General features: G+C 35.4%; 2 protein-coding genes across 3 annotated transcripts in view; one reads left to right on the top strand and one right to left on the bottom strand.

The window, feature by feature from the left end:
* LOC110459340 (probable transporter MCH1) overlaps nt 1-745 on the top strand; it is a 3,776-nt gene extending 3,031 nt beyond the window's left edge. The window contains exon 3 of the mRNA XM_021511550.1: nt 1-745. This exon is cut by the window's left edge and continues 764 nt beyond it. Coding sequence (XP_021367225.1) covers nt 1-252 — 252 coding nt within the window. The 3' untranslated portion in view covers nt 253-745.
* A 41,831-nt stretch (nt 746-42,576) lies between these two features.
* Nucleotides 42,577-124,849, bottom strand: LOC110459370 (sonic hedgehog protein A-like). Of its 2 annotated transcripts, none has more exons than XM_021511591.1 (5): nt 124,802-124,849; nt 89,098-89,369; nt 75,608-76,622; nt 51,053-51,314; nt 42,577-45,550 (listed from the first exon to the last, which is right to left on the bottom strand). In XM_021511591.1, the coding sequence occupies exons 3-5, from the start codon at nt 75,905-75,907 to the stop codon at nt 44,877-44,879; spliced, it is 1,236 nt and encodes a 411-aa protein (XP_021367266.1). In that variant the 5' UTR covers nt 75,908-76,622; nt 89,098-89,369; nt 124,802-124,849; the 3' UTR covers nt 42,577-44,876. The 2 variants fall into 2 exon arrangements, with proteins under 2 accessions (XP_021367266.1, XP_021367265.1); XM_021511590.1 differs by lacking the exon at nt 124,802-124,849 and adding an exon at nt 95,033-95,113.
* Between the last annotated feature and the right edge of the window lie 19,330 nt (nt 124,850-144,179).

The following is a 144,179-nucleotide window of genomic DNA, read 5'->3' as shown; positions in this document are numbered from 1 at the left end:
GAAAACCTTGGACGGAACTGGGGTTTAGCTATGTTCTTTGGGTCTTTGGTGGGCTTGGGAGCGCAGGAAAGTTTTGGTGCTTTTTACGATGCTGCTAAGAAAGACCCTGGTGACTTAAACTGTTACGGGATCGAGTGCATTCGCAGAGGACATGCAGTAGTGCTTGCGTCTGGCATTGCATCCATTATTCTTGGCGTAATACTCTTAATCAAACGGCGGAATTTTAGGCCAAATGGATTCGAGAGGTTTTGATACACTTCGGCATGAATCCTGAGATTTCGAACCCTAAATTCGAAGTTGGGTCGTATTAATTGATCTCATTGTGACATGCTAATCTAAATGCCTCATTATTACACCGTGTCGGGTATTAAAAATAGGGAGTTCAGAAATGTGCTTTAATTTATGGTGTGATCTTTGCATCATCTTTTTAGTCATCCTAGATTGTTTTACTCGATTATTTTGAAGTTTCCAAGTTTGCATTGATAATTTGCTCGCTGTAATAAGCATGGGGAAATGAATAGGCTACGCATGACAAAACGACTGAGAAAACTAATTTTAAATACATTATTTCATGATACCACAAATTTGCCAATGAACGCATTATCAACATGTCTTTATAGGGAAATTATTGCTTATTATAAAGACAGGTTCCCCCTTTTACCATTACGTTAAACATTAAGTACACGTATAGTTATAAACACACTCCTTATATGAGACGATTTTCTATGTCTAGTAGATTACCGTCTGCCCCCCCCCCCTTTTTTTTTACGAAACCCCCATTTTAGTTCCAAATTATTCATCGTTTGTCTAATGAACATCTGTCGTTAATTGACGGAAAGTGCCCTGCTCTGGTTGTAAAAATATTCAGATTGTATATACTCCTGAGTAAGCCGTTTGAGATCCGATAACGTTTCCCATCAGTTTAAAAGTAGTTCGCTGCGAAGGAGTTAAAGTTTCATTTTTTTACAAGAGGAACAATGTGGTGGTGTATTTTACAGTTTCCCTTCACACTTACCAACAAAACCATTTGACATTACTTGGAGGGATACATGCAAATATTAAAAAAAAACTTTATGTCAAAACTTCTTGAAAATTGGTAAGGGCAATAAACGAGGGTATGGCTAATGAAACTAACAGAAACGTTTAAACTAATCAGAGCATGGTAACGTTTCCTCAGTAAATGACAATTGTTCTTAAATCAATTTCCAAGTTTTCTTTCTTCTGTTTTTGTGTTTGTTCAACTGTTATCATAATATATAAAAGAACTTCAACAAAACGTTATTTTATTTGTATACCTTATCACTTAATAAATAATTTTACCAACATAGACGTTTTCGGAGAATAGAATCGGTTTTGTCTGATCAGCCCAAATAAATTTATCATTATCATTACAATCCACTATATCGTAAGATCGACTTTAAGTACAAGCTCCGTACTGTTCAATAACAGATGGTGTTACAAATTATTATTTAAATGGTTGCAATGACGTAATTGTAAAAATGAACGGTGATCATATCTATTTTGAATATACGATAAAAACGGCAGAAACACCTACAGTGTTGTACAATTACAAGTATTCGTCTCTACTTATACGTTGAGGAACGAGGCACAAAGAACGAACAAGGACATGATCTAAGGATTGAAAAAAACCTACTATTGCGTATATAAATACTAGGCGCCCAATAAAACAAACCTTACAGATCTACATATAAAAATGTCTTTTCTGTTGATGATTATATTTGTTATTATATTTATAACATTTGTTTTCAATTAAATTTGAATCGGATAAAAAGCGTTGATAATTATAATGCAACAAATCACCACTTTTTGTATTTTGTCGTCATCCTTTCTGCTTATCTTAGTTCATTATCAATATCAGAATTCAGAATATGTGCACAGACCTGTTGTAATTGTGGGTGTCTCTGATCCCACACACTCCAGCAGTAATTTAGACGGAATACATAGTTATGACACACGTCATATATACTTGCAATTACATATCGAACATCAAGCGTAGAGGGACTAGGACTTTCCAGTCTATTTAAAAAGTGAGATAAATGAGAGTTTTGCCATGTATGTAAGTATTTCGAGCTACCTATTGTTGTCTGTTTTGACCACTGGCCATCCGTATTGATAACATCATCAGAATATATACAATAGCGTCAACACAAAAGGATGAAATCCTAACCCAAAGGCAAATTAAACATCTGTTGTGTAAAAATAATAGGCAAAATAATAACTTCTGAACGGAACTACTTTCACAGTGGATTAAATCTATTGCGTCCATTATTCCAAAAAGTATCAGCAGCTTGAAAACCAAAGATATTATTTCATGACCTAGATGTTCAATACAAGTATATATGTGGGTGTGAAGTTTGATTTTTTATTTCATTCTATTACAAAAGTTCAAAACCAATGGTGTAAGTGACATATCACTTCACACATTTTACTGGATACATTCCATCCTAGATCAATTTTGTTGTCACAATTAGTTACATGGTTGAAAGTTTTTTGTGTTATGTTCAAATAATTCCTATTCTAATTGTCCCATTGAATTGAGTTGTGAAAAATATACAGTCTGTATGTTCCATAAAATGTTTGAGAAAAAGGACTGGAAGGACATTTTTCCTTCAACCTTTATATTATTATTAGTAACTAATTTTTCACAATTCACTTCGATTAGTCAGAATGACCATACGTTTTAATTTTCCCTTTAGAGCTGACACAGGTACTAAATATAATTTGCCGCTAATATGAAAAAATACGAGGATAATAAAATATTATCCAGAACACATTTAAATGTGATAAGATAAAGGTGTACCAAAGAAGTGCCTTTAGTTACGCTGTCTATGGAAACCAAAAACAAAAACCTGATTCGAACGCAAAATCGATTAAACTAAGGCAAAATAAAAACAAAGGAAAGATTAACATAGAGACCCTTGAAAAAGTACACGATGAATAAAACCAGGTGTTCCGGAAGGGGAAGCGTCTTCTGCTTCGTCAAAGACCCCCGCCATGTAGATCTAGGTCCAATCCAAGTAGTGTCACGTCCTCTCTTCGAGAACTTGGAAAGTGACAACAAAAGCACAAGGCACACTAATGAGCACAGTCAAAAACATCAGCCTTCATATCACAAAAACATCAGCCTTCATATCACAAAAACATCAGCCTTCATATCACACAAAGAAATAGAGTATTTCCCAATGTAACATGATGGCGTCCATAGTCTTATTATAACCTGAAGGACGTTTACTGGAGTTGTCTCTCTTTAACTATCTTTCAGCAATATTCACCAGTGTTATCATAAGATGGGCAACACGAAACTTTATACTACCAGGTTCTGAATGCTTTTTATTGGTAACTACTATGCTCATTGAAATTGTTCCTGTGAACGCATTCTTAAAAACTAATACTATTTATCTTACTTTCGTTACTGTTACCAATACAATTAGTTCGTTTTAGTGTTTTTGTCAAACTGTAGGAATCGTGTAACTGCGCCGTGACAATAGTCATGGATGGCGGCTCACTAATAAAACCTTAACCTTTAAGACAACAGTTATGAAATATACGGATCAATGATTTCTGGGATTCAGACATTTACAAAAAGATGTTCAGGTCTAGCCTTTAAAAACGCCGACAAGAATTACTGATGGATTCCTCGAATTATTAGGGTTTATTACCGAATTAACATCATTATGTTGTCACTTAAATTTAGAAAGTTACAATAGTTTTGAACACTGAATAAAGTAACACTGATACGAAAAACGTGTTGTTTCAAAATTCATGTAATGAATCTGCATCATTTGCTTGTTGTACGACAGGTAAGATTCACGGCTACCTCTACCTTCCACAATAAACCGAGCAGGAGTTTACCTGGAGTGGTCGAAACCTACGGCATAGTTGTATCAATTGCATGTAAGAAACGAGGGTTATGCATGTGGGTATGGGGATGTGCCAATTCTACCGGTACTAATCATGGTTTCAAAACCATCATAATCTAGATTATGATGGACTCGTTTTCTTCTATCCCTTACCCATTTTTGTTGTAAAATTGAACACTGACGTTGACACTTATAAAACAGATTTTCTAATAACGTACAAATCACCCGTGGACATATTTTTAGGAAATTCTATGGTTTATCTGTCATCCCCCATTCTGTTGTACACCTATTTATAGTTCCCTCATTTGAACTACATGACTACTGCACTTTAATAGTGGACAGACAAATATAGGTCCTTGATAAGTCGACTATAAATGCAATATCATTCTTTGATACTCGTCACGAAATTAATTCGTTTGAATAAAAAAATAAAAAATAAAACACCGCAGTGTCACCTAAAACCGTAATTATAACTCGAAATAGACAAAACTAAGGTAAGTTATGAAGACTCAGAAGGAAACCCTAGAAAAATACAAGACAAATAATACCAGTTCTTCTGGAAGGGTAAGCGTCTTCTGTTCCATCGACGACACGTGCCAAGTGAATCTAGGTCCAATCCAAGCAATGTCACGTGCTCATAGCGGAAGCTGGGGTAGTATAAACTAAACAATAGGGCACGCTAATAAGCATAATCAAAATACGACCTTCATATCAGAAAAAAACATATGTCTTGTCCCCAATAAGATCATGATGGAGACCACAGTCATCATCAAGTTAGACGGTGAGTTAGTAAGTACTCAACACTGGAGTTGTTTCCCTTTAATAGTACGAGTAGCGGACAGTGCTATCTCACATAGCCAAAGCTTATCTTACATGACCAGCTATCCTGCATTGAGAGTTCCATATTGAATATGTTTGTCGTACGTATGTAAAGATTGGAGAAACCACAATCACACAAACTCGAAGTCATGGTTGGATTTACAAATGCAAGTAACATTGGTTTGCTTTCATCTATAGGACTGTGATACCATTTGGAGAAGAAAAATATATTTATAAACGTAACATTAAAGAATCCTGGACCATTAATGATCTTCCACTACAAATATCTAACATTATGTTCAGACATGTTAGCGAGACAATAATCAAAAAGCTTTCAGATAAATATAAGTTCAATGTTTTTAAATATATATTATCAAGAATGTATGCGGATATTACAGAAACACATGTGTTCACTGACTATTGTGAAGACTACAACTTAATCATCTTCACTTCATATTGTCTTAATTGCGATGTAACAATGTTACGGCATTGTCTTGACCGCTGTGTTGACCCCTCTCGACGGTTCCTTATCATAATGTCACTACAATGCTGTCCACAACTTCAAGACCGACATTAGGAAGATCGAAACGATGAGAAGTGAAAAACATCTATGCGACAGAACTAACGTATCAAAATACTTTTACAAACAGGCGAGCAATGGAGTTGACAGACATGTGCTGGTATTACAGTGTATCTGTATACTGTCCCTAGTCCATGGTAGTACTCTAGAGTTTACTGGTGGAGAAAACATTACTGACGCACTCAAAGCTCTTCAGTCGTACGTGAGCGACCTACGTGATAAACAGGAACTACTTATAGCTGAGATGAATTCTGTCAAGATCGAGCTTCAATACCAGAAGTTGTTAGCAAGGCAATGTTTGCAGCACCAAGCAGCGTCGAATAACCTTGCCACAAAGCAAAGCATCGGGATCTTTTTGACAGCTGGCAGCACACATGTTCCATATAGGTATACACAAATAAGATCGTTCTACTTACCAGAAAATAAAACTATCAAAAGGAAGATCGACAATGCTGTATCAAGCACATTTGACGGTAGCAACACTAACAACATCAGAAAATTAGCCATGAATCATACCGCTACAAAGACTCGACACCAGAAGTGGATTGGCCGAAACACCAGAGTATCAGGTAGGTCCACGTCAACCTTTTGTCTGATGCGAGCCACTGTAAACTGTTTTCATTTAAGGATTGAATCTTGCGTTGGTCGATTTCATGGGGTGATGAATTGAGTTGGTCTTTAAACAAATTTAATGAAGCAGCTCATGTTGAATTTGTTTCAAGACCAACTCAATTCATCACCCCATGAAATCGACCAACGCAAGATTCAATCCTTATATTTCAATGAACGCGTTCTTTTCAATAATTGGAATTTGTGAAGTCCATCCTGATCGTTTGTCCCAGGTTCTGGAGCTTGTGCAAGTCTACGTATTGACGTAATGTAAATAAATATAGTCCGTCATTGAAAGACCACCATACAACATGATGGTGTACGTTGATATGCCAAATTATGTAGAAACAAAACACAAAACCATATTTTAAATGTCATATTTAATATTTGTTGATAAATAATCAAATTTTCTGATGCGTCATCGCAGAAGAACAATGTCTAGACGCGGTGCACAGGCTCAGCTGCGAGTCTACGGCAGCCATCTTTTTACTAGCTCGAAGTGGAGAGCCGCTAAATTTCGAGGTTCTTCATCTTCTGGAATGTGAAGCTGCATTAATTGAATGTCGAATTACACAGGAAACCAGACGTAGCATTGAAAGGACGAAACATTTTATATGACATTTGGCTGTTCGACTGTACTTTCATATAAGACGGGACCACATGGATCCACCACAGGTGTTCGTTACAAATGTCTGAAATGCCTACTGGTCACAACACCCATAAACATACATTTATACACATATGCTGTACTGATATGGGTCACAGCACACATAAACATACATTTATACACATATGCTATACTGATATGGGTCACAGCACACATAAACATACATTTATATGTATGTTAATGTGTGCTGTGACCCATATCAGTATAGCATGCTATGTGTATTTCAGACATTTGTGAGGATCCCCTGTGGATCTACGTGGTTTTCGATGTGTACCGGGGGGTTGACCAAGGCAGACTGGGTAGTTGGAGGGAGGGTTTCTAGGGCAGTACATGACTGGAGCTGATCATATTTTGCTGTTGGATCGTTTTTGGTTGTTTGAACAATTTCTTGTGTTGCGTCAATAAAATATGTAAACTCTCATCAGGTGGTATCTTTGTTTTAACATGTCAATCGATATCTCCATCCGTACATACATACGCACAGCCAATGTTAATCTGGGCAAATTCTTCGGCAAATGAAACGGGTTACATTTGGTAGTTGCATTGAGTTCAACTTGAGTAGGAATTGAAATATAATACAATTCTTCACTTTGAGCTATTTTAAAATTAAATTACTTTTTCCTAAAAATAAAGATACTTGTTCTTCTCTGAATTAAACATTTGATAAGTAAGTGATTTATCTGCTCTGAACCAGAAAATCAACACAAACTACGTGTAGTTAACTTTATCATTTGAAGGCAGCGCGGCAGGTAGAGTTGGTTCACCGCTTTGGATGAAAATTTGTACAACCTCGGGGCGAATCAAGTGATCCACTTTCCCAACATCGTCACTAATGAAGGCAACTTCTATAACCAACATACCGGCGTGTCTACCTGTGGATTGGCGGGGACCTATGTGTTCTACGTGTCCATCGTGTCTACCTGTGGATTGGCGGGGACCTACGTGTCCATAGAAGATACCCACGAGAGTAATGTCCGGATGGCTCTTGTCAAGGACGATGTCCCGATCATCTACATACACAATCAAAAAAATACTAGCGAGTATTCAAATTCAAGCAACATGGCCTTACTTCATCTACAGACTGGCGATTTCATTTGGGTGAAGACCATAGACACCCGAACGAGTTAGAGTGTGAGCGGATGGTCGACGTTTAGTGGCTTTCTGCTATATCCGGATTTACAACGTGTTTAGCTGTCAACAAAATATTCACCAGCAAATATTAAATATAGTTAAATAAATAAACGACGTTTTTTTTCAAATCCAGATGGGAAGTTGTTTTAACCACCATTTGCACCATCACATAATCAAAATAACCAGTAAATGTTATGCAACAATTCTCTCCATGATTTGAAGATAACATTGGTCATTACCACGTTTGGTAGCTTCCACCATTAACATCTGGGAAGGGGGATTCGATTGCCTGTATATTTGAACGTCTACATATTCTTCCAATTTGTGTCGAGATATTGAATTATGATTGGCTAAAAACTGATGTTCTATGTATCACCAATAGACCCCAGCCAACATTTGTTTTGTTTTCCCATTCGTGTTTGGCCTATAATTTCGGAATGATTAGATATATGTAAATTAACCTTGTACATACTAATAAACATTTCGAGTCACGTATCACTCTCATGTCTTTAAACTAAAAAGTCTAGCTCCTATCTCGGTTCTAAAGGTCAAGTAATTATAATGATTGTATGGACCATAACTAGATGCAAATCTTGATCAAACTTACACGAATATCAAATGACTAGCTTGTTGCATATCAATGTCAGCTGGAATGGTTCGAAGTATACGGTTTACGATTGATGACTAAACGGTATATTGCTTACCATTTCATTTACGTCACAGGACGTAGGCAGGGATCATGTAAATAAAAGAGCGAATACCGTGGTGTCATCATAGCGATAACTCGGAGAGTGACATCAAAACAATAGTGTATACTTGTGAGCATAACCAATAACATGATCTCCACATAAAAAAAGACATCTCAGAGGAGTTGTAGCACCCCCTATCGTAAGATATTTAAAAAGGTCTATGTAAAGGACTTGGGGTGTTATGGGTAAATTTTGGCCCCATGAAAGGTAAAACTCAATTTGAATGTATTTACCAATTTCTGCTATAAACATCATATTGGTTTATTGGGGCTATCTTTCTCGGTGCAGATTCTTTTCAATGCGCATGTGTAGATGCCCTACCGAAGGAACAAAATTGCGTTGCTATGCAGAGAATAGCAATAATGTGGTGTTTTTGGACAGTTAGCATGAAGAAACTAAAGCCATGTGACAAAAAACACCTTTCTGCGATTGAACATTGGTATGACAATGCTTAAGCGTTTCATATATTTACTTGTTTGTTGCATGCGGAGGCTTTCAAAAAATGAAGAGTGTTTAGTTAATTTCCTTTAAAATGGCCAACAGACAATATTCACGCATTTTGTTATGGAAATGCGGGTTTATGTCTCTTTTTCTCATGATATATATCCTTAACTAGTTGTCGAATGATTTTGACACTTCATATTTGCGTACTTTATTTATTCCATATTACAAATATAACAACTAATTCTAAATCCCCGATGAGGTCGAAAATAACCCTTAACGCCCGTAGTCCTTTGGTATTTATGTCTCTTCTTTTCTCTAATCTACTGGATTGATAGTCTCGTAAACAGAAAATACATCGTGCGGTAACGTTTGATTACAATTGCCTCACCCCTGGGTCTGAGCATATTCTTTTAACGTGAGGGAATTGTTTACTTCCTCTGGAAGAGTGATTAAAAACTTGAACTCTAACATAGATGCCTGGGGACCATTTTGTGTTTTCTATCAGTTCCAAAATGAAACATGCGCAACTACGGACCAAGGGGAATCTGGATATGAAATGTGAGAAAGATCTGTACTTCTTGAGAAATAGCGATAACAAACATTAACTCGCAAAATAGAAGATAGCTGCCTAGCGGCAATCTTGCTCATGCACAGCTACAGATTGAGGGGAACATACATATGAAAATTGAGAAGATTTGTCACCAAGTCCCTTTTGAGAAATAGCTATAACAAACTTGAACTCTCAAAATTTTAGTGAGTTGCCTGGCGATCATATTGTTATTTACTGATAAGCCCCTAAATAGAACATGCATAGATATTGACAAGGGGGAGTCCTTTTTATGAAATTTGTGAAATATCCATTCATTAATGTTTGAGAAATAGAGATAACAAATATTGTTTTAGGACGGACGGACTATGAAGGAAGGGTGATTTGATCAGCCAACCATCAGATAATAGTGGTCTAAATATAGCTATATCATGATAGCTACTATATGTATAGACCCTGTCCGTAGTCTTTATCGACCTGCATCTTTGGAAACTTTGTCCGTCAGCAGTTGACATATATCATGACAGAAGTCACGACTTTAAAATCGAAATCATCCTACTAATTGTACAGCGTTGTAATACTATGACAGAGGAAAACGACTGACGTAGATACACAAGTATATAGTGTCCTCAATTTCAAATTCAGGAGGGTATACACGATCGTATAACTGCAAAACATTTCTTGTCGTTGAAAGAAACCATATCGTCGTTAGAAATGAATGTAGAAATTATGGATAAGGCCTTTGTTATCAACAGTAATTTCAGCATGGTGTGAAAACAATAACTAGTCGGGATACATTATTTTCCCACAGGAAAGATATTTTTAATGACTGTTACGAGACACATGTTGATACTTTATTATGGTTTGTATTAATGCTATTCTACAACTAACTACTGAGTCAATAATACTGCTGACACATCACTATTTCCCATTTGACACACCTCTCTGAGTTGATACGGTAATGTATTATAGAATTGTATTGTATCGATATCGTACACAGGTAAGTTAAACACGTTTGAGAAATTAATTATTACGTTTAATCAAAGGCACTTGTGCTTAGCAAAAAAATAAAATGAAATGAAAATAAAATACACTTGTACATCAACAAATTGTAAAGAGGCCGATCAGGTTCCGGATCTGTTCCTTTTTTTAATTATACTTATAGACACATATTTATTATCAGTAGTCGCGAGTATTCATAAAATACAATCATAGAAGATATAAGCATTCCGAAAAAAATACATTCTGAAGGGAAGAAATGGTCATTCTGAATAGTAATGAATTCAAGTATAACTCGGGCTTTTCATGTAGGTTTATTTAATTCAATTAACTCAATCAACATTGCTCATATGCTATCTTAAATGACGTAAAATGACGAATACAGTCGCTCATCCTAAACAAGGATCTAACCAGGTCAAATCAGGCTGCATTACCTGTCCTTTAAAGGAACTCCACACGTCTATTGGAGTTATCGCGCTTTACTTGTTAAACATTCCGTCATCTTGAAAAAGAAATCTGTACCGTATTTCTCGTGACACGAGGCAAATCTCTTTGCCCTATTGAGCAACACGTTGATACTGACGTCAACAAGACCGACAAAGATCCTAATATTCATACAAGATTGACATTTCTTACTATTCATCATCGTGTAGTATTGTAAAGAAAAAAAGTTAAAAAGATCGCAGAGAACTTATCATCAACTAAATGTGTATATTTCTACTGAACATCTAGTTTCAGAATCGGCTTTGAGCATACTTATTCCTTCTCTTGTACGAGTTTCTTTTAATCATGTGCCCTATCCAGATAACATGCTAGCGGTCCTCAGCATGACCTTTTCACATCTAGGAAAGATATTTTTCTAGCTATGTTAAAATTACATAGGAGCCCGATCGTATATCTATTATATTGATCCAACAGAAATATAAATTCATCATCCCATGGACTTTTTTTCTCTGCCTTCCGTCTTTTCGCTTTTTTCAAATGTATGTTTGTATTTATTAGTATGCATAATTGTATGTATAACAGTATCAGACATATGTCTTTTGTCTCTCAAAATGCTTTTTCAATGTTTTCTTTTTGTGTGTGTAAAGTTGTGGGTATGAGCGTGCAAGTTGAATGTAACAGATGTTGCAAACGAATTGGACACAAGTTTTGCCAACTTATTAAAGTCCTCTTCGACAAAAATTAACTGATTACAATACAAATCACGCAATGTTAGAGCTACTTAAATATACATATGACAAGAAAGAATTGTAGGTAAGAGAGGGGACAAAGAAGAGATCGAGATATCTTTCGAAAAAAATATTTGGACGCAGCTAATTTAAGTTTTCTTGCATAGTATAATTAGTTTTTATCTGGATTGTGAGCCACGTGAGTTTAATTTCCACGTAGACGGAGCTTGTGATAATCACGTTTCACACACCTTCAGCTGGTCTACTGTCCATTACATCCCGACACCTTCAGCTGGTCTACTGTCCATTACATCCCGTACCTTGGTTAACTTTCTCCTTGACATTCCTTCCTCGCTGTTAAAATCCGTTTCCACTTGTCCGTCTTCGTGGAAAATGCCAACACAAATAGCATAATCAGTATGGATAAATATATTGTTTTATATAGATTGTGAATGTTAGCTGTATACGTTATTCGGATAACAGTTGTTTATGGGTAGGAGAAATTAATACATGTGTATAATGAAAAGTGCATGTTTTGTAGTGAACACAACCAAATCATAAAAGTAATAGGCAGTAAATAAATAATATCAAATTATACACAAAATACACATTCATTATCAATTTACATATCATGATATATATCTCGTAAGACAAAGAGGGCAGAAGAAAGAGTGAGAAAAAGTGAAAGTGTAGGGGACGCAACTATTCAAACCTGCGAGTTCTGTCTATCTAGAGTTGAACTATTCTTGCAATATTTGAGTTATTATTATTTCTTAGATTAATATCTCCGTTCAGTATAAGATAAGTATTTACTTGACCAGGGTACCATGACATTGACCTAAAAAGTGAAAGTCGGGATAGATAATATTTAGGACAGGTAAAAAATAAATGGTTCGAGTCCTCACAGGGATGCCCACAACTTCATGCAGGAGTATTACTTAAATTTGCTCCAAATAAATCATAGGTTAGAGAACTCGCACGATTTCTTAAGCGACAATGTAATATGTTAGATTTACGTGCTCCAAAAGTTAGGAAATGTTGTTTAAGTTTATTTTCGTCCTTATTGATACTTTTGTTTATTCTCGATTTTAAAATGTTTAAGGTTTCAGATGATTTGATTCGTTCATCAAGATCATTCCATGCTTTAATAGTTGATGGAAAAAAAGGGTTTCGCATAATTTGCAATCGATAGTTAGGCATTCTTATTTGATGTGCATTCCTTAAATTATATCTAGACATGTTTCCAATTATTGGTGGCAGAAATTCGCATAAATGTTCGGGAGCAATATCGTTTTTTTATTGTATAAAACATTCACAATTTACGGATCTTTTTTCTAATGCATAACGGTGTCCAGCCAGTTTCGGTGTATAATAACTCCAGTTTAGTATATATGGACAACCCTATGACAATCCGAGCAGTTTCTTTTTTTTCCTTCGATATTTAATGAATAAGCTTCCCCACAATTATCCCATACCTCACATGCATGTTCAAGAAGTGGTCGGATATATGTCAGATACATTTTGTCAAGAATATTTCTGCTTAATATAAGTTTAAGTTTTCTTAACGTTGCAATATATTTGGAAGCTTTGCGAATAATATCATCTATATGTTCTGTGCATTTCCCATCACTTCTTAATATAACGCCAAGGTGTTTATGATTTTCAGTTATTTGAATATCAGTATTATTAAAGAAGAATCCTGGTTGAAAAGGTAAATTTGAAAGTGTCACTATCATGCTTTCTGTTTTTGTTGGATTAAATGTCATAAGCCAGTCTTTCGACCATTTTTCTAATTTATTCAGGTCAGAGTTGAGTTCAGTTTCTATATTAGAAATATTAGATGATGAATATGACAGTGCAGTGTCATCCGCATCCGATTTATTTCGTTATATAGTTTAGCATTTTATGACTTATTCCATCAGGTCCTGTTGTTTTGTTAATATCTAATGTTTGTATAATATCTTCTACTTCTGATGGTGAGATATGTATGTCGGAAAGTAGTGAATTAGTTTGTTTATCAAATGAAGGTAACGGTTTGTGTCTGTCAATGTCGTTAAGGGTAGATATGGAAGTAAAGTAAGTATTGAGTAGTTCACATTTTTGTTCGTCATCAATAACGTAACACTAGAAGATTCATCATACAGTGGAGATATATCAGTATTAGAAGTACCTTTTATGATAAGCTTGATAAGCTTCCAATATGTTCTGGGCTCAGATTTATTTTTATTTATTAAAGAATCTATATTCTCAAAAAATATCTCTTTGGCTCGTTTTATCATATTATTTGCTTTATTTCTGGCACGTTTATATTTCCACGGTTTATCATGTTTACGAATTTGAATATACTTGGAGGGATGCACTCATCTACTGCATGTAAAATATTGGTTGTGAAAAAATCGCACATGCTATTTAAATCTACAAGGGCTCTCAATTGATCTTCCCATAATATATTATTAATAAGTGTTCTTAACTTGACAATATCGGTTTCACTGTAGATTATTACCTTTCTTTTGAACGTTTTTGCTATTTGTTTTGGTACATCTATAATTGCAAACACAGCATCATGATCACTTATAATTTCATCAACTACTATAACTTCAGATAGAAAAACCTTTATGTTGTCGCTAACTATAATTGGATCAAGTAAAGTTAAGGATGAATGAGTGGTTCTAGTTGGCTCAGTAATAATATGCGTCATGTTTAATGTAGAAAGCGTTTTTAGAGGTTCCCCCCTGACAAGTTTCAAAAATTTTACATTTAAATCACCCAATAGTATTACATTGTTAGTAATGTCGAATGCCAAATCAATGGAGTGCTTCAGGCGCTGCCACAAACCGTCCGTGTTAACGTATTTAGGTGATCTATAGATTTCCGATCAAATATGTCGTATTTTGGGAAACTAACTTGGGCCTATATTATTTCATCATATAAAAATTCAAGGTCTGTTCGTCGTTTAACAGCAAGTGATGGTGAATAATATATGGCTACTTCCCACCGAACATGTTGTTTCTATCTTTTCTGAAGGGATTGTCACAAAAAACGTCTATCTTGATATCTATAGACGGTATACTAGGGTCTAAATGAGTTTCAGTTAAGCAAAGGATATTAATGTCATCCGTTAATGATTCTAAGTAAAAGAAATATTTCTTAAACTTCTGATACTTAAGTGCATTAAATAAAGAGAATCAACACAAGTAGTGTTCATTGATGATTTAGGACCTGGGTTAGGATGCACATCGCCTGATAAAGACAGCAATATAAGAATTGTGGTGAATAAGCTAGCGTCAATGACGTTCTGAAGAAGGAATAAGTATAATGTAAATATAAAACCTTTCATTGCATGTTAGGTCACAAAAAGTTCCAAATTCAGATTTGCTTCATCACTTGGCGTGATTGATAAACTATTTAACAATTAATTTTGAGATTAAATGTAACATTATTGTCACATTTTAGAATTTGTTCTTATACTTATTGATTCTGTCCAGAGAACGAAATGACGGACCCACTTCCGTTCGGGGTGCGTGCATATAATTCAGTCTTGCATGCTTCCGCTATATATTTTCGTTATCGTAAATAGAAAGTAGAATCTCTGACACTCACCTGTGGGTTACATTAAGTCTTTTGATACTCTTCTCCAAGCAAAATGTTTATCTCCGGTGCATTCTACGAGTGTTGTAGTGGTGAAATTTGTGCACTGGGTTTGAGCGTTTTAGCAACTCGGATTGAGGTCTTAGGAGTGTTTGTTTTCGTGACTCTGATTCGAGAAAGCACATGTGAAGACTGTCTGTACGGTCTAAATTTTTATGTTATATATACTTATAAACCGTATGAGTGATGAAGTATAACCTCCATTTTGATGTTTCAAACGGGAACGTAATATGACATATCGTGATTAGGTTGATAACGGTAATAAACCATCGTTGCTACCACGGACGTGGCTCTGAGACGAGACGATATGTAAACTGTGTATGCTTATCAAACATTTCTGTAACACAGCATGCTATTTCTGGTGTATTTATTTATGAAAATGTAACAATTTAGGAAAATGACACAACTGCCGCTGCCGTTTGACAAGAATTCGCTCTGTGTCAATATAGTATCCAATCCGGTGTAAGGGAAATAACTCTTACGTTGGTAAAGTCGCATTGAGAAATATAATTCAAATATATTTGAAGAACATTTGTGAGATTTTGTGATAAATTGTATATTCAATGACAGTAAATAAAGTCACTACATATATTAATAATTATTATTAATATGAATAAAAAATAAAAAACTGTTAATTATCCTTCATTTCACAAGCACAAAATGCACCTTTTCTTTATTACCCATTCACCGATTGCCATTCTGCACGTAAATGGTCATGTCACATCATTGGAGGATGCTAATTAATGAAAATTACAACAATGCGTCACAAAAGATGGTGATTGATTTTGGAAATTCCAAAGACAACATCATCATACAATTTATATTTAAAATTCTCGCCTTATCGACAGTCCACACAAATTCGTTCAATAGTTGGAACAGCGTGTTGTCGTGTGCTGATTGGCAAACAAAGTAGTACTTTCAAATTTTAACAAACACTTAAATTTTATTCCACAATTCAGTATCAATACAACTGCGTATGATATGTCTATAGGGTGATTTAAATTTNAGCTTTGTCATTCAAATAGATCATAAAAAAACATACAAAAACAGTTCAATACTTATAATTACGTTTTCTCTGCCTCTCATGTTTTTTTTAACTTACAATTTATATTTAAAATTCTCGCCTTATCGACAGTCCACACAAATTCGTTCAATAGTTGGAACAGCGTGTTGTCGTGTGCTGATTGGCAAACAAAGTAGTACTTTCAAATTTTAACAAACACTTAAATTTTATTCCACAATTCAGTATCAATACAACTGCGTATGATATGTCTATAGGGTGATTTAAATTTATCAATAGAAATCTGAGCTGAAAGTTAGATTTGAAATTGTTTCGATTTTTTCCCGGAACAAATTTCGCGCATGGATAAATACAGTGAACACCGTGAATCCGACCTTGCCCTCCACGAGGGAGTTATTTTTGGAAGTTTAATGAGCAGAGAGAAAAGTTCGAATTTGTGAAGAATCTATGCGTGAATTTATTTGTTGCTTGTATGGGAATCTGACTACAGTCGGTAGATTCTACAACAGCCTCGTTATTTGACATCAGAAACTGAGGAAACCGTAGCTGCGAGACGCGTGAAACTGATAGCGTTTAAAGTGAGTGATTTTGCGACGGAGTGCAAGGGTTCGTTACAAATTTCTGAAATACACGTTGTCACATATGCCTTGTGTATATTTATGTGTGCTGTGACTCATATCAGTAGGTATGTAGCATATGTGTCAGTTGGTCTATAGCATATGTGCATTTCAGACATTTGTAACGAACCCCAGTTGATCAGTGCAGTGTAACAGACGATATTTCTGATAAATTGCACGAGTATTTAAATTGTTTCCATTGCCGGCATTGGTTATTTCAACCGATGTGCATTTTGTACGATATTGCAGACCTTGGTCTTGTTTTTGTTGTAATAAAAGTTTTTTTTTCTTTTTTCTTTTGCACATTTACAATAACATTGTCAAGTCTCACAATGCCCAGCAATATTTCAGCAGCCGTCATGTTTATTTACATTGGATATTGTAGTTCCGGTCAATGTGTATTAATACGTTAAGAATTATGTCTCGTGGTGCATGCTATTTAAAGTCCCATCAACGACACAGCTTTCAAATAACCTATATAGTGACAATGCCATGCAAATGTAAATATATTGCTTTTAGGGGATATTTCATACTCATTTACAAATATTCATCTCATAATGAAGAGTAAATGGATAGATGAAGGTTGTAAACTCTCGTAAATGTAAAGGTACAAGAAATGTAAAAAAAAAACCACAATATAAATGTCTTTTGGATATACTGACTAAAAGTGGCATGGATTGCTCACATGAAGATGTTAGTATTTGTCCGAAGTGCTACATAAGGTATCTGCGCAAAAGAGAAGGTTTAAAGAAAACGTTTGGAAGATGAAACTACTAGTAGTTTTCCTCTCTTAAAAATCAAGGACCTGTTTTACGGGTCCTGTTCGCATAAAAAATGTTGTTGTTGTTTTAACAATTTTAATTCGAAGGGAAGCAAACCCACACTTCTGCAAAAATGTGTCAGACATCAGTTAATATTCATCTTATTGGCAATGACCTCAATCCATGTACACAAGTTATCCTACAAGGAAGAGAGCCTTTGGATTCTCAATTATTAAGTAGGTCGTCTGAAATAACTTTTGATGACTTTTTAAAAGTGTCGTACATCTTATCAAAGAATCAACCAGCCTTCATTCTCAATTGTTCTCTCTTGGATGACCCTGGCTGCAAAGCTTGGATAGGTTGGTCCAAAGAACAGTTTCTCAAAATCCATTCGTGCTAGGTTATTACATACCAAACCTACACAAAATGTTCTTTTACTGTTTTGGGTTAAGATGAAAACTGATATCTCTTGGAATCAGTGTTCCGCTCGTTTTGGCGTTTCCCTGTCTAGTATTAAAAAAATCCCTTTCATTCTGTAGTAAAAGCATTGAAAAAAATTATAGTTCCAGTGTTTCTTTGTTCTGAACATTTGAGTAGGGAACAGATACTTTCACACTATACTGTATTCTCTGAAATATTCTTTGGAGACAGAGTGACTGCTATACTGTAGATGGTACATATATTTATATTTAAAAAGAAGCTGACCATAAGCTTCAGAGGACGTCCTACTGTGGCCAAGATAAGCGTAATTATCTTTAATTCTTGAGCATAGCTCTACCTGATGGGTACATTTTTGACACAGTAGGACCATTCCCAGCCAAAATGATGCAAGCATTACAAACAACATCATAGACAAGCTCACATGGTTGGAGAAAGACGACACTATAGTCGGTAATCGTGGTTTTAGAGATATCCTGTCAAACTCAGACGCATCTGGTATTAATACCAGTATGCCCTCATATCTTCAGCTTGGTCAATGTCAGCACTCTGGTCTACAGGCTAACATTGATAGGACAGTTACTAAGTCTCGATGGATTGTAGAGTCTTATCATGGCCGTCTTAAGGATTGGACATCTTTTAGAACTCAATATATATCAAATTGCTTCATTGATATAATTGATGAAGTGCTAACGATTGTGACTGCATGTCTCAATGGGATAAGGAGATCAATTTATCAAAGAATACTAGAAAACTGGCAGAAAAGACAGAGAACTCGCACAACAAATGAAATTTCGACTTACAGAAAAAACCTGTTTGGCTAAGAGGGTGAAAACGGAACCAGCTCTCTCCAAGAGTCAGAATTCGTATAAATGGATGCATCTCCCCTCACTTTTCCAGAACTCGATTTGGTATATATGCAGACTATAACGTGTGGCACTTACCAGTTATCATTAGCTCCAGACTATTTCAATGAACATCTTATTGATGATGAAGATTATGAAATATGGGTGTATCAGCTCTCTCAAAACCTCATCCATTGTTAGATTCGTGCTTGACACAAGAGCCAGACTAATGTTTGGATTCAGTACAGCACGACACCAAATGATAATAATTCATAAAGGATCACTATTGCTAATGCCCAGTTGGTTAAAAGAACTATGGGAATGTGAATACAAAGAACTATGGGAATGTGAATACAAAGAACTATGGGAATGTGAATACATCAAGTATACTTCAATACCTTGGCTATCTTAGAAATCTTCAAAACCCAGAACAGTTGCACCCAAGGGCTAAATAGAAATGACAAAGATTGAAAAAAGTACTTTTCTAGTGAATATAAAATTACCAGTTTGAAAACAAACTCAAAGCCTTGCATCATGTTTCTTTTTTTTTTCCAAGTCTGACATTCGAACACTTTCATACTCTTGCATCTTACAAAACATTATCTGTAAATGTCATCAGTTGTTAATAGGGCGTCTGATTTTTAAATATATATAAAAACAAAGAAACAAACAAACACTCAATCTCTGAATTCCATTGAGATTGCCAAAAAAGTTGTCTTGGAATCTGACAACTGAATTAATGATCCTTCAAAAGCATTGATATCTTGACAACATTTGTCTTTTTGGAAAAAGAGTTAGGTCTATCCTTGAAATCAAAGGAGGGGCCATTTCGGAAAACCCCTCTTTTATTGTCTAACCTAATACAGACTGGTTATTAAGATTAAAATCGCTTCCGACCCATCGAATTTTACCGAATTGACTGGAAACATCAAGATGAATGCCCTATATTCTACATAACGTGTTCGTTGTGTAAAACATTAGTGGTTGTCGTGGTTGGTATTGAACCACGAAAATAAATACAAACTAATTTGGTTTATTAAGTATTTTACTCAATAATCAGACAAGCTACTTGTGTATATGTTATTTCAGAGAGATTGGGAAATAAGCTTAGAGCTTATACAGTTTCTCTTCCATATTTAAATGATTTTCTGTTTTTTTATTCTTTTTTTTTTTGTATGGGACGCCCATGAAAACTATCTAAATGGCTCGAAACCACGAAAACATACAGCAGTGCACAATATGAAGACTTGAAGTTGCCTCCATGGTTTTGCTGGCTTTTATGTTCATGTTGCCTTTCCTTTATTTTTGTATGTTCTCAGTTCCTGTTGTTTTTGTATCGGATTTGTGGTTGCATTTTGGCCTTTTGTAATGACAGCGTGGAACCTGTTTTCCCTTCTTCACTTTTACAATCCCACATTATGGCAAATACATCAGACATAATGCCAAACTTCCTGCCTACTCATATTGCATTCTTTATTCTCTCTGTGATAATAATGTAAATGCACTTACTACTTTTTGAATTTCAAATTGATTTGTGTAAACGAATATGACGTATTGGTTTATACTTTTCTCCGTATCTGTTTTGTTCTGTAAGTAAGCCTCATAAAGCCTTCATAAAGTGATGTATATGTTATGTAGGCTGAAACAATATTCAAAGTGTACAACGATCCCAGGCAGTATCCTCGGAAATGTATTAAAAACTCATAGCTACACGTCATAACCGATAATTGGTAACCCGTGTATATCTTCTGCATTTAATTGATATCTCAAGTTTATCATTTTTCTGCCTCAGTTTGATTCCATGTGACCATATATATTGAATTGAAGGATAAAACGGAATAAAAACAAATCGATGATCATAGAAATTAATGTGTGATACGAAATTCATGTGTAGACGTTAGATAGAAAATAATCGTTAGCATGGAAAATGTTCGGTATTTTAGGAATAAACGAAAGTAAAATTAATGACAAAACTTTAAATGATGGTAAGAGTATCGTCTAGTTAGGATTTTCTGACGCGAGAAAGATAAATTTTAGATTACCGACAAATAACTTTTCAAGAAAAAATATGTTGAAAACTGAATATTTGTACCGAAATCCTCCTACATGATTGTTGGCATAAACACCGACTACCCACGTGGCGTAAATCCACCACGTGGGTGGTTTAACACGAAAGCAATTCTAGACACAATCAAACGCCATGTTGAAGTATAATGTGCTTTCTACGATTATCAAAGCAACAAATAAAAGATTTTCAATTTAGAAATAATTTCGTATTTACGAGATGTACATATTCGATATGATATAGCTGTCAGTAGAAGTGTTACGTATTAAACCTGATGTGGCTGTCTGTTTCCGGAACTTGCCTATCAATCAGACTACTGCCTTGTTTTTTTTGTATCTCTCTAATCTTCCGGCAATCCACAGAAAATAATATACTAGCAAAAATTGAACAATTTATTTATCTGATGGTGATTTAAGCAGACATCGAACAATTATATTTCATAGGAATGTAATGACAAACAGCATTTAGTGCACGGGCTCTGTATACCGTCTACAGACAAAGTGCAGCGCACGCCATGTCCGGCTCTGTATCGTGGCAACGACAGACAGACAAGCAAGGTTACTGAAGATGAAAATGGGAGGCTGACAGACTAATAAGAAATATGGGATAAGTATATCGGCAGCATCTCAAAACTCCACTATTATAATAGGAATGCTCTTATTTTGAATGAAGTTGTTGACGCTGTGTTGAGGTTATGGTGAGATAGTAGATCTTAAACGAAGGTCGACGTAACCTAGCTATCGAAATGTCAGTGAAATCAGACATGTATAGAAATTTACAATTAAGTGATAGAAATTCAAGGATACTCCGTCGTGATTAGGAGACACTCGAAATTTAATTTATGCCTATTAATCATTAACAAAAACATTTTTGATTTTATATGCGTATGTTGCCAATGTGTAAGTCTCCAAGAACGCAATACATACCACCCTAGCTGTTATACGAAATGCGATGTACAAAGAGAAGCTCTCGAAATAGATAATGCAACATACACGACAATATGCACGAAACGAACACATACACACAGGAACATCGACAAAACAGTCAATGCTATACACACGAGAAGGGGTATTTAATGTAAAGGTAACGGATGAATCACTTCAGTGATAATCATGAGGACGGGCTAATTGAATGGTGTTAATTACAATGTACCTGTAAATATAAGGTTTTACAGTGATTCATTACAATTAAAGTTGATATTGTCCACTGTTTTTGATTACCATTTTTTAAAATTTTCAAACTAAACTGTTTAGTGTAAAAATAATAATTAGTTTTGTCACATGTGACGTCACTGCCAGCCTGATGTTTTTTATTATGACGTCTCAATATCTTTGGCGGAAGATGGATTATCTATTCACGGAAGTCTATCACTTTAAAGAAAAAAAGGCAACATTTAGATATTTTACAGTTATATTTCAATCATGGGTTGGATAATTTACAGGTACGCACAAGTTGAATATAATTGATATTCACCTCCAATGCTATCCTCTAAAAATCTACTATATATAAAACAAACGTAAAAGGGACATTTCCTGACAAAAGAAAGATCATATGTGCTGTTAATATGAATTATGATAACATTATCAACTGTAAATAAAAAATGTTTAACGGGTTATGATTCATAGTAATTTTGAAACATTTAAGTATGCTAATTCTTAAGTATGATATGTCATTCAAGCGAGAATGTTTCACATAATTCCATAACGAAAATAAACATAACATCATGCAGTGCATAATTTTCTTCTCTCATTGTACGAAAACATATAAAAACGATGTGACGTAAGTAGGGGAAAATGCAACGCACCGAGAAATCCTAACTTAGTGTCAATGTAGAGCAACGAGAAGTCCTAACTTAGTGTCAATGTAGAGCAACGAGAAGAGACGGGACACGACATAGAAAGTTAGACGTCAATAACCACAGGAAAAATCGGAGGCGAAACCACGTGTTCCACAACAACAAGCGTTACACGTCATCTCCCGCCAACTCCGGAAAACCACGTGTTCCACAACACCAAGCGTTACACGTCATCTCCCGCCAACTCCGGAAAACCACGTGTTCCACAACACCAAGCGTTACACGTCATCTCCCGCCAACTCCGGAAAACCACGTGTTCCACAACACCAAGCGTTACACGTCATCTCCCGCCAACTCCGGAAAACCACGTGTTCCACAAAACCAAGCGTTCATTGATATGTCGCATGGAAGATCTGACAACATCAACGTGACATAGCAATAGCCGGAAGCGAGGCATTTAATTATGTTGTTTTCGGGTACGGTTTACATGAAATAATAGTTTGAAAACATTTTTTCTGTTGAAGCTGAAAGTTGTAAAGGGTTTGTAACGTCATGCAGGGTTTTATATACACGTTTAACTCAATGTACTCTATATATGTTTCGGAACAATTTAGATATGGTTGTTCATTATTTTTTTACCTTTAGGGTAATTAAAGAGTGATCGTTTCTCCTTTCCCTGTTGTTCATTATATCAGATTCGATGTGCACTTCTGAAACCGTGAGACGTGTTTGTGTTCCCTATGATAAGGGGTTTGGTAGTTTGGGTAGTTTAAGATTGTTTTCTTATTAGAATAATCTTATATGATTCAATAACTTTTGAATATGTTTCAAATTTTCTCGTTGATGGTTTAATGTATCAGTCAATAAATAGCATGTCATTGAGCAGCACTTACCTGATATAATCAGCTTAATTGAATAATGTACGGAGTCTAAATCAACGTCACATGTTTTACCTATCATTATCAAAGACTGTCAGGTAAAAACCTTCCCTCCTATATTTTTAACTTCAAAACTGTTTGCTCCTATGGAGTAATGTGTGATTCCAAATGTAAAACTGACAGATAGTTAAATATTAGATGACGCTAGGTTACAGCTCAGAGAGTCGACGATTTGTTTTCTATTTCCAACTCAAGCAGAGCCAAAGTAATCGACCGAAACAAATATCAATATATACTCTTTAAGCAAAAGCTTTATCCATAGGCACTCGTATTATATTTCTGAAGCGTATATAATCAGTGATTGTATAAGAATGAACGATCACATGAAAACGGAATCCGGAGAATTTCTGCAAGTTCATCGAGACTATGTTCTGATGAGGGCCACGCACCACATACCACTCCGATTGCGAGGCTGTTTTCTCTCGGCTATTATTGGAGTAAGTTCAGCTACGTATATCTTCGGGTCATTGAAAATGACAATAATTGGTTATGACATTTAATCCCGATTTGATGTTCTAATTAAAATAATCACAATTCTACATCGAACATTTTCCCGCTGACCACTTAAAGACCATGCCTTACGGTAGCAATTTGGCGCCACCTATCGACGATGTCTGGTACCACCCAACCTCTTACCTGGCGGGACAAGTAAAACTTACCTGTCCCGTAACGGTGTTATAATAATAATAAAACATCTTTTATATATATTACGGGCAAAAGTTTTAGATCGGCGCCTTATGAATTAACGGGATGTATCAAAAAGGTTTTATCGGGTCTCATCAACTCCGTCGGAGAGTGATAAGGGGCTGTTATCGGCCTTGTGACTCCAGGTCACTGGCCCGCTGTGCGAACTAGGGGCCTAAACAATATTAAACTTAACCGTATCACTTAAAACAATTTCGTGTGTTGTATTGATAAAATCGTACCTGTATGTTTAATTTTGTTGATACACCTACGCAAACAAGCCACATGAATTAACATTGCCTGTTTCCTGCAGGGCAAAGTATGCGAATCTCCCGAAACTTACACTGACAAGGTCCAATGATATGATAACTCGCTATCTACACCGCTCCTTGTTATTGATCAAGCCTATCTGTATACACCTTATCATACATTTAATTTCTATACATTTAATGGAATGGTTTATCGCGGTTCTATCAAACACCTGGTCGTCCACGCTGAGGATAAGACGTGGGACAAAAATCGGTGTTACTAGTTCTGTGTCGTAGACTATTAAGTAGGTAAACTGTAAATAACAGTTCAGGCATGATGTTGCAAAAACGAAAATCTGATATACATAATCAGAAATTCCGAACTACTGTCGCTAATGAAAACAAATCGTATTTGTTTTACAGTAACCAAAAATGTGTACTGGAAAAATAAACTTGATTGACAACCCTGAACGTTTGTAGACTGGTTTCCCTGAGTACCATTTCTCATCGCTATACTGGGCTTTACATGGATGCGGCAATCCGTTTGTTGTCACTACCTTCACACCTTATTAGGACATGTATATTTGTTCTTGTTATGATATCTCAATATAATATCAGAAGATCAGTAAAACTTCGATATAATGCCCTCATTCGATTTGCCACTTTGCTTGTCGAATTTCTTCGTGTAATTCCCTTCACTGAACCCCAAACCGCATTAAAGCGCCAAAATTGGCTCTAGACAAATTGTGTCAGTAAAACGAGTGCTTACTGTTCAATAAATGAACGTTGCACAATATCCCTTTTCTTCTTCTTCTTAAAAATATATAAGGATATTTTAAAGATAAAATACTTGATCTAGACGTGTAACTAATGTTATAAATTATACCATGTATATATAGACCCTAAAATTTATATTTGTATTTGAGTAATATTAATTAGTTTAGTAATTATATTAAATGAACAGCCATATGCTCTCAAAAACAAGGCATTTAACGTTTCACTGCGTTTCTTGTGTTAAACCATTGACCGAACGAGCTTACAATTCTGTGAATGACAACGTGTCACCAAATCTGTCGAGTTGTCAGTTTATTTACCAAAATCTATACGATTCATACACAAATGGAGTTACGGTGCAAGACACATGCTAGGACATAAAGTTTTCTGCTGGAATGTTGGTATTAGGCTCCAAAGTTTGTTTAAAAACAGGTTTAAGATAGGTCAGTCATTTGTATTACCCTCTGTATTCGGACGAACTGTCCTCTATCCGAGTGGTACATACTTTTTCGCTCATTGGTTCAAAGCTTGACAACGGAATCATTCGGCATCAAAAAGTACAATATCAACACGTTATATAAAATGGTAGCGTAGATATAGCTTTTCTTCATTTTATGCCATAATTCTTCCATAAAGACACGACGCGTTGCTGATAAAAATCAATGTCCGCGTTGTATTTTTATGCTCTGATTGCTAGGATAAATCGAATGTTTACAGTTGATTGTCTAATAACCAGAAATCAAATAATGTAATATTATTGAATTATTGAATGCACACCAAGGCACAGAAAGGTGTACACCTTTGTGTGCATACGCTTCATTGGTCATTTGTCTGATGAAGGTGACAGTGTACATATCGTACTAGTAATCGAAACGTCACATAGAAAATGTTATTGGTTGTGTAAAAAGAACTTCTCATAATCCATACTTACCAACCTGAAGAAAATGTTAAGAAAGTTATTTTATTGTAGCATGAACAAACGATAGAAAATGTTATTTTTTTATATTATTATGTTGATATAGCATAGTAAATCGGGCACGTGTTGTTGCGTTATAAATGAACAAATCTTAATTGTTCCCGTGTAAAGCTAAAACTACATAGACATTACAAGTCGCCATCACCATGTGACTTCAGCTCTCCCTAACGTCTGGTACAACTACCGTAATAAACCGTCACAAGAGAAATTTAGGGTGTTTTTACTGTTTCAACTTTTAAAGCGCCACTTTTTAATGTCAATTTTGAACGGCATTAAGCAAAACGTCTGTGCAGCTTATATCAATGTTCGTATGTCCTGTGATATCAGTCTAGCAGATAAACTCGATTTCTGCGTTCCTGCTGTGATGTCATGTCCGATACAGTAGAGATGCAGAAAGAGATACTCGGGCATTAAATTGACCATGACGTGATGAGTCCGGAAATGAGCTCACGTGAAACACCTTCGGTAACATCACTGTCTCCCAACCGCGGAAAGCAATCAATAGTACACCCAGATAGGAACGCTTTAAACACTCTGCTGCAGTCAATGGCATTGTGTATACAGCAGTAAAAATATGCTGACTTGTCAGAAAGCGGTGCTGTTAATTACGTGTGTGTGATGAACAATAAATCATTAAGACCGTCCCGAAATAGTGTGTGTTGACACGTACATGGACGATGAAATGTCAGATAGCACAGGCTCCTCGTCAGATCCTCCAGTTAGTATCACATCAGGTAATTACTGAGTTACCACATTGACTGAGCACTTTATAGGAATTGTTGTAAAATATATATTTCTCATATTGTTTAAATTGTACTAAAGATGTTATTAATGATAATTAAAGTTTATTATACTTTATCAATGTGTTTTCATCCTTTCCTATTTCAATCAAATAATCTCCGCAAAAATAGGCCTTTTTGTACCTAAATTGAGTGTAAAATGAACTCAATGAGTATGTTGGTTTGAAATGAATTAATCGAGTACACACATAATTTTGTCAGGGAGAAGTATTTAGTTTTTATCAAAGATCTATTATATGAACAATAAGAGCAGCAGTTTAAGCGGTTCTGTGACGGGAACAACTGTAAATTATCTAACTCTGACAATATTACATTGATTGCACATATACGATCCGTTCTGAAAATATGTCAGTATTATGTGTCCTTTGATTACATATTCCGTCCATACACGTCCAATCTAAGAGAGAAATAGTCGTCTTTGATTACATATTCCGTCCATACACGTCCAATCTAAGAGAGAAATAGTCGTTTTTTGAGCCTGATTTCGCCCCCTGTTTATAATTCCATCTCTAACCTTTCCTGGCGTAGACGTTATTCCGAGTCTAAAGACTATTGCTAGTGTCCCTGACATATACTGGATTCGTTATCTTGTAGATTTCTGTTATATCTCCTCTTACGTGGTTACATGCTAGTGTTGGAAGTTTGAGCTTCCCTACACTTCCACCAAAGGCCAAATATTGTATTCCTCGGAGTTGTTTGGTCGCCCTTCACTGGACTCCCTCTGCCTTTTTAGGTCCTTCATTTTAAATGGCGATCGGACAGAGCTAACAAAGTCTAAACGAGAAAAAATGGCCACCGGACAGACCTAGCAATGTCTGTGTGAGGAAAACATGGAGACCGGACAAGGCTAACGATGTATATGCGAGAAAAAATGGCACCCGCACAGAGCTAGAAATGTCTATGAAAGAGAGTACTTAGGAACTCAATGAGTATGTTGGTTTGAAATGAATTTTCAACAGTGGGAGGGATTTTTTCCTCATAAAGACAATTAAATAATTGAATGTCCTTCATAGCTTCGCAATTCTTTTACTTGACCATTTCCAATGGTTTCATAAATGTTTACAATTTTTTTGTGTCTGGTACGTTGGCAGGTTTTGAACCAATTTATGTCATTTTAAGGTTTCAAACGCATTTGAATGATCAGTATATATATGACACGAAACTTATGTTTTTCCAATTCCTTTGACGCGTGGTTATTGAGAGTTTTGACTTAAAAGCATGCTGTTCGTCATAGATTACTGGATTCATCAAACACGATAAATGCCTGATCGACTAGCTTTTCAGATATTTGAAACAATATGGACAATAAGGAGACAGCACGATACTTTTATACATATTTTTACAGCCAGGTTTAAAAATTGGAATTACTTTTGCTATGATCAATTTTTAGGAAATCTGCCACATTTGAGAAAGTTACTTAAAAGATTCAAAAACATTTCAAAAATATAGCGCGATATGTTTTCATAAACACGAGCAAATTTGGTGTATAAAGATGAAAGTGCTTTATCGACATCGGTACATATGATAGTAAAGTCACACATTAGGTTTTTAAAACTAATGTTAGTTCGGACATATGACTGTTCGTTACAATAATCTCTGTTAAAAACAGTTTGGAAGAAAAAGCTAAGAGTGTGGTCAATTCCCGAAGATTTGGACGAGGACGTAATAGTCAGATTTGGTCAGGGCTATTTTCATTCTATCTCTTTTACCTTTAAATACAAAACCCCAAACGCTTTTTTGGATTATCCTTGGCAGATTTCAACATTGAACAAATATGTATTGTTCTTATACGTCTGAAGTATATGTACTACAAAATCTTTACCATTACTCACAGATCCTGCCACGACCGCTCTTTGTTTCGCGCTACTAAAAACAAATCATTGTTAAATCAAACTGGAAATGTTTTAATCTTAATATCTTGTTTTTTTTCCGAACTCATTTTTTTTTTATATTGAGCACCCTGCATTAAGTTTGTATCTAAGTTGAGATGTTCCATACCCGTAGTAACAGTCGATACATTTTATACGCCAAAATGTTCAAGAACAGATCAATGTTTGACTAATTTAGTGTGATAAACGGTGTTTCACAAATTGAGTGTGTTCTGATATTTAATGTGTTTACAAATTGAGTGTGTTCTGATTTTTAATGTTTTCACAAATTGAGTGTGTTCTGATATTTAATGTGTTCACAAATTGAGTGTGTTCTGATACTTGATGTGTTCACAAATTGAGTGTGTTCTGATATTTAATGTTTTCACAAATTGAGTGTGTTCTGATTTTTGATGTGTTCACAAATTGAGTGTGTTCTGATTTTTAATGTTTTCATAAATTGAGTGTGTTCTGATATTTGATGTGTTCACAAATTGAGCGTGTTCTGATATTTAATGTGTTCACAAATTGAGTGTGTTCTGATACTTGATGTGTTCACAAATTGAATTTGGTCTGATATTTAATATGTTCACAAATTGAGGGGGTTCTGATTTTTAATGTTTTCATAAATTAAGTGTGTTCTGATATTTAATGTATTCACAAATTGAGTGTGGTCTGATATTTAATGTTTTCACAAATTGAGTGTGGTCTGTTATTTAATATATTCACAAATTGAGTGTGATCTGATATTTATTGTATTCACAAATTGAGTGTGGTCTGATATTTAATGTATTCACAAATTGAGTTTGGTCTGATATTTAATATGTTCACAAATTGAGTGGGTTCTGATATTTAATGTTTTCACAAATTGAGTGGGTTCTGATATTTAATGTTTTCACAAATTGAGTGTGGTCTTATATTTAATGTGTTCACAAATTGAGTGTGGTCTGATATTTAATGTATTAAGCATGCATCCATGATTAGCCAAATATTGTTGTCTTTTTATGGTGGTATATGTTTGCTCATGCTTGAAATATCTAATGGATTTTTATCTTTTATTCCAATACATATTTAATTGCCAATCCTGTTTTGTAACTAAGTAATGAACACTTGGCCAAAACTGGACATTTTTATGTACATTTTGTATATAAAATAGGTCACCTGAACTAAAATTAAAGGAATGGTAGATTGTGTTGGATATGTATACAAAGTCACACTGGGAAGTTCTATGATAGACTAATATGTACATAAGTAGCTATTTTTCGCTTTTGACCCATGGTAGGTGCACCAATTAAATCTTTATCAACGTCGATTTTAGAAAAATCTGACCTGTTTAAAGTATCTCCGACATACTATTATGTTAGTTCCTACCTAGACAGTTTAAGCTCCTTTTAGTTCCTACATAGACAGTTTTAGTTCCTTTTTGTTCCTACCTAGACAGTTAAGTTCCTTTTAGTTCCTACCTAGACATGTTTAGATCCTTTTAGTTTCTACCTAGACAGTTTTAGTGTCTTTTAGTTCCTGCCTAGATAGTTTTAGTTCTTTTTTGTTCCTACCTAGACAGTTTTAGTTCCTTTTTGTTCCTTCCTAGACAATTTTAGTTCCTTTTAGTTCTTAGCTAGACAGTTTTAGCTCCTTTTTGTTCCTACCTAGACAGTTAAGTTCCTTTTAGTTCCTACCTACATAGTTTTAGTTCCTTTTAGTTATGAGCTAGACAGTTTTAGTTCCTTTTAGTTCCTACCTCGATAGTTTTAGTTCCTTTTTGTTTCTACCTACCAAGACAGTTTTAGTTGCTTATAGTTCCTACCTAGACAGTTTAGTTCCTTTTAATTCCTATCTAGACAGTTTTAGTTCCTTTTTGTTCCTACCTAGACAGTTTTATTTCTTTTTAGTTCCTACCTAGACAGTTTTAGTTCCTTTTAATTCCTATCTAGACAGTTTTAGTTCATTTTAGTTCCTACCTCGATAGTTTTAGTTCCTTTTTGTTCCTACCTAGACAGTTTTAGTTCCTTTTTGTTCCTACTTAACAAGACAGTTTTAGTTCCTTTAAGTTCCTATCTAGACAGTTTTAGTTCCCTTTTGTTCCTACCCAGACAGTTTTAGTTCCTTTTAGTTCCTACCTAGACAGTTTTAGTTCCTTTTAATTCCTATCTAGACAGTTTTAGTTCCTTTTAGTTCCTACCTCGACAGTTTTAGTTCCTTTTTGTTTCTACCTAGACAGTTTTAGTTCCCTTTAATTCCTATCTAGACAGTTTTAGTGTCTTTTAGTTCCTACCTAGACGGTTTTAGTTCCTTTTTGTTTCTTCCTAGACGATTTTAGTTCCTTTTAGTTCTTTATAAGACAATTTTAGTTCCTTTTCGTTCCTACCTAGACAGGTTAAGATCCTTTTCGTTCCTACCTAGACAGTTTTAGTGTCTTTTAGTTCCTGTCTAGATAGTTTAAGTTCCTTTTAGTTCCTATCTAGACAGTTTCAGTTCCTTTTAGTTCCTAACTAGATAGTTTTAGTTCCTTTTAGTTCTTAGCTAGACAGTTTTAGTTCCTTTTAGTTCCTACCTAAGCAGTTTTAGTTCCTTTTTGTTCCTACATAGATAGTTTTAGTTTCTTTTAGTTCCTATCAATGCAGTTTTAGTTTCTTTTTGTTCCTACCTATGCAGTTTTAGTTCCTTTTAGTTCCTACCTCGATAGTTTTAGTTCATTTTTGTTCCTACCTAGACAGTTTAAGTTCCTTTTAGTTCCTACCTAGACAGGTTTAGATCCTTTTAGTTCCTACCTAGACAGTTTTAGTGTCTTTTAGTTCCTGCCTAGATAGTTTTAGTTCCTTTTTGTTCCTACCTAGACAGTTTTAGTTCCTTATAGTTCCTACCTAGACAGTTTTAGTTCCTTTTAGTTCCTACCTAGGCAGTTTTAGTTCCTTTTAGTTCCTACCTAGGCAGTTTTAGTTCCTTTTAGTTCCTACCTAGACAGTTTTAGTTGATTTATTTTGATTAAAACATTTTTTATTTGTCATTCAACAAAAAGGATTAGGCACAAGTTATCTCAACTTAGAAACGCCCTCTCCAATACATTTCATTATATTGATTACATGACAACAACAACAAATATATTTATAATATATATGAACAAAGAAGAAAGGAAGGGAAAAGGGAAGAAAAGAAATTTAGAAGAATAAGAAAGAGAGATGATAGGATAATACTACTGACCTTAAAATCTGTTACTATTTTTAATGTAGGTTTGGACTATATGGAAGATATTTTCATTGTCTTCATCTGACAAATTTGGAGAACCGTACATAATAACATTTAGAGAAATATTACAATAACGTGAGATATCATCAATCAAAATTTGTCTTTGTCTGATATACAGCATACAATCAAAAAAGTAATGGACTGCATTTTCACACTCATTTCCACATGCACACATTGGATCACCTACAATATTAACTCTATACAAATCATAATTTAAACTACTACATGAATGACGCAATCGTGTATGTAAAATATTTAGTTTTCGATTTCCTACATGAAAAAAAATAGGCAACAAGTAACCTTGGTTACGCTTAATCGATGATTTAAAAATGTTAACGGATGGCTGCTCTCTGACAGTATTTGGTAAATCGTTCCATAGTCTTATAGAAGAAGGAATAAAGGATTGGAATGAACTAGACAGACGGAAATTGGGAACAGTGTAGTTTTCAGTATTTCTCAAGTTGTAGCTATTGCGTTCGCATACTTTAGGAGGAAGAATGTTAGTTAAATAAGAAGGTGTTTGTTTATTATGGAGTTTGTACATTAGGGAAAGTTTCTTAAGTTTTCTTCTTTCAGATAGAGGTTCAAGTTGGGATTCTTGATAAAGTGATTGTTTACTAGAAAAAGAGGGTAGGCCAGTAATAATTCTTGCTGCTTCAAGCTGAACTTGTTCAAGTTTAGTTAGATCTGCCAGAGAACAACCGTCCCAAACTTCACAGGCATATTCCAACACAGGCAACACAAATACTTTATATATTCTTAACAAAGTTTTCCTACTCAACAGTAATTTAAACTTTCGTAGTACTGATACCTTTTTCATGCATGTTTTTTGAATTTCGGAAATATGTAAAGACCATTTTGCATCTGCACTAAATATTACGCCTAAATGTTTATGACTTTCAACACAATTCAGAGTCTCAGTACCAAAACAAATCTGTAAAGGAAGTATATTTCGCGAATTAGATATAAATAACACATCAGTTTTCTGTTGATTAAATTTAGTAAGCCAGTCCCGTGACCATTTGTCAAGTTTTTCCAAATCTCTGTTTACACACATTTCAATATCAGCATGAGAAGACGAAGAATACATCAAAGAGGTATCATCAGCAAATAAGCGTGAAATACAATTTAAATTATCAACAATATCATTAATATAAACCAAAAATAACAGAGGACCTAACACACTTCCTTGTGGTACACCAGCATTTGTGTAACCTATATTAGAATACACACCTTTAACAAGAACCTGTTGTTGTCTGTTTGAAATGTAATTTTTAAACCAATGTAGTAAACCATCTCTAATACCATAAGCATGTAATTTATGTAAAAGACCCCTATGCCAAACTCGGTCAAAAGCCTTCGATATATCACAAAAAATTAGACAAGTATGTTTTTTTTCTTCTAATGAACAGCATATATTATGGTAAATTTCTATTAGCTGATGGACAGTGGAATGATTAATCATAAAACCAGATTGTTTTTCGTAAAATAAAGAATGATCGAGGAAAAAATTATAGATGTGTTTAAATACAACTCTTTCAAAAACCTTACCTATACAAGACAACAAAGTAATTGGTCGGTAATTTGACACCAAGTGTCTATCACCCTTTTTGAACAGAGGTATAATAATACCATGTTTCAATATTTCCGGGAATATTTTAGAATTTAGTGACATATTAAAAACAGTTTTAGTTCCTTTTTGTTCCTACCTACCAAGACAGTTTTAGTTCCTTATAGTTCCTACCTAGGCAGATTTAGTTCCTTTTAGTTCCTACCTAGACAATTTTAGTTACTTTTTCTTCCCACCTAGATAGTTTAAGTTTCTTTTAGTTCCTACCTAGACAATTTTAGTTCCTTTTAGTTCTTAGCTAGACAGTTTTAGTTCCTTTTTGTTCCTACCTACACCGTTAAGTTCCTTTTAGTTCCTTCCAAACAATTTTAGTTCCTTTTAGTTACTATCTAGACAGTTTCAGTTCCTTTTAGTTCCTACCTAGATAGTTTTAGTTCCTTTTAGTTCTTAGCTAGACAGTTTTAGTTCCTTTTAGTTCCTACCTCGACAATTTTAGTTCCTTTTAGTTCCTACCTAGACACCTAGACAATTTTTAGTTCCTTTTAGTTCTTAGCTAGACAGTTTTAGTTCCTTTTTGTTCTTACCTAGACAGTTAAGTTCCTTTTAGTTCCTTCCAAACAGTTTTAGTTCCTTTTAGTTCCTATCTAGACAGTTTTAGTTCCTACCTAGATAGTTTAAGTTCCTTTTTGTTCTTAGCTAGACAGTTTTAGTTTCTTTTAGTTCTTATCAATGCAGTTTTCGTTCCTTTTAGTTCCTACCTAGACTGTTTCAGTTCCTTTTTGTTCCTACCTCGATAGTTTTAATTCCTTTTTGTTCCTACCTAGACAGTTTTAGTTCCTTTTAGTTCCTACTTCGACAGGTTTAGATCCTTTTAGTTCCTACCTAGACAGTTTTAGTGTCTTTTAGTTCCTACCTAGACAGTTTTTAGTGTCTTTAAGTTCCTGCCTAGATAGTTTAAGTTCCTTTTAGTTCCTACCTAGACATTTTTAGTTCCTTTAAGTTCCTAACTAGACAATTTTAGTCTCTTTTAGTTCCTACCTAGATAGGTTTAGATCCTTTTAGTTCCTACCTAGACAGTTTTAGTGTCTTTTAGTCCCTGCCTAGATAGTTTAAGTTCCTTTTAGTTCATACCTAGACAATTTTAGTTCCTTTTAGCTCTTAGCTAGACAGTTTTAGTTCCTTTTTGTTCCTACCTAGACAATTAAGTTCCTTTTAGTTCCTTCCAAACAGTTTTAGTTCCTTTAAGTTCCTACCTAGACAGTTTAAGTGTCTTTTAGTCCCTACCTAGATAGTTTTAGTTCCTTTTTGTTCCTACATAGATAGTTTTAGTTTCTTTTAGTTCTTATCAATGCAGTTTTCGTTCCTTTTAGTTCCTACCTAGACTGTTTCAGTTCCTTTTTGTTCCTATCTCTATAGTTTTAGTTCCTTTTTGTTCCTAACTAGACAGTTTTAGTTCCTTTTAGTTCCTACCTAGACAGGTTTAGATCGTTTTAGTTCCTACCTAGACAGTTTTAGTTCCTTTTAGTTCTTATCAATGCAGTTTTAGTTCCTTTTTGTTCCTAACTAGGCAGTTTTGGTTCCTTTTAGTTCCTACCTAGACAGTTTTAGTTCATTTTTGTTCCTACCTAGACAGTTTTAGTGTCTTTTAGTCCCTGCCTAGATAGTTTAAGTTTCCTTTAGTTCCTACCTAGATAGTTTTAGTTCCTTTTTGTTCCCACCTAGACAGTTAACCTTTTAGTTCCTACCTTTTAGTTCCTTTTTGTTCGTTCCTTTTAGTTCTTAGCTAGACAGTTTTAGTTCCGTTTTGTTCCTACTTAGACAATTAAGTTCCTTTCAGTTCCTACCTAGACAATTAAGTTCCTTTTAGTTCATACCTAGACAATTTTAGTTTCTTTTAGTTCTTATCAATGCAGTTTTCGTTCCTTTTAGTTCCTATCAATGCAGTTTTAGTTCCTTTTTATTCCTACCTAGACAGTGACGATTTTAGTTCCTTTTAGCTCTTAGCTAGACAGTTTTAGTGCCTGTTTGTTCCTACTTAGACAATTAATTTCCTTTTAGTTCCTTCCTAGGCAGTTTTAGTTCATTTTAGTTCATACCTAGACAATTTTAGTTTCTTTTAGTTCCTAGTTAGACAGTTTGAGTTCCTTTTAGTTCCTATCAATGCAGTTTTAGTTCCTTTTTATTCCTACCTAGACAGTGACGATTTTAGTTCCTTTTAGTTTTTATCAATGCAGTTTTAGTTCCTTTTTATTCCTACCGAGACAGTAAAGTTCCTTTTAGAGTTTTAGTGTCTTTTAGTTCCTGCCTAGATAGGTTTAGTTCCTTTTTGTTCCCACCTAGACAGTTAAGTTCCTTTTAGTTCCGTCCAAACAGGGTTAGTTCCTACCTAGACCGTGTTAGTGTCTTTTAGTCCCTACCTAGATAGTTTCAGTTCCTTTTTGTTCCTTCATAGATAGTTTTAGTTTCTTTTAGTTCCTACTTAGGCAGTTTAAGTTCCTTTCAGTTCCTACCTAGACAATTTTAGTTCCTTTTAGTTCCTGCCTAGATAGGTTTAGTTCCTTTTTGTTCCCACCTAGACAGTTAACCTTTTAGTTCCTACCTCGACAATTTTAGTTCCTTTTAGTTTTTATCAATGCAGTTTTAGTTCCTTTTTGTTCCTAATTAGGCAGTTTTGGTTCCTTTTAGTTCCTATCAATGCAGTTTTAGTTCCTTTTGTTCCTATCTAGACAGTTTTAGTTCATTTTTATTCCTACCTAGACAGTAAAGTTCCTTTTAGTTCCGTCCAAACAGTTTTAGTTCGTTTTAGTTCCTTTTTGTTCCTTCATAGATAGTTTTAGTTTCTTTTAGTTCTTATCAATGCAGTTTTAGTTCCTTTTATTTTCTACCTAGACCGTTTTAGTTCCTTTTAGTTTTTATCAATGCAGTTTTAGTTCCTTTTGTTCCTTTCAGTTCCTTTTTGTTACTACCTCGATAGTTTTAATTCCTTTATGTTCCTACCTAGACAGTGACGATTTTAGTTCCTTTTAGCTCTTAGCTAGACAGTTTTAGTGCCTGTTTGTTCCTACTTAGACAAATAAGGTCCTTTTAAGTCCTTCCAAACAGTTTTAGTTCGTTTTAGTTCCTTTTTGTTCGTTCCTTTTAGTTCTTAGCTAGACAGTTTTAGTTCCGTTTTGTTCCTACTTAGACAATTAATTTCCTTTTAGTTCCTTCCTAGACAGGTTTAGATCCTTTTAGTTCCTACCGGGGCAGTTTTAGTTCCTTTTGTTCCTTTCAGTTCCTTTTTGTTCCTACTTAGACAAATAAGGTCCTTTTAAGTCCTTCCAAACAGTTTTAGTTCCTACCTAGACAGTTAAGTTCCTTTTAGTTCCTTCCAAACAGTTTAAGTTCCTTTTAGTTCCTACCTAGACAGTGTTAGTGTCTTTTAGTCCCTACCTAGATAGTTTTAGTTCCTTTTTGTTCCTACATAGATAGTTTTAGTTTCTTTTAGTTCCTACTTAGGCAGTTTAAGTTCCTTTTAGTTCCTACCTAGACAATTTTAGTTCCTTTTAGTTCCTATCAATGCAGTTTTAGTTCCTTTTATTTTCTACCTAGACCGTTTTAGTTCCTTTTAGTTCCTACCTAGATAGTTTTAGTTCCTTCTTGTTCCTACATAGACAGTTTTAGTTCCTTTTAGTTCCTTCCAAACAGTTTTAATTCCTTTAAGTTCCTATCTAGACAGTTTTAGTTCCTACCTAGATAGTTTTAGTTCCTTTTAGTTCCTGCCTGGATAGTTTTAGTTCCTTTTAGTTCCTGCCTGGATAGTTTTAGTTCCTTTTAGTTCCTAACTAGGCAGTTTAAGTTCCTTTTAGTTCCTTCCTAGACAGTTTTAGTTCCTTTTTATTCCTATCAATGCAGTTTTAGTTCGTTTTATTTTCTACCTAGACCGTTTTAGTTCCTTTTAGTTCCTTCCAAACAGTTTTAATTCCTTTAAGTTCCTATCTAGACAGTTTTAGTTCCTTTTGTTCCTATCTAGACAGTTTTAGTTCCTTTTGTTCCTATCTAGACAGTTTTAGTTCCTACCTAGATAGTTTTAGTTCTTTTTAGTTCCTACCTAGACAGTTTTAGTCCCTTTTAGTTCTTATCTATGCAGTTTTAGTTCCTTTTAGTTCCTATCTAGACAGTTTTAGTTCCTTTTTGTTCCTACCTAGACAGTTAAGTTCCTTTTAGTTCCTTCCAAAAATGATATTTTGACAGACAACATATACACAGAATGTATCTGAGGTTTTCCTGTTGATAATGGCGACATTTCACAAGTATTGCTGAATGCTTCAATATCTTCACGAAAGCGCTAGCCCGAGAAAAAATACAGAAGGAATATATTCAAAAGGAGACCCTTAAATAGCCAGTTTAATAAATTTCTAGAACTATATGAAAAGGTAAGGTCTTCTACATCGTTTCATGTAAGTCTATGTCCTAATAATGTCAGCGAGAACCGGGGTTGTCACCACGATACAACACGGGGCACTAATGAGAATACACAAAAACCGACCTTAATATAACACAAGGAAATAAAGGAGATCATGACGCGACCATAAAACGTAGCTCGTATTCTTCATCGCCCTGAATCTCTATACCTTTTGATTTAATTGTTTTAATTGTATGTCTATGTACTGTAAAGCGCTTTAGAATGGGCTATTCTAGCAAGATAGGGCACTATATCAAATGTTGTATATTATGGTCGCTTTCTTCGATCTTCACCTACTACTTGACCAGCAGAGACTGATTCCTACTAAACTTTACGATAAGCGTGTCAATTTCGATTTTCGGATTGTAAACTTACACTTTCTTGAAAGTAACAACCTGAATCAGCAACCAATGTTGTTACTTCGTCGCATATTTTAAGAAGTGACAGAGTATTATGGTATCTCGTATTATTTCCGGTACAATAAACAATAAGTGATAATTGTTGTGCATGAAATCATCACCCTTCCTGTACACCTGGTTTAACCTTTGGTTGTATGCGGTTCAGCTGGTTTAACTTTTGGTTATGTCCAGTACACGTGGTTTAACCTAAGGTTTGTGCGGTGCACCTGTTTAACATATGGTTTGACCGGTACACATGGTTAAACCTTTGGTTTTGTGCAGTACACCTGGTTTAACCTTTGGTTTAGTGTGGTACACCTGGTTTAACCTTTAGTTTTGTTCGGTACACCTGGTGTAACTTTAGTTTTGTCCGATACACCTGGTTTGACCTTTGGTTTTGTCCAGTACACCTGATTATACCTTTGGTTTTATGCGGTACAACTTTTGGTTATATCCGGTACACCTGGTTAAACCTTTGGTTTTGTCCGGTACACCTGGTTTAACATTTGGTTTCGTCGGGTACACCTGATTAAACGTTGGTTTTACGCGGTACACCTGGTTTAACATTTCGTTTTGTCCGGTACAACTGATTAAACCTTTGGTTTTGTCCGGTACACCTGATAAAACCTTTGGTTTTATGCGGTACACCTGGTTTAACTTTTGGTTAGTTCCGGTACACCTGGTTAAACCTTTGGTTATGACTGTAACATCTGGTTTTACCTTTGGTTTGTCTGGTACACCTAGTTTGACTTTTGTTTTTTTCCGGTTCACCTAGTTTAACCTTTGGTTTGGTCCGGTACACCTGGTTTAAGATTTGGTTTGGTCCGGTACACCTGGATTAACCTTTGGTTTGATACAGTACACCTTGTCAAACCTTTGATTATGTCTGGTACACCTAGTTTGACCTTTTGTTTTGTCCGGTACATATAGTTTGACATTTGGTTTGGCCGGTACACCTGGTTTAACATTTGGTTTGGTCCGTTACACCAGGCTTAACCTTTGGTTTTGTCTGGTTCACCGAGTTTGACCTTTGATTTTTTTCGGTACACCCGGTGTAACTTTAGTTTTGTCCGATACACTTGGTTTGACCTTTGGTTTTGTCCAGTTCACCTGGTTAAACCTTTGGTTTTATGCGGTACACCTGGTTTAACATTTGCTTAGTTCCGGTACACCTGGTTAAACCTTTGGTTATGTCTGTAACATCTGGTTTTACCTTTGGTTTTGTCTGGTTCACCTGATTAAACCGTTGGTTTTACGCGGTACCCCTGGTTTAACATTTCGTTTTGTCCGGTACAACTGATTAAACCTTTGGGGTTGTCCGGTACACCTGATAAAACCTTTGGTTTTATGCGGTACACCTGGTTTAACTTTTGGTTAGTTCTGGTACACCTGGTTAAACCTTTAGTTATGTCTGGTACATATAGTTTGACATTTGGTTTGGTCCGTTACACCAGGCTTAACCTTTGGTTTTGTCTGGTTCATCGAGTTTGACCTTTGGTTTGGCCGGTACACCTGGGTAAACCTTTGGTTTTGTCCGCTATACATGGTTTAGCCTTTGATTTTGTTCGGTACACCCGGTGTAACTTTAGTTTTGTCCGATACACTTGGTTTGACCTTTGGTTTTGCCCAGTTCACCTGATTAAACCTTTGGTTTTATGCCATACACCTGGTTTAAGATTTGGTTAGTTCCGGTACACCTGGTTAAACCTTTAGTTATGTCTGTAACATCTGGTTTTACCTTTGGTTTGGTCCGGTACACCTGGTTTAAGATTTAGTTTGGTCCGGTACACCTGGTTGAAGTTTTGGTTAGTTCCGGTACACCTGGTTAAACCTTTAGTTATGTCTGGTACATATAGTTTGACATTTGGTTTGGCCGGTACACCTGGTTTAACATTTGATTTTGTTCGGTACACCCGGTGCAACTTTAGTTTTGTCCGATACACTTGGTTTGACCTTTGGTTTTGTCCAGTTCCCCTGATTAAACCTTTGGTTTTATGCGGTACACCTGGTTTAACTTTTGGTTAGTTCCGGTACATCGGGTTAAACCTTTAGTTATGTCTGGTACATCTGGTTTTACCTTTGGTTTTGTCTGATACACCTGATAAAACCTTTGGTTTTATGCCATACACCTGGTTTAACATTTGGTTAGTTCCGGTACACCTGGTTAAACCTTTAGTTATGTCTGTAACATCTGGTTTTACCTTTGGTTTTGTCTGGTACACCTAGTTTGACTTTTGGTTTTTTCCGGTTCACCTAGTTTAACCTTTGGTTTGGTCCAGTTCTCCTGATTAAACCTTTGGTTTTATGCGGTACACCTGGTTTAACTTTTGGTTGTGTTCGGTACACATGGTTTAACCTATGGTTTTATGCGGTACAGCTGGTTTAACATTTGGTTTGGTTCAGTACACCAGTTTAACCTATGGTTTGTCCGGTAAACCTGGTTTAACCTTTGGTTTGTCCGGTACACCTGGTTTAACACTTGGTTTGGTCCGGTACACCTGATTAAACCTTTGGGTATATCTGGTACACCTAGTTTAACCTTTGGTTAAGTCTGGTATACCTGGTTTTTCCTTTGGTTTTGTCCGGTACACCTGATTTAACCTTTGGTTTTGTCTGGTACACACGGTTTTACCTTTGGTTTTGTCCGGTACACCTGGTTTAACCTTTGGTTTTGTCTGGTACACCTGGTTTTACCTTGGTTTTGTCCGGTACACCTGATTTAACCTTTGTTTTTGTCTGGTACACACGGTTTTACCTTTGGTTTTGTCCGGTACACCTGATTTAACCTTTGGTTTTGTCTGGTACACCTGGTTTTACCTTTGGTTTTGTCCGGTTCACCTGATTTAACCTTTGATTTTGTCCGGTACACCTGGTTTTACCTTTGGTTATGTCTGGTACACACGGTTTAACCTTTGGTTTTGTCCATTACACCTGGTGTGACCTTTGGTTGGGCTTTGTGCGGTGGTAGGATCTGGGGCGTGCTGTTTGTTGTTTTGTTCTGGTATCTCCTCGTTTACTGCTGTTTTATAGGGTTTAACGTCCTATTATAAACTTGATCAGTTCAGATTTTCTGGCCAAACTATGATGACGCTGAAGAGCCCGATTATTTCACATTCAGATGATGGTGATATTATTTTTCCTGAAAGAACATCCCATTTTTTCTCAAAGACTTGATGCTCCAACTAATTCATATTCTGTTGGTGTTTTAGTTTGATATATTTTCTTTCTCTCCATTTTGTGTTTTTAATTTTTGAGACGTGATGGCCTTACCCTTTTTCATTGTCTTGACAAGAATTGTATCACATTCCACTGTGTGATGTGCGCATGTATAGTCTCACTATTGTACCTATTGTTACAATCTGCTATTCACGTTCATCAAAATACCATCATATACATTGCAATTAATATAATCAGTTAGTTACAATAATAGGGCGACCTTTGCTTATTTTAATAATAAGATAACATTCGTGATGGAATGGTTGAGGCTGCAACGAGTACCTAGTCAATAAGGAGTTAAAAGGTCGGATACACATTTGTCCTCAGCGTTATATAGAAATTGACGCCAATTATTGTTAGCATACGTATACGTATATACTCAAAATTAAATTAACTGACATTTCAGGCTCTGGTAATCCCTATAGGTGACCGACTTCATGTATGTATACATACCAGCCGGGCACTGTCGATCTCTTATTGTCTGTATAAATATCAAATTATCAACAACTCTATCATGGACTGTATATACAGGAATTTCTAGTCACGTTTATTGGACCTTTGGTAATGTTACATTCCTTCTTTCAAAATAAATGATGATAAATCAACAAAACGCATATATTACGTAAAACATTATTTATTTAACATCATGTTCTGTTTCGAAAACATTTTAAAGCTAAATAACAAATATTAAGCAATACTTACAATATCCGTGAAGCTAATACGCGTATCTGTCACATAAAATGATGTGATATGTGACTTACATTTGTATGAGGGGCGCTACAATCACTCTGACGTCAAATGAATCGGTGATAATGCGCACGTGCTCAGCTTAACGAAACACACTTTATCTGCAGTAAAGTTACACCAAATCAGACATCACGAAAAAGAACATATTGCGAGCGACGTAATAATACGTGCTAAGGTTAATATTCAAGTTTTATACGAAAGTGAAATGAATTTTGACAGGGGAAACATGCGTTGAACATGTAAAGTAAACAGGACGAACAGATAAATGGACAGACTGACATTTGTTTTTATCGAATGTAGTGCAGCAGTTTTAGAAAAATGTAGAATGTAAGTTTAAAAGAATTACATAGTTAGTAAATTGTCCTATACAGAATTTTTGAAGAGCTCAATGTCTGTGTCTATAGAATATAGTAGTATGTATAAAATGCACCTCAGCCTGTCGTAAGATTGTTTGCGTTATCCTTATATAGGTAACTAAGGCATAGGAATTGAAATAGTATATTGGCGTTACACAAAATTAGCAAAAATGAAAACAAAATCTGATAGAGAAACTGCTAGCCTTGGAATAACATGGAATGCATTTGAATACACGTCTCATGACTACATAGACCAGCGAGGCTCATGACGATGAAATGTTCAAAGGTGACCAGACCTTACTAGTGTGGGTTACTTAAGTACAGGCGCGTTCAATATTCTGTTTCTCAATCCTACACGTGGACCGACAGGATAACTGTGGCTTGACAATATCTACCACCTTCTCACTAGTCAGATAATAACATGGTTATGACAAGAGAATGGTAGGGCTGGCAGAGATATGACGCACAGGGAGGGTGTTCAACAAAGGAGCATGATGAAAGCCAAGGGAAATCACGTGACTGAGCAAGAACAGTACACAAAATGAGGACTCAAAAAGCTTCATCAAATAAGTGAATTTAGTAGGCATTTATGTGTGATTTCTTTGAGTTAAAAAGAACAAAATTTCACGAAATTTAAATGATAAATTCAGCATGACATATACAGGAAGTGTTTTCAGAATAATCGCCATCAATGTTTCCTTTATAATTACAATGTTAATGTAAAAACAGTGCGGACAAATACGACACGAATGAGTGGACAGCTATCTCCATATGAATACAAGTGTTTCATAATTACAAAATGCGAGTAGACACATCTAAGATCACAATAATTTTATATACAAACATCCAGCAAAGTCTTAAAGCCTTGTTCTGATAAAAGATCATAGTATGCTAGAAAAATAATTTAAGTCACATACATCGTATGTAGTTCATGGATGACAAACACATATTAAATAAACAATGTATCTACTGGCAATGAAATAAATTAAAGGACAATTATATTGACAACGATATTTGACGAAGTAAAAAAGAAATAATAGCGAGTGTTCGTATAACGTGAACAGCCTCGGTTTTACGTAGCATCCATTCATTCAGGTTTCGGCCTTTTCTAATAAGTCACAGTGTATGAAAGCTCCCGATTACAAATCATAATAAACATTATACCACAGGAACCGGATCCGTAAACTATCAAAGGGGAGTAATTCTACCATTCCAAGTCGTCAGGAAAGATATTTTGCACCTTATCTTCTTAGTCCATTTTCGTGACCGTAAGAACACATGATTACATATACATTATTACAGTACGTATATTTATATACACAGTCACCTTCTCACCTAGTCTGTGTGAGAGGAGAAATCAATTCCACGAAAGTGAAATAATAAACGATGTCTTGTGTCTCTAGCCAAACTATGTGTTACTGTGTTTTTTTCAGAAGACAAACATTCCTCGAAAAACATGCACCAAGCCCCCATGACAAACGTTGGGATAGTCATCATAGTATGTTTGAAATGGTTTAAATACTTGATGCCAGTTCTGTCACTAGATGGTGCGAGGGAAGTGCCAATTAGTTATGTCACTAGATGGTGCGAGGGAAGTACCAATTAGTTTTGTCACTAGATGGTGTGAGGGAAGTACCACTTGGGTAAGTTCACTGACTACTCAGGTGAAAGACCAAGCACTCACGGTAATGGTGAAGTTGCAGACACAAAGTTGTAGGTCATGCGCACGAGACACTTCCTGCTTGTAGCGTATATGTGACGCTGTCAACTGCTATGTACAATTTTTTTCCGGGTAGTTAGTGTTGCTCTGACAGTTCCCCAAACTATACAAGGTACAGTGTGTCTTTGTCTAAAAGGTATTTTCCAATTGTGTACAAGAAATCTGCATACCAATTCACACCTTCCTGTTGGCGATGCGTTCCGTTAGAATGCGTTTGAGTCCACGGTAATGATATGTGCTGTGAAATCGTATGTAACAATCGCGTTGGCGCAAACACCACATGCGCAATTAGTTCACTATTGATCACACCGTAGCACGAGGCCACAACGTCATCCACGACGATGCTGCCCTCTGCAGTCAAGGGCGCGTACACACCGTCTTGTAAACCTATTTTTATGTCAATAATTTTTGATGGTTTTATAACTTCTGTATTTTCGGCAATTAAAACATAATGCCCTATTTTAACAGTGTCAGCGTATCGTGCCTGGAAAGAATGTAAGGTTGTTTGGTTTGACGGCGAAGTGTAAATGAGATGTTTATCAGTGAGAGTTATCGTTCTTTCGTCGCTTGTTAACAATGTGAAGAATAAACCGTTTCTCTTTTCGTCCCTGTCCAGGAATGTGATGACGTCACTGAATTGAAGAGTTCCATCTTTCGTCATGGCCAAAACTTGGTCTCCAACCTTGATGTCGGAAACGAAAACTCGCCCTCTGTCGGGCGTTTGTACAGTTCCTTTCCCCGTAAAACAGCCTCCAATCTTGATTGCAGCGGACGATTCTGTAAAAGTAAAGATATTTGATTAATAAATGAACTTTTCTGAGATGATGATAGTAAATGAACATTTCTGAGATGATAATAGTAAATTAACCTTTATGAGTTGATGTCTATGATGATGAGGATGATGGTGATGAAAGTATTTCTGAAGAGGCTATAGAGTAAATATTACATTTTCTGAGAACAGCTGAACAAAATGTTTGATTAAGTAAGCAAACGAGTACATTGCCTATTGACTTACAGTCCATTATAGGAGTAAGATTGTAATGTATATTTAGCATCGCATTATAAACAGTTGAGAGAGTTTGGAGGGGATACCTGTTCAGTCTGTCACTCGGTTTGTTTAATGAGACTCTGTATTGCTCGGTATTATGTGATAATTCAGATCATGTTGTCAAATTAATTGATGGAAGTCGTATTCATCCAAGGAGCTGGCTGTCAGATATGGCTTCTTATCAAGTACATGTTCAACACGGCATGCTCAGTCGACGGTGGTGATTACATATGTAAGGGTCTCCTACACACAGCCGACACGTCTGCCAGTGTCCCCGACCCACCCGAGTGTTTGTCCAACACTTTTCACTGCCCATACTGGTCTATAGGGGTGTATGGCCCTTTTACAAACATTCAATCAACAAGAATCATTCTTGGCCCAGTTTGAATAAGTCAAAGCAAAGTTGTGATAGCGACACATGAAGGGTATCTTCACCGCAATGTTTATGTGTTGATTGCCTAGCAGACTTTGACTTAGTTTTCTGTCTGGTCGAGGGGTATCGCTATAACAAATTCTTCATGGGTCAAGCTCTGCTAGTCCCCACCCACTGTCGTAACTTATACACACGTAATATGAATATCATCGTAATGTTATACTTAATTATATCTATATCAGAAATTTAGTTATATGCGCATGAGATATGGGTAAGGGATTAAACTTGCTTGAGTAAACTCGATGCTTTTGTATTACATTACTCAGGTGTTAAAACGTGCACTTGCTATTGCTTTGGGTTTTCAGTTTGTTGATTTAATAAGACATATAAAAGACTTATGGTGATGATGTATACATCGAAGAAGAAACAACGATTTGGGTTATACACAGGTAGACTTTGACCCTGACACAAAGTCACTCATAATCACTCTGAATCTCTGTGAAAATATGCCAACATTCCTCATTGTGTTCTTTTAACTTTTAAAACTATTTCGTTCATCCCGTGTTTCCTTCAGACAGAAGGATTCAGAACGCTTTGTGGAATGTTAATTTGCGTGTAAAAGTATGGCGAAATGTACCATTAAAACGCGTCCCTATTTCCCTGTCGGTGCACACTGGTAAGGTCGTGGTATCGGGATGATCATTGGCCAACATCCAGGCCGTGCCCTATGTAGTCAGGTTTGTCAGGTCAATCTGGTACCGAGAGGCTTATGTTTGAAACCTTACAGTATACAAATACCGATAGAATATACCTGTATCCCAATGTATATCGATGCAAAATCCTGTAGATACCTCGAAGAAAATGTGATAAAGATATAGAAAAGCGTATTTCATAAAACGTCTTCTGACATGATTAGCAAACCCTTTATATAACTACCGGAAAAAACACGGTCGTCTGATATCACGAAATGAACCACTATCCCTAGTTATCGATATTTACACTGTCGTCTGATATTACGAAATGAACCACCATCCCGACTTATCGATATCTACACTGTCATCTGATATCACGAAATGAACAACAATCCCCAGTTATCGATATCTACACTGTCGTCTAATAAACCACTATCCCCAGTTATCGATATCTACAATGTCGTCTAATAAACCACTATCCCGAGTTATGGAAATCTACACTGTCGTCTGATATCACGGAATAAACCACTATCCCCAGTTATCGATATCTACAATGTCGTCTGATCTACACTGTCGTCTAATAAACCACTATCCCGAGTTATCGATATCTACACTGTCGTCTGATATCACGGAATGAACCACTATCCCCAGTTATCGATAAGTAAAATCCTGTCAGATATCAATACGATGAATCTCTGTATCCGACAGAAATAAATAACATTTTCCTGATATCGATACGATAAACCGCGGTCTCCTGATGTCGATACAATACACAGAGGTTTCCAGATATCGATTTAATACTTATTCTCATATTAATACAACAAACCAGACGTCACGCCGTGGCGCATCAAAAATAGACCACGCTTCCTAGGTATGGTCGGGTATAACAGGTGCACGGGTGTGTCCTGAGATTGACGGGGAGAAATTTCACATCTCCATGTTTATGTATATCAGGTGTTTTTCTCCGGTGTCTGTAATCATATATATATGTACTGAGTGACAATCTAAACGACCAGGGTCAAGGACAGTCGACAAGCAACCGTTCTAGTCTAGATTATAACAACTTTCATTTTTGGAAAAAGACGAAAAATAAAGATGGTAATGTGTTTTCCTTGTTTTCAAATTTACGAGAACAAAGAAAGTAACAGTTTACTCTTACGGTAATATTGTCCTTTACATAGTTACTGCAGGAATACATTGACATTCTTAAGAACACAGCGGCCACATCCTCAAATATTGGCCTCTATGGATAATGTTAGAAATTTCAGGTGTTCACGTATTATGCGTTCCGGAATTCTCGTGTTCAGAAACATTTAGATAAAATGTCGTCATAAGAATCCGATTGACCTTTGCATTGAACTTAACGCGTAAAACGTGAAGCATTTGAAGTCAGTCTAATCCTCGGTACACATGGGAGTTGTAATCCGGCACTCCATAGGTGTTTTTACAAGTACGGGGCACCCGAACGACCGTCACCAGTCAGGAACTGTTGGACGAGTACACCCAACAATGTGTGGAAACATTGCACAAGCAAATTAATATACGATACTAAACACATCGTGAAATTATAATAAGTATCAGTAGAATTCCCTTTAATTTTTTTTAGAGTGTTATCCAATCCACGACATCTAAATTCTACATTTTCTGTAAAGATTTTTTCCTTCCCCCTTACCTCACTATAAAGTACGTATTATTTTCTGGGATGACTGTTTTTATATTGTGTATGATTATGGTTTTATTTTATGACGAGGCTGACGCTGTTCTAAGGAATGCGTTGGGAGCCTCACTGATCATGTGTCCCCATATCTGGGCTACACACCTGGCCGAGATATAGCTGTCTCTAACGTTTGAAGATGAGTAAAAACGAGGAGCATCTCTTAAACTTCAAGGGGATACAAATACGTGCTTTACAAGAGCTATGATAATGACGATAGCGTTTTAATAGAGGCGAGTATAAAAGCATACGTTAGCCGCACAGACTATGACAGGGGTCACCATTGTATTACGTGTAAAGCGGACGGTAGTGCTAACAGGTAGTGGCCAAGGGATGCCTTTCAAAAACAGGCCAGTAAAATATCGATAACATCTGTTATGTAACTGAAAGTCACGAGTGAATTCGTCAGTAGGATTGGACGTTACATTAACTTCAAGTTTACATGTCCGTGTGTTCCATATACCTGTCTGTAAGATTCTCACACCTTCCCAAGTCTGATGTACAAGTTTACATGTCTGTGTGTTCCATATACCTGTCTGTAAGATTCTTACCCCTTCCTAAGTCTGATGTACAAGTTTACATTTCCGTGTGTTCCATATACCTGTCTGTAAGATTCTCACACCTTCCTTAGTCTGATGTACAAGTTTACATGTCGGTGTGTTCCATATACATGTCTGTAAGATTCTCACACCTTCCCAAGTCTGATGTACAAGTTTACATGTCTGTGTGTTCCATATACCTGTCTGTAAGATTCTCACACCTTCCCAAGTCTGATGTACAAGTTTACATGTCCGTGTGTTCCATATATCTGTCTGTAAGATTCTCACACCTTACTAAGTCTGATGTACAAGTTTACATGTCCGTGTGTTCCATATATCTGTCTGTAAGATTCTCCCACCTTACTAAGTCTGATGTACAAGTTTAGATGTCTGTGTGTTCCATATAACTGTCTGTAAGATAGGACGTTAAACAAAATCAAACAAACAAACAAACTGTAAGATTCTCACACCGTACTAAGTCTGATGTACAAGTTTACATGTCTGTGTGTTCCATATAACTGTCTGTAAGATAGGACGTTAAACAAAATCAAACAAACAAACAAACTGTAAGATTCTTACGCCTTCCCAAGTCTGATGTACAAGTTTACATGTCCGTGTATTCCATATACCTGTCTGTAAGATTCTCACACCTTACTAAGTCTGATGTACAAGTTTACATGTCCGTGTATTCCATATACCTGTCTGTAAGATTCTCACACCTTACTAAGTCTGATGTACAAGTTTACATGTCTGTGTGTTCCATATACCTGTCTATAAGATTCTCACAACTTACTAAGTCTGATGTACAAGTTTACATGTCCGTGTGTTCCATATACCTGTCTGTAAGATTCTTACACCCTACTAAGTCTGATGTACCTTTACCGGTTTTTTTGTCAGTATGCAGGAAGCTTTTCTTTCTTTCAAATGATGATATATAATTTGGTTTATTTTCTACCTTATTGCAGCCGGGTATACGAAAAGTCATGTGATTTGTTAATATATATATGCTTAAAAGACAACCCTGGGGTTAAGTTTGTTTATTGGCGGACCATATGCAGAGCATTGGGCTTTATGTAAAGAATCTTATACATGTCGGACTGATTCCATGTCTATGTAACTATGTAACCCCAAATGAGGCCAAAATCTGATTCCCTTTATAGACATTCTTGTCATCGTGACATCGTAAGGCAGATACATTATAGATGAGAACTTAAGATAGACAGCATCCTTGTTGCCAAATAATCACAATGGACGCGTTGTGTAAGAATATGCTATACAATGTATACCCTGTTATATCAGGGTGTACGGGTCTGTGTTCACAAAACTATTCTCATGCTCAAACTCAATGTGTGTGCTCAAACGAACTCTCTTGTAAGCTGTTGATTCTAACAACGGGATCAAAGTGAGTAAGAAATTGCACCTATAGGTATTAAATAACATGACAAGTTAAAAGGCACTTTCTCACTTGAATTAACAGTTGAGGTTGAGCCTACAATTTGAGTTTAAACATCAGCTCGGTTTTATGAATTTGGACATAAACCTTGAGAAACGTCGGTGACGTCACGTCAACAATGTATGCTAGGTCATTACGTAATACATGTAATAATTCTTTATTTTGTGCAAGAATTCAATGAGATTCAAAAGTTAATCTCATCTAATCGATTTCTGTTGTTGATATTGCTACAAATCTGTGTACATTACAGGAGAAAATAGGAGTTCATCATAGTTGTTATATCCATGCGCAATACGAATTGTTCATATATCGGTTATGAACATAACATTTTATGCAAATAACGTTCCAATATTACTGCGTAGAAATTATTCCTTTAATCAATTATGCAGTAATATATATTTTCAAGGGGTTTCCTTTCAAATTAATAATAAAAAAACAACATGAAAGACTCCTTATTTACCTGATTTTACAGAGCAATGGATGTGGCCACGTGATTCATAATACACCCAATCAAATCCAGCCTCAACCGCCAGCCGGGCCAGCAGTCCATATTTGGTGCGATCTCTGTCGCTGGTGGTGATGTCTACAGCCCGACCCTCGTAGTGGAGAGAGTTCTTGGCATGGTGGTCATCTTCGTCCCAAGCTTCTGTCACGCGCAGCTTCACGTTCGGCCACGTGTTCATCACGGACACTGCCAGCGTGTTCAGTTTATCCTTACATCTCTGAAAAAATAGTGCAGTAAAATGTCAGACTCGTATCAATGCGACGTTATATTAATGAACATTACCACGGCACAATCTGTTCTGTAGATGTATTAGTCAGTTAACAAATGGTCGAAATATAGTAAAACTGCCTGACAAGTCAGTTCCTTAGAGGAGATCTATATTTATATACCAGAACTGCCTGTAAGTTTTTGCATAATAAAATGGTTATACATGTATATACTTGTACGTAAACATGCACTAGAACTTTCTCGTAAATCGGTACTTTGTACGTTACTGATACGTTATGGCCTTAAATACTTTTACTGGAACTTTCTGGTTAATCAGTGCATTATATAATGGTCTGTATAATTCAAACTTTCTGTTAAGACAGTGTATTAGACAAAAGTATTTGACAGCTATTTGTTGTCCCTATATGCATGTTAACATATTTTCTAATCAAAACAAGAGCAAAATACAATTAATTTTCTTATTTTCTTTATTAAGTTCTCTGACGTAAATTGGTATGGATTAAACACAGCTTGAACAGACTAAGAGACAGTGGCTAAATTGAATATGTTGGATTTAGTGGTTCCACTACTGCTTTGTTTTGTTGGCCGTTATTTAACAAGTGAAAACGACGTTGGAAGCATATTGAAATGTCGACACTATAAATGAAGCGAATACAAAACACTCACCATAGAACCATGATATTATTTACTAGGAAACAATGAAACTTAATATAGCTGTTCCCAAAATCAACCTGGAATACACCGACTGTCATCTAGGCATCACACAACACCCTTGTTGTTTTGATAAACTATATGTTCGATACTTTGCGACAATAGCATTTATTGTAACGTCCGTTTTAGATATCATGATGTATCTATAGATATACTTGCGGTCTACATCCTTCCTCTTGTATATATGTTACCCTAGTTGGAGTATTTCTATCTCAATAATGTAAAACGCGGATATGATATTTTTTTCTTGTTGAGTAAACCATTCGACAGAACATTCGTGGATCATAAGTTCTGATAACGTTTTAGATAACTCCCATATACACTGTATTATAAATCCAAAGTACAGGGCGTTTAGATCTCCATAATTTACGATTTTTCCTTTATATGTGAAAAAGTCACATGCGCACTAAGCTGTAGTGAGGTGTCTGGAGAGAGTTGACTTTTATACGTCTGCTAGTCTACTAGTGTCGCCCTAAAAAGCGACATTCATTAGACGATATTTGACAGATCCGTTACCTAAAACAAATCGGCGGTGATCCCACACAAAGTCTAAACAAACAGAAAACATTGTAATTGTTGCCCGGCCTCCTACCGCGATGTAGGTAGTTGTGTCCAGTTGACGTTTACGATGACGAGATCGGCGATGATCGGTTTATGGTTGACTGATACTATGGTCCCTAATCAGGCCGTGGACAACGGCGACATTAATGAATTACTGATGGATGGCCGTGCGGTACAATATTAATTGTACTGTGCTACATCGGTCCTAATTACCTCTCGCCGAGTGGCGGAACATCTCGTCCAGACCCATCACCCCGTAAATATTGTTTATTTCCTCCTCTCGTCTTAACATAAACAAATCCTTTACACACAATTTATGTAAACAGACGAAGTGTTAATGCGTATATCAAATAATACTTTCTTTTTAAAATTCAGTCTCCAGTTGAAATTTGTCAATTTTTTTTTATGAAATCCTCCGTTTGCCTGAAAATGCCTCAATTACTCTTTACATTCGCACAGCTGTTGTAAATATGATTGTTTCACGAGTTTGTCATCATAAACCGCAGTTCCTCAACTCCTCATATATTTCATTTCCTGTTAGGCTCGATAAACCGAGAACTTCCTAATTAACGTTGTACAGAGGCGTGATATCAACAGAATATATCGGAATTATAGTAAGATGACTTTAAACTCACTTCTGACACTATTTACGGCCACTGATACCATGCTTTAGGCAAATTTTAATAAAACTTTCTTTATTAGATATGAAAATATAAATACTTTGAACAATATAAACCAGGGATGTATGTCCTGGAGCTGTTTAGCCCTAACTCTTCCAATATTGTTGGTGTAAAAACTGAATTATTAACGAGAGAGCTTACGTGTGATAAATGCTGCCAACATCAAAGCTGTATGTGCCGATTCCCCTGACTTTTGGACTATGTCAGTGATAAATGTTGGTACGACGGGCTTATTGGGATAAACAGAAGTCGCTAGATAAAACAGTGAGTATCCCGGCTCTGACCTACCCAGCTCGATCACGCATCAGACTGAGCAGAAACATTTCTCAAATGTCTTTCACTATTTGTCTGTGAAAAGTTGCCGTAAACACGATCAAAAACGCTTTAACAAAATTGCTTGTTGTAAAAGTGACATTCCCCACACCGGAATGTCTGTGACCCTCACAAGAGATAATGGCGTAACGTAGCCACTTGAGAAAGCTCAGTCCAAAGTGTTCGTTCCCGAATCACCAGGTAACACAAGTGTTTAAAAAAACTTTATAACCCCTATTTACCACGGCTAATGTTGTACGCCGCATGTTTGTGTGGAGGTTCAGTGAGAAGTCGGTATCACAATAAAACAATCACACACTGCACCTACATGTGTCACTGCAATACCATAACCCTAAATCAGGCTGGAACTATGTGTCACTGCAATACCCTAACCCTAAAACAGACCGGAACTGTGTGTCACTGCAATACCCTAACCCTAAAACAGACCGGAACTGTGTGTCACTGCAATACCTTAACCCTGAAACAGACTGGAACTGTGTGTCACTGCAAACACTAACCCTAAATCAGGCCAGAACTGTGTGTCACTGCAATACCATAACCCTAAATCAGGCCGGAACTGTGTGTCACTGCAATACCCTAACCCTAAATCAGGCCGGAACTGTGTGTCACTGCAATACCCTAACCCTAAATCAGACCGGAACTGTGTCACTGCACACCCTAACCCTAAAACAGACCGGAACCATGTGTCACTGCAAACCCTAACCCTAAATCGGAAGTGTGTCGATGCAATACCTCTATCCTAAAATAGGTTGAGACTATATATGTTTCACTCCAGAACCATCTGTCGGACTATACCCTATAGGTTAATGGACTCTGTGGGACTATACCCTATAGGTAAATGGACTCTGTGGGATAATACTCTATAAGTAAACGACGCTGTGGGACTATACCCTATAGGTAACCGGACTATGTGGGATTATATCCGATAGGTAACCGGACTCTGTGGGACTATACCCTATAGGTAACCGGACTATGTGGGACTATGTCCGATAGGTAACCGGACTCTGTGGGACTATACTCTATAGGTAACCGGACTATGTGGGACTATGTCCGATAGGTAACCGGACTCTGTGGGATAATACTCTATAAGTAACCGGTCCCTATGGGACTATACCCTATAGGTAACCGGACTCTGTGGGACTATACCCTGAGGTAAATGGACTCTGTGGGACTATACCCTGAGGTAAATTGACTCTGTGGGACTATACCCGATAGGTAACCGGACTCTGTGGGACTATACCCTATAGGTAAATGGACTCTGTGGGACTATACGCTATAGGAAACCGGATTCTGTGGGACTATACCCTATAGGTAAATGGACTCTGTGGGACTATACCCTATAGGTAAATGGACCCTGTGGGACTATACCCTATAGGTAACCGGACTCTATGGGACTATATCCGATAGGTAACCGGACTCTGTGGGACTATATCCGATAGGTAACCGGACTCTGTGGGTCTATACCCTATAGGTAACCGGACTATGTGGGACTATACCCGATAGGTAACCGGACTATGTGGGACTATACCCTATAGGTGACCGGACTCTGTGGGACTATATCCTATAGGTAACCGGACTATGTTGGACTATACCCTATAGGTAAATGGACCCTGTAGGACTATACCCTATAGGTAACCGGACTCTATGGGACTATATCCGATAGGTAACCGTACTCTGTGGGACTATATCCGATAGGTAACCGGACTCTGTGGGTCTATATCCGATAGGTAACCGGACTCTGTGGGACTATATCCGATAGGTAACCTGACTCTGTGGGACTATACCCTGAGGTAAATGGACTCTGTGGGACTATACCCTGAGGTAAATTGACTCTGTGGGACTATACCCGATAGGTAACCGGACTCTGTGGGACTATACTCTATATGTAACCGGATTATGTGGGACTATGTCCGATAGGTAACCGGACTCTGTGGGATAATACTCTATAAGTAACCGATCCCTATGGGACTATACCCTATAGGTAACCGGACTCTGTGGGACTATACCCGATAGGTAACCGGACTCTGTGGGACTATATCCGATAGGTAACCTGACTCTGTGGGACTATACCCTGAGGTAAATGGACTCTGTGGGACTATACCCGATGGGTAACCGGACTCTGTGGGACTATACCCTATAGGTAACCGGACTATGTGGGACTATACCCTATAGGTAACCGGACTCTATGGGACTATATCCGATAGGTAACCGGACTCTGTGGGACTATATCCGATAGGTAACCGGACTCTGTGGGACTATACCCTGAGGTAAATGGACTCTGTGAGACAATACCCTATAAGTAAACGACTCTGTGGGACTATACCCAATATGTAACCGGGCTCTGTAGGACTATCCCCTATAGGTAACCGGACTCTGTGGGACTATTCCCTATAGGTAACCGGACTATGTGGGACTATACCCTATAGGTAACCGGACTCCGTGGGACTATACCCTATAGGTAACCGGACTCTGTGGGACTATACTCTATAGGTAACCGGACCCTGTGGGACTTTACCCTATAGGTAAATGGACCCTGTGGGACTATACCCTATAGGTAAATGGACTCTGTGGGACTATACCCTATATGTAACCGGGCTCTGTAGGACTATACCCTATAGGTAACCGGACCCTGTAGGACTATACCCTATAGGTAACCGGACTCTGTGGGCCTATACCCTATAGGTAAATGGACCCTGTAGGACTATACCCTATAGGTAACCGGACCCTGTAGGACTATACCCTAGGACTCTGTGGGACTATACCCTATATGTAACCGGGCTCTGTAGGACTATACCCTATAGGTAAACGGACTCTATGGGACTATACTCTATAGGTAACCGGACTATGTGGGACTATACCCTATAGGTAACCGGACTCTGTAGGACTATACCCTATAGGTAACCGGACTATGTGGGACTATACTCTATAGGTAAATGGACCCTGTAGGACTATACCCAAAAGATAACCGGACTATGTGGGACTATGCCATATATGTTATACCGGCCGACATTGTGGTACATCGTATACAATGGTCCTACTTGAACTCACAGCTCTATTTAAGATAGATACGTCATTCTCCTTTATATGAAGTTTGTTATATGTTTATACAGATTAAGTTTGTTACAATTAGCCGATACATTTTTGCGAACAGTGTTTGCTACAAGAACAATTGCATTGTTTTACCAAACTTCCACAAGCTTGTAAGCTGGTTGGTAAACCACTAATGGCAGGTCAGCGTTAACATAACTACGTGTACAGATTTAAACTGCACTTAAGAAGTCAAGTTGATGTGTGCACCTCAACGCGTTCGCAATACCCTTTAGCAATGTCGGACATCGTACATCTCACCAGCCCGCCTCTCTACCCTCCCCCAACGTTGTGAAAACATATACAATATGGCCGATAAGTGGTTAGGTACATAGAACGGACTTCACTTGAAACGAAATAAAATTTTGTTTTTACAAAACATTTTTGTGAGATAAAATCGCGACATGTTAGCCTCGACATTAAATGGTTGTGGAGGATACACAGTTGGTCTTGTGTGCCGACCGACCGCGAGCTGATTTGTGTGTGCTGTTTATTAGAGTTCGTGGTGTAGTCAGTGTAACAGAATTTTAGTTTTGATTTCTCTTTTCTTCTCACTTCTTTTTTTACCATGGCTCGTGTATATCATTTTTAAGGAGTGCTCGTTTCTATTTGAATCATTTGTACTCATGCCCTTGAAACAGTCAGATGGGTGTTCAGTCCAAGTACCTTAATGGATATAGTGTTGATTTAGTAACTATTTTACTTATTATTTAATATGTGCCGACGTTTTTTCATATATTTACTGTATTATCTGACCGATTCAAAAACTACAGCTTATCAAAACTAAACCTCTACTTTTAATCCCAGTTATCATATATGTCACGAATTTTATTTCAAATTTAAAAAATCTGTAGGTTGGCCTAAAGTAACCTCAAGTTCTATAGGTATGCGTAGTATAACCATCAGTTATCATTACCAATGTATAATTAATCTAACCCCAATTTACTTAAAGTGTTTGTAATTTAACCTCCGTTTCTTTCTACTATATATAATGTAATTACCAATTCTCTTATCTAGTATTATTCTCTTTATTGTCTTAACTATATGCAATTGAGTCACCATTATCTAAAGCTTAACATATTTTACCTTTATTATACAGGTAATATTTTTCACTAGGTGCTACTTTAGTCACATGGCGGTTGACTCTGCTGTAGGGCTATCAGTCAGTAACATGGGCTAGAATTTATTCTGACAAGGTATTTCAATTATCTGTTGTGGCCAAAACGTCAAAAAGGATTTCAAAGGCACAATTCCACTTTCTGTTTTTTCTCATATGTTTTCGAATACTTCGATTTAATTCCTTTGATCTTCAATATCACTGATCAGTTCTGAATGGCAAAATAGCAAACGAGTATAAAATATTTAATTTGTTTGAATGTCTGCATAGAATTATATGTTGTCGTGCTTCTTATTTCAAGTGGAACAGGTGATTGTAATTGAACAACTATACTCATTAACTAAATGTAATTTAACCACCAATTATCATTAACTCGGTGCCTTTTGAACTTAACCACGAGTTACCATGAACTGTGTCTTTTAACCACGAGTTACCATCTACTATGTTTTTGACCATAAGATAAGGACAGTGATATGCTAATTAACCATTGTTTACGCCATGTCTTTGAATCAGTATTTATGTTTTTTAAACGCCAGTTATATTTAACTATTAATCTTATAGCCACTATCATATACGATGTAGCGTGAAGTTAATATTGTTTTTGTTAATACGGAAACATGCCTGCCTCTTCTGTCAGATCTAGTGATACACTGAATCACTTTCACATACGGGTTTTATATTTCCCGTAATGACGTCTAAACTATTCCGTATGACATATGTATTATATGAGTAGGAGTATGACACAATGTATAAGAACTATGAGTCGGCAGTTTTTATTTATGTCTATGCATCATATCGAAACGATAAACATGTAACACGAGGCAGTTAAAGGATCAACACTATTTTCCATGAATATATAGTGTGTATTTATGAGAAACACATTTGACATGGCGTTACGATGCTGGGCGTGGTTTTATTTTTGCAGCGAGGATACAACGGATTACATATGCACCAATTTATTACGGAGGCAATCTCACGTGCAGCATCCCCTAACGTGGGATGGCTTTATGTGGAGCCGTACCATTGGCAGCTTAACACGGTTGTCGTTCTGGTATGCAAAAACCCAACGCGTCTAGTGCACAGCCGCGGCGGTAACGCGTGCCACTAGTACACGGCGTTTAGAGAGACCAGACAACCAATCACAATGCTGAGGGAACTATGGGAACTCCCCATGCAGTAACTTGAGGTCATGTTGACGGTGCCGTAATTTGTTTAACAGAAGAGAAACCAGATATTATAGATATTAAAATGTCGAACACAACGTAAGAGTTAAATGTGCAATGCTAGGCTATCATTTGTTACGTGCTAGATATAGCTACTCATATTACCTCATATTGCGGTTATTATTCGTAATGAAATTCACAATAATATTGCAATTTGAGATTTTGTTCGCTATACATCGATTTTAAATGCATTTACCGTGTCATTTAGCGCTGGAGTGTTTTGTGTGGTTGTGATGAGTATGATCACCCGAGGACATCCGACATCTCCGCAAATCTCACACCCATTAATCACTCAATTATTGACCGATTACTAATTTGTGTACTGTAGCTTTCTATTTTTGAAATATTTCCCCTTTGTCCAATAATATCCAACCTACTTATTATAATTTAGCCACTAGAGTCGGTAAAGTGCAAAAAGACCTTGTTTTATAATAGAAGTTGTTATATATAGAATTAATGGTATTATTTACCACATGAGTAAATTAAAAAAGATAAAAGAATAAAAATAAAAATAAATACATCAGAAACAAACATATACGAAAAGGATTTTTGTTTTCCAAAAAAATATGAACACTATAATGTTATGGTAAGTATATATAGGATCTTATATGAGTTTTCATTTCATATGACATTTTATGAAACGAGTCTTAGGAGTTTTCATTTTTGCGAGCCTTGGCGAGCAAAATATAAGCTCATATGAAATGAAAACAAATTTAAGATACTTTTTATCACATAACTCAGAAAACTTACATTTTGACAGGTTTTAAAGCCAAAATGTAGAGGGCTTAATCAAACGGAGACAGACATTTTGTTGCTCCATTCACAGTTTATGACGTCACGTCATTGTCCATATTATGACGTCGCAATCGTTTTCTGACTGGCACAGCCAATGCAAAACGTTCCAGGGTATATAACACTAGTGATATATTTAAAAATATCACACGGGCGAATTCACTGGATAACAGGCCGATTATGTGATAAAGATAAAATACTTCACTACAGTCCTAAACACGTCGTCACGACTCAGAACAGTTTTTGAGATGACCCTTAAAATATAATGTTAATGATGACCTTTGACACATCCCCTAAAAGCATTAAAAGAGCAACGGTGCCAATGGTAGAGGTGTTTATAGTTTATTGCGCCTGTGCCGGGGCGCGGAGGTGGAGGGGGACCTTGATCCTACTTTAGTATGCAGCCGCATGGGTCCCAGTCTTTATTGATAAACATTGTGCCGTTTTATTGGCGAGTTGGAGTAGAAGAACAAAGCGCTGCCGATCGGTCCAACAACACTATAAAACACTTGAACATAGTCATGTCAACATAGTCTGTCAGCACAGCACTCTCGCCAGCAATTTAAGTATACAAGTGGAACAAACTGTGTATTTTTAGACCTGTTGAAACGAAATTACTAATTGAAATGTTCAGACACTATGTGGATTCATAATAAAAGCCTCGCCTACTTGAATAGAATGAAGGTCTCTTATAAAGAGTTAAATATTAAGTTTTCTTTTGTATTTTTGGACTCTTAACGAAGTGATTTTACTGCTAAAATACCAAACATTCCTTACAGTAATATTCATAGGATTCATTTGTAAATATTAGTTTTGGACTTAGATTGTAAACGTTACTTTTCGACATAAAACACCATGAGTACATTTTGTATTATAACGTCTTCACGCAGAAAACTCGTTACGGAAAAAATCACAAAAAAAACATCGAAAAAAGGAAAAGTATGATGACCCCAGTCTCTGTTATAAAACGCATGGGATCGTCATACATGTTCAACCTGTGATTCAGTCGGGGAACAAACAATCCTGCCAGAAAGGGAAAGTCATCGTTTAGGATACCTATCTGACTGCGGTCTTTTAATTGACGACGTACATTGAAGACACACAATGTAATAAGTGTTATACTAAATTACGACATCTTCTGTTTTATATTAAATATTATCTATGTATCATTGAACGTCAGTTGGCTTGCCGTCACCATGATGACGAAGCCGAGTTTCTGGAGTATGAAAGTCAGGGTATTTGTCAGGATATATGATTGATAAATGTTAATATTCACGGCCCACGCATAGGTCAACTGGGGACAAGCAGCAAAGCATGTCGAAAAACAATGAAATACCGAATAAACAAGTGATCCAACAATGACCTGTTAAGGAGGTAGAATCAGAAAACAAATGTCATCAGCACCAACAGATCTGTCTATCTAATCCAGTAAACACCACAACAGAAACACAGACAACATGCACAAAGATGGCGGGTAAGCTTAGCTATTCCCCTCAGGTGTCGCCCGTGCAGTCTACTATGTATTGTGATTATGTGTCGTGTAATGTATGTTTACTTTAGTAAAATGAGCATGATCTGAGAATATATTGTATGTTCTAATGCAGATTGACTTTTACTTATTTTCTAAAAGACGATAGATATATTAAACGAAATTAGACTTTGGTTGTTTGCAATTGCAGGATTACATATGTTAAATAGATGAGTAGAGGGAAAACTAAAATTTCTAGGGGGGTTTCCATGTGGGAAAAAAAATAGGTAAATGGTGAAAAAAAATGACTTTTAAAGAAAATTCGCAGGGTGGTGGGTTTCTTGAAGCCCCCAAAAACCCCCTCTGGATCCGCCACTGACAAAAGACGTCTTTATAACGGAAAGGTATCAGGCTGATACTGTACAATAATCAGACCCCTATCCATTCGACCAAAGGACCCATAGACCATTTTATACAAAACAAATTGTTTCGCTTCTAAGAGTTCGACTTATAGAGTTTTACCTGATCCCAACATTTCAAAAGTTTTTATTTTTACATCAATTTAGTTATTCTAAATATATATATATTTATTCTATATTTAGGTTACTGAAAATTGTTTAATCTTATTTTTCCCCGTTCCCTTATCAACCCACTTTAAGGAAACACAGGTGCCTAACAGCAATACATCGTTGAGCCAGATGTGTGACTATAACGGCACACCATCTACATTTGTCCCATCCTACTCTGGAAGTGCTTTGAACACAATCAAAGAAAATGGTTGCTATGCATTACCTGCAAGACGAATGATCTGAATTTGACGATGATGATTCTGAAAATAAAGCCACGTGAATGTATCGTCAAGTATTAGGACAAGTCGTTCTTGTGACTAACGGTAATATATGATCCAACAATGTATCGCCGAGCATGGACATGGAGATATATCGCCATGACCAACAATGAACACCCAATCTGGGGTTAGATGCTAGGCAATTTATTCCTTCTCTATAAAGTTATCTGGTTACAAGAAAATGCAATATTTCACCCGACCAATTTCCTATGGCGAAAGTGAGCATTATTTTTATGATTAATCTTGATTCCATGCGGCTGTGTCGCTACCATGGATTGCTTTAAGGATAAATGACTCGCTGTATTGAATGCGAGTCCTCTCATGTTCGTCGCATTTTACACGTGGCCAACATTCCCGTGTGATGCACAAATGTATTGTACGTATTGTGTACCGCTGGACTAGTTATCTTAACAAGCCAACAATTAAACACGACCATTTCAACAATACTTTGTGGACCACTTGAATAATATTATCAACTGATTTCTTTTATAGAAATCAAAAGTTTTATGTATTAAAAACTGATTGAAAAATAATGGCGTTTGAAACGGCAAGGTTTTTCTAGTGCTTAAGGATGTAGCTTCATCGAGAATTCAGTCAGTCGGGACTGTTCCCTGAGAAAGGTTTTAATAGAATTCCTGTTGTAATCCGTTCATAAATTCGTCACGTAGCGTCCGCATACCCAAGCCGTGTCATAACGCTCTCCCCTCCGACGACATGGCATGGTGACACTACATCATGGGACTGTTCACTCGGCCCGTTATGTGTGCTATGAGTTAGGCAACATTATACAGTGGGCTTATTACCGACACATTACTACATGGTCTACGGAGTAATGCAATACATATGTGCCATGAGGGTCGTTATTCGCACATCTATATATTGTTCTAATTCAAAGAAGAACACGTGTATATAATAGTTCTGCCACTGCTCGTCGCTATGTATATTACACTTTTAGCGTACAGTTTAGTTCCATTTGTCTCCTGATGTGAACATTAATACCATTTACAAGTATATGAGATTATTCGATTAAGGAGGGTCTATAAGAAATCTATTAGGATAACGGGTTCTCAGAAAGTGTAGGACGTTATTCCGTCAAAGCTTCCTGTCTTTAAAGCAGGCGGACACGCAAACAATCATACAGAGAATAATAGCATGTTATCATATCTTTTCTATCTTACAATTAACAATATTTCATAACATGACCTATTTGTTCAGCAGTATATGATGTAAGCCTGGGTTACCGAATCCCACTAGAAATCTAACACATTGATCACGGAAGAAACGCGCTGTGTACTTGTCATACGATACATTCCAGTCAATAATTATATCATTTAACAGTATAAAATTTAACCATCCGGATAGCATTCTAACAGTATACTGATACAGCCGTACTACACGGTAATACAGTGTAATGTTAAGTTTGATACATCTTGACGACCCGGTAATATATGCTACGGTTTATCACAATAAAGCTTTACTTCCAGACAATACATTCCTTCATTTATTATAATACCACCCAGTATTCTAAAGTTTATCATAATACACCAGTACCACCCAGTTATCATACTACCGTTATCATTGTATAGCCTGAGCATGAGAAAATGTCATAATCTAAAACATATAAGCGCTTACAATAATACAAATTTAGTACCCGGTTATAATTTTACCCTGAATTATTATATATCTTTAGCTCCCAACATATGTTATACACCTTTTTAACCGTTTATTTTAACACTTTCTTTGTTTTAGCATTCTACCGTTTATGATAACGTGTATGATTTTGTTACACCATTTTATTATTAATCAGAACTCTTTATTATAAATATTTCATTTGTTATAACAAATCTACCATCTTTAATTACGTATCTGTTATTCGTGATATCATTCTGCGGTTTATTTGTAACGTTATAAAGAATATTTTGTACCTTTGTGTCAGAACTGCGTAAAACGTGGATTTTCTTCTTTTGACCTTATAACCTTTTATTTGTAAAGGTGTACCGTGTTTTATGGGCACCATTGCCCTTTTACGGTACTTCCATATATGTTTCGAAACACTTCAGATATTGATTTCCATGCTTTTGACCTTTAGTTCCACTGATTAATTCTAAATTGACGAAATGACCTTATGACGCAGTGGAATGGTTAAATTCGCCTTTTGGATAAATTTATAAAATGTTCAAACATGTACAAGTAATGTCTTACCTATTTTTCTAGTGATTACTTTATTTTTTTAAACATATTTTTACTACTCTTTGTACTTTATGTATATCATATAAAGGTTCATAAATGACTGTACCAATCTTGTAATTCTTTCTACCTTGATGTATCTATACCTACCTTGTTGTAAGTCTACCTACCTTGATGTTGCTATACCTACCTTGTTGTAACTCTATCTACCTTGATGTAGCCATACCTACCTTGTTGTAACTCTACCTACCTTGATGTAGCTATACCGTATAGTTACTGTATCAATCTAGTTGTAACTCTACCTACCTAGTTGTAACTCTACCAACCTTGTTGTAACTCTACCTACCTAGTTGTAACTCTACCAACCTTGTGGTAACTCTACCTACCTTGTTGTAAATCTACCTACCTTGATGTAGCTACACCTACCTTGTTGTAACTCTCCCTACCTTGATGTAGCTATATCTACCTTGTTGTAACTCTACCAACCTTGTGGTAACTCTACCAACCTTGTTGTAACTCTACTTACCTAGTTGTAACTCTACCAACCTTGTGGTAACTCTACCAACCTTGTGGTAACTCTACCAACCTTGTGGTAACTCTACCTACCTTGTTTTAACTCTACCTACCTTGATGTAGCTATATCTACCTTGTTGTAACTCTATCTCCCTTGATATAGCTATACCTACCTTGTTGTCACTCTACCTACCTTGATGTAGCTACACCTACCTTGTTGTAACTCTTCATATTTTGATGTAGCTATACCTATCTTGTTGTAACTCTATCTCCCTTGATATAGCTATACCTACCTTGTTGCAACTCTATCTACCTTGTTGTAACTCTACCAACCTTGTGGTAACTCTACCAACCTTGTTGTAACTCTACCAACCTTGTGGTAACTCTACCAACCTTGTTGTAACTCTACTTACCTAGTTGTAACTCTACCAACCTTGTGGTAACTCTACCTACCTTGTTTTAACTCTACCTACCTTGATGTAGCTATCCCTACCTTGTTGTAACTCTACCAACCTTGTTGTAACTCTACCTGCCTTGATGTAGCTATACCTATCTTGTTGTAACTCTATCTACCTTGATGTAGCCATACCTACCTTGTTGTAACCCTACCTACCTTGATGTAGCTATGCCTACCTTGTTGTAACTCTCCCTACCTTGATGTAGCTATCCCTACCTTGTTGTAACTCTCCCTACCTTGATGTAGCTATCCCTACCTTGTTGTAACTCTTCCTACCTTGATGTAGCTATCCCTACCTTGTTGTAACTCTTCATATTTTGATGTAGCTATACCTATCTTGTTGTAACTCTATCTCCCTTGATATAGCTATACCTACCTTGTTGCAACTCTATCTACCTTGTTGTAGCTATACCTTCCTTGTTGTAACTCTACCAACCTTGTTGTAACTCTACCTCCCTTGATGTAGCTATACCTATCTTGTTGTAACTCTATCTCCCTTGATATAGCTATACCTACCTTGTTGTAAGTCTACCTACCTTGACGTAGCTATACCTACCTTGTTGCAACTCTATCTCCCTTGTTGTAACTCTACCTCCCTTGATGTAGCTATACCTCCCTTGTTGTAAGTCTACCTACCTTGATGTTGCTATACCTAACTTGTTGTAACTCTATCTACCTTGATATAGCTATACCTACCTTGTTGTCACTCTACCTACCTTGATGTAGCTACACCTACCTTGTTGTAACTCTTCCTACCTTGATGTAGCTATACCAACCTTGTTGTAAGTCTACCTACCTTGATGTTGCTATACCTAACTTGTTGTAACTCTATCTACCTGGATGTAGCCATACCTACCTTGTTGTAACTCTATCTACCTTGTTGTAACTCTACCTACCTTGATGTAGCTATACCTTATAGTTACTGTATCATTCTAGTTGTTCCTCTACCTACCTTGTTGCAACTCTATCTACCTTGTTGTAACTCTACCTACCTTGTTGTAACTCTACCTACCTTGATGTAGCTATACTTAGCTTGTTGTAGATGTACTAAGCTTGTTATAAATGTACTTGAGGACACGACGCCTTTAAGTGAGGCTAACGGGAGAAGGGAACATGTGAAGGGCTGGACAAGTAGTGTATATAATTGATTCAATTAACATACATATGTTGTCCACATAAAATCCTGTCTACATAGAATAAAGCCTTAAGTGAAATAAATTCAAAGATAAGGCCAATGTGTTCACATCTCGTGTTGTAAACTGTGGGTGTTAGATCAATATTATACACTCATTATACGACTGTCCAGTGTGAAAGGTGATGGTCAGGCCACCGCTATACACCCTGTTAGTGACCACATGTTTTCTACCTGTACTAGCCTCAGATCTAGTCAGGTGAGCAAGGCGATTTATTGCAATTAGTGGTCTATCTGGTTGTTATTTTTATATGAATGAAAAGGGTTATAAATATTGAAGCCAGACAAAGATGTTTGTTGTGTGTGTGAGTGTCATATACTGTGTAATGTGGACACTATATCATTTGTTGTGTGAGTAATATCTGATGTGTTGTTTGAGTACTACATGATATGTTGTGTAAGCGTCATGTGACGTGTTGTGTGGGTATAACATTATGTGTGAGAGCCATATACGGTGTTGTGTGAGTGTTAGTTGTGAGGACCAGGTACTATGTAGTTTTGAGTTTCAGACGAAGCGTTGTGAGTATCATATGCTGAGTGTATTCAACAAGTGATGCGTGTGTTGATAATAACATATATACATGTGTTTTACATAATCATCATTAAAGTAACCAATGACCACTGCTATCAAAAAAGGTTATTCGGTACTAATTCATTTTGTTTGTAAACAGCGAAATATATTGAAAATTAATAAATATTTTTTTCTAGTGTGGAACATTGTAATTTTGATAGTTTTACATTATCTGACCGATCAGAACGCAGCTCTTTCGTTTTCAAAAGTTATTAGTGCAGTTGTGTTTTGTTTGATAAATGTTTGATCGTGGGAGAATTCTTTCCTTATTGTGTGCTCGTGACTTGCACTCTATATATTTAAATATTGGGCGACTTATATTATATTTATAACATTTACTTAAAAATATATCAACGTCGCGTCAAATTGGCTTGAAACGTTGTCACACTCAACAAAACAGTGTTTTATACATTTTAACGGTATTTTCTCCTCAAATTTTGAAATTAAAGAATTGCTGGGCCAACCGAATGTATATATTGTTTCTGTGTTTTCTCACTTTAAATATATTTACGCAGATGTCGACGTATGTAGGAATATAAACATACCATCCTGATTGTATTACGGTATGTGGTATACAGCTTTGTCGGTTAATATTTTGATACTTGTTGATTTTATATAAATTAAGTGCACATGTCTAGAAAGTGGTTTGTTATTTTGTTCCCACAAAAACATTATTTTGTTTTAATTAGACGCTTGGTTTATTTGTAACAAAACCAACATTTTCGCACTTCAATTTCCATTATATGATGTGTGAGGACTATTTCTTACCGCAGAATTCTAGTTGTGTGCAAATGTAAGTATTAAGCTTTGAAATGCGTGTGGTATATTTAAAGGACCTTTTTTATCCTCACATATTAGTTTATCATTTCTTAATACATAAGCCCTTGAAATAAAGCCTCGAGTTCATACAGGCAAGGGTGGTCCGGCGCCTGTAATGCTCTCACTACAGGTAGTCGCCGTTAATGTATCATTGTGTTTAACGTTGATGTGAGATTATTAAAAAACAAAGTAAAGATACATATGATTTCAATTACGAACCCTTCAGGGGCAGATAAGAATTACTGTTCATATAAACTACTTTAAGTATATTATACTATTAAAGTATAAAAGAAATTGGAATTACAAATAAACTAATGTTCTTTGTAAGTCGGCAATCTGATGAGTGACTACCGAAGGGCCGCACTGGCTTTTATGATGGCGGGTTGTATAGAATCTATTAACTCCCTAAGCACTAGTGTATCAAAAGACGTGTCTAATTAAAAAATAGTTCAAAATCTCAGCCTCCCCAGCTTTCACATACATATAACCCTATGTTCCATTACAGTGTAACGAAGATTATGGACCGCTGGGGATCATATCTCTAATAAAGTGTGTTTTCATGGGTCTGAGTATTATGGGCTGGCCATCTGAAGGGAATTAATGCTTAAAAAGGAGAACAATAAGGAGAAAAGCTCACAGTTGTTCACACCTCAAACTGATGGTAACGCCTGGCCATAGGGCTCAGTCCGCTGGACAGAGGCAAGGCAAATGTGAAAACGGACCAAACAAGTAATGGTAAGGGTTCCCTAACCCTAACCCTAACCCAAACAAGTAATGGCAAGGGTTCCCAGGAACAGTTCTGTGTTGAATGGACAACTGAAACTAATTGAGTTGTGAGGAAAAAAAATGAAATTCCAAATATATGAAGACCACAAATTACTGGATATGATTCAACTTCTGGATATTAATGATTTTAATATTTAGTACTTTACGTTGTGAATATTCAAAGTATTCAAACTCGTAAAACTAGGTTCTAATTATGAAATCTTTGAATTATTGCAGGTGAGTATTTTTTGAAACTGTTGGATTGAATTATACAAGAGCATCTGGTGATGATAATAGGTGAGTATTGTTTATTACATGTAAATGTATATATGTACGGGTATTAGGACCTAACCCGTCTAGTTATACGTAAAAAATCCTTAATCCAAAGGACGATAATCTTTATACAGAGAACGACACTGATAATCAATCTCATACGGTGATCACTGTACACAAACGTGTCATTACATAGCGTATGTGAAATTTCACATCATTAATATAAAACTCTCGCCTGAATGATTTCGTTTCCGAGCAAATGTCCGAAAGATCGATTTATTCGAACTAACAAAACAATGTATTTTACTTACATATTGAAATGTGTTTATTATACAATTTCCAACACGTTGACGTTCAGATGAACGATTTAAATGAATGCAATATTTCATAACTTAACTTAATTTCTCCGTTGATTTGATAACATCGCGTCATATGTTTTTATACATCAGATATAAGGATGGATCTGTATAGGTCAAACACTCTTTTATTTTGGCAAAGGTTCAGAAGGGAAGGCAATATTTAATATATTTCGTATACATTGATACAAATTTTATTTTAAAAACTTTTTAAATTCTAATTGGTTGTAGTTATATATATTTTAATAGTAAAAGCATATAACGTATCGATTAAAAAATCTTATATATGTTTATGTTATGCTTTTTCATGTGTAAGTGACTATAGCAATGCCATTTATAAAATATTTTGATATTTTAAATTCGTTTTTTAATGTATATAAAGTTTTGTTTGCGTCATTTTCAATTTTTATTCTCGTTATTTAACATGAGATGAGATCGGGTTTGAAAAAAATCTTTAAATAAGCACAATCTTTCGAATATCAAAAGAATTATTTTTTTGTTTTGACTGAATTCGCGTAATTTCGCTCCAAACTTTAACCTTTTACCAAAATAAAACTAAATCGATAAATTTTAAATTGACGAACCATTATCGATTATTTATCTTCGGGAATTCATAATGAAGTAGTTGTACAACAAGCAGTACCTGAAAAGGTTTAGTGAGAACTTAACTTTGTCAAATAAATATCGAGTAAACATGCATTTATAATTTGACATTGAAATGAACTTGAACATAAAGTATACGCATAGTTATGTTTGTCACTGCCTGTTTATATTGTGTTAATAAAGATATATATATATTTAAATATATAAATAAAGCAAAACACGAAGACTAGTATAATCGGCAAGCGCTTTCGCTGAACCGGATATTGTTTTTATATAACTCGAAGGTTTACTTCACTTCAATCCTAATATTATTAAAACAAAAATCATCACTGATTTCATTTAAGTATTTTGAAATCCATTGTTTTACGATATACATTTTATGGCAGTGTCGTTAAGATACATAAATGCTGTGTTGTTAGAGTTTGAAGGACTAATGTGTCCGTGCGGGAAATTCTGATCAATACCCTGTCATTGACACCCTGTCTGTTAACTACTTCACCACCAGATGTTGTACGTCAGATACAGGTGCTGATCAGTGTGAAAGTCACACACGGCCTATACTTATGTACTGATAATTGTAATTTTTGTTACTGATTTCCCTTATATTTCCCTTATAATTTAATCAACATACTATTCTAGTATTTGCTAGAAAGGAAAGTAGGCCAAAATGTTAGATAGGAAGAAGTAACTTTAGAAAATATTTTCTACATTGAGAACGTAAATATCTTTACCAATATGATTATGTTTTTATAATTTGTGCCGCTAAATTAGTGGAACAAGTCCATCTCAACAGTTATACCAGTATACAGTGTACTCTAATGTCATTTAGGCAATTTATTTGTCATCACCTAAGGTGTGTCAAATGGAACTTGTACTTTGTTTCTACTCTCAGATATATCATAAAATTTTCAATTAAAATACCGCATAGTTACCTCAAGGATGGCGGTTTTGTTTATTACTTGATGTTTTAAGTCGTCTATTGTAAAGCGTGTTGTTTTTGATAAATTAGAACAATCAATCAAACCAGTTATACAAGGAGTTGAATATTAAAATCCATTTACATGTACTTGACAACTTTGAATCCCAAAACCTTCTCTGTCTGACAGAGCTTCGATGTAACCCTATTTGTTATCAACGTATCGATATCAAACAGCATTTGGTTCTGACATTTCTTGTTGAAATGTTTTCTAATGAAACAGCATTATTGACACTCAACCTGCATTGAAAAACATCTTTTTTTTTTTTTTTATCTTTGTCAATTTATTGGAACATTTTTATGAATGCAGTGTAAGATTAAAAATAAATAAAAAATTACACCTAGTAATTTTCTATCTTGAAACTAATTTCATCATTATTAACACATTGCAATTGTGTCTGTAATATTGTGATGCTAATTCTCTGTTAGGTGCTTAATATCGATGCTAAAAAACATTCGCATGAATTGGTGGCACCTTTTTTTAACTGTGTCAGAGACTATGTCAAATATCGTCAACACTAGCAGGAACGTTGGCGATAAGATCTATTTGATATAATGACATGAAACAATTATACAGTCCACAACTGGAAATCGATAAGTATTGTTATGTCTGTAACACAATCGAAATGTATAGAGTCTAGCCTTCGCTAATCGGCTGGGTATACTTAGACAAGCTCGCTCATTAAAATCACATTTATCATTCTCTTGCAAATATTCCAATTAGAGGAAACGGTCTTTTAAATATCAGCAGCAAATCCTACATTGAAAAAATTAATCACTTACCTGATAGTATCTCTCGTCTAGCAAATGTGTTATATTTGGGAGCAGAGTTGAAATAAAAATTAGGTCGATATTCACACTAGGATGTCACTAAATGTGAATGTATAGGCAGTTTTTAACTTAATCACTGTTAAAATAAACCTACTATTTTTGTTCGCGTAGAATCAGGGCAAAATCTATGCACAACTTTTTTTTAATTTTTTTATTTCGAACTTAAAACAGCCAAACCATATTTTATGGATTTACTTCCTTTGGACTAACTTTGCATCAAATAACAATTCCATTGATTCTACCATACAAACCTACTATAAAAAAATCAATATCAATAATATGAATTCTGAACTTTTTCATTTCTAAATTCATGAAGATGATCATGCATTTTTATCTTCATCAGCGGACATGGTTCTAGACGGTACATGGGTAATTACACTATAATCAAAGACAGCTTTCACCTAGCACCAGGTTATATAAGGTAAACGATTTTCTAATCAGTTCTAAGAATAAAACATCGATTGTTATAGGCAGCAAGTCCCTATGTAGTTTATAGTAATACTGTTACCCTGTCCGATACCATCCATCAATTACACTAATGTCTAAGTAGTACTTCTATTGTGTCTTATACCGGTGCAAAGTACACTATCGTTTCTAGGAATACTGTTAACTTGTCTGGCACCACTGGTCAGTTAAACTGTAGTTTCTAGGATTTGTCGTGCCTTATAGCGATAGTCCTGTAACTGTTGTTTGTAGTAACTGTCTGATACCACAGCCACTTAAGCTGCTTTTTAAGTGATCGTCTGATACCATTGGTCACCTCAGTTTCTGTTTCTAGTGATTGTCGGATACAACTGGTCTCCTACAGTGTACACTAGCTATGTCTTTGCATGCGTTAATATTTTCTTTTTCCTTAATTATATTGTTTCAAAGTTTCATAGATTTATTTATTTGAGTAGTTGAGAACAGAACGCAATATAACTGCTCGGATTTATTATCCTATTAATAAGATATTAAAAACAGATTTTCATAACTTCTTCGTTGTAAAGAGCGTCGTATGCCTAGGCATTCATACAACTTTGAATAAATAATTTTATCATGATTACTTAAATCATAACCAAAGTTTGAGGTTTTATTGAGCTCACGAAGCGTACCATGAATCTACCTTGATTTTTTATGATTTGTTTTACAATTTCGTTATGAAAATTGGCTATNCTACCATTGGTCACCTCAGTTTCTGTTTCTAGTGATTGTCGGATACCATTGGTCACCTCAGTTTCTGTTTCTAGTGATTGTCGGATACTCCTGGTAAGGTATTCTGTCGTGTCTGATAATAATGTTATTGTGCCTTATAGCGATAGTCCTGTACCTGTTGTTTGTAGTAAAACTGTTTATCTGCCAGATATCAGCGGTAACGTCTGTTGTTTCTGGTTATTATCTGAAACCACCGGTCACCTGTTCTATTGTTTCTAGTAATTGTCTGATACAACTAGTAAAGTATTCTGTTGTTTCTAGTAATTGTCTGATACAACTGGTAAGGTATTCTGTTGTTTTAAGTAAATGTCTGATACAACTGGTAAGGTATTCTGTTGTTTTTAGTAAATGTCTGATACAACTGGTAAGGTATTCTGTTGATTTTAGTAGTTGTCTGATACAACTGGTAAGGTATTATGTTGTTTTTAGTAAATGTCTGATACTACTGGTAAGGTATTCTGTTGTTTTTAGTAAATGTCTGATACAACTGGTAAGGTATTCTGTTGTTTCTAGTATTTGTCTGATACACTTGGTAATGTATTTTGTTGTTTCTAGTAAATGTCTGATACAACTGGTAAGGTATTCTGTTGTTTTTAGTAATTGTCTGATACAACTAGTAAAGTATTCTGTTGTTTCTAGTATTTGTCTGATACACTTGGTAATGTATTTTGTTGTTTCTAGTAAATGTCTGATACGACTGGTAAGGTATTCTGTTGTTTCTAGTAAATGTCTGATACGACTGGTACGGTATTCTGTTGTTTTTAGTAAATGTCTGATACAACTGGTAAGGTATTCTGTTGTTTTTAGTAAATGTCTGATACAACTGGTAAGGTATTCTGTTGTTTTTAGTAAATGTCTGATACGACTGGTAAGGTATTCTGTTGTTTTTAGTAAATGTCTGATACGACTGGTAAGGTATTCTGTTGTTTTTAGTAAATGTCTGATACAACTGGTAAGGTATTCTGTTGTTTTTAGTAATTGTCTGATACAACTGGTCTCCTACAGTGTACACTAGCTATGTCCTTGCATGCGTTATCCTTTTCTTTTTTCTTAATTATATTTTTTCAAAGTTTCATAGATTTATTTATTTGAGTAGTTGAGAACAGAACTCAATATAACTGCTCGGATTTATTATACTATTGATAAGATATTAAAAACAGATTTTCATAACTTTTTCGTTGTAAAGAGCGTCGTATGCCTAGGCATTCATACAACTTTGAATAAATAATTTTATCATGATTACTTAAATCATAACCAAAGTTTGAGTTTTTTTTGAGCTCACGAAGCGTACCATGAATCTACCTTGATTTTTTTATGATTTGTTTTACAATTTAGTTATGAAAATTCGCTATACGGAAACGTTCGACAAATGAGGGATTTGTATACTTTTGATATATTGGATAATGTGTTGACATTTACTGTTAAATGTGACCAAGGTAGAATCTAATCAGTATAGCGGGTGACTAGATAGCAGGATATGGTGAATTGGATAGTTTTTTCAACGGAGCTGTCACGTCACATTAGTGCTGTGATCGGCCTCTCAAAAATCACATGTTTTAGGACATTTTAATTAATACCACTTAACGCGCCAATAAACCCTCCATGAACCTGACATATTTTGACAAGATCCAGACGTGAAGGTTTTGATCAATCTTATAGGGTGCTTCGTACTTGTCGGTTCCAATAGACGCTTATCTGGTACGCGGTGATTTGTCTATGAGGGAGACAGTTTGAAGACCCAACAATGGGTCAATTGTGAAGTAACAGATAACAGATAAAAGTAATGTTGTTTAATATAATGGTTACAGTTCTAATGTCCGTGAATAACAAACTGAAAAATACCCTTAATTACTCTCATGTCGCTATTCTTGGTAAATTGTATAATACATACTGTTTTGTTACTTTAAAATTTCTACACATTTATACTTTGATAACCTTTCTTGTGAACATTGATTAAACACTTTGTAAGATAAATGTTTTTATTTGCAGTGAGAGTCATGACTATATTGCTTACGTCCTACTGTACCTACTTCCAGTAACCTCTCGAGTGGAGTTTGCATTACCATAAAGCTAAATACCTTGCATTCGATTGAACAGCCATACTGAATATTTTTCAAGGCAGATCAGATATGTAAACATCCGATATAATGTTATTATCTCATGTAGAAGAAAGACACTTTAACGATTTCAATAGCTTCTTAATATAGTAGTGTAAGTTAAAGTTATTCTAGGTATTAAATTCGTTCCAAGAAATAACTTCATCCTTAAGTCACTAATCTGATTCATAATAAAAAATACGAAATCTGATAAATTCCTACGTGTTCTTCCATGGTATACCAGAACGTCTCTGACGGGTATAACGGCGCTGTCTGTCGTGATTGCAAATACCGTAAACGTGTGTCATACACAAGTCCTGTAACTAACCGTTTTAACCTGTCTTTAAACTTTGATTTAATAGAACCTGGCATATTGGTACAATTCTTAACCCTTGATTTGTCTTTCTAAAAATCGTTATTTGATAGACAAATATTTCCATCGTTATCCATGAAGCCGTGTCTAGCAAGGTGAGTTCTAATTCTGATATCTGTTTTAACGGATAACGGTTTGTGTTCTTGATTTTTGATTAGATCACTTGAAGTTAAACTACTTTGAGACAAACGTAGCAGAATACATGTTTAAATAAGGAGAAAGTCAAAGTTGCTCTTGAAAGATAAAAGAGTACCTACCTGTGACATTATTTGGTCAGAACCGTTGCCCTCCTCGTCCTTGAATATTATGTTGGGGTTTTCGTTTGTGACAAGTTGTTTAAATTTCGGGTCATCTCGTGTGATGACACCTTCGCTAAGTCCGCTAGCTCCTATGGTGTTTTCTGACAAATTCGGCACTCCCTGTTTGTGAACCAAGGGGATCATTTTTGCAGGTCTTTTCCTTTTGCCGACCACCCGGCCACATTGAAGGGAAGGCCCCGTTAGAACAAGGAACACGATTAATCCTGTGTAGAATCGTTGATACGTCGGACTGTACATACCGGCGTCTGATACACGGTTTTTAAATCTTTCAGGGAAAATTATCACAAAATACCCTTTATATATGCATAAATTGAGAAATGATCTTTAATATACTTCTGCAGTAATGAAGTCATTAAATAAGTAAAATGTTAATAAATAATTTTAATTTTTCCGTTGAATTACGTATATAATTAGTTGCTAGCCCTTTTTAGAAACATACTCATCAGTGATACAAGTCCAGTTCACTATTGTTACTGATCGTTGAGACATCACAAGACGGTAGTGTACCTCTATAATCCAATCACCAATAACTAAATAAAAGCCATGCTGTCTGTCAAACTTAAGTTGATAATTTCATGCGTATGAAGTAGAAATGAGATGAGGTAATTTCCTAGTGTCCTATGCTAAGCGCCGATGTGATTGATTGATGAACAGTGTGATCAGTGGTCTATGATATCGTCAGTGATTGTAAGGTCGCCTATAAGAGCCCTAGACCACAGCACTCTGATTGGTAAGAATATTGTAATTAAATCACCTTCCTTCCATACCTAGACATATAAAGCGACTAGCAAAATCTTATTGGATCGTGTGACCGCCGCTCTGACACTGCTGTCATGTAAAGAAAAAACTGTAGAGGCTGCCCACTCTACGTTCGCCTCCGATAAGATCGGGAGTCCCTGTCTGTCATACTGGCTCGCTCATTCATCCAGCGAAACACAGGTGGTATAGCAAGCTGAAAAAGGAAAAAAATATATTTTTAAACTAGAGAATTTCAACAGGTAAAGGTTAAACTAGCTTCTGATAGTATTTAAAGTGATTCCAACCAAACGGTTGGACTATGATAAGAGGTATAGGTGTCTACAGTGTTTCTCCTGACCAGGCCTCCAGGTAGGGGTAAGGTGTATACATACTCGTGATTGACGTATTGCTCGCTTCCCAAGTCAACATCGCCCACCTCCACACCCGTTGTTCAAAACTAAACTATATCTTAATCTCCAATGTAATAAAACAAAACTATCTGATAAAACCTTCAATATATCATGGATGATCTACCACTCAATAACAAATCAATGGAAAATATTTTCTACTAGAACGACAATTAACAAGGTGGTGGATTATTACCCCGTATCAGAGAGAGAATGTGTACTTTTGACGTTCGATGGTGAGTTCCCACACTCGAGCTCAATCTCCACACGATAGCCAACACACAATTCTTTATGTTAGACATCTATGAGATCTGTTGAAATTCATTTTTGAAATTTTTATGTGATATGCTATAAAATTACAGCTCACAGATATTATCAAACACGATTTAGATGGAACCATTGCTATATTTGGAATAAAATATGCTTTACTAGTTCGCGAATATTTTCTTTGTCACCTTTTTTAATTCTACATTGAGATATGTATTTTGTTCACTGGTAAACGGTTAAGAATCATTATAATAGGATCATTAATGGATAAATATGCGAGAGAAAGGTAATGATATTTCATACACATTAGATACATCAACCAAAAAATTACGTTTTGTCGCCATTCAGATAGAAAGATAGTATTAAGTAACGATTTTCAAACAAAAATATATAAACGAAGACAAGTATTTCATTCCGAGAAAATCAATAATTATTATTGAGTGTTTTTAACGACTTTGAAACGCCCGTCTTCTTTAATTGTACTGTTTAACTAAGCAAATAACTATCAATTAAACGAAATGTAGCTCCTTTGTATTTCTTACAAGCTTCGACTTTTCAGAATTGTTATATTTGTTTCTCACGAAATTATATCGTATTGTACTATAGATATTTTGTGCAAAAATTGATCTTATTCACTGGGATGTAAACTTTTATTTTTCTTAATAGAGAGCATCAATTAAAACTTACTACATACAACATTAATCATTCGTGGCAGTTACATAATACAAGGTGATAAATATGTTTTTAGGAAGGTTCCAGATAGACCAATAGAAAAAGGATATCAACCTAGCGTGATCTTGGTAAAAAATACCTCATATTCACTACAGCATAGTCAAGGGAAAGCATTTTTAATACAATAAAAGTTACTCCAAACTACATCAACCATTACGGTGTTATAAACCACTAAATGTAATACAGTCATGGTCATTTCAAAGACCAATGTATATATTACAAAATACAAAATGCCAAAATACATATAATACATAAATCATAGCTTCATCTAGGTCGAATATTGTTAATTTTCATCATAACGTCGTCTATGTCAATTATTCTTCATAAAAATTATAGCGTCATTTAAGCTCGATAAATTGAATACAAACCATAGTGTTGTCTAGATCCGATATTATTGATGTATACCAAACCGTTGTCTTGATCGAATATATTGACTATAACAATGCCATGGTCTAGGCGTAGTATGCTTTAATTACTCATTCACTTGATACATTGAACACGTATAACAAACATCACGAACACTCGATGTAAGAAAATAACACAATTTGTAACACTTGACATAATATAAAAAGATAACACAATCGTTCAAATGTTCAAGATGACAGCATTTCTTAAGATTGATGGTATATATAGTAGCGTGTTGACATCGGATCGTAAGCAATACTTTTGAAATAAACGCTGTTAGTTTCAAGTAAATATTTAAATGTATTAATCAACCATACTCGTGTAGAGTGACCTGTCCACTGTTCAAACTAGCAATGTTATTATTGGCGAGGTAGGATAAGCCATGAAGCATTTACTTAGCGGACAGCGACTGATCGTGAGGGTCAATAAAGAAATGGTTAAAGAAGTGATTGGTACACAGATCAATTTATCAATGTACACCACCTTAAGGATAGTGAGAGGGACCAGGAGATCCAGTCCAATTTGGTGTACCTACTTATTGACAAAGAACATATCACCTTCGAACGCGTTGCTATCCGTGTTACTTGTTCAAATGGATTTGGTTATAAAAATGACGTCACTGGAATTTTCCACGGAAATCATGAAATTGTAGAGATCATTATGTTACTATGTACCGGAAATTATTGTCATAGAATACACAAAGGATCGATATGTGTTTAACCCACGAGCTACTGACCAATGTGTTGAAGTTAAGTGTAGGAGTGGTACCATACCACTAGTGTTTATATATAGATTATTACTTGATAATATAGCAATTAAAACCTCGTAGAACAACGGTACCTATGTGAATCAGTCCTCGTATAATTATAGTAACATGTTATTACCATAGTAATGATGTCGTCATATTTGATTAACTAGGATGACGTTAAATAATCAAGGTTACACATACTTCTAAAATTGCAATCTTTGATAGGAGGAAAAAAGACGAAATAACTACTTTATAATAAGTATTTAATAATCAATGTTCTTTTAAAGACTGATTTTGCAGAGCAAAATATTATTCAAATCTAGTTGATGAATCTGTCAAAAATAGGAAAAAGAAAACAAAATCTTCTTTCTGTAATGGTCGACTATCTTTGTTGTCAGTCAATGCTATGCGAGGAATGGTCGATCGCTGATCTAGACAATACATTTATCATGGAAATGAACCCGGAAATAACGGGAACAAGATTAACACTCAAGCAGTATAACAGTCTAGACCTCCACATACATACGCACATTAAGGTGTTTGAAGTGAAGCGACTTAACCCGTGGACCCCGTGGCACCAGGGCTAAGTCGGGTTAAGCGTTATCCTTCAGATTAATATAGTAACAATACGCAGGCAGTTATAAAGTGCACTTCGTCCTCTCTTATGTGAACTCTTTTGTTTTCTTAAATTTTCTGTTGGCGTTTTCTATTTTCAGCCTTAATAAAGATGGCACTTTGACTCTGCTTTGTGATGTTCGCTGATATTAATCTTTATCTCTAGTTTTCCTAAATTTAGTATTTGGTCTGAAAACTGAAATATTTAACGATTCAAAAGTAAGCAAAATTTAAAAGATTACTGTAGTTTTCAAACATTCAAAAACCCTAATCCTGCACATGTAATGCGTGTTAACGTTATCTGAAAGTTTGAAATATTGTGTTCTTGAGTAAACATTATTCAGTTATATAGTATATAGATAGTTAACATTTAATCATAAATCAGAATCTTATTTTAATTTTAATATGAAAATGTCCTTGTTCTTTTGTTATGAACATAAGAATATTTTTTTCGTGTATTGATGATTGCGAAAAGTAATACATATATATCTTAACCTATGCCAAAGACGATAATATAACCATATATATTTATAAGACATATACACCATAACAAAATGTTAATACAATAAATTGCAGAGTAAAGAAAGTAAGATTTAAAATCAATTCGGGAGAAATTACGACAAACGGTATTAAAATATGACGGATACATTTATAATCAAAGTCGTCATAAAAAAGGTGTAGTCGGACTGGAAACAAGTTTTAAGTCTCCGTAAAAAGGTTCCAAGTTTAAAATTCGTTAAATGACTTTTTCCGAGGAATACCATTATAAGGTAGTAGAGAATAATTGTATATTGTACTTAACAGCACCATTTGTCTTTGATCGGATCAATTGAGAATAGCGACTGTTTAACCGTAGAGTACACGGGGATATAAATCGTAGTCTTAATATCTGTACCCTTTTTATAATTAAACAAAAGTACGCAAAGTTAAGTTTTACACGATTAATCAAGGGAAAATAAATTCGTTTAACCTTAAACAATATAGAGAATGTTTTTATCTTGTTGGGGCCACTCATTGGAGAAGGTCAGATAAGTATAGATATTCTGTAAAATGGAGGTTACATTAAATAAATAGGGTTGATCATCTTTATCTGGGCATTTGTTTACGATACCGTGTATCCAGATTTTTTTTATAGACGTAGATAATTATTGCAATTCCAAACCGTTTAAACTCAAATACGTTTTATATTCCCCAGTTAACGTACTGGTGAGATCGTAAAACGTGTAGACCCTCAAGGAGTCTGCTTACACACAAATTGACATGTCTCTATCCAGTAAGAGATAAAGCGATATGCCAATGTAATTTATTACCTTTGCAACTGGTCGCTGTGCGGCACAGTATGCAGTATATATAAAAAATGTCTGCTTATCTCGAATAAACACAAAGATTACAAGACGTTTTCCATCCGATAACAGCAGTCCTTATCTTGTCATCCTTTTCCTCAGTTATACATGTGTATGCGTTTCTGATATTTGAAAGAAATAGACAACATAAGCTCTCTACAAATCTCATTAAACATCCTTTCATATATACCTTTATAAGTCTCACCGATAATGTATTAATTATTTTGGAAAATTATTTTTGTTACATAACTACTTGAGTATTTTCTGATTTAGCTGCAAAGACTGTACATATATTAATGGTAACAATCTGACATTTATTGATAAACATAATAACAATAAATTCAGAAAAAAAATCGCATATGAAATACAAAGTCTACCCTTTTAAACAATTGCTAAATCGAGCAAAGAACAAACTATGAAAATGGACAAGATTTACATAGTTTTAGAAATTGGTAGACACAGAAAACAAATCAATTATTTCATTCTGTGCTAAAGCTTATGAGATGTTATCTGTTGTTACCACTCCACTAACAACTACAGGGTTAATGTATTAATTGATGTAGTGTTTCCACCACGGAACACTCTGTCTATTGTGGACTAATGAGAAGTGTTTAAGGCCTCGTTACATACAAAACCTAACTACACCCTCAATAGTACACCTTAACACCTTTTCCGTCAGACGTGCCTTTCAGGAAGAAATAAATACATTTAACACAAACATATAACACATAAATTACATTCTGCAATCAAATTCATGGTAATATTATGCTGACACGCCATCCCGCTGACACAGAAATTCATTTTAAATTGGAAGCTTAGTAAAAAATTAGATTTAGCGAACATTTTAAAATGTATTGAATGCGGAAAGTCCTGAATTACTATTTTTTCTTGTGTCTTTTCAACTTTAGTTAAATTGTTTCAGTCAAAAACGGATTTTATTTCTTACATCACATTTATCGGCATGTTTTTTTTTTATCAAGCTACGTAAAAGCGTTATGGAACATATCAGTATTATGATATGATGAACATAAATATATAATTCAAAATTAGTATTATAGATTCATTAAAATTATCTTATTGCATCGCATTAAGAAAGGTTTCTGTTCTTTGTCATTTGTAGATGGATATTTTGATATTTTAATAAAAAAAAGTACATCACATATAAGAAGTGGTATGCTGAGTTTCTGAACCTTAAATGATTACAACTCACTGTAAATTAACGGATTAAGTTTCACTCATAAAACTTGTCATGGCAAAAAGTCATTAATCATTTTTGCGGTATTCTGCATAATGTCATAGTGCTGTTATCAGGGTAATATATAACCAACGTAACCCTGCTTAACCCAATAATGTAACCCAACGTTACGCCACAAAGATACCCTGTTTTACCCAATAATGTAACCAAACTTAAACCAATCAAGGATACTCTACGTAACCCAATAGTATAACCCAACGCAACTTAACCCTTTCAAGGTATTGTACTTTCCCCACAAAGATACCCTGCTTAACCAAATAATGTTATTCAACTTAACCCTAAAAGGGTATTGTACTTACCCCATAAAAATACCCTACTTTACCCAATAATGTTATCCAACTTAACCCTATAAGGGTACTGTACTTACTCCATAAATATACCCTGCTTCTTGACACTGGGAACATAACGTAGTCTCACGATATACTTATTCCTCGTTCGTAAACATCATACTTAACTAAACAGTGATACTCTACTTAACCCTAGTTATAACATACATACACTTTCAGTCATACCATCACCAGTCCACAAATTATACCATACTGAAGATCACAACACTACCAAACGCCAATCTTCATGAAAAACATACTTCTTTATATGTTTCCTTAGTTTGTATTCCTAGTACTTGCACGACATATACAAGTATGAAAATATATACCATGGCAGTGTAATCCAAACCGCTAATACCTGTTAATGTTACATTTATCAGTGTACTACATACAATTATTTTTGAAAGGGATGTTTTCTAACGCCAAACACATTTTTATATTATAAAGTTACAATTATAAAAATGTGTTTGGTTAACCTACAAAAGATCTAGTAAAATTCTATTAACATTTTTTTTTCATGCAAACATATTTCCGGTAAACTAATTTCTTTTGTAATACATGTAACGTTTATTTGTGGGGATGCCACAACTGTTGATGCGTTGGCTACACATTATCTCTCCATACTAATATTGTAGACAAGAAGATATCCCAGACATCTCACCTTTGTGAGGTCTAATGTAGTAATATTCTCTTTTTTTATTTAAAGATTAGAAATGTTCGATGCCTGTGGTATAAAAATGCTTTTATATGTTTCGGCTCATCTTTTATTAGATAATTATGCTCGCTGTGCTTTTAAAATATACTTTTCTTGAAACAAGATTCAAGACTGACAACCAAAAAAACCACTGAGTCTGAGGGAAAATTGCCCTATTTTTTTTTATCGTACAATCGATGAACTCTTTGAGGAAGCTTATTGCTCAGTTGAGTGCACGTCTTCATCAGTGTGAGATGTTGACACCCTGCACACAGTCTACTGGTTTAGTAAATATTCAGAAAGGAAAAGTCTGTCTGACAATATTTATATTTGTTTTGAAAAAACAGGATAAAACAGATAAAAATAACTTTGAGATCAGCAGTAGGCTATACATGTATGTCTACCTGCACACTTACTTATTGGTATTAATTAAAGGAGGTAATCGAGACAATTTATATGATGATTCACCGCCGCTATCGCTAGTCTTCATTATAAATGGTTTATATCACACGAGGTATTACCAAGCATTACACCTGTGGAACGGTTCAGGTACGATCAAATAAGGGAGGTACGTATAACGCTTAGCTTTTCTATAAGATAGTTTATTATATATCAAATAAGCCAAACACATAATCTTAAACACAATCCTTTTGGAGATTATTTGAATACTTAGGTTATATACATATGTTAGTCAGAATCTGCTAATACATATTATAACTTAACAAAAATATGAAACAAAACCTAATGTATTTTTTATGGGTGTGCATAGTACAGTCTCAAACATTCTCCTACTTCAAACAAGTGTTACACGCACGCCGACGTGCGATGTGTGCCGTATGTATCACTATATCAACACATTATAAAAGTTCACAGAATCAAACTGATATTGATGACTTTTGAACTCCATGGCATGAGAACAACATAACGACACCTAAGCATAAAATAGGTCGGTGTAGATCTCTAACTATGGTGTTCTTACCTTGTAAAACGATCAAGTTCGATTCTCCTGGACGTCAAATACAATATGATATATAAAGAACCAATGATGAAAAAACTAGAGTTGTGGTTTGATCGCCGAAGCACTTTTTATTACTCGTCTTTGCCTATACGAATCAGTTCATTGAGGGATCGATAACGATCTCCCCCAGCCTTTACACCCTCTTGGTAAAGACAGACAAAGTCTTGTGTTCCATCGGTCAGACCTAAATGAACGCTCGTCTCGAACACTTTTCTGTGGTAATGTTATCCCTGCATCTAGCCCCGCCCATTCTGTGCACCCCTTGCTCTGGGGCTCTGGCTGGGTTGGCCTAGCCTATAACAGTGTTTGAGGATTAACAGATCGCTGATATACGGGTATATGAATATCTATAATATACAAGGCGTTCCATCTAGATATCACAGTAAGGGTAACAGAAAACCTTGCATGGAGCCATTGTTTATACGTTTTCCCGTGCAAACACGCGATAACAGATGCCTTGTTCGATAAAGACGTGAGATACTGGGACAAACCTAGCAGACTCAGCCCTGAAGAGCGTCACGTAGCTCAAACATTATTATAATATAACATTGAATTAAATAAAGGGGATGCAATTGTTCTTGTCTTGTTCCGAAATAATCTCCTCAGTCGGTAAGATATTGATATATATTAACAGAACAAAGCGAAAACTACCTTGAATTTTCTTAGGGTAAAGGCTCAAGTTGGCAATGCGTACTTATTTGGTCCAGGTGGATGGGGAAGCTTACGTGACGCATTGAAACACCGAATAATTATCACCAATCGCCATCTATAATCTGTTTATATACTACAATAATTTATTTATAAAAATAGTTTTTTACTGATCAAGTATGTGGAAAATGTTGGTCATGTATAGCACCAAAAACTAGTGTTCTGTGATACTATACGTGGCAAGTAGTGCAAAATAATTAGATTATTTATTCAATATTCACAAGGCACAAAGGATCATAAATTACACGGTTAACACGCGATTACAACCTCTGCTCCTGAGAACTTAACACAGTATATAGTTACCACTTTATTACCTACAAAGTGGGCTATCAGAAACAGATTCCCATTAGATTTTAGTAATTGATTTTAAGTCATTGAAAAAACGGATTTAACTCAAACAAATGTAAATTTCCTATTTAATCTATATTATATACAATAAAAAAATAATTTGATGTATCTAACGTAGGAATAAATTGTTGTTTTTAATAAAATGTGTAGATAATTGCACCTACATTTGTATATATTTTATCATTTACATGGCAAAAACATCAATTAATATCATATCGTATATGGTTCCAAGCTTTGTTAAATACCTATTCTGAAGTTTACTTGAATGTCTGCTACAAAATCGGATTTTATTTTGTGTTTCACAAAATCCAAAACATGCGACATATTTGAAAATTCTGGCAATAAATGTGCTGTTTCAAAAATTGGTAAGTAAATGTATCAAATTCCAAAACGGGAATACTTGTAAATTATGAAAATATGTAGCTTTCACCATACAGCCGGGAACCCTAATGTATCTCCGAGACTAAGCGTACTAAAATATCCCAGTCAATCTAGCTGACTGTAAGGACTATCAATAAGACCTAACCGTATTGGTTCTCCCTCATACATTTTCAGATGTCCGTTAGGACCCCCTAGAGTCCACGAATTTGTTATCGTACTCGGAATACACTTATACTTAATGCTGATTGATATAATCCTCCGTTAGTTTAACCGTACTCGGAGTTCCCTTATGGACCGGTATGGCCCTACATGAGTATAATCGTACTCGGATCTCGTTTGGACATTTTGGCGTCCTTAAGAGCACTTGCTGTGCTCGGATTTTCCTAATGAAGAATGCAATTTGACAATTTAAGAGTAAAACTGTCATCGAATTCCTCTCACAAATAAATGTGACTGTTAGGACCCCTTCCTGACTTAACCGTTTTCGTTTTATTTCACATTCACTAAGAGACCGTTAAGGCCGACTTGAATATCACTGTACTCAAAATTAAACATTACATTAAGATAGGCTTCCCCGAGACTGACCGTACTTGCATCTCCATTAAACATTACCCTGACAGTAAATGGTGTCCCTAAGTTAGACCGTACTCATATTTCCCTTATACCTTTGGGTGACCGTTAGGGCCCTCTCCGAGACCAACATACTCGACTCTGCTCTCCTAAATATACCTGGATTACCGTGTTGAGACTTACAATACTCGGTACACTGTATCTAAGGAATTAACAACACAACACCTGGGTAGAAGAGAACCCTTTTCACTTGACGGACCAAAGGACCCGTAAACCAAAGCCGTGCTTGTGTTTTATACGACTACCTGATTTATGATACAGATGCTTATCGACTTAACGCTAAAGAGAGATGTTTATTATTCAATGTTTAAACAAATATAATAAATTTTACTGTTGTTTGTCAAGCATCAACTAGCAGACTGCCGAAGGGTTTGGGTACATAGAAGACCGCTTTTAGGCCTTTTCGGGTAGTTAATGTATATCGGTGAGCGGACATTGTGCCTGGGTAATAGATACGCAGGTCGATACAATCCCGCGCTCTGTACAGCTTGAGTCGGACTTTAAGCACGGTGACGTTAGAGAGTATGGCAAGTGCATTTATATTTGAAGATAAAGCAAATTTTGTATCAGCATGACAAACAGTGTTCTCATATGTTTACTTTAAAAAAAAAGTGTGTTTTCATTTTTACAAAAAGTCAGGAATTTCTTACCGCGTTAACATTACAGTATATACTGCGGGCATTCAGTTCGACTTACGATTTCTGCATCGCATGCGACATGTAGAGGTTACATACCTTTATAATAGTTCGTTGTTGTTTTATTTTGCTTAAAAAGTAAAATACCGATTTTATATTCGAGTTTTTAGTTTTTAGCTTTCTCTCTTAAAGTTGCAACATATTCAAAACTCAACATTGCATGTTTGTTAACATTATGTATATCAATGTGAAAGAATAATTGCTAGTTATCTCATTTTTGATTATGCATATACATCATTTATATTTTTCTTGATTTGTTTTATCTGTGTGTGTTTACAACGTAACTTATAATTGAGTGAATAATTTACCTAACTTCTCCACACAAACATCTCTTATTCCAGCATCAATTAATAGTTATCCCATTATCCCATTATAACGACTTGGATGAAAACCGATTATTAAAAGCATTTTATTGGTTTTACTGACAAAGCATCAGATGAACTCTGGGATTTAGTCATATTCCCTTAGTTTTCCAAACTTTGCGTAAGGACATCAATTCTTTCCGTTTCATTATTTTCTGAATTCTCATTATTCTGTGGTTTATCGAAAGCGTTACTTAGTCCTAGTGAATTTGAAAGTATCATATCACACGTACAATATATATCATAACTATACAAGAAATGAATACTTGTGAAATATTATTTGAAGAGCCCTATATTATGACACTCCGAGAACCGCTGATTTAAAATTGTAACCAGCAGGGAGGGAGGTGAGTGGCCGAGATACTGGTAGTGTCAACAGACCGTGCACGCCTGTCATTTGCTCAATTTCACATGAGCGATGACTTGGCGTGGAACCTATTGCGCACCCTCCATAACGAGTTAATAATGTATACAAAAAAATGCTTCATGTTCAGTTACAAGATAACGACAATGTCATTAACAATGCCTCTACGTCCCTTCCATGGCGACAGATAAAAAGCCTGTTTGCATCTTCCTCTAAAAGTCAAATAAAAGTTCATGTTGGAGAGTGTTGTACGGTAAACAATTGCTAAATGGAATTTCAGTTAACGGCAGCTGAATAAAAAGTCATTGACATTTGAAATCGTGGAAGATGAAAAGACAAAGTAAACACAGTGATCGCTGTAGCGAGGCCGTCGTTATCAGACTTACAATACGTGAGGTAACACCTCAGAGATGATCGACAGACAATCGACTTTCAGTTCTAACAACCTTGGATTTGCTATAGCTGTTCTATGCAGTTATCCACTTCCCTTTTGTTTTTAACCTTTGGGAAATTAGTTAATTCGGTTTTCTCTATAACATAGCTACATATATGTGTTTACGTCCTAGTCGTTTAAGTGATTCATGTTACCTAACCTACAATAGTGAGCTCAATATTAAAGAAAAAACACCTTGTTGACATGTGGTCGAAATTATGCAAGGCCTCTTAGAGTATATAACTATCATATCAGTAATGCTGTGTAAAAGTTCAAAGAGCAGACCATGGAACATAACGACTTGTTATACTTGTTCCTTGGAATGTCGTAAATCATAAGACTCAAAAGTGTAATCGATCTTGCTTGTATCTTAACTTGTATGTCTTCAGATATATAACTTTTTTATGATTGAGTTGATAAGTTTTGAAATAAATTCTACCATAATTCGATGGATCTTAACTTGTATATAGCCATCAGGTGTAAACTGCCGTTATTGTCACAAACAAGATGTTTTAATCGACTAAAAATAAAGTTGACGAACGAAATATATGTGATAATGCTGCAATAAATAAAGACGATAACAGGTAACTATTTTTTAACACTAATTTTGTTCAGAGATACTTTGGGTCATGTTAACTATATTACAACATTTTGGAGTATAGTTTAGGAAAATCTACCATTTAAATTTAACAGTTTCTGTCTTGTAGTTTTAACATAATCGGGTATAAAAAAGTTTTGTTTCAACTTTTTACATCGTAAAGAAATAAAAGCAGGTAACTTAGAACGCAATATGAGTATGTTGTTTGCTCTGATTTAAAGTTTTCTTTAGATCATCAAAGTATTATTTCTAGTAACCCTCGAAATGGGATTTCCGTTTTACAATATCAGAGAAAAACAATATGGCTGATACAATGACATTTTAGCTAGTGTGTTAGACCTTATAGTATAAAAACGTTACCTTCTTCAGCCTGTGTTGTTTCTATTCTTCCTCTGGCTGTTCAACAGGTGAAATTTTCGACAGCGTCTGGCTCTCTGGGTTAACGAAAGCTTTAAGTCTATATATAGGTGCCAGGGTTTTGTCTACGAAAGAATCAGATTCTGAACGTTTCGTGCTAAAACGTTTATAATAGCAGTTTTTTTCTTTGAGTTTATCGTTCGCATCAATTCATTTTACTCATGTAGACTTCCAAATATTTCCTATAGAAGCGATGGCGACCTTGGTTGTGAAATCTGAAAGTAAAGAGAAAACAAAAGATTTTTTATATGTATGTATAAACAGGGTTTGCATAATCTTATCATAATCAGATATTTCTTTAAAGGGAAAACAATAAAAAATGACAAGAGCTTCACAGGTAAACTGGTGTAAACCGGGCCTGTTTCCCAGACACAATGTGCGTATAGAAAGCTTTTGTCCTGGTAGTTGCGTAGGTATTGAGTAATGCTTAGTAAATTGAGTTTTACGACTTTAATGGAAACTACTGGCTTTTAGCACCTCTTCAACAGTTATCTACATAGTTAGGCAAGCGTTAAATTGCTCAATAATAACATTTATATTACCAATTTTCACAGATAGGGCAAATGTTCCTAATATCTATTATCAACATTGAACAAAAGCTTGTGTTCAGCTTCATGAACCTGTCTTTAGATTTATATGTAGCTACAATGTTTCTTTTGCAGAAAATGATTATTTGTATACAGGTTTAGTTTCCAAATGAAACAAGCAATTTTTTAGGCATCAATGTTTATATCGCAATAATGAAAAAGCACTACGTAGATGTGAACTTTGTAATTTCTTGTTTTGGTTTAACGTCCTCGCCACTGCAGCGGTCATGTGGAGACGGTGAAGATATCATATATTTAGGGATTGAATCGGAATTTATCCAACGTTAATGAAAGTATGAATGTGAAGAAAATCACATACACACCATACGAGCTTATTGTAAAATCTTTAAAGTAGTTCCAGGGGGAAAAAGACGTTAATGATAATAGGGACAGTCTTTCTGGGTCACATTTGCTAGATATGAATTTTTCCATTATTGTTTCACAATATATACCACAGAGTCATAACACAAGGACAAAAGATGAACACCGTTATCGAACAAGAAAACAACAACAGGAGCAATAAATCTGATTAGAAATGAAATTCTTCGAAACAGGAGTTAAATACGGCATACCAAATATCGTTCGTCCTGGAATTATTTACTTAAAACATATAGAAATGGAAAATTTATTAGTTATTACGTTCTCACAACGTAATATCTATTCAAGCAGGAGTGTAGATTTTTTCTATTTCCTCTCATTAAGGACTTATTTATCTTTGTGAAAGACGGCATTAATCTGGTATATAGTAACTGACCAAAACTGATCTTTCAAAATATCATTTCTCTTCTATTGTTTCTCACGTATAGGATTGGGATGAGTAATATACCAAGAATATCTATAATGGAAATCCTAAGCGACACATGCTCTGTTTCTGTTCGTGACATACGCCTCGACACCCTGCATCATTACTGGATGATTTCTGTTGTATTTATATAACTGGTAATTGATTTATTGTCATTTACATACGCATCTATGTCACTTTTCCTATTTATACCACAAAGTGTGGTTTGAACAATGACTGGTCGGTAGCAACGCAGTGTGTTCCTCGCACGTGCGACAGAAGCACCTGTATTGAATATTGTCAGATGATTTGTCATTATTTCGACTTGTAAATATACACAATTATGTACCCAGGCTTCGACAACACTACAATACGCAGCATTTTTTCATAAAGATACTGTAAATGAGTCATTTAACACTAATTCATACAGTCCAGGTCATTAACGCCTTATAGATTATTTTAGATGTAACCGTTACCTTTAACAATTGGGCGTCTTAAGGTATCAGAAATGCACTTCCCTGATCAATTATCGTAATAATGAGCACCAAAGCCAAACAAATGTCGTACCACAGTTGTGAATGATGAAATGGTAAACACATATTTGAAAAGAGCAGATACAAAATTGATTACTTTTTAACCAAAAAAGCTAGAACAAATTCAGTCATAAGTTTTTTCAAAATAATATCGGTGCTAAATGCATTTTTTTTTATGTTTGCAAAGTACACTTATTGGGTTTTAGATTTATTCATTTTTAACGTCGTTCAATCGAAGTTTTGATATTTTTTGTATGAAAAGATGATTTTTTTCTTACTTATTGAATTAAATGTATTTTCAATATCGTTATGTACATCAATTATATAAACAATAGTCCGTCCTTATAAAATAATAAAAATAACTTTTATATACAAATATGTTGTCTTGCCTACATAGCTGTTAGCTGCTGTGAATTACGATACAGTCTATTACTGATGTCGATCGTATGATAACGGAGTTAGAGGAGGCATACATTACACGGTGATCACGGAGGCTGGCAGAGAGGCAGCACACGTTCATCCAATCAGAACCGCTCTCATACTGCAGTTAAGATTAATGCGCGCGGTAAAACGGTAGGCTCATCGAAAAAACACGTGTTACATAATACATTTGCTTATAAATCATTTTTGAATTTAAAGGCAGATATTGACTTCAAAGCATTTCCATTTACCCCGTGTCTGGTGCCATCATTTTTAATGCTTTATAAGTATAAATCACCATGACTGTTCTAACACACGTACACATTACAATAGATATAACTTTACACGTTCCAACATAACTGTCACGTACAATAATTTACAAAAACAAAAACAAAACCAATGCTTTTTTAAACATAATAACATTGTTACATTTTTGGTTCCTATGAGACATCCCTAGGAACTGCGCTTCTAATTTGATAAACTTGAAATATATCACCGCCGGTATTGAGGTTCCTGTAATGCATGTTGTGAAATTGTTTTAACCATTTCATCGCTTTAAATTGCTATGAAACGGTCTAACGTTAGACACATTTCACCTACAATTTTATACGCAATGGTATTATTATCTTATATAAGTCTTGTTAAACATCAAACGATATGTTTTTGGAACATGTACAGATTCAAGCAGAACGATAACAGATGAATTATTGATGAAAACAGTGAAGCTTATATTGAGTAATTGTCTCGGTTACATTATCCTGTACGAGAGGACGTCTTTGAAATGCAAGATGGTAATGTCGTTTTTGTTTTCCAACTCAAAAATAGAGGCTTTATAGAAAGGCGAACATTACTATAATGACAATGTGTATTAGATGTATATTCCTAACTAGTTCGTCTGATATTAAAATCCAAATAGGCCATACATAGACACACACACAAGGTTATGATAATCAATTAGCTCAATTTTAAATGAATTGCTACAGCCACACACACTGTAATGTCTCCAGGTAATACACGTATAACATCCCTCCCGTCGTGACTTGTTATAGGTAGTTATCCTGATGTTAATATCACAATTATATCAAAACTGTATATTATATTTGAGAACCGGAGTGGTGGATGCCAGTTTTACGATAACGGCGATGGCGATATATTATCATAAAATTCGTCATGGGAATAATTTCACAAAAACCACAGATAATTAAACCGTCAATTCCCAAATATGAAAGATAAAAGCAAGACCATCTAGAAAACAAAGACTGGAATTGCTGTGAGGGCTTTCAAGACTGAAGTTAAAATAATCGTCGTATTGATATAGTAACACTAAACATAATCACATAGAAACATACAACTTAACCCCGCATTTATTCAAAGACACTAACATATTGCTGTTAAGTTGCTATGTTGTGTCTTAGTTTTTAGTTTGAGAACGCCATAAAACACAGTTCTAGTATCATACAAAATATGCTGAGAACAGGAATATTGGTTTTCTGTCAAACAGTAAAGAATCAAACTGCACGACACACAGCCTAGGTACTGAGACAGCTCAATAATATCCTATGATCTTGTTTTTTTCTTCTTAATACATTGATTTAAAGCTACAAAGCATGATGATCTCATTAACTATGACTGTGTTCAAGTTATGAGGAAAACAGGATATGGCGGATGTTGCATTACACAAACCTTTATATAACAATACCAATCATATTAAAAAAATACACACCCTTAAATGTGTGTTATTGTAAAAAAGAAAACATTCACACGAAGCCTCCGGACAACCATTCCTGTTGGTTTCGTGTTGTCTTCACCCTTTTCAGGTGTTGCTACTGTTCCTATTTAAGAAACGATTTTTTTCCGGATAAAATGACAAAATTATGTTTTCACTTTCACCTTTGGGATATATCATAATTTTAACAGAAATCAGAATGTTATCAATTTAAAGCTTCATAATATCATTTGTTAAACCATATAAACACAAAATGTTATCACTCTGATACAGCTTAAATATGAATTGTAGATTGATACGTATCAATATATGTATTGCCGCTCAATCATCGAGTCATACTCAAAATATATACATTATCATTCTTTTCATGTCTAGTCTTTTTCATTGAAATACCATTTACACTATTACTAATATGTACAGGAATAATAAAATTAAGACTACATTTAGAAAAATAACAAAATATTTGCCAATTTTGATTTGTATATTAATCATGAAATAGGTGACTGAAAAATATATTATTTTCTTTCATTATTGTTTAAAGATGATTAATTTCATATCGAAACTAAGAAAAACAATTCCATAACGAAACTAAGATAAATAACGCAATATCGAAACTAAGAAAAATAACGCAATATCGGAAACAAAGTTAAGTAACTCCATATAGAAGCTAAGATAAATAACTCCATATAGAAGTTTAGATAAATAACTCAGTATCAAAAGTTAAATAACTCCATATAGAAGCTTAGATAAATAACTCCATATCGAAACCTAGATAAATAACTCCATATAGAAGCTAAGATAAATAACTCAATATCGAAACTAAGATAAATAATCCATATCGAAACCTAGATAACTAAATCCATATAGAAACTCAGATAAATAATCCATATAGAAACTCAGATAAATAATCCATATCGAAACTAAGATAAATAATCCATATCGAAACTAAGATAAATAATCCATATCGAAACGTAGATAACTAAATCCATATAGAAACTCAGATAAATAATCCATATCGAAACTAAGATAAATAAGCCATATCGAAACGTAGATAACTAAATCCATATTGAAACATAGATAAATAACTCAATATCGAAACTAAGATAAATAACTCAATATTGAAACTAAGATAACTAACTCAATATCGAAACTAAGGTGAATAACTAAAAATCGAAACTATAATATTAACAACTAAGATAAAACTTTGCAAGAGCTGACAATAGAAAATGATATCACTACAATAGTACAACAGCACTTCAAACTTCATTTTTATATGTTTGATAAGGTGTTCCAATTTACAAGCTCAGAAAACATCAAAGTAAGGTTTCATATAAATAAATGAATATAATGATTTTTTTTTATTTTTAATGTGATATGTACCTAAAGTTAGTTCCGATATAACCTCAGTACCTGTTAGGTAGTGTACTTACACACTATACAGTTTCGTTTTGCTTTGCTACATATTCAAATCATATAGGTCGTTTACCAGGTAGTGTTGGTTTAGGACTGCTAAATATTACATAACCTTTCAACGTTTGATTGAGACATATGTGATTTACTCAGCGGGGCCAATATTGATTCACGCCTAGCCGACACACCGAGACGAGGTGAACACAAATCTCACTGCGACGTTCTAGAATAGTAAGTGGACACATAAAACTGAGTCGAGGCAGACAGAGTTTATCAATGATCATAATGCCACAAATTGTGTTGTCATTACTCTTGCTAATTTGACTGAGTAAATGTAAGAGGTGTAACATGGTGTTAAATACATTAACCACTTAATAACAAATCAAAGAATAGATATTTTAAGTATAGCTAAACTGCTTACCCAAAAGACGAGGTGTGCATCCTTTACTCCAGAAACTGTCATCATATCATGGCCCCACTCCAAACCTAACTTCCCCTTTTCTACCTTAAGCTTGTCTACACGTATTTATATTTTGACGTTTGTAGGATTGAGTGTTGCCTGACATTTGGTTATCCCAAGGCCGTGACATGATTGTAATCTTTCTAATGTGTTTTTTTACCCCAGTGTTTCAATATTATGTAATCTGCTTGTTTTCAAACGTAACTGATTCAGTAAAATGAGTTAATTGCACGTACAACTGTATAATAAGGAGATAGTCTGAACACAGTTATAATCTAAAGACAGCTCTCTCCAACCATTCAATGTTTGAATGGGTGGACTATGTTTACATTGGGATGTATATAAAACGTCGGAGTGGAGTATATATTTTAATGCGATTTAATTGACAAAAACACCTTGTTTGATTTAAACATTAAATCTAGAACAAAGTTTTTTTTATCTGAAAGCGATACACTGAAATAAGATAGAATGGAGGCTATTCTCGGTGCATATTGTCTAACACCGACCCCACTAGGCCGCCTCGTAGGAGAATACAACCAACAGGTTTCCACCTGGGGTATGAATATACATAACTGCTACTATAAACTAGATGTGATGTATAATTCTATATTTATTTGTTTTTGATGTTTAATGAAGGTAATATGTAAAAGACAGTAAAAGTAACATAGTTGGCAACAGAGGTAATTTATAACGCGAACATGTTTTTCTTATAATCTTTAAATTACGAATTCAAACATATCCAAAACTTTGCTTAATTCTATTGTGATTGTAGGAGGTATAGTTGGACGGGATCCCCTCCAACAGGTGCGTGGATGTGTGTCGACATCGTCGATGATATCAATTGATATTTACAGAGACAAACGAGGCCTATCACTGGGATGATCTAGGATTAGGTCTGACGGCCTACAGCTATCCGTCAGTCACTGGCAATTACACGTTACGCTTATATAAACTACAACCTTATTATTTATATTATCAGAATGAGGAAGGGCGTACTTAAACGATTTTATCAATTGGTATATAGATATGGTTCATATAATTTAAATGTAATTGACAAACTGAATAATATGTTAAAAATTAATTGTTAATAATAATAAAAGTATTTGTGAAATTCCTGCCGGATTAATAATAAAACGTAGCCAGCTTCCATTGTCTTGGAACAGTAGAACGTCAATGATTAGTACATTTACATTAATACACAGGTTAAACAGTAAGAATATTAAACGAACATACCAATTGTATAAATTGTTTAATTGCAATATAAAAGTCAGTTTTTGTGTTTCCCTTTTATACTATTTGATATTTTCTGAACAGCTGAGTATAGGACTAAAGTGTGTTTATAAAGTACAAGTAGACTCATGAGAAGTACATTAGAATAACGAGTAATATCTATACCAAAATATCAAACAAATTTATACAGAATAATCGGCCAGTGGAAATCACCGAAGAGTCGAGCTGGTTTGACATGACTCGGCGTAGAATATCAATACTGATTGGGAAAAGAAGGGCGGACGCCTTTGTACGACGCAAGACACACCCAAAACCATCAGGGTTTTACGCTTAACTTCACAATCTTTTTTTTATAAATAAAACCGTCCGTCCTACCACCAACACGTAAGGGCACGTGTCTTAGCTATTCCGAAGTTTCAACAGTCTCTCATAAAACAAGAAAGACATCATTATTGCATTTTGGACGTTTTATGGCGTAACAGCAACATTTATTGAAAATAACATATGCTCAATAGTAAACTTTGGTAAATATCCGCAGCAGTATTTTCCCATAGACCCTGTGACATCGAAATTTAACAAGTGCTTCTTTTATGACAAGAGAAATTAATTTAGACTGTTATAAATGAAATCTGTGTGGGAACTGTTGTCGTACCCATATATGATGTGATGTCGAATGAGCCTCACCCCGGGTACCGAACCGTAAACGTCAGTGTAACACCATGTCATAACCGTGTGTACCATTGAACACGGAGGGATCACATCATTTAATACTCCACTGAACTTGTTCAATTTCCTGCCGATTACATACCGGCACAGCTTGTTCCATACTTGACTGGGTTTAAATAGATTTTGGGAGGGAGTAGAGTCACAATATTGTACACGTGAAAAACTTGTACACAGACACATATTAAACATGTATTACGTATGATACAATGTGCTAAGTCTGCACTTAAAAGAAACGATAATTCCTAACTATAATAATTCTTCATGGCACAACGTTAATGATACAGAATAAAAGATAGCTGGACATGATAGTGTTTGAATTATTATATAAAAGATCATCTACATAGAAAAAAGTAGAGCTGGTCCAATACGATTTCAGGTTTATGTAACGAATTAAGCATAAACACTAAAACAATACATGAGTGTCGTTCAGTTAGATAGCGTCGTGTCTATTAAATAATAAATTATATATTTGAAGGAAACAGTGAGTTTTGTTTTGTCATCCCCGACACATTAAATTGATCTGGAGGCGAAATGTGAATGCATTTATCAGATGTTCACGGCAATGATAGGGTAAAAGTTAGCTACTGGTATTTATCAGACAGTGTGTTCACAGATTCCCAATGTATAGGTAATAACAGGTAATTAAATCATATCTAGAGATACATATGTTTACCTGGGAAATACATTATTCCTGTTTATGATTGGATCGCAAAGCATTATTACGTGATGTCACAATTTTAAGATTGAACAATGAAAAACGGACAGTGGGTAACAAAAAAGTTTAACAACCCCTGGCAGAATTATCCAACGAGACGGGAGTGAGGAAACCTATAGTGGTTTTTGGAGAATAGAGTGTATTCTGTAGCATAATACTGATAACAAAGTGATAGTTTATATAACAACACACTGAAGCACAGTTCTGTTGTCAAATACGCTACAGTACAATTCTTATACCTATGGTATGGTTGTATTATATCACTTAAACTGCAGTACTTTTTCGTTGACAAATATAACTATTTATCATTAAGGTGATGATTGTAATTTTACTTTTGATTAAAAACTATCCATATTGTTGTTTAATTAGTAAATAGTTTATTTTCAAACCAAATATCGTAGAAATAAAAAATTAAAAAAACGATACAATACATAAGGCTATTCATTATTGAAAAATGAGTTTTTTTGTGAAATCGTAATGTACTTCTTTTATATTATAGCGTGGCGGCACTGTACGGCTGTATTCATAAAAAAACGCCGTTCAGCAATCACAACATAGACACATGGGATATTTATGTAGAAAACCATGTTATGCTATTTACAATCAAAATTTTCATGCAAAACGCCTGCGTGTTAAAATGCGAATGGTGATTTCTGACATGTGTTCTTGTCCCCTCAACACTAATTTATCACGGTTTTGTCGTGGTCTCAAACGGATTTAAGCTGTCTATTCTAACTGAATATTTATTTATTGGTCTGGTATGTTATATTACCGATGTCTGTCGGTAACTTACATTCTCGTAGTCAGTTAGGCAACCTGTTCTAATCAGGCGGGACACACAGTGTGCCTAAAACAAACCATTTTCTCTTTATAGAATAGACAGACAAATTGATTAGGAACGTCCAAATGCAATCATCTTTTAATGAGTACGTTTGTGTAATGGGGATAACATTAAAAAGCAGTAATACATGTTAGTCAGTGTTAGTATTGTTTAAAGTAGGTACGTTAATGGCAAATTTGGTTTTCGACTAAATTTAAATATGACAACTGAATATTTCAAAAACTAAAGAACTGTTGGATATATATTGATGTATCTTGATTGCAGGGTTAAAGCATGGACCATGCAATTCAACGATAAGGAAGTGGCCATGGCAGAGAAGTGATTGTACTGGGATGATATGAGTATGTCACATAACAGACAACTTGATCAACAGTAGTGTCGTATGCTGATGCTAGGTGTCTAGCCAGGTCATCAGCAGGGATGTCTTAATCATATTCCGCCAGAAGGCGCGCGACATTTACTGCCGTGAGATTGGCCGGGACGCGATACACATCTAAACTGGCCAGACGATTGAGGGATGTAAGCCGAGATGTTCCGATAATACAGTATGCCAGACGAACGGAAATTAGCAGTAGATATATAAAAGTATAGTATGGATAACTATGTATATAATCAGGGTGAGATCCAGTGATACCCTGGTCACGGGCAGTCAGTGTAAAATGACGTCAGCATTTCGGTACGCATGTTCGGAAATTTATAACATCGTGCAGACACGGGTATTAGTACGCGAGTTCCGCGTTAACATAGCTATCAATACTGGAGCCATATATTCAGTCGTATGCCATTTATGGGGTTTGAATGTGTAATAAAAACAACTCAATTAGCCATTTAAATCAACCGTGACTAGTTTTGATTTCTACCGGTATCTATTTACCCATCACTAGGCCCAAACTGAAACCATCCAATACAAATATCGACGGCAGGGCATGAGTCAATCGAATGGCTGTACTTACAACACACGTGTTATTTCCAAAAGCAAAACGATTATGCCTTTCTAGGAAATACTCCCATGAACGTCAGTAAACCGTCTGCTCGTTTGAATACCTTTATCATCTCGAAAGCATAAATATCGCTTACATATATTAGAGGTTTAACCATAATAGCCATACATATGGACACATCACTTCCTGGTGTTTACAATGCTGCCTGTGAGTATAATAGCATACCTGTATAAACAGCCGAAACCTTAATGATGAAACCACAAGGAATTTTAATAATCTTGTTTATTAAAGTTTGGTTCCACTTGTTGGTCATATAAGGTCATAACCTGATTGACCTTCCACACAATGATTCAGACCTAGTGAGTCGATCAAAGTCCTGGGAGTTGTTAGGGAGTCTATGGAGGTGCACTTCACCCCTTCAATGCCCGGCAAAGGAGGGCCATCAAATGACCAACCTTTCATCTCTAGGATAAGCATGGTCATTCATGGCGTTTTAATTGATTGGCGGTAACTGAGATAGAATGTTGTGACGGGTGTTCAACGGGCCTGTTCAATATCACTCTCCACAGTTCAATAGGGTAGGTAGAGGCCCTAAACTCGCTACATGCCTGTTTGACAAATCTCATGATACAGGGTCCCTCTATTTATGAATGTATTATAATTAGTTTAAATATACTAAGGGTTCCTTTTTCATCAACCCGGCCACTGTGCAGCCTGAGGGTAATGCTGCTTTGCTATAACAGTTGATTGCTGAGGACCTACTTAAGAGGATAAAACCCTAGTAAAATGAAGATGTACTTGGTAGGAAATCAAATCAATAATACTTTAATGAAGGGGGATGTGCCCGAGGAAAAACATGTGAATTGAGCTTTGAACATCACATTACAAAGGCACAAAATATATATGGATACAGAACATGTCAGTTATATATCTAAATTGTATGAAAGTAAATTACAGAGCTTATTAAAATTTGTATCAATAAATAAACGACTGCGATTAATGGAATATTTATACATTCTTAATAAGAGGGCTCAAGTGTAAAGTTTTAAAAATACGAATAACTTTAACAGTTTAACAAGAAAAACTCGGGTCGACTGAAACATGACAATCTGTATAGTACAATAGTAGATATGTGTGTTCATTAGTAATACATATCAGAACGACATCACACAAAGATGATATATGTGTATCAATGAACATAATAGATAAACATAAAAAACAATATAAATAAAAAGACAGACAAATCATAACGCAACGTCAACACACAAAATATACCATAGTGTCACCACACAAATATATATCACAACGTCAATAGCCAAGTATAAATTATACCATAGTGTCACCACACAAAAGTATATAATTCACAACGTCAATAGCCAAGTATAAATTATACCCTAGTGTCACCACACAAAATTATATATTTCACAACGTCAATAGCCAAGTATAAATTATACCATAGTGTCACCACACAAAAGTATATATTCCACAACGTCAATAGCTAAATATATATTATACCATAGCGTCGATAAACGGAACATATGTGTAGTGTCGACTCAAAAAAGTACACCGTGTTGTCAATTCAACATTTAAACTCAATACAGCAGTTACTGAGGAAATTTCAAAATAGGTTAAAGCTATTGCAAACCCGTGGACTAAATGCACTGAGTGAATAAACGTTTTCTGCATTATATGTAGAACTTGTTTTAGTATTGCCGAAGAGATCCACTTCGACCTTGTCCTCTCGTGCTCTTATTAACTCGTTATATACCATACACAGTTGATAACTAATAGGAATGGACTGAACTGTACACAACAATTAACAACAGAGTAATGTCCACGTTTAGGGGAAACATGCTAGGTACTAACAAACTATGTATACCCTAAACATGTTGCGGATTGCTAGGATTATTTGTTATTGTAAATGTATCAAAAAGACCTAGAAAGAAATAGCCCATTTTCATTCGTCGATTACCAAACCTATGTCACTTCAATGTGTAGTTTTTGAATGAAAATTAAAACCTTTATTCTTTTTGATTAAACAGCATCAAGTAGTGCTGACAATTTAAAAAAAATAAAAAAATACCAGAAGCATTTGTTACATTGCGGGTACATATTTATATGTATGACCCCGTTATTTCCTCTAACAAAGTTAATATTTGAACAGCTTATCTGTTTCCTGACACCAGGTCCAAGTTTATCGTTTCTACTTTCAAGTACTACTGAGTCAAACAGTTCTAGCAAAGTAGCAGGAGTTACATAGCAGGAACAACAAGTGGCACGCCGCATCAATCAGCCGGACACCCGTCAATGGAATTAAACAGCAATTTCCAAAATGTTGAAATAATAGCAGATATAGTTCCAAATCTGATAATGACTTTATATAAACAGTTTATGGGATATTTATTGTTTTTATAGTGATAAGACCTATATTGTCGACAGAGCGTAACACTTACCGTTAACTTATCACGGCAGCATCAAAATAATAAAGAAACCAGTCGTCTGTACGTTTTGTTTGAAGTAGTATTTGCTATTCATTTCAAAATGATGTGAATTTAACGTTAAAAACAAAGGATATTGTGTTTTGGTATCGCTGTTGACTGCTGATTGGTATCGGTAAGTACAGTACACGTTGGTGCAAACACGCTGAAAGCAGGCGCTCTCTCATACAACAAACTGTACTCCTACTATCGTACATACTCAGTACCCCGTTAAAGCCATACCCATGTACAATACACAAATGGCCAAATATAGATCAACCTTTATCAAACGTTTAACCATATAGTTATTCAACTGTATGGTATGGTGAGTTTATCAGCTATCAGTTACTGTGTCCCACTTCAGTAGGACCGTTATAGACCACAAACAAAATAAAGTGAAAACATTACATGATGCTAAATCGATGAAAAACATTGTGAGGAAAAGTAAGTTCTGATGTATTAAATCATAAATAACATATCTAAAAAGTAATGTATCATTAAACATGAACGATGATGAGACATGTAACTTCTAATTAAAAAATTGACCCCGTATCTAATTTTAGTTTTGTCTGTAAACCACAGAGAAATCGAATTGTCTTTGCTAGATAAACTTGGTCTGTCTTTTCTTTCGGAAACAAAAAGGGATCAAATTGGTTAAATACCGGCAATCTTGAACATTCAACTGTCAAGTTGTCTTTGAAAAAAATCTCGATCTTTTCTTGGAGAAACAAAATTCATTGAAACGTATTTAATTGGTATTCTCGAACCAGTCTTGGTGAAATAGGAAACAAGGTGTCTTTGATAGATACTCTTTTTTATTGAGTACCCTTGGTGAAACATAGAAGGAAAGTTTGTGTGTTTGTTATAATGAATCATCCAGTTTCTAAAAACCGATACCGATTTCTTGAATATTTGCATTGGCTATATGATCCTTGAAGTATTCGCTCGTGTCAAGAGCTTAAACATGTACGAATATATATCTTTGGCCTGGTTTGATCGGAGTTAGATAATAGTATTTATTAAGAATGTTTATAAATAGACTTATCACTTTCTTCAAATGAGATTTATTTTACACTTTTTAATAAGAACAATATTATTGGAGGTAATTGCAGGTGTACTTTAGTCAATCCGAGTAGTTTACACGACGCGCTGTTGACTAAGCAATCAAGTGTATTTCTTGTTAGGCGTTAATGACAAGTATGCATACATTTGAAGGACTTCCCTACCCTACTAGATCTCTGTGACAACGTCGATAAGCTTACAAGCTTTCATATACCAATAGAAATCGAAAAAGATAAGTTAACCATTACAGTATGTTTATCAATATTTAATAAACATGATGTATATATTGTAAATAACATTTGAAAATGTTAAAAAGAAGACAAAAACAAATCTGGAAGGACAGTATGAGTTACGAAAATAAAGCTAACCACGTTAGTGAAATGTTGAAATGCTGCGATACCGTGTCGGATTTTTGATGTATGCTAGCTGGTACTACTGACGGTTATAATAACACGTCATCAAAAGAAATGTGCAAAAGAACTGTTTAAACAAATGAAGATGTGTATACGTATTGGCCGTGACCGAGCAATGACGTGAACAGGTAGAACAGGCGACTTAAAGCACGGACATCAAACAGTCCCGCACCGCTCTGGACAGGCAACTGCTCAGCGCCAATCAGTTTAATGTTCATTTAATGAAAAGTAAACACTGGGATTATAACTGTAGAAACATCGCACCTTCTTAAGTCAACATCATATCGATGTAAATTAATTTCTACATATCCACAAAAATGTTCTCTCGCTCGTTTCCGTTCTGTAGAGAGTTCTATATAAACATATACATATCAGCAAAACACACAATTTCCTGATCAATTGAAATTTACTACGTGAATGTCAGATCAGCTTGCAATAAAGGGAGAAGTAGAACCGGGTAGGTCCTCGGAGCGCGCACCTCACAACCGGGTAGGTCCTCGGAACGTTCACATCACAACCGGGTAGGTCCTCGGAACGCGCACCTCACAACCGGGTAGGTCCTCGGAACGCGCACCTCACAACCGGGTACGTCTTAATATTGTTTGATGTTCATAACTGGAGACGTCAGTATTTCCTTAACCCCACAACAGGGTACGTCACAATAACTTGTAAACCCTATAACGTTGCACGTCCCAATCATTCGTGAACCCTATTACAGGGTACGTCCCAGTAAACCCGACACCGGGTCATTTCATTTGTAATCAGAACTCATCCACAAGTAAAATAGTGAATTGAATTTATAGTGCAAGTGGTTTTTATTTCACATAATTTTACTGATTAGTATGTATCAATTTTAATGTATTGTGTGTACTAACATATTGTATAAATATATTGAAGCATATTGCTTATATTTAAATATTATTTATATGTATTTTAATATGTTATATATTTATTGGTGTTTTTATATATCTATCCAAACACATTTCCGGTTGTTATCTTTTCATATCAATATAAATTTTAACCGTCACCAACGGGTCTGATATACTAATTTGTTGCTGATACACAAATATTGTATTTATCTCATATCCTCTTTGGGTTTGAGAAATAAAATATTCGCCAATGTTCGGTGATACATGTCTTTGTCATCTCCAAGAAAAATAAAATATATCATTTAGTGATAAGTTGACCTCACTGTTCGTACACTTTCATTAACAATACAAATATCATCTGTGCGTCTACCATGGTCACATGCTATTCACATACAATTTTCAGAGGATCAATGGGAATAGTATAGGAAAGTTCACAGGTCCAAATTTCATAACAGTTCCTTAAATTTAGATTTCATCTTTTCTTAAACAATATTTTTATTGTAAAATATCATTTGAGGAGAACATCTAACAAGTTTTGAGAAACCAAAGCACGTTGGTTACATATCTCAGCATCACAGCTCCATTGCATTGTTCGGTAGAAGTATCCCTATGATACATATGGGACAGAGGACACAGTCCTGGTACAATGTACCAAGAACTTGCCTCACTGTAAGTAGGCCGTGTACCTAGTGCTACCCTGATGTAAGTTTTAATGTTATTAAGGTGGTGACGGGACCAGACTTACGGGAGACATCGTCCACTCGACACATTGTGTATGACCGGTCCTCGGCGTCACGCGGCGGCACCTGGACGTCAAAGCAACCGTTCACAGACCCGTGCTAACCCAGAACCCAGACCGAATACTCTCCGTAACTATCATCGTAATCTCCGACACAGACGCAGCAGCTAAACGACCAGGTGCTAAAATACACAGGTGATGTCCAATCGACGTTCTAATTGAAGACAATCACCTTATCTGACCTGTCCCAGACAGGAGACTGCACTCTGCCGTCGGGATACACGACCCGTTCTGTATTGACATTCCAGCACTCACTTAAGACTTAAACGATCTGTGCCTTTATGTAAAATTCATCAATGTTATAAATTCATACGTAAACGTTTAGTTCTTACTGAAGAAAACAGGTATATTATATACAAACTTCCATGACTTGTAACCTGGCATACAATGTCTGTCTTGTCATACACCAATGATACGATGCTGTATCAATATCAGTTTACCCATCAGGACAAACAGTTTTTTTATGAAAACATCTACATTAAATACAAAAAGGTGCTAAACATATCACTGTTTACAAACAAATCCAAACACAACGTTAAAGATAACTGTTGAAGAAGACGATAATTCTACATATTCTGATGGTAAGGAGTCTTCAATTGTACAGTGGCTATTTACTCGGATCATGGTTGACGAGAAAACAGCCAACATGACGATGCTTGACCCTTGACTGTTATTAGTAGGCACATTCAAAAATTTAAAACGAGTTTAATTGATTAAACAAAAATTATTTGATAATATCAGTTGTAAGATGAATAAAACAATCTACCTTGTAAACAAAAGCAAAAAAGAACAAATAGGAAACCTCAAAGACGAAGGACAACAGGAACCAAGGAAACATCAGTTGAATATTTGATTAAACCCTTAAACGTTAATTCGGGATCAATGTCACCATAGACTATAAGAAAATGTCACAGATGAACCTGTTGACGTTGAGTGCATGAAGCGCACTTTCTCACCGAGTAAGCTACCCCAGGGTCCGGGCTACACGCTCTGTAGTAATCATAGTCGACAGGTTAATTCACACGTAAAAAGGAAATCATTCTAACTAATAAATACGCTTGCAAAACAGTGAAAAGAATGTTTAAATACAAAATAAAAGTTAAAGGCAGACCACTGATCGGTGGTGTGGTATTGTAGCGGTGCGGCAAGGTTACAGCTCTCATTATTCTACCGTAACACTCGTCCATTTGATTTTAATGTAACACTCATCTATTTGATCGTTTGAAAGTGAATGTGACGAACAGCTGATTGTATTATGAATTAACATTTTGAATAAAGGAAATATTCCTTTCTTGAAGGGATAAGAAAGTTTTAATAGACTGAAACCCTACTTAGAAGGCGTTTACAAATAGTGATAGAAAGAAATTGAATATTTATTGAGCGTAGACGTAACCCTACATAGAGGGGGAGGGACCGGTGTCAAGCAAGCCTATAATTTCGGAACACTTAAAAGAGATGAGAGTGTTGTAAGGAACAAAAAGAGCAATACCATGGATAATCTATTTGCTCCCGGAATGAACATCTATTCACTTGATCAATCTTTGAATGTTGGATCTACGGTCAGAGGTATGAGAAACATATATTATAAAGGAATCCGCCATACCCTTAATGTCAAAAGGACATTTAATAATAGCATGTTGAAGATAAAACGAAAAATAATCTTTATAATGTTATGTGGATAGTATGATGTGTAGGAATATCGTGTGGTTGTATTTTTGGTATTTCCATGTGTCTGATTATCGGTCATTATAAAAGTGTAAGACAATAGTTAGGTTATGTTCGATTTTCTAATTCAAGACAGTGATATGAAATTATCTAATTAACATCAACTTATTACTTTTTTATTTAGTCCTTGAAAATCGCACATCCAAAATATAGTTAAATATCAAAATCTGTAATGTCGCATCATCAACAACTCAGCATAACGCCTAACAATAAACGACGGAATTAGTCCAATCAATTAACAATGTGATAAGGCATTATTAAATCATCGGAGTATTATTATTATATACCTCCAGTGGATAATTATCAAACAACAACTCCAACAATGAAGAGTACACTTTTAAAACATATTGTTTTCTTTATGAATACATTGGTGCACCTTGATGTATATTCATTATTTCACTACTTTCATAAACCATCCCATGAGTAAATGTTGACAGAGCATTAGAACCAAATTAGGCTGAACGACAGTGACTACTTCCGGTAATATAAATAATTATGTTACCGAGGTTATTTTTCAAACAAAAACTCCAACAATGAAGAGTACACTTTTAAAACATATTGTTTTCTTTATGAGTACATTGATGCACCTTGATGTATAATTCATTATTTCACTATTTCTCGATCTTATTAAATAAGATGAAAGTTCGTTTAAAATGCTCGCCATATCTTCGGAAAAAACAATGCTTGCACATAACTATGGGAGGATTTCATAAACCATCCCGTGATTAAATGTTGACAGAGTATTATAACCAAATCAGTCTGAACGACAGCGACTACTTCCTGTAATATAAATAATTATGTTACCGAGGTAAAATTCAACTTTGTGTATGTGGGAGAGAACAAACACACTAGCCATACGCCCAACCCTCATGTTTTCTGCAATCATTCGATATCAGGACTACGCAACCTAACTAATATCTATTCTTTCCCATCCCGCCCCCTCAAACCCATAAAATTGTACACGGACTTAACATATTGTGTAAATAATTATGTAACCCACCTTAAAGTTGTCGTTTCTTGGTGCAATCTTTGTTTGATCAATCAATCGAAGAGCGTTGGTACCAGTGCTACAAATCTGACGGTTACGGAGAACGGTAATATCTACTTAACGTCCAGATTACTTTCCTGATATTTATCAGCCGGTTGGTGAAGATTGGGATCAAATTTTGTGATAAGTAAGCGTGTAAATCTAGCATTTAATTGATGCATTTATTGGCGGATATTTATCAAACATTATGGTACCTACTTAACATCTCTTGTTAACGTTCACCCTTGTTTTATTGCGTAACGCATTTTTCTTCTTTATAACTGTTTTGTGCAGTTGTGCAACGACACCGACATGAAACCGACCTAGTTCGACGTGATTGCTACTCTCAGACAGTCCTCGTCTCGACATACAATCATACACGACAGCATAAATCATCACAAATACCACTCAAAATATCCTGAAATGTACATTTCATGGTGTTATGTGAACAAGTGTTATTGAAATCGTATAAAATTGTTTAGAGTCCTGTACTGGCTGTTAAAATAGGTTTCTTCCCCATTCAAACTATCAAGTATTAAGGAGCCGTCAATAGTGACAGTTTCGAACCGCCCATCTTTTAAAATGCTGGCAGGACATCGCCAAACCTAAATAGCCTTCTCCGTCGTAAATGGTCTATTTGTGGGTCATGTGCGTGACGTTTTTACACCTGAAACCGATTGACCGTGAGGCCTTCTCATTTCTACAATAAAGCTGTGCATTTTACTTCTTAACAACAACGGTAACCGTCGATCCTTGCATTAACTTGTACACAATGTTTCTATCAGCGGGCTAGTGTGCTGTGTCTGAATAGGTTTATATTTAGCATATGACAAACTATTTCATTAGGTGAAAAAGAATACCTGTATGTATATTATCTCTTTAAAACTTAAAAGTCAATTGATTCTCATAATTGGATTTATTAAAAGCATAGATGTATATAAGAAAGTGTTTCTAGATGTATAAAATATTTTTAATGGAATTAATTCAATATTTCATAGGTATTGATACTACATTTCTTGAAGTAAAAGACCTTTTTTATATAAGTTGTTGATACATTAAATGTAGAAGCACGTAGTGTAAACATGATAACTCACTGCCGAACATCGGCAATATAAAGGCTTCCCAAAGCTTTTTCAGAAGATCCATGTTCTGGTTCAGTGATATTGCTAAAGGATTATTTTGATAAAAAATGTTTAAGCTTTACTTAAAAATTATTGTTGGAGACAAAAAAATGACGCATAACTTTTCTCAATTCTTAATACAAAACAGATTAAATGTATAACAGGGAGAAATTGAATTTTAAAACGTTATGATAAGATTGCTTCGAAACGGTCGAGTGGACGTGTTAAGCATTTATTTCAGATATCATTAATGGTGAAAAGGGATTAATCTTGCACTTATTCCATCAAACTAAGCATAAGGATGAACGATAAAACGTTCCATATAAGGTACAATTCAATTCACTGCAGAGTAGATTATGTGAATGGTTTTAATTGGACGAGGACAACAGCCATTGAAAACAGTCAAATATGATTCGTTTGATGTACGGTTAATATGTTCAACATATTCCAGATCACGGAGGCCTGTTCACGTTATTGAAAGCGGCAACAATGAGATAAAATAGAAATATATCCAACTTATTTTTCGAAGAAATCATAGCGAGAATAATATCAAACTACAATACATCAATCACATACATTGCTATGTGTTATTGATATATATATATGGGCTTTGACCCATATATATATATACAAACACACGTAGAGATAACATAATCAGATATAAATTGATCGAAACATAAACAATTTCATTATTTAGCTAGTACGCAAACAAATAGATATTCCCTGTAATATAATCAAGATTCAGATTACATGAGAATCATTATAAGATAAAATGCAAGAAAACAGTTCCAAACAATCGAGAAACAAGATTATCACAGGAGTTAAACACCGACGTGAGAGTATAACTGTCAGATTGTAAGCGATGTAAATATGTTTGTTTACATCATATATCAAAATTTCACTGATTCATTCTTCAATTGACATTTGTTGTTGAATAACGCTTTCAACATTTCACTTAAGCAAATACACTTTTAAAATGATACATAATACAGCTCGACTTCAACAGTATTCCAGCTCAAAGGCAATTCCGGATAATCCACTTTGAAATCAACTTGTGCTCTCTAAGATTTAACTGGAAACCAACTTCAGCTTTATAGTGTTCAATTAAGATACCGACTTCAGCTGTCTGAAAATTTACTGGGACCCCAACCTCAGACTTCTGATATTTTATTGGGACCCCAACCTCAGACTATTGATATTTTACTGTGACCCCAACCTCAGACTCCAATATTTTACTGGGACCCCAACCTCAGGCTTCTGATATTTAACTGGGACCCCAACCTCAGACTTCCGATATTTTACTGGGACCCCAACCTCAGACTTCTGATATTTAACTGGGACCCCAACCTCAGACTTCTGATATTTTACTGGGACCCCAACCTCAGACTTCTGATATTTTACTGGGACCCCATCCTACGACTTCTGAAATTTAACTGGGACCTCGACCTCAGACTTCTGATATTTACTGGGACCCCAACCTCAGACTTTTGATATTTGACTGGGACACCAACCTCAGACTTATGATATTTGACTGGGACACCAACTTCAGACTTATGATATTTGACTGGGACACCAACTTCAGACTTATGATATTTGACTGGGACCCCAACCACAGACTTATGATATTTGACTTGGACCCCAACCTCAGACTTCTCTACTTATGTCTTATAATAAATGCAGTTTATCACCGTCCTTGTTAAATAAACAATGTGTATCAGGATGTCAGATTTATAATTCTAGGTGTCCACATTAAATATCCTTAAGGATCCCTGTACCATCGCAGGCAAACACTAGAGAATTCCATTATATAGTTTTGTGTATACAATAATCTCCTTTTATCTTTGGTTTTGATTAAAAAGTAGCGCGACTGAGTCTGGAAATTTCTGTTGCCAAAAGACTCAGTTGATTAAAGCGACAGTGTTATGATATGAGGTCCAGGGTTCGAATCCCATCGTGCTTTAAACTAAAACTCTGTTGTTGATGTTTTTTTTTTTATAAAAGTTGCTAAAGTAATGTTCTCTTTTCAGAATGATTTATCAAAGCTACAGTGATGCCAGAAAAACAATTTCCGACGGATAGTTACAGTTTTTGTCAGAGGTACGGGGATCCTTAAATTCAAACAGTGTACACAATTAAACCTTTGACATGTCTTATCAGCGTGACTACTCAAGCCATATTTAGGGAGTTGAAGGTGATTAAAGTAATCTAATGAGTAAGAAGTAATAAAATGTTATAATTACTGACACATTCCCGCCTTAGTATCTATCAGCTGATATATACTTTAGTTAGTTGTATCAATAGCCCACTTACATACTGCATTAAGCGCATTTAATTCTATTTTTTGTACTAGAAATGTTCACCCTGCTTTGTAAACAGAGGTAAAATAAATGGACCAAATGTATATGTTAGTCGAATTCTCCTTAACATTTGCCGATAAGTGGCCGTGTTTATTGTCTAGTTAGTACGACACCTGTGTACCGTTTGACAGTCTGAGGGCTCTTGTAACCCGCCAGATTCGGTCTGGAGATCTTAATGGCCACGTTCCAATGAAAACCCAGACTTCCACCAGAAAAATAGTAACTGACTAGCTTAACTCTCTTAAAACAGCAGTTCTTATTCATGTAAAATCGATAAGAATTACTTGATATTTTTTAGTTAATCGTACGATGTGTTTTTGTTACAGGTATGAATACAGCGGGTTGGGTTCGAGTTATGGTTACACCAACATTAGCAGTATGCAACTGTCCTACGTCCTTTGTTAAGTTATCAAGGGGTCCAGCAATACCTGTAGAAAAGTCAGGTATACGTCGGTCTGTACATGTATTCGATATCGGGGTAGGTAAACACGTGTTAATTGATATCTGGCTAGATATACACGTGTTAATTGACTTCATTAGAAACTTTTATGTGACAATTGATGATAAAATGTCTCCACATTCTCTATGAGATTGTATCGGTAACTGGCAAGCACTTGTGTGTTGGGTAACAGGCCGCCGTTTGACATTTACAGCCTTGCCGTGACTTTTGTGATGTTACACTAACAATATTGCGGCGTGATTACCGGTCTCCACAGGTTTTATTACATACGTTTGAGATGCGTATCATGTTTGATGTTATTAGACATTTCTTCTATTTAATTGCTCTATTTTCCCCTGCGAGAAAAAAACAGGTTTACTGCGTCAGTGCTGACTTCTTCATGTTTTAAATGCAACTTTTAATTCATTTTATTTTCCATGATTCCATGGTGACATACATTGAATTCACAATCAGTGCCTACTGGGAAAACTGAATCTTCCGGTGGGTCACTGTATCATTTATGTATGTGCAATTTTGGACTACTTTATAATTTGTTGAAATTTCATATACGAATTATTTGCAAACATATCGGCAAAATCAGAAAGTCGGCGCATTTGGTAACTATTGAATGATGCAGCAATAACAAAATTGTAAACAGATTATTTTATTTTGAAATGTCATTATTTACATTGATATATGATCCGGACAAATTCAGAGCTATTATACCAAGTATGTATATAAGAAATTAAAAAACAAGCATAACAAAATGTTCTCACTTGATTTCTGGAAACTGTTCATTATTCGTAATTTAAAGTTTTGTATTGTACTCTATTGAATTGTACTAATAAGTAGGGAGTAGAGTAATAAGAAACAACTTCAGCCTTAGCCTTACCAAAGATAATATAATGGAAACGAGCATGGATTGACACGAACGGTAGTGTGCTGATCCACATATGGCGTGTGTCTGCTCATTTGTATGTATGTTTTTATGTAAGTATGTTTGTAAAGATGTAAATATAACTACATGAACTCTAAGCTGTCCCCCATCCCTCCAAAATGGAATAAGGTACAGTTTAACCGGAATTTATACACGTTTATTCATGTCATCATCAATGCTTATTCTTCCTTTTCTGAATCTATATCTATTTCAATACGTCCATGGCATGAAACCAAAAAACACAAAAACCTCAGAGTTCTATATTATCAACCTAATGAATAAACTTTGTTTCTTTACCCTGAATGACATTTAAATGATACAGAATGAAATTAACGTAATAAATATTTAAAAAGATTCTACTGGATTGCTGTATTCATACAAAAAGGAACTTATCTGAAGTAAGTTGTTGTACGTTAACGAACCGGTCCAGTGAACAGATGCGGAGATGCTACAAAGAGGAATAACTCTGACTTACTTTGCAATCCGATATCTGAATATCCATAAAGTCTATGATGTTTGCACAGGTAGGCATATGCATTTAAAAGGGAATATGAGAGAGTAAATATTTTACTGGAATGAAATAAAATCAAAGAGTCATCTTCAAAAGAGGTGCATCATGAATACTATTTGTATAAAATAAATTTGAGGCTGTAAAATTCCTCTCCGTATATAGCTATCAATTTGTCATTTTTAATCATTTGACGCTAGCCCCCCAAATATGAAAGAAAATTGCTACCAAACACGTTAACTAAATTACCCATTTACTCACTCTATACCAAACACCAATCGATAAGACGTTGTTGTCATCCTAGCTGACATGACATAAATGTCCTTTGAACATTTAAAAAATATTGATATACAGGTTTTGTATGACAGTAACTTTGCGAAAAACCCTTGTATATGAAATATATCATGTTGAAACATCAGTCACTAGCGTGCTGTCCGAGTGATTTATTCGTGATAATAGGTTAAATGTGCAAGAAATACTTTAAAGATCAAAGACATGTTCATTCATGTTCAATACTAATTTATTATTACGAAAATATTAAAAGGTTGCATTTTCCTTTCTTTGTTGATTGTACAATTACTGCATACTTTTTTCTAACAGATGATTCAATAAATATTAATATTTAACTTATACGCATGATATTTAAACAATAAGAACAGTAATGAAGGAAAGATAATTTTACCAGCAATTCCAATCAACACTTATTTCATGTAGTTTACGGATGACACTAAAGTATATAATACTGTTTAGAGTGTGTCATCGTCATTTTTCCGAAAGCCCTTCCAACAAAGAAGGTCGATGGCCAAGAATTAATGCCAGCAAAGTCATATAGTCAGTGTAACTAGTTAAGCGGTGCCTATACGGTGAGTGCGGTGACGATCTACTGCGGGTCAACACACCTGTGTTACAATGAGGCGAGTAATGTCAGTCCGTACAACCAGACAGGGCTACCACACTTTTCACAACCTGGCCATTCACATCTTCACAACAAAAGACTTGCCCTCTGAAAAAATCAATTATCTTGCTTAAAGCTTCACAGGACAAAATAAGTTCCCCTAATTATCATTTAACTCTACCGCTTTTGCAGTGGATCGGTAAATCGGAAAATAACATTATTGTGAACAGTAACCAAGTTCGTGTAGCGTATAATACGACAATTTGACAAGAGGGCATTTGAGGTGTGTTATCCAGCTTTTGTGGTGTGCATGAAAGAAACAAATATTTGATGTGTCACAGTAAGTAAAGGGGATATCTTTATCGTAAATCAATATAGAGATTTACCAATTGATAACGGTATATAAATCAAGGTGATAAAAGGAATGTTTTTACAATAGAAAGCCTTGTAGAACACTCGGCTGTTGTGGCGGTGAAGTGACAGACAACGTACAGACTTACAGGACAGGTTTTAACCAAGTATTTAGCTATTTCAATAAATGATCACCTTGGTTATTTAGATGAATATGGAATATGGTTGAATCGAATATGCAGAACTTTTACGGTCGTCATCATGAACCGAATTCCAAATAAGAGATATGTGAATATATATCAAAGTGACATGCATACTTTCAAGGATTTGAGACGGGTACCACATGCGGTGAATAAATCGCTTACTCTTTTCGGAGTACATGGTTTCGTCTCATTTTTTTCCGTGGGTTTCATTATGCGTTTTTGTTTTGTTTTCTGCTCGACATTGGGTTGTGGTTTTGTCCTTGTGTGTTGCCATTGTCTAACACAGTCTTTCTGATCGTGCTTTACATGACCGTGTATCGTTATTGGATTTACTAATGGTACAAATTGGTGATTATAAGAATTGTTAAAGTCGCCTTTATCTATATTCACAAGATGTTTTATTATGTAACTGTCATGTTAAAAAACCCAAATATATTCTAAAAGAGGTATCCTACCAACTACATTACACAGAGTGGATTTCAAACTGACGGTTGTAGATTATGATTTGTATCTTTTCTTTTTAACTCTGAAAGATATACACTAAATGTTGTCCTTGGGTAGTACCGTGTATTTGTATTTTGTAGAGTCTTAATTAACAGCCCATCAAAACAATACGTCTTTACAAACTATATTAGTGGGTAAACGAAAGAGGTGAATAGAGAGATTCTTCAAAGAAAACATCTATATAATAAGGAAAATGTCGAACCGACCTCTCTTTAATCGTGATGTTAGATAGAAATGTAAGAGAAAATAAAATAAAAAAAGGATACGAAAGTGTCACCAAAAACGTAATTCGATAAATCTAGGGCAAAATAGTAAAAAGGAAATATTAACAAGGATACACTTCTGTTTTATCGACGACGCCTGCCATATATACCTAGAATATACTTTTGGAAACCCCGTGTAGTAAGTTTGTACGCCAGCAGTTTACCTGTATCACGAAAAGCTTAGTATTCTTATCAAGGTTATACATACGGAATGAACAGCGACACATAATCAATGTAAGTTAAGGAAGATGTTACTACCAAGAAATGGATAGTTCATGATCGGAAACCGAAATGATTCTGCTGATCGTTCAGTTTATCAATAAGTTGGTCATGTTGTAAGTAAATATCGAGGAAAGCGACTGAAGTAGCAGACACTGTATTGTCCTTGATTTAAAGTTCATGACGATATATACGATCGACTTAATCAATATATATATATTTATTTTATAAAGACTTTTGTTACCAGTCTGATAAACTCTTTAGTAAATTCAGCTTCAAATGAAAACAAAAATATTCTCTGCAGACTGTTGATTTTTTTTACCGTCGAACTCAACAAATTAGCATTATTTGTCCTTACCTTTCGATTAGTCTGCCTCATAACAGCTTGTTAGTAACACAGAATACAGAAAATGAGGGAACTTATTTAAGCATAGAAACCGTGTCATGCACAAACAAGGTGATGCACCCTACATTTACGTATCACCTTTAACTGTCCTATCGTCGCAAAACCGCCGTTCTGAGAATCGTTTTAAGACGTAAATGAAACTAAATCTGGCTTTATTGGACTACTTTCCTCAAACGGACAGGAAGCAACCCTTTGATGGGGATATGGGGTAGACCTTATCATCGTTGTATAGACATTCTTTGTGTTTTCATCTGCATACCAATATGGTGATGAGGCTCATCTGGAGAGAGTCAACATGGTTGTTTACTTTCACCAAAAGGCTGCTATATTAGTTTCGTCTGATGCAACATGTGTGACATGACGTTATTTCATTTTAAGATAGCGGGTACCACGTCATAATTAAAGATACTATCATTTGAAGTTAGTTTCTAGCGTCTTTGTTCTAATAAAAGGTGATATTTGTCTTGATTGAGCATACACTAACGACGTATTAAATAAAGTTATACTTACAAAGTAATGAGGATATTTATCATAGTAATCAAAAAGAAAGAAACTATTTGAACATCAGTAAAGGATGATAAAGTCGTACATAATAGTCGATACGGAAAGACATTATAAAACACCGAGGATACAAACAAATACAAGTAATATAACACATGTGAACACCTAGAGACGAAACCGAAAGTTCCAGAGATGTGTTTACACCCAAGTAGACATTGACAAAACGACTTAAAGATAACAGAATCTATACAAAAGTCCACAGAGTTGAAACTCCTGAAAGGCTATGCTTACGTACCTTAGATTGAAGATCTACGCAAGAAAATATCAGTTACGTAATAAAATCAAGATGATAAACCCATCAAGGATTTGGAGTTTACCGATACTTATATCTTGATCTGGAGATAAAAATGAATCTTGACATGGAAATTTGTTAAGGAGGAGGATGTATTATGTTTCTGATGGGAAAAGGAAAATAAACTATGGAGAAGTTAAAGAATTTTGAGTCAGATAACAATGAAATCCAACATTAATGGCAGTTTGACAGATTAGCTCAAACATCTTAATCATTACAGACCATGTCGATCAATACATTTCAGCACTTTAATTCAGCTCTAATAACTCTTCGCAAAAAAGTGAACTAATATTTAATGCAAAAAGAAGGTTTATCAAGTATTTTGCGGTTTTTGTTCATGCTACTTCTACAGTCAGTTCCAAATTTCTATATCTTCCAAACTTAACATTAACTGCCTTTTAAACACAAAAACAACTAATCGAACCAGTGCAATGGTGCTATGTAGGATAGTCCAGCTTTTTATGCTACAAAACCCATGCTAAATAACGTCAGCTTTTATAATATCACATTTTGACAATCCTATGATCAGGTTAAAAACTCTAATATGACGTTTATCTTGATAAGCCATTTATTACGTTTGATACATCCACTCATTAATTGAAATACATTTTTGGTTATGTTATGAAAAGGCAAACATGGGGTATCCGACCACAGTACAGTTATCACTGCCAGCGATGTATGGACAACCATGTCTCAGTACATCCACCGGTCTCATTAATACATCTTAAAACTACCACGTACAATGAGTGTGAAGAAGGCCACTATAGCCTGCCAAGGTTTATCCTGCTAGAATCCGCTACAGGTGTCACTCGTCTAAACGTTAATAAATGTTAACATAAAAAATCCCCACAGTCAGAGATTTAGTACGAGTTTTATTTCATTCCAGTAATTTAATTTGAAAAGTCAGAAATTTCGACCCAGATTGCTTTGCTGTTCCTGGGAGGTGTGACGGTGAAGAGTCATTCGTTGTCACACAAGCGTATAGCCAAGATTAAATTGCCGTGTTAAGCAGCTATTGTTAAATGTATCCCGTCGGCCGATTTGTATGTATTTATTTATACATTGAAGAGAAGAACGTTGAAGTTTGCGTTTTCAATTTCACCGTAAATAAACAGCAGCAGGATAGCAAAGATATGAAATAAATTAGCTACTGTAATCTTTTGTGTTGTTTAAGCAATGTGTCACACGCAGGAATGGACGGACTGAACTGAGTACAGCACTATTTCCCGATCATGCGTAGGTTTCCTCCCCACCAAGTCTTTAAATTTCCATTCATGTATGAAAATTACATACGTGTAGAACCAAAACTCATGCCAAATCAAACAACATAGATAAAAAAGCACGTCTTCGTCTGAGGTCTATCATTTAACACAAAACTACAGTGAATATTTCATTGTTTCATGCATAAGTGAAATACAACATCCTTTCTTATCTACCATATCTTAGCTATAGAAATATACCTCGCGTACAGTTGGTCAGAAAGAAATACACTAAAAGTTAATTGTACCAGCAATCAATTTGATAAGGACGATATTTTTGTGATTTACAAAGAAGTTCACCAATCACGAAAATACAGTAATGAGATTTGATTTTCCACTGACCTAATGTAATACACTCATCAAATTTAATGCATGAAAACCTTGATTACGTCAGAAGATACATGATGCAAAGAGCAAGAGGTATTTCTGATATGAAGTTTCCACCACGCACGAAATTGTACAAAAGTCGCTGAGTACATATGTTCTATTACACCGAAAATGTTGCCGAATACATATTTCCTGATACATCATGAACAATAGCGAGTACTAATCCCCTTATACACCATGCATGACACTAAAAATATATCTTCTAATACATTATAAACAATGCGAATGCAAATTACCTAATACACCATAAATAATACCGACTATATATCTCCAAAAATCATGCCAGTTTCATATCCCGTAATACACATTAAATGACCCCGGAAACATGTGAAAGGGTAATAATTCACCATAAATCATACAAAGTTCATATCCGCTAATACACCATCAAATACCGAGTACATTGCTTCTAATACACCATCGAATACCTAGTATATTTTCTTCTAATACAACATGAAAAATACCAAAATATATCTTCTAATGCGCTATAAACGATATCGAGTACACAACCCCTAATACATCATAAATGATACTGAGTACATATATCATAAAAACCATAAATGAAACATAACACATATCTCCCCATTCATCATAAAAATATACAGTGAATATATCCATATTCACAATTTTTGCTAAGAATACGATGAAAATACTGAGCACATATCTCCCAAACTAATGATAAAAATACGATAATAATACCGAGTACATATCCTCTAAAACATAAGGAATATCGAGTACACGTCTCTGTATCAATCATTATAATATTAATGTCGATTAACAATTCATACTTCCTTAAGAAATACTTTGATTTTACTGAATACTAATTTATTTAACAAATTTTCATTATCATCCGAAAATGAAAATTGAAGGTTATTTTCACCAAGATGATAATTAAACAGCAGAATTCCAATTTTAATGATGAATGTATAAATGTCCACCAAAAATTGTATTGTCCTGTGTTTTTATTGCTTGATATTAACATTTTACATCACATTTCACTTTCAGTTTCCTATGTAGCGTTCCCGAGTGAAGCAGGAGTCAGGTTTTATGTCCACAAGAACGCGACGCAATTACCACTGAAGAGATAATATCTGCGATTTTAAATGTCGATTTCACTGGCAATAAAAGTCTAAACCGTTTACATATGAGTCTAACCACTATTTTGCAATCCCTCGCTTTATCTGATCGTAAAACCGACAAGTGAGAACCACAAAAATGTTATTTTTAACTTTCTTACAAATTTCTTTTCACTTTCTTACACTGCAGAATAAACATGGTATGGTTACCAAGAAAATAAACAAAAATTGAACCCGCATTGAACTCAAAACCTCGGTTGTACCCTATATATTTATGTCATTCCAAGTTCATCTCAAAAAAGAAATGGAAATATAATATTACAAACTAATCAAGTCCCAAACATGTTCATGATTTTAAAACACCAGATGGTTGTCACTGTGTTGTTTCTCAACTGTTCTCGAATTCTGACACTCGAGTCACCTGACCTGCGCATGGGTGCATTTAAGATACCAGGGGAGATAACATGAAAGAGAATACTCACATGAGATCTTACAACTGAAAACAATGCTTGAACAACCTTATCATCCGATCTGAACAGCCCCTATGTGAATAAGCTGTAAATTTCAATAGGGAAAATGTGTAAGGTACGTAGCCCTTCTGACGGGCATCTTTAAATCCCTATAGCACATGGATATAGAATTAAGCAACTCGATAGGTTTGTAGAAAACAACATGGGCTTGTTATCCGACTTGGGAAAATCGGACTGAGGAGTCATCCAAATCAACGACACATTTCAATATATAAAATTCAATACAATGCCTCCTCTAGATTAAAAGATATAGAACATAACATGCACATTGCTCTTGTGTGACAAAACCGAGAAACACCTGTTTCTGTCAACACAATGACAGGTGTGATTTCTGGTAATGAATCGTGTTTTAAACTTGGAAGTGGTACAGTGTACCAGATCAACTTTGAATTAAATAAACATATCACGCTAAATATGCAATGCGGTGCCAATTCCTAGATCTGGGGCACTCATTATCTAATCATTATAAGTTCTTTGCACCAAATCATATAATAAGATATATTTGTAGGTAACAATAACTCAAATATTTATCGCAAAGTCCTATCATCGTAATAAAAGATCTGTTTTCGAAAATAAACGGTTTTGTCCAAAATATTTTTTTTAACTAGTCATTAGCTGCCAAATTACTCGAAAATACTGTCATTGATAACAACTAATAAAGAATATAAAAAACAAAAATTCTCTGTGTTATTGCGACATTCCTTTTGAATTGAAAGCCTCGATAACAATCACAGGCAGGATTGGTAGAGAATTGATAACAGTCAATGAATGGGTGGTCTAGAAATACAACCGTATTGCGATACATACATAATTAAAAGGTAAAGTCGGGCGATAACGATCTCCGCTGATATCTTACGTACCATTGTCAATCAAACATAACACACTATGTGGTCGACCTTCAGCTTAATGGTGTAATACATGTTGTTCACTGCAAATTAGTTTTATGAAAAAATAAGATGATTCTGATTTCATGTCGAGATAATTTTCGCAAAAGTTAATAAATAATTATAATGTCATTCTAGTTGAACACTGTATGCGATATGACACTCGATTGTTGTTGTAAGGAAACAACGTTCAGCCAGAGGGGGTTTACCTATCCTGATACCCACTAGTATCTACATAAGGACCGGGATTAGTCATCGGGTCAGTATGCCAGGAACCATGTTAGTGTCCTTATATGTGGGTTTTAATAAATGTAATAAATGAAGGTCCCTTTACACACACTATAATATGGAGAAGATACCATTACACACAATATAACGTATGGAAGGTTCCTTTACACACAATATAACGTATGGAAGGTTCCTTTACACACAATATACCGTATGGAAGGTTCCTACACACACAATATTTCAATTTCAACAAATTTTATTTCATTTAGAAAAAGGATTGAACAACAGGCATAGTCTATATTAGTTCTCTCTCCTTTACACACAATATAACGTATGGAAGGTTCCTTCACACACAATATAACGTATGGGAGATTCCTTCACACACAATATAATGCATGGGAGATTCCTTCACACACAAGATAACGTATGGAAGGTTCCTTCAGACACAATATAATGTATGGAAGGTTCATTCACACACAATATAACGTATGGAAGGTTCCTTCACACACAATATAACGTATGGAAGGTTCATTCACACACAATATAGTATGGAAAAGGTACCGTTACACACAATATAACGTATGCAAGGTTCCTTTATACACAATACAAAATGAAGAAGGTCATTTACACACAACATGACGAGAAGAAGGTTCATTTACACACAATATAACGTATAGAAGGATCATTTACACACAATATAATGTGAAAAATGTTCCTTCACACACAATATATCGTGTAGGAGGTTTCTTTACACACAGTTTATTAATAATAAGGTTAACACACAACCTAACGTTTAGAAGGTTTACACACAATGTAACGTGTGCAATGTGTATTTATACAGGCATATTGTGTAGAAGGTTTCCTATACACACGGTACAGCGCATGAAATGTATATTAATACAAATATAACATGTATAATGTTACACTTAATATAACATATGGAAGTTACAGTTACACACATAACTCTTTTGATATGCAATTAGCAGCAGTAAAATTCCCACTGAGATGTTAATTTTCTGAACAACCCTATTATAAATACACGAATCTTATTGATAACACTCAGTTACAAAGTACTTTTGATGGAACATAATTTAATATCCCAAGTCACACAAATGAAATCGGATTTTTGAAAGACAAATTTCTTCCATTACATCTTTTCAAGAATTCTGAGAAGCGAATTATAAAGGTTTTTTTTTTACAAAATGATATGCAATATTAAACAACTTATGGGTGTACAAATGTATTATATTCACCGAATTTCACCACAGCACACAGTACTACATAAATAGGACGTATAGGTGTTATCTTCTGAAGGATGAAATACATACAGTAATATACATAACGTGACAAAAACTTCTAACGGTTTTAGTGAGGAGGTTTTTTAATATAACTGATACGTAAAAACGCCCAATTATTGTCTGGTGAACACATTTTGCTATGACATTGTATTAGGTTTCAATGAAATATTACACGCTCTAATAAATATGATATGGTTTTTACATCATCACTGTTGTATATCTAGTACTGAATAATCTACATTCTGCTTTAATTTACGGCTAAAACCATCCTTATATAATCACTAAATTCAAACGCATTTAAAAAGTAACTATACTTTCTATTGAAAAGAAACTAGACAAGTTAAAACATAAATATAAACATGATAAAATCGAAACTCAAAAATCGAAAACGACAAAACAATGAGAGAAAAAAAGTTCGTCTACCCTACTAAACCTCCGAGACGAAATCAGGGACCAAAGAATTAATCCATATTTGGTGACGTCATAGCGTTTTTCTGTTCGATCACGTGATTTCTAAAACATATTGAAAAAAATGTTTCTAACGGTTTAGGAGGCATATCAGCCAAAGAACTGAAAATACTTTTCAAAGTAGCAACACTAAAGTTTTAAGTTAGCATGCATCGAAAATGTAAAATATTTTACATTGTTAGTATACTAACTGGAAAACACTTACCATGTGATTTGTTTTTGAAGTAAAAGATTTGCATTCAAGTAATGACCTATCTTCCAAATCAAATAGTCCATATGCAAGCATGTATATTTTTCAATGTTCATTCACCGAATAAACTGTTCACAGTGACAGTAAGATCACAGATAAGCAATTCGAGTGACAAGCTTATTCTACCTGAAATCTCAGCTAACATAATGACAATTCGAATCATTGTTCAAGCTTTAAAATAATTGTCAGCCTTTTAGCGATCCTACAATGAGATACCCCTGGTACAGTCGTTAACTTAGGACGATTTCTCCTTGATGAGGCAGGTGCCTACTATAAAATCCTTCAGTGCCGATGACAAGGTGTGAAATACACAAATAAATAGCCTACTCATCAATGTTGGTGATAATAGGGGAGACTACACCACTATTACTCACGTTCTGAATTATCTAGGGCCAATTTCAACGTAGGAACTGAACTAAGTCAGGAATGAGACTTATTTTGGTGTGATATTATCCAATAAAACTAGGAAAAAAATTATCTCAAAATTGTTTGTTGTCGAGTGTTTTTGAGCTTGGTTTAAGTTATAATGGATTTTCAAAATCATGGTTAATCTTATCAATACAGTGTATTATAATTGTAATAGTCAAACCATTCAATACAGTGTAATATACTACTAATTGTAATAGTTACATTTTTCAGTAGATTATCGGAATTATAATAGTTAAACTATGCAATACAATGTATTATAATTGTAACAGTTAAACTATTTAACACAATGTATTATAATTGTAACAGTTAAACTATTCAACACAATGTATTATAATTGTAACAGTTAAACTATTCAACACAATGTATTATAATTGTAAACTGATAAACTCTTCAGTACACGGTATGATAATTGTAACACATAAACATTGCCGCACAATGTATTGTAATGTTTCCTGTTACTGTTAAATAATACCAAATCAAACTTGAATACACATAGCTCTACTGAAACGCCTATTAATGTCACTTACCTCTTAATGAGATTCTTCCACCATTCAAAAAAATTATCTTGTTGAATTATATCTGTGATATGTTTATATGATGGTAAAACAAATACGATTTGAAGGCAGTTAGCCCTACAGATAATGGATGCTTAAGATTGTTTTTTCCTAGATATTTTAAATAACTCTGAGAACTTGTGCAGCTGCATCACACCGGCATACCTGAAGCATGGTCAACTGTGTCCTTAAACGTATTATATAACAGGGCCATTATATATATAGTAGTAACATTAACAGGGAAATGAATCTCTCAATCACCCATGGTGGATAAATACACATCTTTTCACTCATTACTCTTAAATCATATTTGAACCAATTCATGTTGTCATCAACTAATAGTACCACCAAGACACATTTAAAATATACTATTGAACATAAAAGGAATAAGGACCTATTTTTGGAGAAATTATATTTTTCTGCCGTGCAAGTTCAAGCATATAATGCTTAAGTCAACCATATTAAACAAGTTCTACTTATAGTACTTACTACGTTACATCAGTGCAGCATACTACCTTTCCATCGTCGTTAGTTAAGACGTACTGCAGTAATATACGGATATCGGGTGGCTATTATATAGATATGGTATATCACCAGGGCAGGTGCACGGTAAGAGCTACTCAAGTCCGTGATGGATACCCCCTACCAAAGGATGACACAAGCGTCAAGAGTGGGTCAAATACCCGTCGAGACCTCGGATAGAGAACGCATGGGAGGAGACATTACAAATACTTGTACATATAGTGTGATTAGGTTTGATACGTTAGTATGAAATAAAGTAAATCTATTTCGTAAATGAGAAAATGCATGCAGCCTATTCTTAAAGAGGGGGAATTACATGAATGATCCAAGAGGGGCGGAGATCCCGTGTCAGTCGTGACACACAGAGGTGTTGATAAGTTCATAGGAATGATGGCATGTCGTCACGAGAGCCACAGAGGACGTATACCTCACGAGCGCGTTTGGTATGATTATCAGACCACCCAAGGCAAACCCAAACGCCCTGCTGTGACAAAATGGACGAAGATGGTTGATACAGATGAACTAAGGTGGATGCCTCTAGAAGGGGTAGCTCACATACTCGGCTTGGCTGATACCTGAGAACGAGGACGATGGATTCGTTCCAGGTCCACTTCCACTTGGACATGTTTACAAACTGTTCTAGAGATGCATTGGGAGTTCAAAAAGGCCGATTTCTGACGAAAGATCAAGGTCTTCCACAACTTTAACGAGGCCAAAGTGTTCACTGTTTTTGCATGCTCATAAACTATGCGAAAAGTGTCCCTGTAACCATCAAAGATGTGATCATTTTCTCTAGTACACGTCGAACACGTCCGCATAAAAACTAACACGGAAACGTCATAAGAGTACATTGAAATATAAGAAATTTTGGGCATCATTTCTATACCTATCACTAGCACAATGTTTGTTTTTCTTTAAAACGACCAAAGGGCAATGACAAACGGTTAATCGTACAAATAAGAATAGATCACGTTATAAACCCAGCTTTGATAAAAAAGCAGCGATTCAGTTGCACACAGGTATAGCGTGTCACATATCTGACAGATGTTGTCTTGTAAAGCATATGTAAATGGTTTCAAACAAGTCATATACAGATAGAAGACGTTAAATGTGTGTGCCTTATGGGGGCATTGATACTGTTGAGGCCTAAATACGATATTGTCAATGACATAATGAGCTGCATCAGAATATCGACATTGACATAAGCGGCACAACCAAAACAAGGAAGCATTGTGGTATCATATTAAAGGCCATAAATCGCCGAAGCGTTTGAAAGGTTCACACCCTTGTTTCGACCCTATTAGATCCATGTCCCGTGTATTGTTTACAAGCCTGTTAAACACAGGATAATTAAATAGAGGATCATGTGAAATGATGGGAATCTTCAACGATCAAACGACCTGGTGTTGAGGCCATGATCGTATCAACCCAAATCAGTAAGCAGAAATGTTAAGACTATCTTTGGGACTTGTCTTTGAGGTGAAGATGAGATAATGACTACTGTCCAAAGCGGTTTAGAACCTACAAGATGTATATCTGTATGACCATAAATAGAGATGGTTTAGCGAAGGTGCAGTAAAAGAAGGAATACCGTATAAGATTAGGCCCCGGAGATAAAGATAAGATAAAGGACAGGTCAGTGAGGGGTTGAAACCTAATAACGTAATACGTCGGGTAAGGGGTTGTAACTGGGGAGGTTCACAAAAGGTGATCACACTAACAATTCCTCGGCTTGTTAATCCTACATCAGATTGTTATCATCAAAAACTAAACATATATTTGATGTCCCTTAGCGACATCGTACTCTGTTCATTCATAAATACAATCAATGTAAACATGTATGGTCTCCGACCTAAAAATCTGATTAATAGATTTAGGAGTTTCGCATAGCCGTTTTAAGTTATTGATCACACTGATATTGCTCTAAAATAAAAAATAAAAAATCCGAAATATCAAAATGTCAGGATTAGTTTTTGAGCACCAAAGTTTTAGTTTAAACAAACGTCATTAACCGTACTTGACTAAACGTAGACTAATTATTAAGGGCAAGAGGTTAATGAGAAATATGGTAATCAGTATTATTTATAGAAACACTTGATCACGCGTATTATACTTTGATCTCGAAATAGTAGACATTCCGTAAGTTCTGCATTCGACAGCAATAACTAATAGACTGTTACAAACATTTAATGAATGTCAACATTAATGTTGATCACGTCAAGACAACATTTTCTCTTTTGTTTAAACGAAATTAAATTTAAAATAAGGAAATGAGATGGAAAATTAGCATGGAGCTTAAATATCACGTTTAAATGACCCAATGGTAAAGTGTAGATGTTTTTTTTTTAATAAATGGTAAGAACGTAAAGATTACTGGCATTTATCCCCCAAATATTGATATTTAAAAATACATAGACACCTCGTCCTTATCTTGATTTCAATAATAGCAGAAACATAAACAAATGTTATGAAACCTATCACGACTTTGATTTCAAGACCGTTAGCTGTCCCTTCCCTGACATTGTACCAGCCTCCCCTGCTGAACTGCTCCGTCAAGGTTTTCTACCAAAGATGATTAAATCCGTGTTGAACACATTTTATTGTCGTTATTGATATCTAATTTCCAACTTTGGCATGTTATTTTTCCCACACTTCAAAAGGAACTGTTGCTTTTGCTAGGAAACAGATGAACCTATCTTCATCTACCTAGGTAATAAAACTCCCAATTACCATAATTATTAAAATATCACTACGATAGAGTCGCGCTATCACACGTCATCACTATATGCAGCGTTACCATATCACAATAAGATGTCATAAACAGTTTTGTCACATATTTTACGAACGATTCATGATGGTGCAGTGCATTGAATTCACAATTACTAAGATAGATTCTATGAATCTGTGTCCCAGTACGGATTTCTTTGCCTTCCTCCTAAGTTGTAGACAACATATAAACACAGAACTAGAAAAGCCTTAATCGTGACGTCACAATATAACTCTCGTTATGACTTCATTTTTATCAGGTCTTGAGATTGTTGTGAAGAATCATGTTGAAACATTCCATTTTTTTAATCATCGTTCCCTTTTAGTGGTAAAAAATCAGCAAATATAGAAAAAAACACGTAAATATTCCCTTCAAAGATAAAAATGCATCACCCATGGCCACAACCCTCTACTGTATACTGCTACACCTACCATAGCCTTAACATTTGTGATATAATGTTGTAAAATATAGCGGAACATTTGTATTTGCGGGAACAAAGTAGTGTTTCTATGATTAACATTTCGTCAGGGGACGGACCAGTGTCAATCGGAAAATATGAAGTCTGGCAGTCTTGACCAAACCACAGAAAATTGCAACAAAATTGTTTTTATTTTGAGTTTTTACAATCACGGATGACTATATTGAAGGCTAGCAAAAAGTACCTCGGTGAATATTTTATGCGCCTTTATAGTCAAAGAAATACTGAAAACATTATATTAATTACTTGGAAGTGTTATCTAACAACTGTGTTACATAAATGATTTGGATTTGTACGCATAAAAGATAAATTAAAGCACAAAACATATTTGTCAAAATATTGAAAACGAATAGCTTTCATTTTACAAAAAATATATATAACTATCAATGTACCTTAAAGGCAATACAATGGAGATAAGTTATGATGATGTTTATGTTAATATTGCAAATATTTCTGACAATTTGAACAACACTGAAAGTTTGAAGCTGATACCTTTTAATATAGATTTTGTATTTATTTCATAGGGGTTGATTAGACAAGTCAACAGCAAGTACAGAGAAGACGCCAAAAACAAAAGAAAATATCCAGAAAAATAGTTGTCAACGCTGGTCAACAACAAAACTAAGAGAACGCCAAACCATATGGACGATCACCAGGGTATTGGTATAGGTTAGCAATAGGACTGACAGAACGCCGAATCTTAAGGAAAGATACCAAAACGTCTCATCATAAGTCAACAACAGGACTGACAGAACGCCGAATCTAAAGAAAAGGTACCAAAACGTCTCATATTAGGTCAACAACAGGCGTGACAGAACGCCGAATCAAAAGGAAAGGTACCGAAACGTCTCACCATAGGTCAACAACAGGACTGACAGAACGCCGAATCAAAAGGAAAGGTACCAAAACGTCTCATCTTAGGTCAACAACAGGCGTGACAGAATGCCTAATCTAAAGGTCGGGTACCAAAACGTCTCATCTTAGGTCAACAACAGGCGTGACAGAACGCCGAATCTAGAGGAAAATCACCAGGAACTACTATCAAAATAAGTCTGAAAGGAAGCCAAAACAAATGACATCAAGTATCACTATGAACACAAAGATTCTGACCGATCTTATAATCCTCTTCGTCATTATGACGAGGACAAGTACTTCGGAAGGAAAGATTCTAAAATCTTATTATGAACTAAAAATACGTGGAACACTGCATATAACATTAGCTTTTATGGAGATTTTACGACAGAAAAGGACGTTCGTTTTTATATACCTAATACCAGACCTGTCACTTCATTCATAAATATGTCAAAGAAACCACTGTTGAAATAGTTGCGGACTAGCGGAGCATACAAAGATATAATTGAAGTAAATTTAATTATGATGTCCTGTTTTTGAAATCTATCTCAGTTACTTGGTAGTTTCTATCCCTGAAATGATTTATACGGGTATCATATATCCCACAACTATAACATTATAGACAGGGAAACAACATTTGTCGGAAATCGGTCCATTTCTCCTTTTGGCCCCGGACACTTTGATGTATTGGAAACATAGGCTAATCTTGATCTCTCGTAAAACACGGAACAATAAACCTCATTTGCATGCTGTTATAAAAACCTTGTTTTTGTAATTTATTGTATATGTTTGAGATGCTATCGCCAATGAGGAACTCGAAACTCACTCATCTGTTCCCTGCCTACTAAACCAATCCATGACGAGGCAAATTACACCAGGTGACCAGAGCTCAACACTATCAGACAACCTCATAATAACCTATACAAGGATTTCCCACAGCTACCCAAGTGTATCCTCCACACTCAGGTAAATATCAGGTTGAATTATATAGTTTGGTAAAATAAAACAGTACGTAGATATTTACACTCAAATCTACAGCGTCATAAATACAACATAATACAAAATATACTATCATACAAACAAAACAGTAATACAGTTTCTTTTATCAAAACTTTTGATTTTAGGACGCATTTCACTACCAAACCCAATACCAAACTGAAAGAACGTTCAGCGATATAAATATATGATTATTTAAAATATGTTTTGTGAAAAATCACAACAAATGCTAAGATGAAATAAGACGAGGATGACATTTTGGGAATTTTTGTGTTCCTGGTTGACAATACTTCTGTATAGCCTAGCGGCAAGTTTTTACTGCACATTGTAGGCATTTATTTCTATGGGAACAAATTATGCCCCTCTTCTGACCGGCCTGTTTTTGTTTCAGACGAGGCTGAATTGTTTTATTAGTTTATCAGTACTGGTAACAAAAAACCTGCGAAGTATATATATCCTCCGAGCTTGATTTAAAGACACTACAGACTTTTATACTTCCCTCGATTAACTTGATCTTTATTTACAAAACAACTTTGTGATGAACGGAACTATTTTGTTTTCCTATCGTTTACTTAGCTATCCTTGATTGTAACGTCCCCGATTCTCTCTCCCTCTTCCTACCATGTTTATTCCGAATATTCTAGAGCTTGCTTCAAATATCATGACTTCCATGATAGCTGTCTACTGCTGACGGAATACACTTACAACACAGGGACACCTGATCTTATTCCACTAGCACGTTTTCAATTGTCATTGTAGGTCCATGTGCATTTTCTTTTGTTATTACTTTGCCCTAGTTTATTCTTCATCCTAAGTAATGATTGTCTTATCTAAATGTAACATTATATATCAAATGTAAATAAGCGATAGTTTAAGATCAGATGATGATATTTCAATCAGAAAAAGGCTAATTGGAAAGGTTCGGAAATGTGTGTATATTTTCTATATTAGGTGACCGAATAACAATTGTTTTATATTTTGAAATGCATTCAATACATATGCAGTTTTAGTAATTATATTAATGTATGCATATATATTTAATCTACATCTTTATGTATGTGTGTTTAGGGTGAATGTTAGTATTTTTTCTAAAAATACAACTTAAAAAAGGCATTTCCAGTAGGATCAAACAAACAGCAAGAAACATTTTGCCCAAAAGTTCAACAAGCCAGAAGATAAATTTAACCTGTCGGTACATCCCCATGTCGATTTTCCACTAGGTTGAAAACGAATAAAGAACAGAAATCATAACACTGATTCTGGTGGATTGAGGACATAGAATTAACCCAAAACACTTGTCACCTCTAGTGTGAAATGTTGAAGATTTTGTAAAGATCCTAGCCGAGGATAACAATTTGTACGTATCACATTACACAGTGATTATTTTATAGTAAGAAAATACCTTCTGAATTCCTAGTTAGGCTTGCAGGCCTACAATTACAGAGGTACAGTAAACCCGAAATAAGCAAGAAGAGGCTCCGAGACCGAGATCGGGTAGCAATCATAGCTATCCCATGCGAACATGCACAGTGAATGTGTATTTATTTGTCAGTCAGCGGGTTGCGACCTTTGACCCCAACAGGTTCACTGCTTTTGTAATTGAAGGTATACCTTAACTTGTAAAGAAAACGTAGACAGGGTTGATTTAAGCGTTTGACTTTTAGGGCTTTTCTTCGTTGAAAACAAGTATTTCCATGAGAATGATAATAATTTAAGTATGACTGAATATATAGAACCAGCAATGTCTTATTTCATCGGTTGTTGACCACATTGATAGGCTTGAATACATATTTATAAACGATTCATGGTCAGAATCAAACTGGAATCAACGAGTACACTTTTATTAAAATTAATGTTAATAAACTGACAAGGAATGCAAAGTGTATGCTATACTACTGTACGTATCCATCAAATACAGACGATATGTCTATTTGTTAATGTCTTGGGGAAAGTGTACAGGGTTCTGCAGCATATTATCATCACTTTTTATAAAATATAACCAGTCTTTGACGCATTATCGGACTATTTATTACTTATCTCACTGCTGTGAAGTAGAAATCTTAGAGACACGAACATGTCGGGCAGGATGCCTTGACAGATGGTTAAGTTTGCTTGTAAAACATGTCTAATGATAGAGTTTCACGAAACCAAAAAATCCAGAGGAAGAAAATAAAACATCCAAGATGATTTCTTAAAGTTTAGGCAACAGTGCATTAACACAAAAGTGCAATATCATTTCAACAAACAAGAAACACTTTACAACTAAAATGACATAATGTTATTTGTATCCTTTGTTACTGACAAGGGCGATAACCTTTTGAAGAGGGGAGATAACCCTGCATACTCGTACGCTATTTTAGTGACGTGTTTATCTAGGTGAATGTTTTCTTATCAATGAAAATAACTATTAGATGAATCAGCTGATTTGCGGTGACCTTTTGTAACGGTTATATCTTCGGGTAGATGAGCATCGCTATCACGGGCGGGGTACGTACCAATCAAAGATAACCTACTTACGTCACACTGATTTGATACTGTCATCACATTAACCTGTACCAATGGAAGTACAGCTATACTCATGATGCTTCATTAGGTTCTTTGGCGTTAATTGGATACGTGTTTGGCTTTCAATTTTATTCAGATGTTCCCTTACAATTATGACCCTTCTTTCTTGATTTGTCCTTTTTTTAATGCAAACATTTTCAAAACTATTTATTCCGCTATCAAAATATTCTTCTTTTTTCTTGCTTTTCAATGTTCGTTTTACAATGATATCTACTTTGACTGGAGTTGAAAATTATACTTGTAAGGTAACAGTGTCGTTTAGAAACTGTAGTGTAATATGAAGGGACACAATACTTCCTTAGCTTTACACTGGTTAATCCATTCCTGAGTATTTGTTTCCCGGACTGTAATTCTGTATAATTGTGGTCTTAATTATAACTCGTTTACTATAGAAACATGGCAGTTTATTCAAATAAGAAAAAAACACCTTTACAACAAAGTTGGAACTCGGAGATAATAAGATAACAGAACCAGCATTAAGAAGATATCCAAAATTGAAACCCAAAGACAGCAACATTCTCTGTGAAAACATCCAAAACAAAATAAAACACAAAAGGGATAGGCGCTTCAGAAAAAAATAGTCTTGTGACACCTATGTAGAAATTGGATATTTTCTTTATAAAAGAGCTGCTAGAATATTAATGTAGTATGTGGTACATGTTGAGAAGTAACTAAGTTAAGGGCCACACTGTAAATATGGACATGACCCCAGCAGCTTAACAAAGATTGAGATATAACAATAAAAGCAGGCTAATATATATCCGTACACAACCGGTAGTTAATAATAGCATGGTAGACTAGAGGTCAGCATGCATGTGTCCAGATCTCAAGATCACTTCAACCCGGCGTTAACTGCAGCATAACATATACAATAGGTAGGGGGAGCGCCCTGTCACACGTGATAGGGCTCACAAACATAAATATCCTTTAGCCTATGATATTTCAAACGCTTGGATGTTTTCCTTAGCAGACATTGATATCAAATTCAATTAACTATTTGAAATTTGAAAACATAACAGTACGCGAATAATTTGTCTATTCTTCTGTAATTGGGCCATGGAAGGGGTGTGCACATAAACCTGTAACCAGATCTACTTTGAGAATGGAATCACATGCCACTTGCTTGTGTAAAACACAACGTTGGTATGATTCATGGTTTGTATTTCACAACTTAATTGTTATATCCTATGAAGCTTATTTTGTAAACTCTATTGTTGCTATGGTTTTGCATTATATATGTATCCTATAACATTTCAGTTTTAAAAAAACCTTAATATCCCCGAGGTTCGGTTTACTTTGCTATACATTCGTCGTTTGAAATGTTGATACCTATTAAGAGATAAAACGAAATACAGAATGTTTGCTTTAACAAATTGTGTATATGTAAATGCACTATTAGGCATGTTTGACATACACACTTACCGGAAGATGACAGCGTCTTGTGTATAGCCGACACACGGGTATATCCCTGCGTTGCTTCCTGTTTTTGTCCGACACGGGTATCAAACTGTCTGTCACTGTTCACGTCATAATTACGACACAATGACCTTTGACCGGGCAGTTCTGTCACTATAGACCGCCATCACCTTGCTGTGTCGCGGCGGACACAGGTCGACTCCACACACGTCCGTATGTAAACAGACCATTTAAGGGATACAGATCGGCCGGGAGGTTGACAGCCTGTACGCAACCTGCCAATCTACCTATCAGACGATGTTTGGGATAAAAAGAAAATCTGTCTATGAAAAGAGCAGGTTCAGATACCCTTCTGGTCAGAGTGTAGGGGTGGCTTCAAAGGAGCAGATTACTCCATTTCGTATTATCTAGCAATGTATCAGTTTCTCATCTCGACGTATCGCTTACAGGAACGTGTTTAGGTCTTACTATTGTTGCATCCTGACAATTATGCACACGATGACATAGAGAGAGGTTTATTTGACAATTGAATCTTCAGACGGTTTCACCTTATATTACTGCATGGACCATATATGTTGAGGTTTTAATTTCTATTTTAGTATCCAATTTTATATCTTATGAAAATGTAAAATAGTGAACAAGAGAAATACAATACACAGTTCATAATGAGTACCCGGATGGAAAGTGAGGTCATCAAAGTTGTTCACCGGTGCATGTGCATATCCAGTAAGCAGGAAAGAATCTTTAGGTATTTAACAGAGGTAAATACATAAGATAATAAAAAATACATTCAGCCGATGTTAATGATTAAATAGCATAATGTACATGTCATTAAAATGCAGCACCTGCTCTAGCGGTAATAGAATATGTATATAACAGAGTAAAGGACCAACTATTTCATATATCAGAAAATAGAAAAATATATTGTACCATACTTAGTAACCCACTAAAAAAAAACACCACTCAACATTACACAACCTAATAAATTGTATACAGAAAAATACCGTTACACACTACCAAACCCAATGAAACCAGAATATATATGTCATACCAATCGGAGCAACCCATTAAAAATAACAGAAAAGTGCAATATGCAACTTAATCTAAAAATAAAAGGAAAACTTCAATCTACGGTCAGAAAAATAAAATTTGAATTCAAGTGACTTTAACAGGCAACATGGCAAAACCTAATAAACAACATTGAATGACATGACTTAATTAACCATTTGTTGGATGTGTTACATCCTGATATCAGGGGTTAACGTTCAATGTCCATATCGAGGAGACTAACATATTTTTACAATGTCACTTTGTCCGGGTCGGACAGTCCATGTAGTCGGGTGGCCTTCGCGAACACTAACAATCTAGGTGATAATATGTTCACACCCATCGGTAATCGTGACCTTTCGACACTAGCTGATTAAACATGAACGCATTTATATTGGAGATGTATGAAGTAAGTACCAGCAGATGTGAGTTTGTGGTTTCTATTGGGATACCACTGTCTGACTGTCTGATAGACAGCGGCGTGGGTAGTTGTCGTATCAAGTACCTCTAACACCGCGCACAGCACAGCAGGAAGTGGGCCGCTTTGTGGCAATTACGCAGCGCGGAGTGACAGGAAACTAGCACCTATGACAGACCGAGGACAAAATATCCCTCATCCGGGTACTCTGGGCTGGTCTAATTCCCTAGCCTGTCTCCGGTAGGTTCTTGTCCGGATTACAGACATCAAAGCCTTACACGATTATTGAAGAGTTTACAACGGGTAAACATGAAATGTATATCGTTATCTAGCCGTTATGTACTGCAATTACATGCAGTATTGAAAATGATAACGAGCCTGGGGTCGACGCGAACGTTTACTCTTAGCATTACATTTCCGATCATAACTTGACTAATAAAATCATATTTGTCTCTCGACTTTGTAATAACTAATATGGTTTATTTCTTCATGAGTAGGACAATTCAGTACTTATCGTTAATGCGATGGACATTCTTATAGTTACAGCGAAGACAAGTAAACAGTAAGCAGCCTTTAACAATGACAATTATCTTCAGAAACAATCAAACCACATATAAGGGTGGTATCTTTAAGAAATAGTTACATACTGAATAATAACATATACAGATTTATGAGTAGGGAATGCCCGTAAACTACTTACTGTTAGTTGCTAAGAGTACTGGCTGTTGTTGGAGAAGCTTACTTTTTTGGTAATGGTCGTACTCCAAACGGTTGTTCAATGCAATGAGTAAATCCCTTTTGACTTTTAACAGTGACGGTGCAGATTGAACCATTTTAAATTAAGAGCTTTTCCTCCCTTTGAATACCGGAAAATCATCATTATAGGTCCCCATACACATGCACCGGAACATACACACTGATACTGGTAACCGGTAAATGGTGATACACCTTAAACCAAAATAACATTAAGGTGTAATTGTGTACTCCCCCAATCACAACACAAGGAAACCGCTCTAACAAATGTATATTTACAACGCAAAGTAGCCAAACGGGATTAACCGTTAACAAATTTAAAATGAAAAACAAATTAAGAACATATTTGGGATTTTAACGATTGTTCTAAAGGCTCTAAGAAGAACGTTTAATGGATTTAGGTAATGTTTGATTAGTTCTGTGCACGCTAACCGTATTATTTGTAAAAATAAAACAGGTAATATGATGATGGTAGGTAACAGACAATAACGTTACACTTTATGTAGCCTGTCCCTTATTTCTGTGACAACATCCACACTGTCAGGTGTAAATTCATTATTTGCGTTTTGTCAAGTTGAAACAAATGATCAGAAGTAGATATTTGAAAAGATATATATAAAATCAACGTTTCTTATCTCTGTACTGCTATTTCCGTCTCGAATTTCAAAGGTGAGTGGTTTCATTCAAAAGAAGCACAAACATCTAGTTTGTATTGTCGAGAGATCTGATAATGTGCACATTTTGACAGAGGACACAAACGTCTCAATGTACACTTAGATTGGTTTGTCCGGGAGGTGTTAGTTGTAGTACATCCTATCTCGACTTACTGTCAAAGCCGATTTGTGTTGGCGATATCCACATTTTATCGACGGTCTGATGACAAGTCTATTTTCAGCAATTCAACTTTGTAAAGTAATTTACTCGTAAATCAAGTCCTTGCCTGTGGCGTTTATCTATGAAGACTCACAGATAACGCTAGTATTGTTTTGCTGACGTTTACAACTTAATTAAATTATACCGAATCGTGTATTGATTGTTGTGATATTGCCTTGTGATATTCAACTTCAGATCTAACGATTCTCCCAGCTTGCTTGTGATCTTCACAAATTAAATACCAGAACTAGTGACAAGATAGAACTATTCAGGCGATCTACAGATCTCAACTAACGTTTTGAGACACCCGTCAAATCAAATACAATTCTTGCTTTGATTTGGTAAAATAAATCCGAATTTTCCGCTTTCAAATCGTATCGAGTTCAACATGAAGATAATTCCTGTGTTTGTGGCGGAGATCAGCCAATGTGAGTAGTACGGTTACGTATGGAGTAGTATTGAATGCTTGTCAGTGAAGTCAATCAGGATTGTATAACAGAACGGTTCAATAGACTAACTCAAGTAACTTTGTCACCTTTCGTCCTTGATATACTGATTTATGCAATGGCAAAATAATACCTGTTAAACGTCACATCATGTTAAGAACGGAATATGAAAAAAACGTCATGTCTATGCGAACGACACAAGAGCAGGTCACATCTATAGAAGTATTCCCAGCACATTCCACATAATGCTCCACAGAAGTATTTCCATAACAACATATTACTTGCTAACTCTCACACCACAAACACATAGTTCTTGTAATTAATAAGTTATATATGGGTATCTAAATAACACACGTATAATTACAAACAAAGGCGTAAAGCCGGGACGTTCACTTTTGTAACTAAACCACTTTCCAAAATACATGAAGTGACCAATACATCACCTACATACTAATCGTAGTTACAGACGTATTAAGGTACGCCTTAGGTTTTTCATTTAAAACTTAAATCAAATCTGTTCGTACTCTTTAATTCTGTCACATTTAGAAACAACATGCTATCAACATCCTTGTAGAATTTGACCGGATGCTAGCATCGTACTTTTTCTTGCAAAACGGAGAAAAGATTCCGTTAACATACATGTACCTGGTCCTATGATTTCTCACTAAGGTGTGTACAGGTGATGCTTTGTTCTTAATAATAATAATTTTTGGAACACGTGTAGGTTGGATGTCTCCATGAAAGTGAGCCAAGTGTTGCCCTATAAGTGAGACGAAAACTATAAACAATAAAGTGGCCATTTATGGCTTTAAAAACATGGAAAACGAGTTGTTAGGGCTCTAAAAGTAGGAAAAAGGGAACTATAAAAACTATTATTTGATACTTTTAAACTGAGTTTAGAGTAATATTTCAGTAACACTCATTCCTTTTCAAAAAATTGATTGTTGCCAAGTTAATAATGCACAGAATTGCAACGTGCATACCCCTTGTTAAAAAACTGACAGAAATCTTATGTATGGGATGTGCTCTGTCAAAACAGGTGTTTGGGAAATACATTCTCAAAAACTGCAAACAACAGTCTTGAAGACTTCGCGTTGTAGTAAAGATCTATGTATTTCTTTCTTCTGAAGGCTACCGCCCCCACATCCCCACTGGTCCTGAAGCGCTATCAAAAATGGTGGACCAGTTACTTTATTCATAACAGCGCAGCGTAAAGAGTAAGAGATATGAGCATTCAAACACAGCATTAAAACGGGATCGCTAAAGTAGAAAGTTACTAAATCTTTAAAAAAAAAATTGGATCTTATTTATCTTATAAAGCTTGAATGTGATTAAAATTAGACTCCTTTTCGTTAGCTTCATGTCTTGACATTTCAAAACCGTAACTTTTAATTCCTTGGAAGTAAAAAGCAGTGGCTGATTTACTTCTCCGTGATTAAAGTAGCATGGCTTTCTGTACAGATGTTGACATATAAACCCCTTAGCAAAAGTTTTCTACCTGAAAGCATCAACCTACACCGGGGAGGACGTACCATTACAGCTACTTACAAGTGTGGGAGGAATTCGTTTTCTGTCAAGATAATCGTTGGTGACATAAATATTTTCCTGAATTTTGAATTTTACTTGAGACAAAATAATGCGTGGCATCTTTAAGAGTTCCCTGTTCCGCCCAGAGTTTCCTGTGTGCATTCGCAATGTCTTTTCTATTGCCCTGGTGTCTCCTCGATTTATGTTGTTACGTTTTGAATCGAGTTTGCTTCACTTTTTCGTGTAGTGTGGTTGTGCGTTTTATATTTTTTATCTTCAATGCTAAGGAGTCTGCATCATCAAAAAAAATGTCAATGGCCATATAGACTACATGTAAACTGGCTATTTTCTGGTCATATTCAAGTTACTTTTCTAGTTCCCTCGACCCTGGCGTATTTAAAAAAAAAGTAACGGTTAATGGCTAAACATATTTATCTATGTACTGTAAAGCGCTTTAGAGTGGCGTATGTTAGCTAGATAGGGCGCTATATCAAATGTTGTATATTTATTTTATTTATTAATCCAAATGATTCTATCATGCGGCTAGACAATACATCACAGAACAAGGTGATCTTATACAGCCGATTGTTAAAGGTATACGCTGTAATCATGTTCTAGGGGGTCACCTGTAGTCTGTACGAACCAAAAGGAAATAAGTACAGATTTAAATTAACATGTGCGAGTATCTAAGCCTCTACGCTGACGTCACATACATACTGGTGACGTAGTCTCTGTGTAGTTATTTAGAGAATTAGTTAGGATGCTTAGATATCCCGCCTGTATACGTTATTGCTCACCTGTCAGTGTCTCCGCTATTTCGCCTTCTAAAAGTTTGAATTATATTTTTGTAGCTTTTCATTAAATGTAAGAGAAACTCATATCTTGAATTAACGTAAGCATCGGTTCTTGTTTAAACTTTCAACATAATTATGGCATATTTTACTTACTTGACAAGAATCTCAGTGTAAGAGTTTTTAATGTACAGTATTATTATACGACCATAAACCATACAGTAATTGTTGTTATACCAAATATGACACTTTACTTTTATGAAATAGTTAATGTATTGGAGATGTGTTCAGAATATAGTGTGAAATTTTCATTATAAATGTGAACACAAAAAAAGAGTAAAACTTATGTAATGCGAATATTCTCATTTTGGTACACGATAATTTAGTTCTAAAAATAAAAGTCGTTCTTTTGATAATGTTTTCCATATTATTTAAATATTTATTTCAACTTGATGTATTTCAAAAACAAATGAAGAAAGAAAGAAATAAAAATAAAAAATGAAATAAAGTCGATAGTTTTTGTCATAATTATCATATGGTTTCAGTTGATTTTTTTTATATTTCTTACTGTTAACTTTTGTATTATTTTGCTTTTAAATTAACTAAATAAGTGGGTTTTAATTTTGGTTGTTCATGTCTTCACCAACTCTTTTGTCTCTCGTGATTCACCTATCTTTATAATACTAGTAGTCCTTTTACATATGTTTGTCTTCACCAACTCTTTTGTCTCTCGTGATTCACCTATCTTTATAATACTAGTAGTCCTTTTACATACGTTCGTCTTCACCAACTCTTTTGTCTCTCGTGATTCACCTATCTTTATAATACTAGTAGTCCTTTTACATATGTTTGTCTTCACCAACTCTTTTGTCTCTCGTGGTTCACCTATCGTTATAATACTAGTAGTCCTTTTACATACGTTTGTCTTCACCAACTCTTTTGTCTCTCGTGATACATCTATGTGTATTCTTGTTTTTTTCTTTGGTTATACATGTACAATACCTGACTATTTACCCCTTACGTCGTAATACTCCTACAGGGATCCATGAACACCTCATTGTATACTGTTTCTATTTTATTTTCGATCAGCTTCAATGCAGTGTTCATTGAATAACGATTAATTCACTTAAGATACGTGGGTGACACTCATTCTATGGTGCAAGGGAACATGATAAAGTATTTTATAGATTGTGAAACAAACGTTATCTTGCCACCAATGCCGCACACATTTAAGTGCATGCCAAATGAGACATCATTGTAAGCCATTTTACTTATAAATTTGTCTTACAGGTTAACTCTCAACGTTTTAACACAAACTCTTAATATAGCAAGAACGTGTCCAACTCCTGACTATTGCCAGGACTCAGTTTTTGCTTTACATTTTGTTTTCAGATACGTTGTAAATATATAATTAGTGAATAACATACATCAATATCCGAATCATTCTCAGTAAAACTGGACGACTTCCTAACCTCCTTTTACTTAAGAGTATACGTACCACACACATCTTTGAGCGGTAGAGACACGGTATGATGTGATGATGTACTTAAGAAATCAAGAAAAAAATGTCCAAATTTGCGTCAACCTTCATAGATCTGTAAGAATTAACGAATTAAAAGCAACGATACCAATTAATGATAAATCTGCCACCGATAAGACATTAAAGCCTGAAACTTATTAAGATCGATGCCCTTGGATGAAAAAATAGCTCAATGTACTAGGAACACAGCTGTCGATAGATTTAAGTGATTTTCGTATTTTCCTCTGAACAGTTCTTTGCAGTTCATGGCAATCTTGTTAACTGCTCTATAACTACAACTCCCCCCCTCAAACGACCCCAACACCCCAACACAACACCCCACACCCCAACACAACACCCCAACACCCCAACACAACACCCCACACCACCAAAAGCAGCAAGTAAAGCAAGGTAGTCCTACACTTTCATTTTACCTAACACATTTGACATGCAGTAAACAGCTTGTCTAGACTCTCGCAAATCTATGACCAAGTATTAAACAAAGCGTAGCTGAATCGAGTCAATTCGGTAAATATATAACAACTATTGTACATTCGCTTACAGCGTAGCCAAAATCGACATCGATTTTGTGGACAACTCGTACACATTTTACACCTTTGTGTGCATGAAGGTGACAGTGTACATATCGTACTAGTCATCGAAACATCACATAGAAAATTGTATTGGTTTTGTAAAAAGAACTTTTCATAATCCATACTTACCAACCCGAAGAAAATGTTTGGATATAGATTTGTAGCCTGTCTAGTTTCCGTCTGTCTGTTTATGTCTAGGTACTGGGTACTTTAACTTACTCGGAACACTACCATGACATTGATGAAGCTGTGCCGGTCGGTAGAGCTTTCCTTGCTATTTGTGTGTTATGTACATGTATTAAACATCTTTATAATTATACAATATTGAAACGTGTATGGTTTAACTTATATCGGAACCTTATATCTCAAACAGAATGTTGTATCACCTAGCACGACCGCAACTCATTTCTGACTATAAATCATCGGTTGTTATCAGTAACAAAATCGTTGGTTTAAATCTGTAAGGTGTCGTCATTGTTTCACCTGCAAAGGCTCTTAAGAATAAAATCTTCTAGACTTGTTTCATAAAATCTCATATCAAATGTATAAACTTTATTTATTGTACAACAATTACGAAAGATTTAGAAAAAAAAACACACACATATATTTATCGTTCTTGTTAGCCCATATGGAAGCATGCAGAGGGTATTAATGTGGGAGGAAACCGGAGTACCAGGAGAAACCCACGCGGTAGGTTAGGTGATCAAATGCCTTTTTACCATTGAACCTCGGCCGAATTGTTGAAAGGTGAGTGCGCTATATCCACTACGCCACCCGACCACGATGTTAATTGCGTAGCCGTTTTATTTGTCAACATATTTTTACAGAAAGTATAACATTAATATGAACAAACAGACAGTACACGTTGATTTCGAGGACGTACACATATATCGTGTGTTAAGTGTGTTCGTGGATATATTCGTCCGCACAATAAGCCTTATCGTACTATTGCAGTAGTCTGGGTATGTGTTTTGTTTATATAACGTACCAATGACACCATCACCGCACTGACGTAACAATGTCACTCCATATCTATTGGTGTGCGGTGGTTAATGACGCTTTTATGACTTTTATTGTTTCTCGATTTTAAGGTTTGGAATGAAAGTCATTACTTGTTTTATTTAGGTACATTTGGTATAAATACTCATTCAAGCAATCATTTCAGCGTAGAACAATTTCTTGAATTTGAAATAAAACGATTTATTTTGTAATATGAAAATATAACTGAGAATGGTCCTTGTATAGACGCCATCTGGAGTAACCCGACTACTTCACTCTTCAGTATGCCTTGCAATCAATGCTGATTAGTCTGATTCTTTGTGTTACATCAGCGTAAACAACCGTAATGTAGCACTCGCTATCTGGAAGTTTTGTACCCTCGCCGGTACACTGGAGGACCGACATATGCCTATATAATAAAAGCACAATCTTTAGATTGTCGGAGAGAAAGGAAGTATGATTGGGTGCCGAGTGGTGCGGGGTACCAGTTTACCGGGTGACCGATAGAAATGTCATAGAACTGTCTTTGCCCACACATCACACGGACTGACGCAGTCCTCAGCGTTAACGCAGGACGACATTTAAACAAAAGCCGAGGTCAGAGAGGAGCGTACATTTAATCAACCGTTTTGATCTGCTCAAATGCCTCGACCCGATGTAAGGTAGCAAAATTATCCGGAAATTTTAAAAGCCACTATTTCTGCATATATTATAATGTATTTAGTTATGTAACCCTAGCCGACACCAGGCTGCTCGTAAATCAAACCCTCCGATCGTTATCACGCGCTATATGACATTGCATGTCTCGAGTAGTGCGAGATCTGGTGACCTTCGCCCGCGCGAGGCCTAGACACTACGTAATGTACATAAGAGATTAATGAACCGAATTAATGTTTATTGTTGACCAATTACCCTCCGTACATATTTCATTGACTGCGATGAAATATGATTTGGTGCCGGCGCTGGGACAGCGGTAGTGGTAGGCCCACGTTTAGTGATACAACTGTACGGGTAGATTTTAGGGAGCACTCGGTGTATTACGGCGGGTATCCGCGGGAGCAATCACAACACCAGTCTACGTGTTACGATTAGTGTTGCCTATATAAGACTCAATCGGCGAACACAAAAATATCATGTATGGTTGTTTTGTTTCGTAGGGAGGGAGTTCTAATTATAAGCCTAAATATATTCTTCAAATCCCTTGTCGTAGTTTATGCTAGCTCGTCATGAAAATCGAGTATACAATGTATTATAGTATACAAAATTGAAATAAATCATTTAAATATTTACACAGAATTATGACTA

The sequence above is a fragment of the Mizuhopecten yessoensis genome, unplaced genomic scaffold (assembly GCF_002113885.1).
Source record: "Mizuhopecten yessoensis strain PY_sf001 unplaced genomic scaffold, ASM211388v2 scaffold10045, whole genome shotgun sequence".
Taxonomy (NCBI): Eukaryota; Metazoa; Mollusca; class Bivalvia; order Pectinida; family Pectinidae; genus Mizuhopecten; species Mizuhopecten yessoensis.
Note: the sequence above shows the minus strand (reverse complement) of the source record. Positions and strands in the feature narration are given on the sequence as shown.

Excerpts from the sequence above, each read along its gene's own strand:
- LOC110459370 (XM_021511591.1), bottom strand. The coding sequence starts at position 75,907 with ATGTACAGTCCGACGTATCAACGATTCTACACAGGATTAATCGTGTTC. Across the intron at positions 51,315-75,607 it reads CTGACCAAATAATGTCACAG|AGATGTAAGGATAAACTGAA; the intron begins GTAGGTACTCTT and ends CTATTTTTTCAG. Across the intron at positions 45,551-51,052 it reads CCATTGCTCTGTAAAATCAG|AATCGTCCGCTGCAATCAAG; the intron begins GTAAATAAGGAG and ends TTACTTTTACAG.